Source organism: Amblyomma americanum, chromosome 3 (genome assembly GCF_052857255.1).
Source record: "Amblyomma americanum isolate KBUSLIRL-KWMA chromosome 3, ASM5285725v1, whole genome shotgun sequence".
Taxonomy (NCBI): domain Eukaryota; kingdom Metazoa; phylum Arthropoda; class Arachnida; order Ixodida; family Ixodidae; genus Amblyomma; species Amblyomma americanum.
Genome location: NC_135499.1, coordinates 110,280,852 through 110,425,030, shown reverse-complemented (window position 1 = coordinate 110,425,030; position 144,179 = coordinate 110,280,852). Strand labels below are relative to the sequence as shown.

Below are 144,179 nucleotides of genomic sequence, written 5' to 3'. Positions count from 1 at the left end.
CTCGTTTTTATTTACGACTTTCCTTGACGAGCTTACTCCTTTTCACGAGATGCTTGTCGCAAGGTCGCAACGCGTTTGGCGCCGTTCTGACGAGGGGACCGAACAATGCGAGGGTCAAAGCGCTTGACCGTCGTTGTCAGGGGCTCTTGACCCCAAAGGCGCTCCTTTTCAGTGCGGCGCCCCGCCGCCGCCCGCCACCGAAATGGAGGGGGAGAGTTTCAAAGAGGAGGCCGCCTCAGGGAGACGACGAGCGGGAGACCGGTTCTAATGACACCGAGAGTCGTACGATCCCTTTACAACGAGTATATCCACAAGTACGAAATAAAGCTTAGACACCATATAAAAGGGTAGTTTATAAATGCGGAGTTAGAAGTCATATCAGATCTTTAACATTGATAATAACAAAATTTAGGACGCTGCCGTAGCACGCTGTACTCAATATTTGTCAATATATCAACCCTACAGGTGCCACAGTTGTAGAACACTACGCGCACATGCAGGAAGTGCAGAATTTGCCCCATAGCCGTCGATGACAATTTTGCGGTTTAACTCATCTAGTAGTCTAAAACTTGGCGTTAAAAACTACCAAGTGGTTTTGCAAGATAGTTAACAGCCCAAACGCTGGCTTAAGGCTCTCTCACGCCTTAAGAGTGAATGATTCACACTGCGTATGTCTGAGCTCTTAATTCTTTCAATAAAATAAATTTTATTTCAGTTAACAGCAAAAGTGTAAAGCGCCTTGTGGGTAGCTGGTAACTGTAAGCACAAAAATAGCAAATTGTTATCCACTCGTTATTTCCCTTTCATGACACTGTAATTCGTCATTAAAGTACACGCCATCAAAAAAAATGCATTCTGAAGAAAGAAATTTGAAATTGCACCAAAAAATCCAAACTTGGTGTTTATTTTTTTTATCGCACACTCAAAGCTAACTTGGACGTTCCCCTTCACATGAACATCAGGTGAGTTGTGACAGCACGCGAGTGAAGTCTCTCAAGAATATTGTGGGACTTGCTGTAAAGCAGAATACCTTTTATTTTTCCTTAATTTCAGTACCTGTAGCAGCCTAGTCTAGGACGCACTAGGACAAAACGCTTAGTTTTGTTCGAATAGCAGATAGAATAATCATTAGCACATTCCACAATATATAGCACAGAAAGGGACAAAGCGGATCGAAGTTCGAAAAAAAGGCGCAAATTAAAACAAGTTCACCGGCATATGTGTTACAGACACATTGATTTCAATTGCTGCTGACATTATAGCCGCGGCGTCGGTTACTTGCTGCTCTGTGTCTGAATGTGGCAGTTCCTGCCTACTGGTCACAGTGGAAAACGCCACTCGGGAATGCTACACGACTCTGCTGCCCTTGTTCGTTGCTACCGCTGGATGTTCCTTCCAAAAGAGAGGTCGAGCACTGAGCTCACGGGTGGTTTTGGCTGGAGTGTTCTCTTCGGCAAACCAGCTCTTCGCTGTGATGACGGGCGTCGCTGCCTGGTCTCCAAACTTCTTGTCCCCGAATGCATGAATTGCAGGAGCCGAAGCACGTCGCGACTGGAGCCCCTCAGCAGCGTAAAGGAACCGGATGACGACGACGATGATCAAGATAGATCCCATCACGCCCACATATAGTAGCAGAGTTTCTAGCATGCCTTCATCCGGCGCCAGCATCTCACGCGGTTCATCGGGGCTTTCGGAACCCTTGAACAGATCCGCTCCCTTTGCAAAAGGCGGAGCTAATACGATTTGTTCCCTACAGACACGAGCGACCAAAGGGTGCAGGCGTGGCTGGAAGGTGCCAGTTGTGCTCCTCTGTGCCGGAGCAGCCATCCTAGCCTCGGCCTGGGTGGCCTCTTGCGGTGGTGACTGAATCATCACGGGCAATGGGCGAGCACCAAAGGGCTGCGGCGCCCTTTGTATTCGCTGCTGATTCCTCAGGGCATCGCGAAGTAGCGGCGATAGATGCTGATGCTGCTGTTGTCGCCATAGACGCTGGGCTGGAAGCGCGTCATATTCGACGATGGCTCCTCTTCGTGGTTGAGTCGGTGGCGGTCGTAGTGGCATCTGAGAGCTCTGCGCAGGTAATGGCCCCTGTGTACCAGTAGACGGCAGCGGGCCAGCCCACACGAAGAGTGTGTCCTTTCTGTCTGCGGTCGTCGTTGATGTAAAAGCAGGCGGTAGCAGCAGTCCCGCCTTGGCGATGTCAAGTGGCTGTACCAGATATTCTTCTCTGCAAGCACTTGTCCAAATTTCTGAGCGCCGACTGTCGGTGGCGCTGCTGTCACCTTTCTTTTCTTCCTTCTTGTGCAGCACTTTGTGCTGTTCGTCTTCCTCTTCCTAAAGACACAAGCTTATTCCGGCGCTTTATTCTAGGGCCACTTTCATGGGCAACATCCAGACGGAAACGCAGAAAGGACCTTGAGACCTCTTTTCCTTTTCCGTAAGCAACAAGTAAACTGTGCAGCCGTAAACATATGCGGCAAGCCAGGTAGTCGTACATGGCACATAGCTCTTACGAACGCGGCATAATGAAAAAAATGGAGGCGACTGTTCACCTCCGCCTTAGGAGCATGACGTGATAGTGTAATAAGTTCATTCCCTAATATGCAGAACGTCATTCTATACTTCACGTTCATACACCTCTGGGAGTCCTCATGCCCCTTCTGGTGCAGTCACGCAGCGGTTAAGCGATGCGCCATCGCCTTGCGATGGCAGGCGCTCCCAGCGGTTGGCCTTGCGTGACCCAGGTTGCTCCTCCCGAGCAGCAATCATTAATTTAATTGCCCCTTGCTACGATGGGCAGCGTGATGACGCCGCGAGGTCACGTGACCTAGGTGGTCCACCTGCCTTTTAGGTTGTTCTCTGGGGACAACCTGCCAGTGCCATGCCCGTGATTTGTCGCTCGCAGCGGCGACGCTCACAACGCCGAAACCGGATTTTCTGGAGAACGGGGCATGTAACACTATCGCGTTAAAAGCAATGCCTGGTTCTTTCCTTACAGGTTTTCTGACGTGTTATCTTGGCCTGATACAACATGTCTATAGATGAATCTACATTTCATGAATGTGAGCGAATTTATCGCTTCAGCCTCACTTGTCCCGAAAAAACGGTTTTACGTTTCTTCATCGATGGCACAACGGTCCATAGATACTCTCTGAGATCATAAGACTACGCTTTGCGGAGCAGGGTTTAAAGTGTGCGTGTAGTACAGGAGGCAGCTTTCAAAAGTAACAAACTTATCGATTTGTCAGCAGAAGAAATCGATGCGGTCGGGCAGGCACAGACTGCTCATTTCGAGACTAGCTTGCATAAATGCCGGTGAAAGGCGGCCGCGCAGTCATCACCACCCTCTAGAAAGTCGCGGCTTTGGTAGGCCAAAGGCCGTAAGAGATAAAACAATAAGATTATTTCTTAAAGGCGATGGCCAGGGCGCCAAAAATCATGACAATGCTAACTACCGCTAAATGCGTTCTAAGAAGGGCACTTCAGCGTTAAGGCTCCCGTTTTGCAGAAACTCCGGCGTCGTCGTCGTCATCTTCGGCGCTGTGAGCGCAAAATGGGTCAAGCTAGGGTAGCCCAGCTGGCCACCGTATCCTGGATACTCAGGGAGGTCACCCCACAGCTTTCTTGGGCACATGATTCTGCAAGGCCTCGTGCAACCCCGTAAAATGGGCCTTTCACGGGACGTTGTCGCCCGCCGTGGCAGGTGTCAGTTAAAAAAAAATGTTTCGTTTTGACAGGCTGCTCGGAAACAGCAGCCTGGGTCACACAAGCTCCTCTATTGGCAGCACATGCCTTCGCAGGGCAGTGGCGCGTCGCTTAACTGCTGCACCAATGCGCCAGGAGTGGTGCAGGCGGAGGTTAACCCTTAAGGCGGAGCTTAACTGCCTGCTGCAATTTCTAAGTTAAATCTCCGCGCACTTGAAAAACGCGCGGTTCGGTACTCGCGCCCATGTAGGATAGCCCACAGGATGCTAGACGTAGTCGAACGACTAGCAAAAGCAGGTTTCCCGGAGGGCCTGATCGACTCTGCGGCTGCAGCCTTCGTAAAAAAGATGTGAATGCGACCAATAAACAGGAACAGAAAGTCGTATGGACAAGAAGCTTGTAACGGTCCTACATACATCACCTAAAAAAAAGTTGCCGAAAAATACAACGCGTCCGTTCTCTTTACAACACTGGGCTAGCTTGCTAAAATCTGCCCCAAATCGACAACGAGACGGAAGAGCTCATCTGCTTTCCCGGCCAAGAGGAGGCGCATTGAACAATGTGGAATGTGCAAAAGGCGTGGTTTACTAAGTCCCACTATACTGTTGAAAATCGTCTATCAGTGAGTCGAGCCGATGCCTCAAAGATAGAATGCACGTACAGCAGTGGACAAAATATGTGATATTTTGATTTTTTGAAATAATTCAATATATCACAGATTTAAAAGGCCAATTTCATGTGTCTGAATATATCATAATGCAATAATACCCATTTCCGTCAGGAGTTTTTAGGGGCATAACTGTGTGTCTTCAGTTCAATTTCCATTTTTGTCCTCTCATGGGCACTTCTCACTGCTTTCATATTGAGTCTGTTCTAAATTATTACTAACTTGCTGTCACTTTGAGGCTACATATTCTGTGATTACATCTAATACTTCATATATTAATAAGCAATGGGCGGGGTGTGGTGCTACCATTACGCCATCAGGACTCCTCAAATAGAGCTTATATATGCAGGCAACCATATGATGAAACACCAACAGATATCAGTCAATTGCAGAGTTGCGCATTCCATGCCTTCACAAGTTTTGAAGACATGTAGGTTCAGTGGAGGTTGGTTAGTCGATCTGCGCAGGAGCATGCGAAACGACCAATCAAATTGTTGACAAAGTTAAGGACATTGTTCGCGGGAGTCTAAAAACTCTAGGCTGAGGGTTGTCGACATTTCAGAAGATTTGACTCTGTTTTCGGGCTCTACAGTAACTCCATGGCCTGAGAGATGTCGCATGCAACGTTCTTAACTAAACGACAGGAGCCCAGCTAAAACCCCGCATACCTGTGAAAAGAATTTCGTTCCCAATATTAGGTAGGTAAATGACCAACCGGTGGGGATATGTCCCAAATGAAAAATAGTGATTTAATTAGATGTATCGAAGTCCTTGGCGAGCGGTTGCGCCTGCATAACCATAGGCTCGTTCTTTAACCTCTGATATAGCGTCTCAGCGTGAGTAGCGTTTCGGGTCAGTGATCTCAATAATTTGAATATATTTCACTCGAGACGGGCAGTTTCAGGAGTTTGCAGCGTAGGCCCCACCGCTAACGCAGCATTTCTTGTTCTGCTCAGTGCAGGTGTCCGTTGCACGGGTGTCCCCACACTTGCAACACCGTAAGCTGGACTTGCATTTGCCGACGCTATTGCCATAGCGCCAGCAGTTTTTGCACTGCACAGGCCTGGTCTATAATGAGTCTACATGAAAGATGAGACGCCACGACTTGATTCCCGGAAGTGCTGACAAAAGTGGCATTCGCAGACACAGTAGGCACCTGCACGTTGTTGATTTCCTGGCTACTGTGGTGCACAGCAACGACACCTCCGGCTGACAGGAGTTCAAGAGTCTCAGCTGAAGTCTGGAAAGAATCCACGCCTAGAACAATTCATTTCGTGCAGGCATGATGGGAAGGTATAAAAGAGCTTACCCGAAATGAGACAAAGGAAAAGGAGTTCAGTATATATCTCTTACAGAGGCAAGGTCAGGCGATCGGCACAGAATCTCGCCGCATCCAAATTGGCGTACCTCATACATTGTTTCGTATCGAGAACCGGCTGACTGGAGCGCAGCCTGAATAGCCACAGGGTTGGCCATCTTGACACCACCACCATCCAGGCACAAGCGCAACAGAGATACAGGTGACGCCGGTGCGCAAAAAAGCTTCCAAAGGCAGAAGCTAAGGGTATAGGGAAGCCGACCAGGAGGAGCTCTCCTCCCCGGGAGACTGAGTAGGCAGAACCTGAGCTTACGGCTCTGTCACGTGTATTATGCCCACAAAACGAGAAGCTCTAAGGCGCAGGGAGAAGAAAGGCGACAACCAGCCACCCGAAACTTAGCTGATCCTTACCAGAACGGGTTCGGAAGCTAGATGTGTACGACATCGCTATTTTCTTGCTTCTGGTTCTGGGCATCTCGTATCGTCTTCTATTCGAAAGTGAAAAGCCGTCGTATAAGGGACGGGAAATGAAGGTGCCCTAAATAAACGAGGACGGTACTGTTGTAGCTGGAAAAGATGATCACGAATATTTTTTGCGTGTTCTGCTTCTCATGCCCACGAAAGTGTGCACACTGATCAGTTTAATGGTCAAAATGTTTTATTTTCCATCTTGCATATTAGATGGTAGAGCGGCGGGAAGCAAGCTGCCTGGAGGGAACTTGGCAAGCCCACTTCTCTTAGTTTGTTATTGGCAGAAGCAGCGCATCAAAATTATACTCAGAATTGGCTCAGTAAGTGAAATGTAAAATAAACGGGGCGGTGATAGTGCTTTAAACAAAAGCAAATACCTGTCAAGATAAAACACATAAAAATAGTTTAAAACCACAAAGAAAAGAAATATTAAAAATTAACCTCTATTCATAAGACAGAAATTTCGATAAGAACAACAAATAAATCACTAGTTTGTAGGCATTCAAAAGAGAGGATAACATGTATGATAAACGCTCTTGTTCGGTAGTAAGACGAGGAGTAGGAACTATCCAGCTATCCGCATACCACCAGGCATGGAGCGCTGAGGTGAAGTCAGCTTTACATTTTTTAAAGATATAAGCTTGCACCTAGACGGATAATTAGGCCATATACACCTGGCCCCGCATCACTATAAATCTTGGGGTGTAGAGCGGGAGCATGTGTAAGAGCTCTTTTTCGGTCAGGACCGTAACCCAGTCAGTAAGTTATCTTTAAACGGGTGAATGCATTTGCAGTGTAGTTTATTGATGGCCAATCTCATAATAATCAAATGCACTTTTTTCACTGATTTTCGCCAGCAACCTTCCTGCGTTCCCATAGCGTTCATTATTTGCAATGCTCAGGCCTAAGAAAAGCAGACCAGTTTCGGATGACCTCTCCTGAAATCAGGCAAAGGATATTTCGTTATGCTTCAATCGGCTCATCTCCTGTAAGGCATATCTCTTCCTTGTAAACAGAAAAAAAATTGTCTGAACGGACAGTCGGTCATTGCTTTCTTCCTGAAACGCTCTTAAACCTTGCCACATCTTCCGCTTGGTAATCCCTCTCACTTTATGCATGTTTTTGTTAAGTGTGAACGTTATTCTGTGGTTGCTATAACCTGATCACGTAGTGAGGCAAGGTGTACATTTCGACGAATGGGAACTGCTGGACACATACTATGACTGCGCAAAGGGCGAAAAATACTTCATCCACTAGAACCGTCCCTACCTGTTCTGCTAAGGCGAAGTAGGCCTGCCGAACTTCAGTTGTACTTAAAAATAGCAAGCAAATTTAACAAGACATTGTGAAGGCCTACTGTATCTCCAATGCATATAAAAATGAGCGACAAAACCAAACTTGACTCTGGAGGAAAAAAAACAACCATCTTTTCAATAAATCCTCGCTAGCTGTTTCTTATCACCTGCTCGGGCTACATGGGTATGCATCTTCCATATTTATATAAGTTGTGCTTGTTCGGTAAAGGTTGAGTTGCTAACAGCAGCTGTATGCCATTTTACGCCTATCCTCTTGCGTCATCTGCTGTATTGCTGTGTTCTTTGCAGGCCTATGTCGACAAGACTTATCTTCTATATCCACGACTTTGTGCTCGACTGCGGCAGCTGTGCAGCCACGCACTGAAATTCTGAACACCCATCCCGTTTATAATAAGACCTCCAACAAGAAGTAAGGCCAGGGATGAGTTATGCGGATAGAGTATATAAACCAGAAAGAGAGCGAAATTTTTCGCCACTGCCTATGACTATTACCTTCCCTGCAAGCCAAACTACCAGGCAGCTTCTAAAGACGAAGACGCTGAAGCAACAACGTTCTGGCCATAATTCGCGGCTCTGCCTTCACCGCAACGGTAAGTTGGCACATTGCGATTCCTTTTCTGCGGCCTCACGATATGCCAATTCATTATTTAAATGCATCAAAACTCATAGTTCCTATAATCTAACCTTTCTCATTTATATGCCCAGAATGTCATTGCGTTAAAAAAAATGGACTAATACAAGTGTGCAAACCTTGGCGCAGTGACACCATGCTGCCTCTATATAGATCTAAATGTACCAGAAATTTTGTTTTTGCTGTTTCGTGTTCACAACACTTTCACTTTTTACGGTTAGGCTCCTTTTCTGGGACCTGCACTCCCTTTCTGCAAAACCTTTAAATTTATTGATTGCAGTTGTTGGACATTGTCAGCATTGCAGGTAGAAGAAAAGAGAGGAAAAAGACTACACAAGAACGTGCCCGCTTAAGCCTTCTGTTAGGTACACCCCACAGACGTGCCATCAACGCCGCTTGCGTTGGAGTTTCAAGTCAAAAAGCATTCTCCGGCTAACATGAAGCCCTTCACCAACGAAAGTTCGCTCTCTACAACGGCTGGCGCCTCCTACCCGTCATCATCGTCCTCAACACACGGCTCTCGGTCTACCAGCCACTACTTAACTACAAGCAGCAGCAGCAGCAGCAGCAGCAGCAGGGCGAGGTTTTCAGTAATTCTGCATACAGGAATTCGCTTGTAATGCCGATAAATATGCGTGCGGAATTAATTTGAAGAATCCCGAATAGGCACCCGCATATGGCAGACCTGGTTTTATATTTTAAATTTTTTCCGGAGGGATGGTGTGCTAAAAGCACCGAAGGCCTGGTTGTAATCCAGATTCATAATACCCATTTAAGGGCACTTGATAGCTCGTAGTGACCCCTTTCATGCTGCAATCTAGTTCATCTCAGCAATTGTAGGTAGTCACATTTGGCAGCGTGACAAGGCGTAAATGGCGATCCAACCTGTTTACTTCATTATTGAATGCAAGGTGTGTTTCCTGTGCAGACCGAGAAACGAAGCGCCGACAAGTCGCTGCAGTTGGAGTCGCCCGGCGAGATAAAGAAGGACAAAGAGCTCAACCTGGCGGCCAAGTTGGCAGCGGTGGGCGTCCTCTCGGTGCTGGCCTTGAGTATGCTTATGCTTCTGCTACACGTAGGCCGCTGGTACCTGGATACCCCTGTGGCCACAGAGAAATTTTCCGACAATTTCTCCGGAATGGTGATGCCGGAGGTCGCTAGCAGAACGCCTCTCCCTGTGCCGACGCTCAAGCCACCGCCCGTCATCACGCCGGCAACGGTAGTAGACACCTCGACTATGGGGAACCTACAATGACCGAGACCGTTAGTTTACTAACGACGGAAGTGGAGATCACGGAAGCGTCTCAGTCAGAAATAACCATCGAGCCTACAGCGAGGGAAACTGTTAGTTTGCCATCGACGGAAGCAGCGGTCACAGCCGCATTTGATGCGGAAGGACTAACCACCGATTCATCAGAAACATCTATCATGGAATCAATCACGACGGAATTGCCAGAACAAGAATCCACCATCAACTCGACGATGAGCGCGGAAGTGCCCACGCGCGTGCCTCATTCGGATGAACCAACCGCCAATTAATCAGCGACATCGAACATAGAGTCAACCACGAAGGCATCAGCAGAAGCATCTATTCCGGACTCGTCGATGATGGAATCAGAAACAGCACAGTCGTCAGTGGACGCGGCCACGGACGCGACGGTGACAGAACCGGAAACAGCAGAATCCACAACGGGCGCACCCACGGACTCATCAGCGAGACAACCAGAGACGTCAGAGTCGACCGCGGAAGGTCCTATAGGCATCTCGGACATGCGTACGGCCAAGCAATCCTTGCCGACTGAACCAGAAGCAGACTCAACTGCTGAAACGGCCGCAGATCCGACTGCAGAATCGACCAATGAGTGGTCGCCGTCAGAAGCAGACACATCAGAGTCGGGCACGGAAGACACGAAGGACACGTTGGCGATGGAAGCAACCGTGTCGACAGCGACCCAGAGCTTTTAAAGTGCGCGCAGATCGCAACTGCCGTGAAGACCGATATGACTGATCCATCCTCCACTATTGCACGCGTTGGGCCATAAGCAAACTTACCTCTCGAATGAGTGTGAATAAACGGCCCCGTAGAAAATAGATGTTCATAATTATTCTGACCAGCGCTACCCCAACCTACTTCCAATGTTTTAAGAACGTTGCGCCCCTGTTTAAATCCGCCTGTAATGCGGCTCCTGGATATCGCTAACACACCAGAAGCTTCGAGGACACGACATGCGCTGTGAATAACAGCGCTGATTCGGTAGAGCGATCACTCGCCCAATGTATGCTACTCGCCGCGGCTTTGGCTCTCACATGCCGGCATGGATGATGACAAAATAAACAAACGGCCGTGTGCTGAGTGATGTCAGCGCATGATGAACTCCAGGAGGCTAAATAATCCTGTGACCTGTTATACGATGTTCCTCGCAGCCAATGCGTCACTGCGGAATCTTGAACTCAGAGATGTACAGGGCCGATGGAAAGAAGCGCGGAGAGAGCGGAGCCTAGGCGCTATGCTGTTGGCAATTCTTTTCATCACGCATTTACTTCGGTGGTAGCAGAAAGACCCTAGAGTCGTCAGTAATGCATTCTAGAATGACTCCACTGTCGTTTTAAACCACCAAGCTAAAAGCGCAATAAAAAGAAATTCGAACACCGGAGCACATAAGCGCCGCGTTTGTCGCGTTTCTTTCCATCGCAATGGTACAATGTAGAATCCAATGGGTGCTCATACTAACCCCCGAATGCAGAAATGTAACTTGACTCGTACTTGACTTGCGCTGTTCTCAAGACGGCTTCATCGTGTGCCATAAATCTTACTCGACTTGGAAGGCGACCTCCGCTCTTACTTGGCTTGACCGAAGGCGGTCATATTTCAAGTCTGCGTCCGGGGTGGCTTGGAACCGACTTCGCCGAGTTTCTGCCTCATTTCCAACATGGCAGCCCGTAGGAACGACGTCGCGCGCAGGATTTCTTCCTTCGAATTCGCGTGCTACGCAATGGATGTATCTTTTTCGGAGGCACACCCGTTGCCGAAACTTCCGCGACCAGCCTTGCGCGATCGGGGCAACCCCATGGAACTGTACAGTGAAGACCAGTTCCTCGCCCGGTACAGATTTTCAAAGATCGCCGTGCGCAAGTTGCTCTCCATGCTGCCTGTGCAAGAGTGCGCCGACAACAGGGGACAGCCTGTGCCTCCCATGCTGCAGCTACTTATGGCACTGCGGTTTTATGCAGCTGGAACTTTCCAGACAGTGACAGGAGACCTGGTGCGCCTTCCGCAGTAAACAGTGTGCCGCGCAGTTGGCAAAATGACTGTGCTAACTGCCAAACACCTGCGCCCGATGCTCGTCCACTTCCCCCAAGCGTCCGAGTTTGCCCGTGTGATGCGCGACTTTTACGAGCTGGCAGGGTTTCCGGGAGTCACCGCGTGCATAGACTGTACGCACGTTCGGATTAAAAGCCCCGGTGGTGAAGACGCAGAAGTGTTCCGTAACCGGTATAGGGCTATTTCTCTATCAACGTGCAGGTAAGCAATGAACATTTTCAGCTTTTTCTTGCAACGTGCTTGCTGTCCCCCTTTTTTTTTTCGGGTCGCCTCGAACGTGCAACCATGATCTTGCTTGTCTAGTGCGCTGGTGGATGAAATGTTGCGAAATATGTCACTGTGTACTATCGCGCTCAATGAGCTACGCCTACACCGCGCGAGCGACCGGTCAATTGCTAGCGCACTGCAGCTCATACTGAGCGCGATAGTACAGTGCAGCGCTCGAGGTCCAGCTTTTTCTTTTAAACGCAGTGACTGCTTGAAAATCTAGCTTTGTTAACCAATCAGACCACCGGTCAAGCGCTGTAACGCGTTCGTTTTTTTGCTTGGGGCCCTGGAAAGTGGTTTTTGCAAGTGGTCTGGATTTTCTGAATAAAGCAGTACCGTGTCAACAGCGTCCGTACTGCAGGGGTAGTTCAGCCAGAGCCCAGGAAATAATAGGCGCCGTACGCGGCCCTGGTTGTGCTGACGGGTATATTGCTGGTTTAATGCAGGCTGTCACTGGACCACAGCTCCAGTTTTTCGATGTCGTTGCCAGCTGGCCAGGTTCAGTGCACGACAGTCGAATTTTTGATAATTCCCGCGTGCGGGTGATGTATGAGGAAAGCCGGGTGCCTGGTGTGCTGCTGGGAGACGCTGGATATGGGTGCCAGCCATTCTTGATGACGCCGCTCTCGGATCCTGGCCCGGCAAACACACCAGAAGGAAGGTAAGTTGGCAGTGACATTGCGTGGCACAAGCTTTGACCGCACGTTTGATGTGTGGTATCGATTCGTAACAAATGCAGTTTTGCCCTGTTAATATGGACGACTCGAATTATGTATATTTTTCCGGATTTTTCTTGTTTAGTGTTTGTGTGTATGTGTGCTGTGTAATGGTATATACTGGCAGTCAACTAGCTTTACTATCCCCCACATTGCATGAATGGCTGTGATTAAAAAAAATTACCTCCATGTGCACACTGAAAAACCACAATCAGCAGCTGTCAGTATAAGGAGTTGCGAGTTTTTGTTTGGAATGCGAACCTGTAGTACAAGATACATCTCATTGACCACTAGGCGCGTCTAACATGCTTATACCTGCATCGCATAATTTTAAGGATAATGGTGTTCAGCTTCCAAGATTGCCATATTTTTACTTCAGTGCCCGCCACTATGCATAGAAGCAGTCCATAATCTTCTATATTTTTTGGTTATTTTATTCATGACTGATTTTTTTAGACAATTCGCTTTATCAACAATTTTCCTTGCTAACCAAAGTGTCCATTTTAACAAGGTACAACCGTACAGGGCAGTGTGCAATATTCATTTATTCACACAGGTACCAGAAAGCCCACATCAAGACGAGGAACAGTGTCGAAAGGGCATTTGGAGTGTGGAAGCGCCGCTTCCCTTGCCTGGACATGGGGCTGCAGCATAAGCCAGAGAAGGCGGCTTGCATAATAACAGCCTGTGCTGCATTTCATAACTTTGGCTGCTTGATGAAGGAGCCACAGCCCCCTGTCGCCACAGCTGCACTGAACACTACCACCACGGCAGCTGCAAGGAGGCCACTGTACCTGCCACCTGTTGACGACCTCATCGACAGCACATCGGGCATGCAGGCAGGGCGGCTGCTGATCCAAAAGAGCTTCACATAGGTAAAAAATACAGAATTCTCCACATTGTTTCGTGCATCTGGAGTCAAACATCCTTGCAAAGTGCACCTACGTGTACTACCTACATCATAAATTTCGTTCTGCAATGATTAAGAAAGCGTTGAGATTTTCTCTCAGCTTGTGAGGATCTTGAGTTTTGAGCTTGTCCCACTTTACAAAGCTATTTCCCTTGCTTGTGTTCCTGCATTTGTTGACAGAAGGTCCAATTTTCTGGTGTGCCATCATTCAAGAGTGTTGCATTGACCTTACAGAAGGCAAGTACAAGCATACTGCTTGCACAGAAGGCCAAATTCTCCAGAAAAGCCGTCTGCACTATGGGAGCTCCATAACTAATGGCCACTGCTAGAGCGACAACCGGACCATTTTTTCATCTTTGTGAACCAGTACTTCGGGCAGTGTCAGAGTGCACATTGCAGAAATATGTGTTCCTGTCATTCTGTTTTGTTTTTGTAGTTGCCATTTTAAAGGCCTATAGACAACAAAGTTTTGCTGGCATGTTTTCTTCTTTCAAGTGATACGTTATTATACATGATCACCTCTTGATGTTCGCCTGTGACTGCTAAATAATTTATAATTTCTTCTTAAGTCTGATTTGGTTTTATCTACTGAACGATGGCTGTGACGTGTAGTTCACCTTTAGGTCACGTGGCACAGAAAAGAGATCAGGGGGACTTTTGTTGACCTAAAGTGCGGTGAGGCGAAAGCCTTTAGTGCGGTGTTGCTGCTTGTGTCACTGATGTGCGGCTAAGATGTCAATTAAGTACACAATTGTTTGTGAATCCTAAATGCTGGAGACACTAGAAGGCCTTTGGGAAGCATCTATCTGATTCGCCGAATTTCTGCAAACACTCTCCAGCATCCTAGACAAGGAAAAGTACATATGCATTGGCAGGAAATAGCGTAGTCGTTACCACGCTTGGCTGTAGACCGGAAGGATGGTGGTTTGGATCCCATTGTGCACGAAGATTTTTTTCTTATCGAGTTGGAGTGCAACGGACGAAAGGATAGACGCAAGCATGAGCCATTAAAGGCTTTCGCCTTAAATATTGGTCATATAAGAATGTAACTGCTGATACATAATTTATTGTCGTTCCAGGTATTGAAGGAGGGTGGTGTGAGTGTTGTAGTGATTTATATCGCAGGTTTTTTCGTGCCTCACGTGACCTAAAGGTCAACTACACGTCACAGCCATCGTTCGGTTGATGAACCAAAACAGGATGAGAGAAGTTGAATTATATATTATTTAGCGGTCATAGGCAAATACCACGTGATGAGCCACGTACGTATTTTAATGTCTAATGCATCATTTGAAAGAAGAAAGCATGAAACTAAAATTGGGTTTGTTTTTCTTGCGAGATTTGTAACATCCCAAAGCGACTCAGGTTACGGGGATGTCGTAGTGGAGGGCTCCACATAATTTCGGCCACCTGGGATTCTTCAGTGTGCGTTGACATCGCACTATACATGAATCAAACATTTAGCTTCCATTGGAATTCGACCATCCTAGAAAGCATCGAACCCACGTCTTTCAGCTCAGCAGCCGAGCACTGTAACCACTGAGCCACCATGGCAACTCTAATTGGGTGTCTGCAGTCCTTAAATGCTATCACTATTGTTATGTTTGGGCACTGTGTTGGAGAAACTCAAGGTGCAGACCCGCTCATTCGAGAGCAGTAAAGGAACTGTTTATTCGGGGTTGAGAAGTACATTTTGTTACATAGCCGTAGCTAGTTGCGGCGCTCTTAGGTGAGACGGTGGAGTTGTTCACTCTTTTTAAGAGTTATATCTCTTGACATCTTTTTGCCATATGAAGCCCATTTTGAGTTGCTTGTTGCAAGCTTGAAATGTGAGCGGCAGGATTATGGTAATGTGGAGGGACAGCGCTGCTTGGTCTAGATGCCATTGCGGCCTTACAAATGAGGATAAAAGGTACATCACTAGAGTGTCTTTCCGTGACACCTGATAGGCCCCTGATACCTCCTGAGCTACGTTCGAGCTTCAAGCATCTCTTCACCAAGGAACTTGGAGTAGCCCGCGGACATGTGCGGAAAGTCAGTCAGGACTCCATTCTTCATGTGGCTTGCAAGCTCCGACCACATCATGCAGTGGGTCAAATCCGTTTGACGCAGGTGTTGACGATTTCGTCTGCCTGCTATCCCCATGCTGTGACTTCACAAGAGCTACAAGAGGCAACCATCGATAAGATTGTTGCACAGGCCATGCAATTTATTTTTTTCTCGTTTACCCTCAGGGCCAGAGGCATTACAGAGGGAGTGGTTACAAAAAATAAAAAAAACAACATGAAAAGGTGCAAAGAAATTAGTAATACAGAAATGATGGCTCCTAGACATACAATATTATCTAATGGGTTATTGATGTGCTGATTATTAGAATACATTATAGTACATACAGTGCATCAATACAGTGAAAAAAACACATTTTGTTAGTGCAACAAAGAGAATTCATCTGCAACATGGCCTGACAAGAAATCCCTGCCACATAATTTCAAGCCATACTATCTCCCACCCACGGGGTTGTCCATCCTGCGGGATGTATTGTATCGAGGTGACAGAGTCGTCGTTCCCAAAAGTTTGCGACAACGCCTCACGATTATAGCGCACGAGTCCCATCCACATCACCAAAATACGTTTTTTTAGAACTTTTCTTCTCCCTCTTAGGAGCATTCTGTGCAGTGCAGGATTGTGACTGTATATTTCGATTTTGTTGAGCTCTCTTGGTGTCATGAGAGGCAGTGCGACTGCCGGTTTTCCTCGAACATAGATCAGTCCTGATGTACCACCACACTCTGGAGTAGGGATGCAATTTCCTTCTGTAGGCCATTCAGTGGTTTACAATCCAACTAGATAGTTACTTCTTTCATATTTTCCATGTACAAGCACAACACTTCGACTAGCTGTTCTTGCGAGTTGTGCCTGCAGGTATTGATATTGGTTGGCTCTCAGGTACTAAAGCACAGGTTTTGCCTTTCAGTCTGCCTTCGTGCATTCCACTCTACAGGAACTACCAGCTGTTTAAATTGTGCAGGCTTTGGCGGATAAGAGTAACGGAGCATGGGTGCCGTCAACAAGCACGTTGTATACTTATTTAGAGTCTGCCAATGTCTGGTGCGGGTTGTTGTAGAAATGCACTGGCTGTGTTCGCAGGGATTCAATCACTTCGACATCGGATAACATTTGGGCCTAATGTTGGACATACTGCAGAGATGGGCCCACAGAGTAACAAGCACAGAATGAACTTTCCTAGTTATATATGAAGTGCTAGCTGCAGGCCCTGGGTTTGATGGAAAGGTGATGCAACATTTACGTTGATTTGGAACTGCCTTACTTGTGCGCATTCTTCGCATGCAAGAAATGTTTTCGTGCATTTGCGCAGCGTTCCCTGCCACGTGCCTTCACTTATTAAGGCAAAAGCCTTTAATGGCTCATGCTCGCGTCTATCCTTCCGTCCATTACACTCCAACTCGATAAGAAAAAACTTTGTGCACTATGGGAATCGAACCACCATCCTTGCGTTCCACAGCCAAGCGTGGTAACGACTACGCTACTTCCTGCCAACGCAGATGTAGTTCTCTTTGTCTAGGATGCTGGAGAGTGGTTGCAGAAAGGCGTAGAATGAGATGGATGCTTCTCAGACGCCCACCAGTGTCTCCAGCATTTAAGATTCACAAACAACTGTGTACTTGATTATCATGTTAACCATACATTAGTGACACAGGCAGCAACACCGCGCTAAAGGCTTTCGCCTCACCGCACTTTAGGTCAACAAAGTGGACCCCTGAATTTTTTAGCTGTGATGCCCACTTTTGGCTATGTGACATGTGGTGTTACCTACAGCCTGGTTTTGGAAGCTAATTTTTATGAGAACAGTGCTATTTGAACACAGTGAGCTGTATGCTCCACATAGTCGCATCACCCGTGTGATTACTCTATATTAATAAAGTTAATTTTCTCTCTATTTTTTTCTGGAGTGCTTGTTAGGATATATTCCTCAAACAGGCTGTATTAAGAGTTCACTTGTACCATGCATCTTTTCAACGCAATCATTGGAGCACCTTTTGCAAGTCGCTGCACTCTACCATGTAATGCTAGGTGCCAAGAAGCAAATCGCGGAGGTACTATTGTGTCCCCACTGCTACGGCTTCGTAATCTGCAGGTAGTTGTGCTCACTAGTAGTCGCAGTGCTTGAGCCAAATGCCACTACTGAATAGTTAAATAGTCAGCACTTTGGAGCCAATACGCCTGTCAAGCTGAGGATGCAGGAGTTTCTCTTACGGCAGCAAAGCATTCTTTCATTGACCCAGCCATGCACTTTGAACAACTCATGCATGCATACATGCAATTGAGTGGTGTCATAGCATCACATTCACACTCGTCACATTTAACAATAATAAGTAATGTTTATTTGAATCAAGCAGGATATACAGGACGCCTGCTATACACTCAGAATTTCCATTTATTCAGCCCTGCTGTGTCTTGCTGCATAGCGCCTTGCAAAGCTGCTGCTCTTTAATTTTTTTTTCGATTTGGAGGATTGCTAGCTCTGCTTCTTGTTTTAAAAGTTCATTTTTTAGCTTCTGGAGCTCAAGCGCTTGAACTTGCTCAAGAAACTTGTGTTTTGTGGCTCGTTCATGCAATATGCTGTCATGGTCTTCCTGGAGGAGTTTAAGACGGAGTGTGTGCTCCTCCCTCAGAAGCCCCGCGCGTACCTTGTTCTCATCATCTAGCGTCTTTTCCAAAAGGGCCATCCGCCCCTTTGGAGCCTTGGAGCTGTCACCACTGGCTAATGCAGCAGCAGGGATGCACCTCGTTGCAACTCCAGAAGCAAGTGGAGCTATGTTGCAGGTGGAGGAAAAGGGCTGCACAATTGGCGAGGTGATTTCTTCATTTCCTTCTGGAGCTGCTGCAGGTGCTCCACTTTCATTGGCAGTAGCAGCTGGTGGCTGTGATTGGTCTGCGTGGCTGGCATCTTCCCGCAAGTCATCTGTAGTAAACGAAGGGAGATGTGAAATAAGATGAATCCATGTTGCTAGTATGCAATGAACTCATTAGTTCCACATACTTTGCAGTCTTGTCATTTCGTTTGACTTCACATTGCTATCCTGCACTACAAAACAATGAAAAACTGCCCAAGTGTTCTCGTGCTCTACCACCACAGACATGGCATTTCCTGTAATGAGCACTGCAACTGCCCGCACAGGAACCTTTCTTTTCACGACAAGCTTTGCATTGAAAAGAAATAAAGTATGTAAAACTGGCAAGAGAGTATTGTGACGTGCTTACATCACAACACAATTGACTTGAGAAAGGCACTGGCAATGCCCCCTTCGCTGTCAGCACTTCTGTTCCATTGTTCGTGCTCATGCTGCCTTCATGCAAGTTGTTGCAGTCTGCCTGTTTGCTAAAATGCTGTCATGAAAGGTGCTACTTTCTAAACCCCCAGATATTTTTAAAAGCTCATTCTAGATAAGGAAAGTACACAGCAGTGTACTACAGTAAAACGCAAAAGAGAAAAGCCAGAAATGAGCATCAAGGTGAAGTACAAGTACAAATCCCAACTGTTTACGTCGTTTGCAAATAAAGTTAACAAATGTGCTAGAAATTAGTGGGTGCATGATGAAAAAAAACTTTCAGCACTGCAGACGTGCCAGCATGAAAATGTCCTGAGTGGGTGCAGTTGAAGAAGAGACACGAAATTAAGGTTGCATGTTTACTTCTTTGCTAAGGTGTACAAGACACGTACGAGTAGTCGTCAAATTGGGTTGTGCAAAATCCTGGGCACCTCCAGCACCACTATCCATACATGCCACGTTAGGCACTTCTAACTTTTTTGTACACTTTGTTTTCAAGCTCATCTCACTGTGCTTGCTTTTAGCATCCTCTTTCACTACATAACAAGTCGTAATCATTGAATTTTGGCATTCGTTATTGCATCAGTTCAGGATCCCTGCACACACACACATGCCCTTTTGTGCATCCAAGCGAGGCAGGAAGAGATGGAAGCCAAGACGCTTGGGGTTTTTCAGAGCGTTTCGAGCAGAGGGTGTTCACAGGAAACAGAAATGCAGTTATATTGTGAAATTGCATGCTGCATGCGACACCACAAGATGTGAACAAGGAAGGAAATGTCCTCCCTATTATTCCAGCACATTCCACAGACATAACACCTTACCAGCATAGTCAAACTTCATGTCATCTGGCCCGTCAATCATCGGCTGCAGGAGCCTCACGACAGGCAAACTTTCGACGGGGGGCTGATATGCCCCATCGCTGTCGAACTCGTTGATAATTCTGGTGGCCATGTGGCTAGCAATGGCCCCAACCTGCTCGCTCACGGGGTCTATGGAGGCAGGCTGTGATCCTCCTCCTAAACAGCAATGAAGTGTTTTTATCAGACGATGAAACCATTTTCAATTTTTCACAAACTGTTCCAACTAGAAATCGCGCTCCGCCACTATATCTTCTTAGTTGTATTAAACTAGTCCCGTACAAACAAAAAAAGTACGGCAAATACGCCAGCCCGTGCTGGTGTCGCTTTCGTTGAACTACTACTCGTACCTGCTCGAAATCATGTCAATAGCCATTAAAGGCCGGCTGCTCTTTGTGCATGCCACTGCTTGAATACTGTTTGCGCTGATAACACAGTTGGCACGTAGTACACTCGTACTACGTGCCAACAGCTGGAAATGAAACGCAAACAGACACAAATATGTAGTACCTGCTATTTGGCTGCCTTTGGAACATATGATGAATGTGCAGTTCGGTAAACTGTTTAGCCAGAAGTATGTATTATGCGAGCTGCATTCAGTAGTAAGGACACAGGGAAAATATTTTGTTCGCATGCTATCGCGTTTTATTACGGCCGCGCTGTTCGTGTAATCATAAAGGAACTAATAATATAGGTCGCGAAAACCATCACTTCGAGCTCATTTTCGTGTCCTAGTCCCACAGATCCCCTCACAATGTTCTCCGTAGCGCTTACGACCGCAGTTACGCTCAGTACACCGAACTGACACACACTCATCCATAGAATACAAAACATGCGGGCGAGCGAAATGTAAACATGCCGCAAATGCACCAGTTACGCAAAACTTTCAACGCACGCTTACCGGTCTTGTGGCGCTCCAGCTTTTCTTTAGCGACGGCTTCTTTCCATTTTTGTTTCAAGTTCAGCCAACATTTCTTCAGTTGTTGATGATCGCGGCGCGTAATCCCATGGGTGGAATTGTATATTTTGGCAATTTCCAACCACGTTGCATTTTTTTTCGCCAACGACGAGACGTCGGTCTGCTTGTTCTCGATGATGTGCTTGAACTTGTCCACAAGCGATGACAGGAGCTGCTTCTCTTCGACGGTGAAGCGGGGTGCCGCCTTACGCTGGGGCGTGCTTTCTTGGGAAGACAAAGGTGTCTGCGACATTTTTACAAACGCTAAACCCAACGCATGCACAGGGAAAAAAAGACTCCTGCTCTCGTCAACCGTGACAGCGGCTGTGATGCATGTTGCCAGCCGAAAATATGATTCCTGACAAGAGACGGAGAACACTGATTTTTAGCGCCCGCTATTAGCACCTTTCTCCAAAAAGCTTGCATAAAATGTATGCGTTTACGAACGCTTAGCAAAATATATACTTTTTTCTCCATGCGATGTGCGATAAAGTAATAAATTGTTCGTTACTCTCGTTCGCAGACGAGCAATGGGCCCTCGCTTTCAAGCACGCGCTTAACTTGACGAAGCAAGTCAGGTTGAGCATCTATGAAACACGAAACCCAACTTGGCCGTTCTGAAGCCGCCTTGGTGCTTCGACTCGACTTGCCGAAGTTGAGTCGAAGCGCGAGCCAAATTACATTTCTGCATTCGGGGGTAAGTTTCCCATCTGCAAACGCCAGTTTGTGTCGCAAGGCTACGCAGACCTCTGCTGTCAACGTGATTATTAAATTTCCACCCGGAATTAGACTATTGTGCCAGGCACAGTAGTCTTACTTTCTGCACCTGAGATGACATGCCAGCAGCGCGAACAAATGAGGACAAATATAAAAATTTTAATGTGCGGGCGATTGGTTGCTCTCTGTTTGTTTTACAATGTCGTTTGACAATGACGGTGTGATTTAAGCCTGTCTACCATTGTTTCCGCACAGGCCCTATCTGGTTTGTATACAAGCGCATCGGTATTCTCATAAGTGCATCAGCACCCGTGTCAGCCCCACGAATTAACATTGGCATGGTCTATATATTGCCAAATTGGCCTGCACAAATTTTTCAAATGAACATCCCTTCAAGGTGAAAAACGTAGCGCAAAGAAACGAGGACACAGAAAGACGGACAACACCGTCTTTCTGTGTCCTCGTTTCTTTGCGCTACGTTTTTCACCTTGAAGTTATAAACCAACAAGCCCAAGCATATACCCTTCTGAACATCCCTTGCTTACCTCCTGCTACAAAACAGAAGCATATACAAGTAACAGTTCAAGATAAAATGTTACAGCTTTCATTTTAAACGGATGGGATTAAGAAAAAAGATGGAACGGGAGTTGCTACCGACTGATTCATTTAAAGCCGCATTTACCATACGCCAAACTACCAAGGCCATATTTTTTCATACGCTAGAGCAGCGCTGTCGGATAACAAAGAAAGCCACCATCGCATGTGTCTATGTAGAAGCGCCTACTGGCACCGGTTAGTGTGCTCGTTTTGCCGCCTCACAGGATGTCTTTGAAAAGCTGTACCAGGCTACTCTGCTTCAATGCCGGAATAATTGTGCCGCAGCCTCCATCTTCGTCTTAAGGAGACATGCTTAAGACAAAAACCATAGCAGAGCGTGGTTTCGATCCACGGACCTCTGGGTTACGGGCCCAGCACGCTTCCACTTCGCCACTCTGCTGACTGCGCTCCTCGGTAACGTAGCCTATATTAGAAGGCAAATTGTTGTACAGATTGAATCTTACTGTTGAAAAAAAAAAGGATGGAAGAAAAAAACCATTGGAGACCGTGGTTTTGACAGGCCGGGCTTCGACAGAATACAACAAAAAGCATACACGGCTAGACACCCAAACTACAAAAAGGTAGCCTACAGCCCCCTAAGGGCCAGGCCTTGTCAGTTTAAAATTCCCTGAGTTCCGTCAAAGGTTCGAGCTTTGAAAGCCACTCAGGGGGAGATGCTTGTGTTTTCAGCACCTCGATGAACTTGTGCATTGTCTCACGGAAATACAATCGCGCAGGCCGCGCATCCGGGTCCCAATGAAAGCCTGCCATTCGGGAGCGCCATATGCTATGGAGGTCCGCGAGCATTACTAAATCCAACGGCATGCCATCTTCTTTTCCTGTAGGCAGGAATCGAATTCCATACGGATCCAATGGTAATTCTTTTTTTATGGTCCTTTGAAGGACGTCCCAAAAATATACGCCTTCCCAACAGTGCAAGAAAACGTGGTCGATTGTTTCTGGTTGTTTACATATAAGGCAGTGGGATCCCCAAGGTAGGTAAAACCCCTTTTTTTCTTGCGAAAAGATTTTACAGAGAGTCCCGGTGTGAAACTTGAAGAAGAAATTTTTTGTTCCCGGTGGCACCTGCATTTTTTTCACCCGTTTCAGGACATCTCTGCCTGGGCCTCCGGAGCATATTGCCCTGTACATTGGTTCCGGCAATAACACGTCACATACATCCTTGTACAATGTTTTCCGCTGAACACCACTTAAATAATTTTTTGAAAATCTCTCCGTCAAAAATCTGACGCTAAACACAACCTCTTTAAGACATCCAAAAATACCTCCAGTCATAGTCTCCGTTCCAACAATGAAATCTGGCACAGCACGCCCGAGCCTGACTTGGCATACGGTACGTAGAAAGGGATCTTTAACGTCTCGGAGAAACAAAAATCTGTTTACTATCTGCCGTACGAACAAGTGCCCCAGACCAAGTCCCCCTACCTTGACGCTCCTGAACAAATTTGTCCGGCTGCACCTCTCCCATTTTGAGGCCCATATAAAGATGGAGAAAATACGGTGCAGCTTTTGCACATTTAACCGTGAGCAGTGGAGTACTTGCTTCCCGTAACAGAGCTTGCTTATCAAAAACAAATTGCACACAGTTGCTCTTGTAAATACAGACAAATTAACACTTTTCCATTTTTCGGCTTTCTCACGCGTTTCTTTAACCTGTGTTTTCCAAAACGGCTCAGTGTCTCCGTAAAATTCGAGTGGAACACCTATGTATTTCACGGGTGTTGTCACCCAAGAAACGCTGGCGAAAACAGCTGGAGTTGACGGCCATTCTCCGTGCCAGAATCCCAGGCACTTGCCCCAATTCACCAAACTTCCGGTGACCTCACTGAAACTGTTTACTGCTTCGATTGTCCTGCTTATGCTATCTTGGTTAACGCAGAAAACAGCAACGTCATCTGCGTATGCTAAGAGCTTCACTTCTGATTCCTGTGCACGAAAACCATGAATAGCCTCGTTTCCTATAATGTTTAGGCAGAGGTTTTCTATATAAATACAAAACAGCAGGGGGCTGAGGGGACAGCCCTGGCGTACCGATCTCTGCACACTAATGGGGACCCCCAAGGTCTTGTTTACTATTAACCTCGTAGTGCAGTTACGGTAAGCCATGGCCACACCCTCTCTTATAACAGAACCAACGTTAATGTAATGTAGAATGGAAAGCAGCAATCCGTGTGCCACATAGTCAAACGCCTTCTCAAGGTCAATCTGAAGAACTGCGACCCGAGCATATATTGCGTCACAACACTCAAGCACGCACCTAGCCTTTTGAATATTCTCAACAATGGAACGCCCCTTGATCACACACGTTTGGGGAGGTCCGACTGTTTTATGCATTATGGTCTGTAGCCTGCCTGCAAGAACCTTCATATAAATTTTGTAGTCGACATTTGTGAGGGCTATGGGCCTGTACGATGTTACCTGTCTGAGTTATTCTGTTTGATCGGTTTTTGGTACGAGCACAGTATGCGAGGATGCATATGATGTAGGCAGAGCATGCAACACATACGCTTCATTAAATACCACTGAGAGGAGCGGTGCAAGTTCCTTCTTGAAAGCTTTATAAAGAGCCGCGCTCAGGCCGTCGGGCCTCGGCGACTTTCCTGAGTTTAATTTATCAATAGCCTGTTCCACTTTTTGGTCGCTAATTGGCAGCTCTAATCTTATTCTGTCTCCGTCATCAATACGTGGCATGGCCCTTAAAATATCTCCTTAAATCTTCCCATGTCAACATGCCTCGAAGCGAAAACCGCTTGATAGTTATAAAAAAAAAGCCTTTGCAATGCTGTCATCGTCAGATGCAGTTGCACCGCCCCATTCAATTTCCGCGACATGGTTTCGCCGAGCGTGCGCCCTTTCCATTCCTAACGCCCGTTTTGTGGATGTTTCGCTCGCGGCGAATCGCTCAGCTCTCGCGCGCAAAAGTGCGCCGCGATATCGCTCTTCCTCTATCGTTTCTAGCTTTTGTTTGGTTTTTCGGACGTCTTCATTGAAAACACCCGGTGCCTTGCATTCCTGAGCTAATAACTTGTGCAGTAAGGACTTCAAATGTGCCTCGCTTAACCTTTCTTGAAAACGTATGCAGCTGACCCTTTCTATTGCATACTTTTATCTGCTGTTTGCAACTTTCCCATTCTTCGCCAGCTGGCCGATTGCCATTTACGGTTTTTTTAGTAATTTCCTTGAAAATGTCATCTTTCAGAAGCTTATTGTTTAATTTCCAGAGGTCCCACTGGAAAGAGCTTTTACGTTTTACCGCGCCTATACTGCATTTCACCAAGCAGTGGTCCGAGAAAGTTGCAGGAACAAAATCGTAGCTGTGAAACATTGGCGACAGGTCGACCGATACATATATTCTTTCAAGGTGGGCATGGCTACTTCGTTGGAAGTGCGTGAACATCATGCCGCGCTTGTACACCACACATTCAGTCACGTCCTCCAATGCAAACTTATCGATCAAGTGACGGAGAAGTTCGGTGCTTTCATCGCGGTGGGACCGCGTGCTGGTTTTGTCAGCCGCGCTCAAGACACAATTAAAATATCCTAACAATACCGTGTGTTTTTCTGTGCTTAAGAAACGCTGAATGCTCTTAAAAAAAGCTGCCCTATCCTCGCCCACGTTAGGTGCGTAAACGCAAATTAGTCGCCATTCAGAGCAGGCGAAAGCAAAATCCACTACCACGCAACGACCCGAAGGGCACGATGTGTACGCCTGCACCTCGAGGCTAGGCAGCTTTTTTATAAACACAATGCATCCGGCAGATGTGCCGTCGGCATGGCTCACGACCGCATAGAATCTTGACGTGAACCGTTGCACGATGCTCTCGGTGTCTTGTTCCCCGTCCACTTTCGTTTCCTGAATAGCAAGCAGATCGACATTATGATCTGTTAAAATGCGGTGCACTTGGCTCTGCTTCCTCTTAGCGGCAAAATTTCTGACATTGAGCGTTGCAAAAGTCAAGGAGTTTGCAGAAGCCATATTTAAAAACGTGTGAAGACGCCGAGAGCACCGTGCTCACCTTTCACGTCTAGTACGAAGCTAGACGCCGTTGCCACCACCGGAGCCGTCAGGAGCTGATGCCTGGTTTTGCTGCAGAGGCAGTGGAGGCGCCTTCTCGGAGACCCGCTTGCCTGCCGCAAGGTTGGGCGTTGGCCTGAGTGTTGGTCGCCTGGACTGGCCTCTTTTCGCTGGCGGCTTCTCAACGCCGCCATCTGCGGGCTTGTCCCCTTCATTGTCGGTCGGGTCGTGAGGTCGCTTGGCTGGGGCGGCGACGGTCGTCACACGGGCGCCGCTCTGGTCCATCTGTTCCTCGCTGGTCGGTAGTTGGTCGACATTTTTAGCCGGATGACTGGTCCCGTCGCTGGATGACCCTTCATTTGTCCCAGCAGGAATTACCGTCCCCGGTTCCTTCCCACCGCCACTGGCCATGTTTCCGTCGCCGCTCGGGTGCCCAGAAGACTCCGTCGTCACCGCCGGTTTCGTCGTCACATCGGTTCCCTTTGCCGCCTCTTCTGTCTCGGCGACGTCCATAATGTGCTCAGTCGTGTCGACCCCATTGCCAGCCCGGTTGCCACTGCGTATGTGCGGACGCAGTCGTTGTCGGCGTGGCCGTAACGCCTGCATTTCGAACACCGGGTCACTTTACACTCTCGCCGAACGTGGCCCGTGTCATGACAGCGCAAGCACTGCATCGGTCGCCCCGGCGCCACAACAAGGGCCAACTCTCCGGCGACACGTATCTGGTGAGGCAGATCGTCGACCCTCAAACCACGTTTCAGTTTTAAGAGCACAGTTCGTGTTCTAGATCCCTTGTCGTGGACGCCTTGGACGCGCCACCGTTCCCGTGTAACTTCGGTTACCTTCCCGAACGCAGCAAAAGCCGTCCGGATGTCTTCGTCGGCCACGCCTTCCAGCATCCAGTGGAGCCGTAGCTTGACTTGTTGGTCTTCGGGATCGATGATAAGACATCGCCGTCCTTTCACTTTTAGTTCCTTGAAGGCGAGAAGCCTCTTGGCTCCTTCAGCGGTCTTGAAAGTCACAGCCCAAACGTGGTTGATTTGGTACGCCCCCAAAGCCACCATGTCAGGGAGCGTACCAGCCTGGGCTAGCGCATCACGAAAATCCTTGACCCGGAAGGGCCTAACACGAACATCGCCGTGCAGAAAAAGTGTGTTTGAAACCACGCGTCCGGTAGGCAGCTGCGTCAAGATCACCTGATAATCCGTATCGTCGTTTCCCTCGATCCTGTTTCCAGGGCCAGCAAGGGCCGCTGTCGCCGCTCCGCCGGAGCTCATGATCCTGCGTCCGTCACGCTCGGTAACCGCAAGTAGAAATCACACAGCGCCACTCTGCTGACTGCGCTGCTCGGTAACGTAGCCTATATTAGAAGGCAAATTGTTGTCCGTGGTTTCGATCCACGGACCTCTGGGTTATGGGCCCAGCACGCTTCCACTGCGCCACTCTGCTTTTTTTTACTTTATTACCGATGGTAAATACAAAAATCACACAAAAGGCAACACTGCTATATACAAAGAGATAAAACCACTAGCTTAGTTTTGTCTAGTGCAATGCAGTTAAAAATGTCTCATGTAGGACTGCTCGTTCAGGACTGGTAACCAATCGGGAGGTTCATTCTGTGCCTCGAAAACATCCCTGATGCACATCACACTCTCAGCGAAATACTCTCGAGCGGGACGTATAACAACATGTTCGTGTCTTACATCCATTCTTGTTTTCCACACGCTGTGCATGCACAGCATCAGCATCATGTCACACGGCACTTCTTCAGGTGAAGCACATGGCAGAAAACGTATCCCAAAAGGTGTCATCGGCAAATCTTTTTTTAAAGCTCGCTGAAGGATATCCCACAGGAAAACTGCGTCGTGGCAATCGAGAAAGATATTTTCAATAGTTTCTGGCTTTTCACAGATAATACAGTTAACGCTCCAAGGCACAAAGAGATTTTTGCTTTGCAGCCATGGCTTCACTATTGGAGTGCCAGTATGCAACTGAAAGAAGAAAGACTTGACCGAAGCTCTGATTGGCATTTTTTTAACCCTTTTAAGACATAACGTTCAGAAGCCAATTTATAAACAGCACGAAACACTGGTACAGGCAAGAACACATCACGTAGGTCCTTATATAGCACCTTCCGCGAGACATCGGCCAAATACTCTCGCGAAAACCTCGCCTGGAGAATACGAAAGGATGCGACAACTTCGCGCAAAACTGAACTTAACGCCGTGGTGCTTGATACAGTGGACACTGTGTACTCAGGCAGTGAATGACATAATCGCACTTGTGTCACTTTTCTTAGAAAATGACCACTTTGATCGCGCAAGAACAAAAACCTGGTAACTATTTGTTTGAGAAATAAATGCGATAGCCCGAGACCCCCGTTTCGTACGGTATGGAATAGGTTGCACCGGCCTGTACGTTCCCATGTAGAGGCCCATACAAACGTCGAAAAAACTCGGTGCAGCTTCTGCACCGCCGCTCTTCCCATGCACAACGCTTGCAAAACATAAAATATTTTAGCAACCAGAAATATATTACACAGAGTGGTTCTCGAAAACATGGAAAAATTGTGCCCTCCCCATTCAGCTGTCTGAGATTTAACTGGTTGAGTTTCCTCGTCCCAATATCCTTTACTTTTCCGGTAATGCTTGAGAGAGATTCCAATGTACTTGCCAGGGGTTATCGTCCATTGCATCTGGCAGAAAAATTCTGGAGTGTGTTCCCAGCCTCCTTGCCAGAATCCTAAGAATTTTGTCCAACTTACTGCGCTACCAGTTACCCTACAGAACTCCACGGTTTCCTTAACAACTTCACGCACACTGTCCTGGTCGGCACAAAACACTGCGATGTCGTCAGCTTAGGCCAAAACCCTAACTTCCGCATCAAAGAATTTATACCCTCGAATGTTTGGTCCCGTAAGGAGTCTCGAAAAGTATGGATCCAAGTAAAGGGCGAAGAGGAGGGGCGAGAGTGGACATCCTTGTCAGACAGAAGACAGCACTGGTATGCTTTCACTTAAATCCCTGTTTATGACTAATTTGGCGACACACTCTTTAAACACCATTTTCACGCCGGCAGTGATGACAGAGCCGACGTACACATGCTCCAAGAGAGCGAACAGGTAATCGTGTTCGACCCTGTCGAATGCCTTCTACAGATCTAATTGCAGCATAGCTACGCGATCATGCATTGCGTCGCAACATTCCAGGACACTTCTTGCTGTGTGTATATTTGTGAAAATTGACCTCCCTTTAATGACGCATGTCTGGTGCGGACCTACGACTGAAGTGATAATATTCTGTAACCGACTGGCAAGCACCTTCATGTATCTTATAGTCGACATTTGTTAGACTTATAGGACGGTAGTTTTTGACGCAGAGTAACCTACCAGGCTCCTCAGTTTTTGGTATTAATACTATATGAGAAATCCTGAAATACGGAGGGGTCATATTGTGTTCATAGCATTCAGCTATCACGCGCTGTAGGCAAGAAGCCATTTCAGCTTTAAAAAACTTGTATATGGCTGCACCAAACCCGTCCGGCCCCGGCGACTGACTGGCACCTAAATCGTCAACGGCTGCTTCTATTTCTAACACACTTATAGAGCTCTCGAGAATCTGCTTGACGTCATCATCCAGAACAGGCATGAGCGGAAGAAAGTCGGCTCTGAAGTTGCCAATAGCATTTAGTTTCTGGCTAAGCAACTCTATATTATTCCAAAAAAGCCCGCTCAACCAGCGCCTTTTCACTGGTAACTTGATTGTGATAACAAATTTTGTTTATCTCTTTTTTCACCGCATGCCCTTTTTCATTGCTCAGCGCTCGTTTTGTGGGCGTTTCACCCTGACAGAGCCTCTCGGCACGTGCCCTTATCACCGCGCCGCGGTACCTCTCTTCATCAATAACTTCAAGTTTATTTTTTTATTTCTTTTATTTCTTGCGCGAGCGATTCCGGCTTGAAGCTTTCTGCGCTTAACACATAGTTTAGTTGGTTACGGAGCTCTTTTTCTTGTTGACTGATTGTGTCTCATTAAACACGCTCTTTCTATCGCGGCGAGTTTAAGGTTACATTTAAACTGTTCCCATTCATATATGAAATTTCCCGATGTTCTCAGCAACAAGTCGCTGATATATTCCTTTGTTTTAGCAACAAATATTTCATCTTCCAATAACTTCTCATTGAATTTCCATAGCTCCGAGTTGAATTTTGCCACTCTTTCCTTTCTGCCAAAGGTGACCATAACCAAAGAGTGATCAGACAAGCTTACATGTCGGATCTGATAACTGCAACAAACTGGCACCAATTCAACAGGGACATACATGCAGTCAAGTCTTGCATGAGAAACACCTTGAAAGTGAGTGAAATTTGCTTGGTATTCTGGTGTCAGCACAATGCCAATGTCCTCTAGCCCATTTTCATTAACGATTTGCCGTAGCAGTTCTGCACTAACGTCCCGTGAAGATTGTCTAGTAGTTTTGTCTTCTGGTCTGCAGACACAATTAAAGTCAACAAGCAATATAACACGTCTTTCGCACGCCACGTACGATTCAATACTTTTAAAGACAGCTTCACGTTCACGACATCTATTCGGTGCATAGACACATACAGCTCTCCATGGCATTCCACAAAAAAGGCTACCGAAAGGTAGCCGGATAAAGAATGACACTGCGCCACTGTGCTCATTGCACTGCACAGCAACGTAGCGCATATTAGAAGGCAAATTGTTGTACAGTTTGAATCTTACTGTTGAAAAAAAAAAGGATAGAAGAAAAAAAAAGACAAAAACCATAGCAGAGCGTAATTTCAATCCACGGACCTCTGGGTTATGGGCCCAGCAGCTCGATTTGTCCAGCCCGCTCCGACTGGCCGCAGTTTGTTTTTTCTTTATTGCACTGCGCCACTCTGCTGGGTGTATTTCGCAGAAACGTAGTTATATTCGTATTAAAAGCGTGAACCGGCTTCTTCAGAGGCTTATACTCTTGTCACGCGGGCGCGCTTAACCATGGATAAGTTAACCGCGGTTTTGGCTATGGTTGCCGCTGTTCTGTTCACACGGCGGACCAAACCGCGCTTACGCAGCTAACATAGGTTATCGCGAACCGAGCTGGCCGACCTCGGTTTGCGCCTTTAACCAAGAAGATGGCGGCTTCTGTGAACGGAAGGTGCCCGTAGACGGCCGAATGGGAAAAGCACAGGAGCTGACCAGCTTCAACAAAATACTTTTTCGCACAGAATGATTTCTCAAAAGCAACACAGTAGAATAGGCAGTGTACGTGCCGACTGCCGTCCGACAGAGCTTTTACGCAGCCTTCGAGTATCGTCCCAGGGCGCAGCAACAGCGTAATAAATACTGTGTACCATTCTGCGGTACTCAAGCTATGCGTTCAAGCGCCGTAGCGTCCCGCAAAGGTCCGGTCCCTGCCGCGTCGTTAAAGTAGGTGAGAAGTTAGCAACGCTCGGCGCACCGGATTCCGCGAGCATACCGCAATTGTGCCGCCCGCAAGCGCGGCAGACGACGGCGCTCTGGCAGTGTTGTACTCCCTAGCCGTCGCTAGGCCTGACTTGTTTCGCACCGGAGGCACACCGGACTGCGCTTTTTAATAGAATAGTGCTATAGTAAATGGTCTACTCATGGCACCGCCTTAGCAACTACCCTCATAGTCATTTAATAAACGATAGATATGTGATCTATTCCAGCGGAACTAGCGTGAAAGCAGTTCGGGTCAGCTGCGATGCACCGGCATCAGCTGCTACTCCACTGTGAACATTAACTATATTGCATTGCAGTTATTACTCCTACCATCAACTCAGTACAAGTCAACGATCATCATTAGAATTTCCCTTGCCCACGGTTTATTATTTAGGAGGACAAGAAAGTTGAGCACGGTTTTCTGACACTGACACCAAGGACTCGTGCCGGAGAGGTGTTGATTTGGCGCCGATGATTTGCGGGAAGCGCGGCTATCTACTGTGGTGGAGGCAGTCGGACGGCACTCTAGACATTGTGTTGCAAAATATTTGCAAATGTCGCTTTGCTCTACCAATCACCGCGTCACTTCATTCGTTGCACCCAATTCGTGGCGGAAACAGCAGAGTCGACAGCGGACGCACTCACGGACTCATCAGTGAGAGAACCAGAAATAGCATTCTCGACAAAGGGAGGCCCACTAGGCACGTCTGGCACGGGTTCAACCAAGGACACCTCTCCGACTGAACCAGAAACAGAGTCGACTGCTAAAGCGACCACAGAGTCTATTGCAGGGCCGACAAAGGACATGTCGCCGACAGAACCAGACGCACCAGAGTCAATCACGGAAGCGACAACGGACACGTTGGCGACAGAAACAACCGAGTCGACAGCGACCCAGAGATTTTAAAAAATGCGCGCTTGACAGCAGCCGTGAAGTCTGATATGTCTGATCCTTCCGTCAATATTGCACGCGTTGGTTCGCAAGCGAACTCGTGTCTCAAATGAGCGTAAATAAACAGCCTCCTAAAAGATAGATGCTCATAATTATTTTGACCTGCGCTACCCCTATCTATCTCCAGCGTTCTAAGAACGTTCCACCCCCGTTTAAATTCGCTGTGTTGAGGCTCCTGGACATACTTTCTTGTATTTCTCCTCTCTACATATCGCTAACACGCCAGAATATTCGAGGACATGACATGTGCTGCGCATTATAGCATAGATTCACTAAGGCAATCACTCGTCCAACGTAGGGTACTCGCGGCGGTGGCTCTGGCTTTGGAGCTCACATGCTGACATCGATGTATTCAAAATACACCGACGGTCGCATGCTGTGCGATGTCAGCGAATGATGAGGAACGTCAGGGGTTTAAATTAATCCTGAGCCCTGCTGTACGGCGTCTTTCACAGCCCATGTGCGGCTTGGGGACCTTCAGAATGTACAATCAAGAATTCAACGGGTGCTGGTACCAAATGTTAGATCAGTCAACCCTGTTGTGTCACAAGACTACGTAGACCTCTTCTATGAACATAATTATTAATTTTCTGCATCTAAGATGGCTACTTTTCCAGGCACAGAAGTCTTTTCTGCAGCTCACATCCTATACCTGCCGCGCGAACAGACGAGGACAAATGTAGAAACAATTTCTATGTGCGTCCGTTGGTTGCAGCTGTGTTTATTTCGCAGTGTTGTTTTTATATGGTTCGATTCACACGTATTTATTTATATATTTATTTATTTATTTATTTATTCACCCACCTACAACGTCATTACGGGCAGTACTGTAGCAGTGGGGGAAAGAAACAATATGAGAGCAAAAATGACAATATCAATTCAGTTCCGTAGGACGAAGAATAAAAACAAATAAAACGACGTATGCAAGTGTTTAACATGATGTTGATATCTTTAAATCACACTGTAGCACGGAAACTTGTCAAACTAATACAAATGGCATATTTTTAAGATCTTAGATAGAAGATGAAGGGGTCCTCAAGACAGTCTCTTCTGGAGGATCACAACGCTCCTCTATTTTCTTCGGGAAGAAGCTGCAGTACTTGAATATTTTAATCGTGCAAGCAATTTCGCGCCCTTCTCAGGTGTGTGCTGAGCGCCCAGATATATATGTTGTTTTTTTAGATATCTATCTTTATCGATGCATGATCTGGAGTTAAAATAATAAAATAGCGATAAGCGCAGGTATTTTGTTCTTGTTTCGAGCAGTGGCCACTGCAAGTTCTTAGAAATATCCTTAGGTCTTTGTTAAAGTCTGAGTCCGCTGACAAAAAGTGAGCAGCACGCGCCTCTATGCGTTCAAGGTTTTCTGTCTTTGGTTCAGATGACGAATACCAAGCACTGCACGCGTATGCGAGGATGGTGCGTACATTCTACAAATATATTGTTTCCTTTATATTAACCGATGCCTGCTTGACATTTAGCCTGAGGAAGTTTAAAACTCGGCTAGCGTTCAACGTCATGCAATGCACCCGAGCATGAGCATTACAAGACATTAAAGACATTACAAAACATGTTTCCAGAAAAAAGCAACCACTATATATTTGTATTCTGTTGCGACTGATAGGCAAGTTGCAACCATGACATAAACGATAAGCATTGGCCCTTTTTTGCTGTGAAACTCATCAAAATTCAACTCGAAAATTCAAGAGACATCTTCTAGGAGCGAAACCAAAATAAAACAAATTTCATGTCACTCTGTAAATGTTGGCGGTCAGCCGCACTAGTGACCTCGCGATAAATCAGCAATCATCAGCATACATTACTGCAAGGCTGGTGGTATGATCAGCAAGTTTATTTATATAAATAAAGAAAAGAGGAGAGCCCACAACGGAGTCCCGTGGGTCACCAGAAAGCACAGACACACTTGATCAGCTCTCATGGTTCCTAACCACGCACTGTTTTGTTTTTGGACATGTATTATTCAATCCATGCTATTTGTTCAGCCGGCATTAGGAGGGACATTTTGCGCAAAAGAAGTGCATGTGGAACGCAATCAAATGTCTTCCGGAAGTCTAAAAATGTACAGTCGATCTGCTTACTTAAGGTAATTCCGGCTGCACTGTTGCGAGTAAACTCGCGAGTAAGCATGTTTAGCCTTATTTTCGCACAAACACTATCTTGTTTGTACATATGCGTTTCGGTATTGTGACAAGTTCATCTCCACCAGTGTCAGCACAATGGAGTAGCATTGCCACGGTATATATAGCGGCGAATTGACTGCACACTATTCTGCACATGAAGATCCCTTGGTTGCCTCCTGCTACGAATGGAAACAGAGGGAGTGAACAGTAACAGTTCAAAGAAAAATGTTTGGGCGGTCATTTTAACCACAGACGATCTAAAAATGAAGATGGAACTGGTGCTGCTAACCAGTAATTCATTTACCATCGCACTTACCGGACGCAAGAGAAGTACGGCAATATGTTTTCCACGCCAGAGCAGCAGCGTTGTTCGGCTTATAAGGAAAGCTGCCGTAGCGTGTACCTATATAGAAGCGCCAACTTGCACTAATATTGTGCACGTTTTGACATCTTGCAGCTTGGGATTGAAAAGCGGTACCAGGCTACTTTGCTCAGGCGCCACAAAATTGCAGTACAGATTTAATCTTACTGTTTAAAAAAAGGATAGAAGAAAAAGAAAACAACAATATCAGAGCGTGGTTTCGATCCACAGACCTCTGGGTTATGGGCCCAGCACGCTTCCACTGCGCCACTCTGCTTTTCTTTTTTTTCTTTATTGCCGGTATTTTGACCCACATGAAAAGAAAACATATTCATACATAAGCACTAAAACACAATCAGCATTTTTGTTAAAACACCGGCCACCCAGCTTGTGCGGTCACGCTCATGCTAAAATTCCTTCATCGCCAATAATAACTCAACACGTGATAGCCACTCTGGACTACATACCAGCATCTTTTCCTCATGAACAAAATTCCTTATGCTTTCTTTAAAATATTGACGTGCCGGTCTTGCATCGAGATCGGCGTGCCTTACTGCCATTATGCATTTCCAAATGCTGTGTAGGGCAAATAGCATGATTAAATCAAATGGGGTACCGTCATCACTTTCAATTGGCAAGTAGCGAATTCCATAAACATCAAGCGGAAATTCTTTTTTGATTGTGCGCTGATGCACATCCCAAAGGAACACAGCATCCCAGCATTCAAGGGACACATGCTCAATTGTCTTCTCCTTTCTGCATATTATACAGTGAGTGCCCCAGAGAACAAAAAACCCTTTTCAGCCATCCACGGTTTGACAGTCAGAGTTCCAGTGTGTATTTTAAAAAAGAGTCTTAACACCAGACGGGACTAACATTGCCTTATCACGTTTTAGTACCTTGTTACCTATACCTTCCCTGTAAAGGGACCGATATAGACGAACGGGGAGAACCACAGTACAAAGGTCTTTGTACAGTTTTTTCCTGTTGACTTCACTCAGGTATTCGAGTGAAAACCACGCCGTCAAAAACCTACATTAAACCACAACTTCACGTAGAAAACCATGAACACCACCGGGCATACTGCCAGCAGAGACAACCATATTAGGCAAGTGCTTCCCCAGGCGAAGTTGGCAGACAGTGTGTAGAAACGGGTGCTTAATGTCCCGAAGAAGTAAAAACCGATTGACAACCTGTCTCAAAAACAAATGTGACGAACTGAGTCCTCCATTTCGAACTAGTAGAAATAAATTGGTGCGGCTTGATCTTTCCCAAGAAGATGCCCACACGAACACTGCCAACACCCGATGAAATTTTTGGATATGAACCGTGGAGCAATGCAAGACTTGAAGGACATACCAAAGTTTGCTCACTAAAAATATGTTGCAAATTGTGGCTCTCGAGAACATTGACCAATTCCATCCATTCCATTTATTCACTCTTTCCCTCATTTTATCCACTTCACTCCTCCAGTAGGGTTCGCTGTCTATGTAACACTAAAGAGAAACTCCCAAGAATTTAACAGGAGTCGTAGTAAAACTCATGTTGGCAAAAGTGTCTGGGGCCGCCAGCCAATCCCCGTGCCAGAATCCCAGGCACTTACTCCAGTTTACCGCGCTGCCACTTTCCGCACAAAAACATTTAACACATTTAACAGCCTGTGTTACACTGTCGTCATCATTAAAAAACACGGCTATATAATCCGCATAAGCCAACAGTCGCACTTCTAACTGATGTAGTTTAAAACCGCGCATACAATCGCTCTGTATCACGCTCAAACAAAATGACTCTCTATACAAACAAAACAACAGTGGCGAAACAGGGCAACCCTGGCGCACCGAGCGCTTGACTGGAATGCGTGAACCCACCACCTTGTTGACAATTAGACTTGTCGAGCAATCCTCGTACGCCATGGCGACCCCGCCTCGAATAATTCTACCCACATTCACATGATCTAGAATTCAAAGAAGAATTTCATGAGGCACCCTATCGAACGCTTTCTCCAGATCAATTTGGATCATTGCCACTTGTGTGCCCATTGCGTCGCAGCATTCAAGGATACTACGGGCTACATGTATATTTGAGAAAATAGAACGGCCTTTAATACCGCACGTTTGATGCGGCCCCACCATGTCAGTAATGACTGTCTGCAAACGCTTAGCCAAAATTTTCATCTTTATCTTATAGCCTCCATTTGTGAGGCAAATTGGACGGTAAGAAGTTACTCTGCGTAATACAGAGGGGTCTTCTGATTTCGCTATAAGAACAGTGTGGGAGGATGTGAAGTACGGCGGCAGTACATTAAGATCGAATGCCTCATTATAGACAGCAGCTAAAACTGATGAAATTATTCCTTTTAGACGTTTATAAAAGGCTCAGGTCAGACCATCTGGGCCCGGAGACTTCCTCGCCTGCAAGCTTTCAATAGCGTTTTTCACCTCCTCTACTAATATAGCTGCACCCAATATTTCCTTCGTACTGTCGTCTAGGCTGGACATCAACAAAAGGAAGTCCTTCTTGGAACGATCAATGTCAACTGAGCAGTTCGCAAATAACCCACTGTAGTGCTCGAAGAAAGCGCGCTCAATATCTTCTGCTGCGTCACTAACTTTTCCACCAACTTCAATTTCCACTATCTGATTGCGCCGCGCGTGCCACTTTTCTGAGCCCAAGGCTCTTTTTGAGGGAACTTCCCCCGCTATCAGCTTTTCCGCTCTCGCTCGCACCAGAGCACCGTGGTATCTTTCGATGTCGAACTGTTCTATTTTATGCTTTAGTGGGTGAATATCGTCCCTTAACATGCCGGGTCTACTACACTCTTCACTGATCAATTTTTCCAGTTTCTGGGCATCGTTTTTTCATCTGCCCCCTTTTGTCTGCGTATAGCACTCGCCCGCTTCAATGCTTTGATTTTAACTGTCTGCTTGAAGTTCTCCCATTTTTCTCTGCACGTCGTATTACCCATATAATTTATTGCATCAACTTGTGTCGTCACGTCTGCCATAAAAATTTCATCACCCAGTAATTTTGAATTCAACTTCCATAACTGCCACTCGAAGCTTCTTTTCCTTTCTTTCGTTCTTGCTACTAAAAAACTGACTAAGCAGTGATCAGTAAGTGAAATAGCGCTCACTCGGTACTCCCTGAAAAAGGGTACCAAATCAAGGCTTACGTATGCTCTATCCAAACGAGCGTGGCTCGAAGCCTGAAAATGGGTGTACTTTGTATTTCTTCCACCACCAAGGCATTCAGCCACATCCGCCGAACTACTGTTCCCTATTATTTCATTTAGGGTAGTGGTGCTTACATCCTTGTACCGTCGGGCGCTAGTTTTGTCCCGGGCTGAAAGAACGCTGTTGAAATCACCAATAAGAATGACCAACCTATTACACTGGGTATACTGTTTGAGCTGTTCAAAATACCTGCACCTTTCCCCAGCAACAGTCGGCGCATACAAACAGATTACACGCCACTCCAAGGACGATAACAAGAAATCAAATACAATAAACTGTCCTGACGTGCATGACGTAACGGCTTCTATTTTAGCTCCTAGACTATGTCGGACCAACAATGCGCAGCCTGAAGATTATCCCACGGAATGGCTCACAAAAGCACAGTATCGCGCTACGAATTGCTGCACCATGCCCCCGGTTTCCACGTCGCCCTCGACTTTCGTCTCCTGCACTGCTAGAATGTCAAGGTCAAAGTCGCTTAACAGGCGGTACAGTTGACTCTGCTTTCTCCTTGAGGCAAGCCCTCGCACATTTAAAGTTGCCACGCGAATGGACTTAACCATAGTCGTCATAGCAAGGTGGGAAAAGAACCGGGGGCATGGCGCTTACCTCACAACTGTGGTTCGATCCGGAGTGTGTTAGCACAGGGTGGTCCTCACGGCGGCATAGGCGGCGTTTCCGCCGTCTTGCGCTCCGCCGAAGTGTTCGGCAGCGGTCGAAAGGAAGGACGCCGTCCGGCAGTCGTCTTGGCTGGCGGCTCGTCTGCAGCAACGACACTAAGCTCCTTCCCATTTTCGCCTGCGTCGTGAGGTCGCTTTGCAGCGGCACTAATACTGTAGCTGTCCATCACGGTGACTGGTGCCGGCTCGGTGGATGGTATCTCGCCTCCTCCGGGAGAGGGGTGGCCCGTAGTGCTTGCCTCATCCTTCTCGTTCCCGCCTTCTGCGTCGTCATGTCGCCGCTTGTCTGCGGGTTTATCTCACCCTCAATTAGTTGTTCCCCTTGAATGTTCAACGATGCACCTTGCGTAACCAGGTTACGGCTCGTCCTTGCTGTTTCCTCTGAGTCTTCCTCGTCCATCAGGTGGTCCGATATGTCGTTTGCCTGCACTGGTCCGGCTACGCTGGCGTACGTCTTTGCGCAATCAGCATCGACGTGGCCGAAACGACGACAACGACTACAGCGCGTCACTTTGCAGTCGCGACGTATGTGCCCGGTGCTCTTGCAGCGCAGACACAGAGGAGCGCGGCCCGGCACAACAACAAGAGTTAGCTCTCCGGCTATCTTGAGCTGATGCGGAATATCGTCTATTTTGACGTCGGCATGCAATTTTAGTCAAACTGTACGAGTCGTCGACCCTTTTTTAGTGACACCTAACGCCCGCCAATTCTCCCAGGTCACTTCCAACACATTCCCATAGGGCGACAGTGCCACGCGAACGTATTCGTCGGTAACGCCATGCAGCAACCAGTGCAGCTTTACGCGAACCTCTCGGTTATTCGCATCAATGAGCAAACACGGGCGATTCTTTACCTTCACGTCGACGGACAAAAGCAACTTCTGAGCAGCATCAGCACTTGTCATTGTCACAGCCCACACGTGGTTCATTTGATACGCCCCCAACGCCACAACGTAAGGAAGCGCACCAAGGTTGGCCAAAGTGTCCCGGCAGTCTTCAACACGATACGGCCGGGCTCTTGGATCGCCGTGCATGAAAACGGTGTTGGCGACGATGCGTCCGGATGGCAGATTGGGCAGAATAACCGGATAATCTTCGGCAGTAGCCGCAAAAAACCTGTTACCGCGGCCCGACTGGGCCGCTGAAACCGCTCCGACAGAGCTCATGATAACGCGTCCGTCACGCTCGGTGGCCGGAAGTCGAATCCCACTGCGCCACTCTGCTTTTTTTTCTTTATTGCCTGACTTCAGCAAAGTTCTTTGAAATGATCGACAATGACACGTTTGATAACTTTGCTGTCAGCCGAAATGTCGTTCCCGTTTCTTATTTCCCGTATTTCCTTGTGACGCACGTACCATTTCTCGTCCGATAACGCTCGCTTTGTTGGTGTTTCTTAGGCCCACAGCTTATCGGACCGATAACGAATAACTGCCGCACTGTACCTGTCTGCATCCAGTCTTTCTAAGTGCGTTTTGATGCCTCTCAATTTTTCACGGCACGTAGAAGTTCGGACGTGTTCTATACCTGTAAGCAACTCAAGCTGCTCTCGAAGCTGCCTTTCGCTTCGTTTCTCTTCATGCCGCAGTGCACTGGTTCTTTCGACGGCTTTCATTTTAACTGCCTGTTTAAATTCCTCCCATTCAACCCCAACGTTTATCGGCTGCGTTAGGAGTACCTGATTTAGCTGCTCTTCTACATATTTAACAAAGCCCTCATCCTTCAACAATTTTGCATTCAATTTCCAAAGGCCCCAGTCAAAGTGTTTTTTGTTTTCTTTTTTACCAAAGGCTTAAATCACGAGGAAGTGATCACTGGAAGACACTGGCTTAACCTCGTACGTTGCACATAGTGGCACAAGTTCAAGTGACACATACAACCTATCTAAACGTGCATGACTACTGCGTTGGAAATGGGTGTTTTGAGGACGAGCACCACTTGTGAAAACACTACCAATATCTTCCATGTTGTAAGCATGAACTACTGCGTTCAAGATTTCCGCACTTTTGTCTCGCACTGGCAAACATTTTACACGACCTAGCCCATGACACACACAGTTGAGATCACCTACCAACACTAGCACTTTTTCACAACCTAAGTACATCTGGAAACGTTCAAACAACTCTTTTCTCTCCGGCTCTACATTTGGAGCATATGCACAGATAACTCGGAAGTTTAGGCCAAGATGCCGAAAGGCAACAACCAGGAGGCGGTCGCTTCGACAAGAAAAAAGTGACTGCACCATTATTCCGACATTATTTCGTATGAAAAGGGCACAGCCGCCTGAGGCGCCTACAGAGTGGCACACGCAAACATCAAAATACAGGCGGAAAGCGGACATCATACGATCTGTCGCTTCTTGGCTCTCAATTTTCGTTTCTTGAATGGCTATTACGTGTAGTTCATTTTCTAAGAAAAGGCGACTAAGCTGACACTGTCGCCTTCTTGCTCCGAGGCCTCGCACGTTTAAAGTCGCTACACGAAGTGCTTCTGGAAAATGAATCGCCATTTGGAAAGAAAAGGGACAATGTCCTATAGTGTCTGCCCTCACGCCAAGCACCGCGACACCACAAACCCTAAACCGGGCTTAACAGGACAAAGCTACGGAGGCGGTTTCCCCGCCTGCCGTGAGTCGACCGAAATGTTCGGCCGCGGTTTAAAGCTCGCTCGCCTCATACCTGGCGTTTTAGGAGGGGGCTCGTCTCCATCTTTGAGGTCCTGCTGCGCCTCAATGCCTGCGCCGTCCTCATGTGAACGCTTTCCGGCCATAAGGCTGGTTGCTGTCGGTGGAACTTCCATGGTTTCAGCACCAGGATGGGTGACACTCACTGTAGTTTCCTTTCGCGCTGCAGCCTCATATTTTGGCGCAACATCCGCTTGTGCTGTAGGTCTCGCCGGCTGTCCAAGCATTGCTCCATTACTGGGAAGTGCCAATAACTGTTCGGCTTGAGTAACAGTAGACGTAGACGCCTGCGCTACTGGAACACTCGCTTCTTTCGATGCATACTCTGCATCTGCCTCATCAATGAGAAGTGAAGACGTGCCCTCACTGTTCACGGGCCCTGAAGCGCTGGCGTATGTCCGAGCGCACTGGCCCTCCTCATGGCCGAAGCGACGGCAAGCTCCGCATCGTGGAATCCGACAATCTCGCCGAATATGTCCCGTGCCGCGGCAGCGCAGGCAAAGGAGAGGCCTGCCTGACATACCACAAGCGCCAGCTCTCCGGCTACGCTCACCTGGTGGGGCAGGTCGTCCAGCTTCACGCCGGCGTTTAACTTAAGGGTCACCAGCCTCGTAGTTGAACCCTTGTCAGACACGCCTTGTGGCGCCATCGCTCTCTTGAGACGTCGGTCACTTTCCCAAACGGCGCGAAAGCAAGCCGCACGTCTTCATCCGGTACGCTGTGTAGCAGCCAGTGCAGCTTCATTCGGACATCACGGTTGGCGGGGTCGATCACCACGCATCGGGCACCCTTCGCTTTGAGGTCGCCGACGTTTACAATCTTCTTCACAGCCTCGGCGTCCTTAAAGGTTACCGCCCACACATGGCTCATGCGATAAGCGCCTAGGGCGATAACTTCCGGCAGGAGCGACAGCATAGCGAGCGCATCTTGAAAATCTCCCACTCTGTAAGGGCGCACACTTTCTTTTTTTTTCTTTCTTTCTTTTTATTTGTTGCTTAGACGTTTGCCTAAGAAGGGGCTGAGGCTAAAGGCACAATGTTGCCTGACAGGGCCTCATCCCCCTACTACATGACAAACAAACATACAAATTACAAATTATAACAGTCCGGCGGGCCGGTAAAAAAAAGTAGGCCAGATGTAAGCGTTATACAGAGGAAAATACATACGGAAGAAAATACATACAGAGGAAAAAAAAAGACAGAAGCGCGTGACAAAAAAATTTGCATAATAAATGTACGATGAGTATATAAATAAGAAACAAGGACCAAGACATACATGAAACACTACATCAAATAACAAAGTTCTACTTAAGGCTTGTTCTAGCCTACTGAAAAACAAGACATTATGTACATATAAACACAAAAAAAGAGTACAGAGAGGCGAACACAGAATCAGTAAAAAAAAGAAAAAAATAGACCACAACTTGATGTCCCCGTGCAGAAAAACAGTATTCAAAACAAAACGCCCTGTTGGTCGAATGGTGTTCCATCCTCACTCTCTACAGGCAAGCACCGTATTCCATGAGAGTCTAGCAGAAATTCTTTTTTTAAAGTGCTCTGCAAGATGTCCCAGAAGTATACCCCTTCTCAACAATGCAAAAAAACGTGGTCCATTGTCTCTGGTTTTTTACAGATTAAACAATGTGATCCCCAAGGTAGAAATAAATGCTTCGCCTCCAAAAATTTCTTTACTGTTAGTGTTCCGGTATGTAACTTAAAGAAGAATGTTTTTGCACTCGGCAAAACCTGCATCGCCTTCACACGCTTAAGTACGTCGCGTCCTAGGCCTCCACTGTATACGGCCCTGTACATAGGTTGTGGAAGAACTACGTCGCACAAATCCCTATACAACTTCTTCCTGCTAACAGAAGACAAATACTCATACGAAAACCGAACAGATAGGAATCGAACACTAGCGACAACCTCTCTAAAATAACCAAAAATACGTCCCGATTAACTTTTGGTTGAGACAAAAAATCCGGCAGTGCATTTCAAAGCCTTAATTGGCACACAGTGCGCATAAACGGATCACTTACATCACGCACAAAAAAAAAAATCTGCTTACGATCGGGCGTAGAAATAAGTGCTCCAGACTCAGGCCACCGTCCTTGACCCGCCTAAACAAATTCGTCCAGCTGCATCTTTCCCAGCCCGCAGTCCACACAAAAACGGCAAAGATACGGTGCAGCCTCTGTACGTTCATCCTTGCACAATGCAACACTTGCATCACGTACCACGACCTCGACATAAAAAACAGATTACACACTGCGGCCCTTGCAAAAATTGACAGATGTTGCCCTTTCCGCATCTCCACCTTTTCACGCGTGGCTTGCGTCTGTTCTCTCCAGTACGATTTGCTATCGCGATAACCGTCTAGTGGGACGCCAGAGTACTTTACTGGGGTCGTTACCCAGGACATGTTCGCAAAATTGTCGGGCTTCGTTGGCCATTCTCCGTGCCAAAGCCCCAGGGACTTTGAGCAATTCACTTTGCTGCCTGTGACTTTGGTGAATTCTTTTACACATGCCACGGCCTCGGTTATAAATTCCCGATTCACTGTGAACACTGCCACATCATCCGCATAGGCCAGCACCTTAACTTGTGTGGGCTTTACCGTAAGACGGAGGCAATTCATTTACTTTGTGGGCTTCAATATAGACTGCTGTAAGTACTGGCACAAATTCATGTTTATATGTTTTGTAAAAACCGCACTTAATCCATCAAGGCCATGAGATTTTCCAAGGTTCAAATTTTCTATCGCATGATCGACCTCTGACGTAGTTATCGAGAACTCCAACCTTTCTTTCTGTTCGTCATCTAATCGCGGTAAAGAGCCAAGAAACTTTTCCCTGAATGCGCTCACATTTACTTCTTGCTTTGCAAACAGCACCTGATATTATTAAAGAAATGCCTGCTGGATATGTCCGCTTTCTCGAGATAACGCCCCACCCCAATCAATCTTTTCAATGTGGTTTCTCTGAGCATGAGTTTGTAGCGCACTCTCTTGGGCGGCGCTGAGAACCCGGCTTGCGCGCGCCACCCTGCGAAGAGAATAAAGACGGCACCTTGTCGTGGCTCCCACGGCTAGGCCGTTCTGTTCTGGTGTCGGCTCGTAGCAGTGGTCTCGTTTCCTTCGCTCCTGAGGCGTTAAGCCTACATTGTGGTGACCCGTTGAGCCGCACCTTCTCCATCAGCTGAGTTCCTGGATGGCTTACTGGCAGAACCTAGCCTTCGACACGCCGCTTCCGGCGTTCCGGCCTCAAGGCGTCGGCGGGTGGTTCACTCAATTCGAGGCGGCGCTGTACCTGAACGGCATCACCGCCCAGCCGTTCAAACACGCCGTCCTCTGCGATATCCTCCCACCTGACCTGCTGCGCCTACTTGTCTGCCTTGCCTTGGGCAGCCGGCCGTACGACGAGCTGCGCGCTGCCATTCTGGAGGACTTCGGCGTCTCCTACTGCCCGCTGCCGCTCTACGACGCTGCAGACCCCCTGTCGCCGCCGCCAGCAGCTGGCGCAGGACCAGCCTCGGTCTCATCCACGCCGCCTTCGCCCCAGTCCTGCCCGCCTCGGCAGCCCCTGGCCGCTAGCTCCCAGCCACTCCAACTCTGCGTCTCCGGCGCCGCCGTCCATCGTCACGACTCACGAGCCCTCCCGGCAGGCTCGGAGCTCCCGGCACCCCCGGCCCCACCTTAGGCCTCGGCTCTCACTTCGTCCTCGACTCTCCCGGCGTCTTCTGCCCACCAGGTGTCATCGGCCCTCCCGACGGCCTCGGCACTCGGCATAGTGCCACGGCCGCCGAGAGGGCGGCCGTGGCACTCCCGGCAGCTTCGCCACTCCCTCCTACCTCGCCACTACCTCCCACTACCTCGCCAGCATCCTCCTACGTGCACGGCTCGGCGGCAAAGGCGCCACTCGTGCGGACGCCCGTCACGTTAAGTCAATCGCTCCAAGGCTATCTGTGAGCGTGTCCCAGCACCCCATGCAGTCCACCACAGCTACTCCCTACCTGGAATCTCGATGCGCCTCCCGTAGCCGCCCCTCTGGGTACCAGGCAGCTCAGCCCGGCGTCAGCTGCGCTACACACCTAGCTCCCTCTGCTGCACCACCTCTCATGCGTCGGCCAACAGCTGCTGCACCTGAACCACCGGCACTTGGTGCATTTCGCAGGCCGACCAGGATGACCCATCTTCTTCACATTCCCCGCCGCGCCCCTCAGTCAGTCAGTCAGAAAAACTTTATTTCCCACCGATATAGGAGACACGCCTACCTTCCCCGCTCAGGTACGCAGACCCGGGAGGGAGTAGGGGGCTCCGCGACTAGAGGCCTGTGTGGTGAACCTCTTGGTTCTTCGAGGCCTCGGTCTCCAGGCGGATGGCTTCGAGTTGGTCGTCGAGTTTTGAGCTTCGAAGGAGAGACTCCCAAGCTTCCTCATTAGGAATGTTTACGGCAGCCCCAGGTGAGTAGGGGCATTGCCAGATTATGTGGTTTAGTGTCCCTCTCTGGTTGCATTGTTTACATATGTCGTGTTCTCTTGCGTCTATGTTAAGGAGGTAGAGCCAGTGTGGGTTCGGATAGTTGCCCGCCTGGAGTCTTCTCAGACACCTGGCTTGTTCGTTGTCCAGTTGTGTGTGCGGTGTGGCGTAGGATCTTCTACCTAGTTTATAGTAGTCGCAAATGTCTCTGAAGGTGGTCAGCCGCTCCTCATGTACTGGGTCGTCGAGCCGCTCTGCGCCCCTCGACGCCGTCCGAAAGCTCGGCCTCAACGCCACAGCCAGAGTCGCCCTCCTGAGCCTCACTTTCAGACCCTGGCTGGCCTGCACGACTCTTGACTGATACCGGCTTACATGGAGACCGCCCTGGAACGACTCCCAGCGCCGCCTGACCTAGTGCTCGAGTGCCATCGCAGGCCATTCGTCCATTTCGACTTCCAGTCTAGGCGGGGGGCCCTGTAGTGCCCTCTCTTGGGCGGCGCCGACAACCCGGCTTGCGCGCGCCACCCTGCGAAGAGAATAAAGACGGCACCTGTTCGTGCAGCCACGGCTAGGCAGTTCTGTTCTGGTGTCGGCTCGTAGCAGTGGTCTCGTTTCATTCGCTCCTGAGGCGTTAAGCCTACAAGTTTTTTCGATTTGTAGCGCTCGTTATGAAGGTGTCTCCCCAGCTGCTACATCTTGCGCCCTAGCCCTGTTAGGTGTGGGGCTCCAAGTTCAAAGCAGGCCACCGGTGTTGGGGGATTGCGCTTCGATCCCACCGCTGCCACCAGTTGTTAGATGCGGGCCCCTGGTTCGCCTGTGCCGTCTCTCGCCAAGGTCGGTGTCGCTGGGTTCCGGATCGGGAGACTGCTCTAGTGGGGGTGACGAAGAGATGAGAGGGTCTTCTAGGTGAAGAAGAGACTGAAGGGTTTATTTACATTTATACAAAGATTGAAAGAGTGAATCGGGAGCTGGCGAACACACGCCAGATCGCTGCTTAAATAGGGTCCGCTGTCCTCAGGTCCCTAGTTGGGGAATCTAGTTCATTAAAAATGCGTCGAATCACTGTGATGTAGATCACGTGTCCAGTCTTCCGGGTCCGCCCCCAGCCACACACTCTTGCCACTTCTGGCAGATTGGGGTCCGCGCTGTCCAGGCTTCAGTGATGAATAGCCCGAAGGGGGTCCCACTGAGAGCGTCGAAGGTCAGTCACCTGCACTTCACAGCGGTAGCGTGGGGGCGAATGGATCCCACCGCAGTTCGCAGAAGCTTTCACGTAGAGCGTGGGAAAGCACAGTCCAAGTCGAAGTTGTTTTCGAAGCACGAAGATTCCAGAGACGTTGGCTTAGTTAAACCCGGCCGCATTTGTCACGGCTGATTTGCAGTTCCGCCGCTCGCCGGCTCCCCCGCCGTCCCCTCCGGGAGAAAAATGTCCCGGGTGGGTCCGGTGTTGAGAACAAAAGACGAGTTCACCAAAGCCTTTCTCAAACAGCAGGGGGGGGGGGGGGGGAAGGACCCTTGTAGACGCCACCACCTGCACTCGTAGCGCTGCAACCACATCGACGGCCCTTTGAAGCCTCGGTAGATTGATGATTCCCAGTGGCTTTAATATTCTTGGCATGTTGGCGTCTCCAAACGTAACAGCTCCTCCGCGGCCAGGACAATCTCGATCGGCCAGTGGTCACAATCACTGGTCGAGGAGAGATGACGAGTTGTAGCGTGGGAGGCCCTTCTTCATCTTGTCTGCAAGCACAGAGTAGAGTCCTAAACCTCGGACAACGGAGGCATTAGTCGAAATCAGCCACTCAACATGGCGCCACTCCCCAGGCAGTGCACGAAATTCACCCGAGAGCCGCCAGGCTGTTTTGCAATACTACTGCATTGTCAATGTAAACGTAAGCACAAAATTTTGTAGCTGACAGCAGTAATCTCGGCTACTAAGAACAGCTTCCATGTCTGCCAAATTCGCTGCCAAAGCCCGATTCGCCGAACACGGCTTGAAGAGAGGTGGCAAATTTGGAAGCAAAAGAAAAAGGATAATAGGACACCACGCCAAAACAAAGCTAACTAGCACCTAAAAAAAATACGAAAAGGCACCGAATTGCCACCGAACGGATACCTCAATTATGGGAATAACCTGCTCAATCCGTCGGCATTGCCATGACATTTGCCCCTTTTGTATCGCACAGAAAAGTTATATTGCTGGAGGGCTAGACTCCATCGAAGCAAGCGGCCATTCTTGGGCGACATTTGACGCAGCCATGTAAGCGGACAATGATCTGTCTCGAAAGTAAATTTCGCCCCGTAAACATAACAGGCTAGCTTCTGTGCGGCCCAAACCAGACAAGCGCATTCCTTTTCCGAAGCGCTGTAGGCTTCTTCCCTTACGGTTAACTTCCTGCTGGCATAAAGGATAGGGTGCTCCTCATTGTCGTCTCCGACTTGGCTTAATACGACCCCCATACCCCGGTCGCTGGCGTCACACTGGACCACGAATTCCTTGCTGTAGTCCGGCGCGCGTAACACGGGCCGCGAAACCTGCACGCTCTTCAAGCTCTGAAACGAAATTTCTTTTGCTGCGTCCCAGATAACGCTATTCGGCTTTTCTTTGCGAAGCGCATCGGTCAAAGGACTTGCTAGCTGTGAATAGTTGGGTATGTACCTTTGGTAGTACCCCACAAGACCGAGAAATGACCGTACATCAGTGTTAGTTCGGGGCTGCGGGAATTCAGCGATAGGGCTATCTTGAGGTCTGACGGTCTCCTCGTCCCCATCACTTGTACAGGAAGCTGCTACAGCTCTTCTCCGCAGAATTCTGCAGTCTCACTTCATTCGCGTAATCTTTGAATAGCAAAATCGGCTATCTAACCTAGCGCCGCTAAACACAGGTACTCAAATGGGCACAAATTCACGTACTTTCATTGCCTCTGCAATGCGTTAGCTACACTATCGCGAATGAGACAAACGTTTGGTATCTAACTATGGCCCCCAAAAAAACTTGTCGTCCGGTATTTGCTAAAGATACAAAGCGAAACGTGCGCTCAAAATTCAAACACAAAGAAATTTGCTTACTCGGAACGGTTCTACATAAGCAAACAGCTTATCATCAACTCGGGATATGTCTTCGCTGAACTCCTGTGAGTGCCTTTATCACTTAGTAGCATCTCAAAGATAAACACGTCCTTTCTAACCCAATCGCCCAATTACTTTTATTTAAGTGTTAAGAAAACAGTGACACTTGATCAAATCTAAATTTTTCTAACCTAAAACAAAGTAGCATTTCCTTTCTCGTTTTTACACGCACACCAAAAAAGAGGAATAAAAAAACAGCTACTTCGAATTGCTACGCGGGGTCAAACATGGCTCACCACCCCCGCGTCGAAAGGATTAGTCCTTCAGCCGCGCCCGCCGGGGTCGCGCTCCGACTGATTGTACGACTGTCAACTCGTGACAAAGGGCAACTGAAAGAAGACATTCCTGATCGCTACTGTCCTCTCCACAGCCCCTCGATGCGCTCAAAAGGCCCTGGTAGCCCATGCAGTGCCGATAACCGATTCCGCGCGACGGACAGCGACCGGAGCGAGAAGCTGCTCTCTGTTCTCGCCCCAAGCAAGCCCGCCTACCCTTTCGCCCGGCGCGCTTCCTCGAATACAGTGCGGAAAGTGCAGGACCCATCCTTGTCAATTGTGGACGCCGAACACGCCTGCATGCGTGGTTTCTATTGCTCGACCCCCGAGCTCGCATGCGCCGGGTGTACCGCAACCTAGCGCCCTCTGATCTTTCCTGCCACTTTGCCTTTTTCTTTACCGCCTTTCTGTCAGGTCGGGGTTGTCTGGGTCTTAACGCTGGCCGATGCCCTTTCAAGAACCTCGCTCCTGTTCTGCTTGGTAGAAGCGTTTTTCTCTTTCTGTTACTGCGGTCACCTTCAGAAGCATCTGCGTGTGCCGCCTGACCAGTAACTTTAGCTGCAAAATTACAAGGTCCCATGCGGGAAGTCTTTTCTTCCGCTTCTGCCGCACTTTTATCTGTGCTAACGTTAGCACCTGTCTGCGCTCCTGGATTTAGGGCTTGGCATTTCAACCGTTTTTTCTTTGTCGGTGCCCTCTTCCTGTTTTTACGCTTAGACACTTCCGTTTGTGTCTCCTGATCACAACTAGCTTGATCTAGTTTTTCACAGGCACCTCGGAGACATTCCTCCAATTGCAAACTGGCCGCTTTGCCTTCGCAGGTCAGTGTCAGCTCCACACCGCTGACAGACGGACCTTCTGCTGCCCCCGAGTTGGGCAGTTCGCTTTCCTGAAGGCAGTCCTCCACCGCCCGCTTATCGGCCTGAGCGCTTACCCCTGAAACGCCCTGATCGCCTGCAATGGAGCTATCCTCCTCTGTCTCCCCGTGGCTTTCGATACAGCGTTTCAACATTACAGGTCCGCAATCTTCATGCAGGTTATGCGCTGTTTCACAATACTGTTTTACGTCGTCACGTCTGTCCAACTGGAACGATCCGGCCTGACTCACTCTCTCTGGAGTCTTGCGTCTCGAGATCTCATCATCCAGTTTCTTTATTTCATGCACAAGCTGCAACCTTCTGAGCTCCCGTTCCTCTCGCTCGGCCGCTAGCCGTTGGCGCTCATTTTCCTCTTTCTTTCGCTCAGTTTCCTATTTCTTTCGCTCATCTTCCTCTTTCTTTCGCTCATCTTCCTTTTTCTTTCGCTCAGCTTTGAGGAGTTCCCATGTATCAATAATTATTCCTTCCTCGGCGGTTTCCAAGAGCAATTTGCAAATGTCCGAGTTTTTGATCTTAACCCCTACGTCTACACCCAACTCTTCGCACAATGACAGCAAATCTGTCCTTGGCAACTGCATTAGATCCATGTTTACTGCTCCGAGCCTTGAACTTTGCTGCACAACTGTTGACGTGAGCTACACACACTTGTCTCACTGAACAACTTCCCTCGATTCCCAGCAGTTCAATGAATTAACCCAAACAATTGAAGCCTGGCGAATCTCAAGCAAAGTTCAAGCACTCACCCACGGAAGCAACACCACGCCGCATGGTCGATCCAACCGCTGCCAACCAGTTGTTAGGTGTGGGGCTCCAAGTTCAAAGCAGGCCACCGGTGTTGGGGGATTGCGCTTTGATCCCACCGCTGCCACCAGTTGTTAGATGCGGGCCCCTGGTTCGCCTGTGCCGTCTCTCGCCAAGGTCGGTGTCGCTGGGTTCCGGATCGGGAGACTGCTCTAGTGGGGGTGACGAAGAGATGAGAGGGTCTTCGAGGTGAAGAAGAGACTGAAGGGTTTATTTACATTTATACAAAGATTGAAAGAGTGAATCGGGAGCTGGCGAACACACGCCAGATCGCTGCTTAAATAGGGTCCGCTGTCCCCAGGTCCCTAGTTGGGGAATCTAGTTCATTAAAAATGCGTCGAATCACTGTGATGTAGATCACGTGTCCAGTCTTCCGGGTCCGCCCCCAGCCACACACTCTTGCCACTTCTGGCAGATTGGGGTCCGCGCTGTCCAGGCTTCAGTGATGAATAGCCCGAAGGGGGTCCCACTGAGAGCGTCGAAGGTCAGTCACCTGCACTTCACAGCGGTAGCGTGAGGGCGAATGGATCCCACCGCAGTTCGCAGAAGCTTTCACGTAGAGCGTGGGAAAGCACAGTCCAAGTCGAAGTTGTTTTCGAAGCACGAAGATTCCAGAGACGTTGGCTTAGTTAAACCCGGCCGCATTTGTCACGGCTGATTTGCAGTTCCGCCGCTCGCCGGCTCCCCCGCCGTCCCCTCCGGGAGAAAAATGTCCCGGGTGGGTCCGGTGTTGAGAACAAAAGACGAGTTCACCAAAGCCTTTCTCAAACAGCAGGGGGGGGGGGGGGGGGGGGGGAAGGACCCTTGTAGACGCCACCACCTGCACTCGTAGCGCTGCAACCACATCGACGGCCCTTTGAAGCCTCGGTAGATTGATGATTCCCAGTGGCTTTAATATTCTTGGCATGTTGGCGTCTCCAAACGTAACAGCCCGCACAAGCGCGCCACGATATCGTTCTACTTCGAAGAGTTCAATCTTGTGTTTTATTTTTCTAATGTTGTCCATCCACTTTCCAGGCTCTTCGCTTTCTTTTTCGAGAAGTCTAGCCAGTAAAGATCTTGAATTTTCTTCCTCACGCTTCTCCTCTTGTCGTATACAGCTTAAGCTTTCGATCGCTGCTATCTTTATTTGCTGTTTGCAAAGTTCCCATTGCTGCCATACTTTCAGTTCCCCGCTCGTCTCTAATATGCCGATTTGTTCGTTTACTTTCCTGCTAAAGATGTCGTCTGCAATGATCATATTTAATTTCCACACCTCCCAAGAAAACTGATTTCCTCTTTTCTTTGTCCCTATTCCACACTCCACTAAACAGTGATCAGAAAATTATACCGGTACTACAGTGTAGCTACTGCATTTTGAAATAACGTCCGGCTACACATAAATGCGATCTAGCCGTGCATGCCTTGAGCGCTGAATATGTGTGAACCTCGCACAACACGCGCCTTCTAAACATTCCGCTACATCATCGAGCTTGCACGTCTCCAAAACTTCTGAAAGTGGCTCAGTGCATCGGTCCCTAAACGCCCGTGCACTGGTTTTATCACAACTTCTCCGGACGCAATTGAAGCCACCCATAACGATCAGGGATTTGTCACAAATTAAGTACTTTTGTAGGTTTTGAAAAAAAACTGTCCTTTCATCTACCGTTTTTGGAGCGTACAAACAAATGATGCGCTAATATGTTTTGTTGTACAGGAAGTCAACCAAAACACACCTACCCGATGGACACGCCATATATGCCTGAACCTCAAGTCCCGGTAAATTCTTAACAAAATTGACAAAGCCCGCAGACGTGCCTATAGCGTGGGACACTACTGCAAAAAACCTAGATGTGAAGCGTCGCACCATGCTCCCGTTCTCTTCTTCCCCGTCAATTTTCGTTTCCTGCACTGCCAGGACGTCATGCTCAGTTAAAATGCGGTATGCCTGGCTCTGCTTCTTCTTGCTTGCCTGTCCCCTGACGTTAAGTGTACCGACTTTTGTGGGGGACGCAGGAGCCATTTTCATACAGAAGAAAGAGGCCGGGAACATGGTGCTTACCCTTCCCGTCTAGCGCGTGGCTAGACGACGTCTTTGACACCGGAGCCATCCGGTGCTGGTTCCAGGCCTGGCTGCCGGGGCGGTTTGTCGAGGGCTCTCCTCTCCGTCGACACATTAGGTCGTGGACGGATGGATGGCCGCCTTCCTTGGGTCGTTTTTGCAGGCGGCTCCTCGACACTGGGGTTGCCGCCTTGTCTCCTTCGATTCCGGTCTGGGCGTGGGGTCGCTTCGTTAGGGCAAGAAAACTGGTATTACGGGCGCCGCTCTGGTCATGGTTCTCCTCGTTCGGAGTCGCTGGTTCGGTTTCTTGGAGCGGCGGCACACTTACATCACTCGACTCCTCCATCCCATTCCTGGAGGATTCTGCCCCTTCAGGTTTCCGTCCGGCATCGCTGCTGGAGGGTCCCTTAGAGTCCGTCGCGCTTGCTTCCTTTTCTGGTCCCCTATGCCCTTTGCAGATTCCTCGGCCTCTGCTACGTCCATCAGGAGTTCCCCAGAGTAGTCTTTCGACACAGCGTCCGTAACCACCGCATAAGTACGGACACAGTCGGTATCCGCGTGACCGTACCGCCGACATTTCGTATTGCGGGGAACTTTACATTCACGCCACACGTGGCCCGTACCGTGGCAGCGCAGGCACTGCAGTGGACGTCCACGCACCACGAAAAGAGCCAACTCTCCGGCGACGCGTACCCGGTGTGGTAGGTCACCCACTTTCAGATGGCTTCAACTTCAGTAGGACAGTTCTTGTCGTTGAGCTCTTGTCAACGTCGCCTTGGATCCGCCACCGCTCTCGCGTAACGTGGGTCACTTTGCCAAATGCCGCTAATGCCGTCCGGATGTTGTCGTCGGCCACACCATGAAGCATCCAGTGTAGCCGCAGCTGTACCTGCTGGTCTTCCGGGTCGACGATAGGGCAGCGGCGTCTCTTAACTTGCAGCTCATTGAAGGCGAGCAACCTCTTTGCTGCCTCCGTGCTCAGCAGTGTAACCGCCCACACATGGTTGATTTGGTACGCCCCCAACGGACCACGTCGGGGAGCGTACCGGTATCGGCCAGGGCGTCACGGAAATACCCGACCCGAAACGACCTCGCTCGCGCGCCTCTGTGCAAAAAAAACTGTGTCCAAAACAACACGTGCGATGGGCGGGTTCGGCAAAATGATCTGGTATTCCTTATCGTCGTTTCCTTCAAGCCTGTTACCGCGGCCGGACTGGGCCGCTATCGCCGCTCCGCCGGAGCTCATGATCCTGCGTCCGCATCGAACGGTAGCCGGAAGTTGAATGACTGCGCCACTCTGCTGATTGGGCTGCACAGCAACGTAGCCTATATTAGAATGCAAATTGTAGTACAGATAGAATCTTAGTTGAAAAAAAAGGATAGAAGAAAACGAGCAGCAGAGCGTGGTTTCGATCCATGGACCTCTGGGTTACGGGCCCAACACGCTTCCACTGCGCAGCTCTGCTTTTTTTTCTTTATTAGCGACATGGAAAATACAAACAGTCGCACAAAAGGCAACACTGCTATATACAAAGAGATAAAAGGACTAGTTTAGTTTTGTCTTGTGCAATGCAGTTAAAAATGCCTCATTGAGGACAGCTCGTCCAGGACCGGTTACCAGTCGGGAGGTTCATTCTGTGCCTTGAAAACATCCCTGATGTACATCACACTCTCAGCAAAATACTGTCGAGCGGGACGCATAACCACATAATCGTGTCTTACATCCATTCTTGTTTTCCACACGCAGTGCATGCACAGCAGCATCACCATGTCACACGGCACTACTTCAGGTCAAGCACATGGCAGAAAACGTATCCCAAAAGGCGTTATCGGCAAATCATTTCTTAAAGCTCGCTGAAGAATATCCCACAGGAAAACTGCGTTGTAGCAGTCGAGAAAGATATGTTCAATAGTTTCTGGCTTTTTACAGATAATACAGTTGACGCTCCAATGCACAAAGCTACCTTTGCTTTGCAGCCGTGGCTTCACTATTAGAGTGCCAGTATGCAACTGAAAGAAGAAAGACTTGGCCGAAGCTCTGATTGGCATTTTTTTAACACTTTTAAGGACATCACGTTCAGAAGCCAATTTATACACAGCACGATACACTGGTACAGGCAAGAACACATCACGTAGGTCCTTATATGACACCTTCCGCGAGACATTGTCCAAATACTCTCCGAAAACCTTGCCTGTAGAATACGAAAGGATGCGACAACTTCGTGCAAAAATGTACCTAACACTGTTCTGTTTGATACAGTGGACACTATATACTCAGGCAGTGAATGACATAACCGCACTTGTATTATTTTTCTTAGAAAATGATCACTTTGATCGCGCAAGAAAAAAACTGGGAAATTACCTGTTTGATAAATAAATGCAATAGCCCGAGACCCCCGTTCCGTACGGTTTGGAATAGGTTGCACCGGCCTGTGCGTTCCCATGTAGAGGCCCATACAAACGTCGAAAAAACTCGGTGCAGCTTCTGCACCGCCGCTCTTCCCATGCACAACGCTTGCAAAACAAAATATTTTGGCAACCAGAAATATATTACACACAGTGGTTCTCGAAAGCATGGAAAAATTGTGCCCTTCCATTCAGCTGTCTGAGATTTAACTCGTCGAGTTTCCTCGTCCCAATATTATTTACTTTTCCGGTAATGCTTGAGAGAGATTCCAATGTACTTGCCAGGGGTTATCCTCCATTGCATCTGGCAGAAAAATTCTGAAGTGTGTTCCCAGTCTCCTTGCCAGAATCCTAAGCATTTTGTCCAACTTACTGCGCTACCAGTTACCCTACAGAACTCCGCGGTTTCTTTAACAACTTCACGCACACTGTCCTGGTCGGCACAAAACACTGCGATGTCGTCAGCATAGGCCAAAACCCTAACTTCCGCATCAAAGAAGGTATACCCTCGATATGTTTGGTCCCGTAAGGAGTCTCAAACAGAATGGCTCCAAGTAAAGGGCGAAGAGGAGAGGCGAGAGTGACAGCCTTGTCGGACAGAAGACAGCACTGGTATGCTTTCACTTAAATCCCTGTTTATGAGCACTTTGGCGAGACACTCCTTATACACCATTTTCTCTCCGTCAGTGATGACAGAGCCGACGTTCACATGCTCCAAGAGAGCGAACAGGTAATCGTGTTCGACCCTGTCGAATGCCTTCTACAGATCTAATTGCAGCATAGCTACGCGATCATGCATTGCATCGCAACATTCCAGGACACTTCTTGCTGTGTGTATATTTGTGAAAATTGACCTCCCTTTAATGACGCATGTCTGGTGCGGACCTACGACTGAAGTGATAATATTCTGTAACCGACTGGCAAGCACCTTCATGTATCTTATAGTCGACATTTGTTAGACTTATAGGACGGTAGTTTTTGACGCAGAGTAACCTACCAGGCTCCTCAGTTTTTGGTATTAATACTATATGAGAAATCCCGAAAGTCGGAGGGGTCATAGTGTGTTCTTAGCATTCAGCTATCACGCGCTGTAGGCAAGAAGCCATTTAAGCTTTAAAAAACTTGTATATGACGGCACCAAACCCGAACGGCCCCGGCGACTTACTGCACCTAATTCGTCAATGGCTGCTTCTATTTTTGACACACTTATAGGTCTCTCGAGAGTCTGCTTGACGTCATCATCCAGAACAGGCATGAGCGCAAGAAAGTCGGCTCTGAAGTTGCCAATAGCATTTAGTTTCTGGCTAAATAACTCTATATAATATTCGAAAAAGGCTTGCTCAACCAACGCCTTTTCACTGGTAACTTGGTTGTGATAACAAATTTTGTTTATCTCTTTTTTCACCGCATGCCCTTTTTCTTCGCTCAGCGCCCGTTTGGTGGGCATTTCACCCTGCCAGAGCCTCTCGGCACGTGCCCTTATCACCGCGCCGCGGTACATCTCCTCATCAATAACTTCAAGTGTACATTTTTTTCTTTTATTTCTTGCGCGAACGATCCCGGCTTGAAGTTTTCTGCGCTTAACATATAGTTTAGTTGGTTATGGAGCTCTTTTTCTTGTCTGATTGTGTCTCAGTACACACGCTCTTTCTATCGCGGCGAGTTTAAGATTACATTTAAACTGTTCCCATTCATATATGAATTTTACCGATGTTCTCAGCAACAAGTCGCTGATATATTCCTTTGTTTTAGCAACAAATATTTCATCTTGCAATAACTTCTCATTGAATTTCCATAGCTCCCAGTTGAATTTTGCCACTCTTTCCTTTCTACCAAAGGTGACCATAACCAAAGAGTGATCAGAAAAGCTTACATGTCGGATCTGATAACTTCAACAAACTGGCACCAACTCAACAGGGACATACATGCGGTCAAGTCTTGCATGAGAAACACCTTGAAAGTGCGTGAAATTTGCTTGGTCTTCTGGTTTCAGCACAATGCCAATGTCCTCTAGCCCATTTTCATTAACGATTTGCAGTAACAGTTCGGCACCAACGTCCTGTGAAGCTTGTCTAGTAGTTTTGTCTTCCAGTCTGCAGACACAATTAGTCTCCAAGCAATATAACACGCCACGTACGATTCAATACTTTTAAAGAAAGCTTCACTTTCACGACATCTATTCGGTGCATAGACACATACAGCTCTCCATGGCATTCCAGAAAAAAGAAAATCACAGACAACAAGCAGCCCCGAGTCGCACGTTATCACCGATTCAACTACTGCGCTAGAATTACGGATCAAGATAACACAACCCCCCCCCCCCCCCCCGACTTTTCCACCGCATGACAAACGCACACGTTTTATGTACCTATTACGGAAAACTTCAACCGTACGTTAAGGTTGTTCCACACTTTCAATTTTCGTTTCTTGGACAGCCAGCAGATCGATATCGTTATCTAATAAAAGGCGATTTAGCTGTTGCTGTCATCGTCTCGTTGAAAGGCCTCTCACATTCATTGTCGCGGCCCGTAGGCTACTTTCTAGATTGGCCGCCATTGAAAGCAGGTGGAAGTCGCCGAAGCAGTTACGTCTAAATTACAGGAAGTGGTGTTGCAAGTCCGTAATTCTCTCGCGCTGTTCAGGTGCACGTCGCAGTAGCCGGAAGGTGACTCCAGGCAGACACTGTTCTCGGTCACCGACCGAGACACCGCTGCTGTGTTTGAAGCGTCATCCCCGCCACAGCGGAGGCGTTGCAGCCATAGTCCTCCGGTCAGGTGGCACATTAGGCTTCGGTTTGAAAGACGGCCGCCGCACCTGAAGGGTCTTTAATGGGGGTTCCTCGTTACCGTCCCCGTCTTTGATGGTTTCTCCTTTGCGGTCGTCGTGCGCCCGTTTTGCTGGCACGCTCGAATTCGGGGGCATGTCGACGTCCTCCGTTTCGCATGCGGTACTCTGCTGCGAATGGGAGGTTGGTTCTCCATTCCAGACGTCGCGTAGCTTTCCTACGTCTGTCGTCGCAGCATCGTCGGGCGTTACGTCCACCACGCCACAGTCCACATTCGGCGTTCAATCCGGCTTGGGGAGTGTCCTTCGAGGACCCTTCAATGCTACCTTCACGCGTGGCTTCCGCGGCGTCCACCTCGTCCATCAGGTGGTCTGCCATCTCATCCTATCGGGCCGGGCCTGCCACACTCGCGTATGTACGCACACACTGGGTCTCGTCGTGGCCGAAGCTACGGCAGATTCTGCAGCGCGGCACACGGCACTCTCGACGTATATGCCCAGTGCCTCGGCACCGAAGGCAGAGCGGAGCTCTACCAAGGATGTAAACAAGGGCGACATCCTCGGCGACACGTAGCTGGTGCGGAAGGTCCTCAATAGTAAGGCCTGCGTTTAACTTGAGCGTTACGGAACGCGTCGTCGACGCTTTATCGACGCAGCCGCTCACCTTACACCTGTCTTTAGCTATATCGGTCACTTTTCCGATGGGCGCCAACGCCGTCAGCACGTCGTCGTCGCGCACAACATGTAGCAGCCAATACAGCTTCAGCCGAACGCCCTGGTTGCTTGGATCTATGACCACACAGCGGTGCTCCTTGACTTCGAACGCCTCGGCCTGCAAAATCTTTTTTCCCTATTTCGTCCTTGAATGTTACCGCCCACACGTGATTTATTTGATAAGCACCGAGGGTAACTATTTCCGGCAGCAGTGACAAACGCGATAGAGCGTCTCGGAAATGTTCAACACGGAAAGGCCGCACTTGAGTGTGGCCATGCAAAAAAACTATTTTAAACTGACGAACCTGTAGGCAGATGTGGCAGAACCAACTGATAATCCTCGTTCGGCTTGTCGCCTGACACCAACAGTCTTCCGCGGTGGCTTGTCGCCTTCGCTCACTTTGGGCTCTCCATTCACACTGTGCTCGTGCGGTCGCTTCCCTGCTTGGTGGCTGGTTGATGCATGTGACACTTCCATGTTGTTCCCATGGTGGGGAACGACGGGAGCTGACGCCCCACTGCTCAAGACTTCGTCCGTTGGCACCTTGACTTCTGCAGGCTGCGCTAACAGTTGCTGCCGCTTACTGCTGGGCTCCTCTACGCTTGTGGATATTTCTGGACGGGGCACAGCTGGGGCTTTCTCCTTTTTCACCCTGTCCCCTGCCTCTGCTGCAGCATCTTCCGCGTCAGCCTCATCTATGACAAGTTCGGACGAAATGTCAGTGCTGACTGGGACGGCAGCACTCGCGTACGTGCGTACGCAGCTGCTTTCTTCGTGCCCGTAGCGACGACAGGCGCCGCATCGTGGAACCTTGCACTCACGGCGAATGTGCCCAGTACCGTGGCAGCGCAGAAACAGCGGAGCTCTGCCCGGTACAACCACGAGAGCCAGCTCACCGCCAACCCCGACTTCGTGAGGGAGGTCTTCCAGCTTCACGCCAAGATTCATTTTCAATGAAACCAAGCGTGTCGCCGACCCCTTGCTGGCGACACCCAGGACGCGCCACCGCTCCTTGGTGACTTCGCTCACCTTGCCGTACGGAGTAAAGGCTACCCTCACGTCTTCGTCGGAAACGTTGTGCAGCAGCCAGTGCAGCTTGACGCGGACGTCCCGGTTTGCCGGGTCGATGACGAGACAGCGGCGGTCCTTGACTTTCAGTTCGCCGGCAGAAAGAATTTTCGTCAGCGCCTCAGCACTCGCGAAAGTAACAGCCCATACATGACTCATGCGATACGCCCTCAAGGCGATAACCTCGGGGAGCAGGATCAGCTGAGCCAGCGCATCCCTGAAATCTTCGACCCGATAAGGACGGGCCCGCACGTCAGCGTGCAAAAAAACTGTGTTTAACACAACACGTCCTGTAGGTAGAGTAGGCAGAATCACCTGATACTCTTCATCCGAGGCAAAAGCCCTGTTTCCGCGGCCAGACATGGTCGCTGCAGCTGCTCCAACGGAGCCCGGCATCGCACGTCCGTCACGCTCGGTGGCCGGATGTCGAATCCCCTGCGCCACTCTGCTGACTGCGCTGCTCGGTAACGTAGCCTATATTAGAATGCAAATTGTAGTCCAGATAGAATCTTTCTGTTGAAAAAAAAACAAAAAAAAACAAAAAACGATAGCAGAGCGTGGTTTCGATCCACGGACCTCTGGGTTATGGGCCCAGCGCGCTTTCACTGTGCCACTGTTTTTTTTTTCCTTTATTGCCTGTTCTGCGGCCAACAACAATACATGTTTCCACATACACAAATGAAACAGTTGAAAAGGCGCTTGCCGCTCTTTGGCGTGCGCCGGTGTCTAAAAGCGCTTCAAATTGACGAGAGCGTCTAATACCGGCGGCCAGCTTGGCTGCTCGCTGCTTGCCTTACACACTTCGCATATGAAAGCAACACTTTCAAAGAAGTACTCTCGAGCAGGCGTCGGGTTCAGATCGGCATGATGCACAGCCATTCTAGTGCGCCATATGCTATGGAGGCATAAGGCCATAATCATATCATATGGCACCCCTCCTTCATTATTGGTAGGGAGCAAGCGGAGGCCGTACGGCGTGATTGGCAAGTCCTTTTTTATGGTACGTTGCAGTATGTCCCATAGAAAAAACGCGTCCGAACAGTCAAGAAATATGTGGTCAATGGCCTCCGGTCTTCTACGGTGCAAATAGTTTACAGTCCACGGGGGGAAGATGCCTTTTTGCTCAAGCCACGGCTTGACCGGGAGCTTCGTAGTGTGTACTTAAAAAAAGAAGCTTTTCACAGACGGCCTAACCGGCATCCGCTTTACCCTCTTCAAAACATCCTTACCCCCTCCATATGGATACAATGAACGATACATTGGCACTCGTATGCACCCATCAACGATATATTTGTACAGTTTCTTCCTCTTGACATTGCTCAGGTACTCTACCGAAAAACGTGCCTGAAGGAAGCGGAAGGACAAAACAACCTCCCGTAAAAATCCGCGCACACTTGGCCCGTTGGCCGGAGTAGATGAGACAACAAAAACGGCAAATGATCACGCAGTCTGGTTTGAATTACTGTCCGCAGAAATCCATCAGTTTGGTCTCGCACAAGCAGAAACCTGGAAACCACTTGCTTCAAAACAGGTGGGCTAAACCCAGCCCTCCACTCTTCACTGCGCGAAACAGATTGGTGTGACTCGTGCGCTCCCTGAACGCCATATATACACAGCAAACACTCGGTGCAGTTTTCGTGATTCGGCGTGCGAGTAGTCTGAGAGGTAGGCCCCCTGAGTACCCCGACACACACCACTCGGGAGTGGGAGCACGAAATGTAGGCCGGGATGGCGCGAATATAAATGATCCCAAGCCTGCCGTGATTTGGAGTGCTTCCCACCCTGGTGAGTCGTGTGTTGTTTTGCCTGCATCGTCGTCTCGCAGCCGGGCGGGCTGTGCCCCTCAGGCTGCTGTGAAAGACCTGCAGGGCGTTGCGGGGGGTTTCCCCATGTGTTTTGCCGGGGCAGCGCCCCGGTAGACGCGGTTTCCGCGCCTGCCGCTCAGGCAGACGCGGTTTTTGTTTTTTCTCCCGCCCTGGCAGACGTGGTGTCGGGTCTGGACACTGCATCGGACGCCAAGAGTGCGGATCGTCGATCGGCCAAACCCCCTCCTGATAGGAAAGGACTGGATACTTCCGCCGAGCGTTCGGATTTCTCTGTTTCGCATAGGAGCTCCTTGAGGGCTGATCTTCAAGCCATCCCATCCCGTCCTCGTGTTTAATCGGATCGTGTTTCTCCGGCGGCGTCCGGATTTGTTGTGTCTCCGGCTTCTGGGTCGGATTCCGAGTTTCACTCATGCGACAGTGATGTAGTGGTTACGCGGCCCAGAGTGGGGCGCAGGGTGATTATTAGTTCTAGTGAGGATACGGACATTGTACAAAAATCTGTATGTAGTGTTGGCGATGTAGTGACTGCGAAACTTGACCGAAACGTCGTTTCACTAGATGCTTCTGGCGCTAGGCGCGGGAAGCGTAGGCTTAGTGATGAACATGATGCATCTTGCGCTAGGCGCAGTGCGTGTAGGAGCGATGTTGAACGGGATGAGAGTGAACCCACTAGTGTGGCTAGGAACTGTCCAGGCCCGTTTACTGCTAGGCAGGACCCCCTTGGGAGATTAAGGAATGAGTTGCTCACCTCAGACTCGGATGGTTCATCCTCCGAGATCTCACACAACACCTGCATTGACTGTAATAGGACATTCACCACTCGAGTGGGCCTGAGCCTTCACCGGAAGAGGCACCACCTTGTGGCATACAACGCGGAGATTGTGGTTTCCAAAACTAAGCCACGATGGTTACCAGAAGAGAACTACCGCCTTGCGCTCCGGGAAGCCCAAATCCTGAGGCAGGCCAAACAAGATGGTGTTCACGTTTACAACATAAATGAACGATTACATGCCATGTTCCGGAGTCGTACATTTGACAGCCTGAAATCACACAGGCTCCAGGACGCTTACAATGTTTAGTGAAAGAGCTTCTGGCCAGAGATCTCAATCCGATACCCGAGCCGGCCGGAGCTAACGATACAATGGACACGATACAAAATTCTTCGGGTGACTTTTTACCTTCTCAGTCCGACCGGGATCTGAACTTAGAGGCATTACGAGCATTAGTAAATAAGCCGTGTCGAGGACTTTTGGGGCAGACACCCTCTGGACAATCGCAAAATTGAATCTGGATAATGAAAATGTCCTTGTACCATTGAACAACTATGTTCGGGAGTACTTCTTCCGGGATGGACCACCAGCTAGAACGGGAAGCCAGCCCCGACGACAAAGGAAGAGCATGAGTAGAAGAAAGAGACGCCAGGGTGAATACGCGAAGACTCAGGAACATTTTAAGAAATGTCAATCCAGAAGTGCCAGGGAAATTCTTGATGGCCCGGAGCAGTCTGTTGTGAAAGATGTACCGGACTTTCTGCGTACGTGGAAGAGAGTCGTGGAGTCCGAGCCACCGGCCTCCCAACTCGGATCTGTAGGGAAGGATGGGGTTGAAGTTTCCATTTTTCAACCCGTTACAACCGGTGAACTGAAGGCGGCATTGCCTCGCCTGGACTCGGCCCCGGGACCGGATGGTTTCACTGCTCGAGAACTTCGGGGCGTGCCGGTTCCCGTGCTTAAGGTTGTTCAGACATTGTTGATGTTGGTGGGGAGATTGCCGGTATGCCTGAAAGGGGCTAGAACCATCTTTATTCCCAAAAAAGCCGATGTGAGTGAGCCAGGGGATTTCCGCCCAATAAGTGTAGCCCCCATATTGCTTCGTCTGTTTCATAAGGTGTTGGCGACGAGATTGATGAATGCAATTCCTCTTGATCTCAAGCAACGTGCCTTCATGCCAGTTGATGGATGCGCTGAGAATGTGGACCTTTTGGCTGGTTTAATACACGAGGCGAGCCGCAGCTATAAACCACTGTATATGGCAACACTGGACATAGCGAAAGCATTTGACCGAGTAACGACGGCAGCCATTCTGGAGGGGCTTCAGAGAAAATCACTGGACGAGCCGTTCCTACGATATGTCCGTGACTTCTACGAAGGCGCCGAAACAGCCCTGACCTTTCAGGGGTCTTCGCAGTATGTCAAGCCAACCAGAGGGGTTCGGCAGGGTGACCCGTTATCCCCCATGTTCTTCAACTTGGTGTTAGATGGTTGGCTGGCGGTTTGCCCTCCGGAGCTCGGATTCAAGAGTGGCCCATTGAAAGTAAATTCCATGGCATTCGCGGACGATATGATAATAATGACATCGACCCCGGAGGGCCTGCAGGAACAACTTGATTCCTTGTACGCCTACCTGGCTCCCAGAGGATTGACCATCAATCCCGCAAAGAGCCTAACAGTATCGTACCTTCCTGATGCTAAGAGTAAAATCACCAAAGTGGATACCTCAAGACAATTAATTCACCATTGGAGGAGACGACATACCTGTGGCGGAGGTTGACACAACCTGGTGCTACCTGGGCGTGACATTTTCGCCCATCGGGATGTCACCAGCAGACATCTCTGAATTGAAAGGTTTGCTGGAGAGGGTGAGCGCAGCGCCCCTTAAACCACAACATGACTTGCATAGCATACCAAATCTTTGCTGAAAAAAATAGATTGCAGACAGTTGATTTCGCAGATATAGAGAGGTCCCGCCCTCCGAACTTCGCTGTTTTTTCCTTGATCTGTTCCGCTTAGTGCTTCCAGTATTCTGCGCTGTCTTTATAGTGCTGCAGAGGCACTCCGATATACTTCGTTAGCGAGAACGACCATTGCATATTTACAAACACAGCTGGCATGAGGCCCCATTCACCGTGCCAGATACCGACTGATTTTATCCAATTGACACTACTTCCCGTCATCTTGCAGAACTTGGTTGTCCCTTTCACTGCGTTGGTGACACTGGGCTTGTCCGCGAAGAAAATCACAATGCCATCCGCGTATGACAAAAGCTTAACTTCGCTTGAACAAAAACTAAAACTGGTAATAGCCTTGTTCTTTATAATGTTTAAACAAAATGGCTCGAGCAACAAAGCAAATAATAAAGGTGACAAGGGACACCCTTGCCTAACAGACGATTTCACTTGCATTGAAGTGGTTGTCTTATTTATTATAATTCTGGTAAAATTATTAGCGTAACAAAGCTCTATCCCCTCGAAAAGTATCTTGCCTATGTTGATGTGTTTCAAGACACTAATAGGGACTTTGTGGGCGACTTTATCTAAAGCTTTTTCTAAATTCAACCGAGCCATTGCTACCTTTTCACAGTACGAATCACAGCACTCTAGAACAATTCTTGTGACGTGTATGTTCATTCGGATAGAACGTCCTCTAATGCCACATGTGTGGTGCGGTCCCACTAGCTGTTGTACTACCCGTTGCAGTCTTTTACCTAATACTTTCGCAAAAAACTTATAATCTGTGTTAGCCAGCGTTATCGGTCGGTACGCACGCACCGACAACAGTGCAAAAGGGTCATCAGATTTGGTAATCAGCACTACATGCCTATGTCCAAAAGACGGAGGCAATTATTTTGTGTTCTATGCTTCCTCTATCACACAATGCAGGACCATTGCCACCTTATCTTTAAAAGCTTTATAAAATTCCGAACCGAACCCGTCCGGTTCTGGTGCTTTTCCGGTGCTTAAGTCATCAATAACACTTTCTATTTCTGTTATGGTAATTGGTGCCTCTAAGCTTTCTTTCACTTCTTCTAGCTTTGGCATTAGGTTTAAGAACTCTGTTTCATATCCTTCTACGAGTTCTGGTTCTCGGCCAAACCGTTCGCAGTAATATTCTACGAAAGCGCACTTAATCGATTCTCTGTCTCGCACAAACGATATCACTCTTATTTCGTTGCGTGCAGCATAGCTCCTTTCGTCTGACATGGATCGTCGAGTAGGGGCTTCCCTCATGTACAATCTTTCAGCACGCGCCCGTATTGCTGATCCTCGGTATCTTTCTACATCGATTACCTCAAGTTCGCTCTTCACTTCTATTTCTTTATCGAACCGACCCGGTGACGAAGCTTCTTCGTTCGAATAGCAGTCCAACTTTTTTCAGTTCATTTTCTTTTTTCCTCTTATCTTGCACCGTACGCTGGCTCTTTCTATGGCAGTTATTTTCACTTCTTTAAGGGGAAGAAACAGCGCAATGAAACACGGACACACGAAGAACGGACACACACGAGCGCTGACTCACAACTGAAATTTATTTTGAAGAAAAGATGCTTAAATAGGAGACAAGCGAGGGTGCTTAACAGGGCTGCTGCAGCTTTCTATCATGTTGGGCTAGAAAAAGTTCACTTAGAATGGGCGCTACACAAGACCCAATACACACACCCTGCTTTTGAATATACTTGTGATCATTCCAAGTAACGAATGTTGATTTTAGGTAGAAGTCCAAAAGTCGCAAAAAATGACGGGCGGAAAGACCGACATCATTTTGGAAACTTATTGCTCCGAAAGTATCAATAGCAGCTTCAATGCAGCGACAACGTCGCCTCTGTCCTTAGAAGCTTCAGTACCCGGATCCCATGGCCAGACGAGGGAGCAAACCCGCCGAATAGAGCCAGGACGTCCGGGGGCAGGATCTTGTGACGGATGCAAAAGGAGAGGGTGCGGGACCGGCAAATCGCATTAGCGGCCTGAGAGCAGATGAAACTTGGGTCAGAGGTGAAGCAATTAATAGAGCCCGAAGAACAAGAGATGAAGTTCAGAAGAGCAAGGTTCCGGGCTAGTTCATCTCTTGTTCTTCGGGCTCTATTAATTGTTTCACCTCTGACCCAAGTTTCATCTGCTCTCAGGCCGCTAATGCGATTTGCCGGTCCCGCACCCTCTCCTTTTGCATCCATCACAAGATCCTGCCCCCGGACGTCCTGGCTCTATTCGGCGGGTTTGCTCCCTCGTCTGGCCATGGGATCCGGGTACTGAAGCTTCTAAGGACAGAATGGCAGCGACAACGTCGCCTCTACATGGACGCCCTATTCTTACGGGTGTGCTCAAGCCATGCGTCGAACCATGCTTGGAAAGAATGCCTTCGAGTCATCAGCACCACGGCGGAATTCCTCTGGCAAAGATGCCTCTTCATCCTGCGGATGGGGCTGCCAAAAAATGCAGCGAGACCTTCGAATCCCGTGCACACGGTGGGGGATGTTCAACTACCCGACAATGTGCGGGGGCTCCTCAGCCTAGGACCCAAGTTTGCCGTCGAGCCCAAAAAGTCCGCCGTAGAACTTCTCGGACTAGTGAGACAGATAGGGCAACGAGCTGCCGACTCTGACAAAGCCAGATGCATTTCCGAAGGTGTCGATGTCCTGCAAAGACACCGAACGTCCACCAAGAAGTTTCCGCTGAGCCAAACCGTCACTTTTCTTGGAGCCAAGGGCCTGTTTCTGGTTCAATCCGACAAGGAAGGCGGTTTCACGGTGCTCCCGGCGGGTGACTTCAACTCAAGAGCCACTAGCGCCCTACAGACTGTCTTCCATAGAAGAGACGATGTCAACCTTCCCAAGGTGAAGAAGCAAGCTGCGCGCCTTTGTAAGTCACTCAAATTGGACAATCTGGCCAGTAGAATTCAGTCTGCGAGTCGTCTCAGCGGGAACGTGTTCTTCTCCGCAAAGACCCATAAGTCTGGGACCCCGTTTCGCGTTATAGTTTCTGAAAACGAATCTTGGCAAAAGTCGGTCGCAGTTTTCCTTAGGGACAAGCTGAAGTTAATAACCATCGACGACCCTTTCGTGGTCAACGGATCAGATAAGATCATCGAATATTTAAACACTATCCATGAAAGCAACTTAAAAGCAATTTCCGTAGACAAAGGATTTGTATTACTCGTTACCGCATAACGAATTAATGCTCTGCATTGAAGCTGCTATTGATACTTTCGGAGCAATAAGTTTCCAAAATGATGTCGGTCTTTCCGCCCTTGATTTTTTGCGACTTTTGGACTTCTACCTAAAATCAACATTCGTTACTTGGAATGATCACAAGTATATTCAAAAGCAGGGTGTGTGTATTAAGTCTTGTGTTGCGCCCATTCTAAGTGAACTTTTTCTAGCCCAACATGATGGAAAGCTGCATGACTTAATTGCTGAGACGGCCGTGGTAAAAATTTTCCGATACGTTGACGACTATCTCGTCCTTCTAAACTGCAGCCAGGAATCTTTCACTTCAGCGGTGTCGCATGCCCTTTCCTTATTTGACCGATGCTTGCCTCTCCCTTTGACACATGAAACACCCAACGATCAGTCGATCAGATTTCTTGACCTTAACCTCCAATTTTCCGATAACCACACCTGCTGGTCTTACCAACCTAGAGGCAAAAAGCCACTCCTGCCCTTCACGTCAGCTCACACAAAACTTGTCAAGCGGGGCATAGTAAAGCTGGGTTTCCAAAACGCGCTGCAAAAATCATGTGAGCATTTATTCCTGGACAGCTTCAACAACCAGACCAATCGTCTTTTAACAGCAGGCTACCCTTTGCATCTGCTTGTATCAGTAGCCGGCTCCATGATCAAGAAGCCCCGGCCACACCTCAGACCTGCTGCTTCAAACGATAACCGCAGAAATTTTGTGGCAATGCCCTACCTCCACACCATCGGCCATCGTCTAAAGTCGCACAGCGCGCCGGCGTGGATGTCGTCATCACGGCTCCCAACAAGCTTTCCGCCCTCTGTTCCAAAGTGAATAACCCGCCGGAAACCCGAGGGTGTAGGGTGGCACACTCTGATCAATATGTCCCCTGTGATTTAGAAATAATTTACTCCATCCCAGTGTCAGGCGGGAAGAGGTACATCGGTCAAACGGGAAGGTGCATCAATATCCGCCTACAAGAACATCAAAACAACGCAAATAGTATAGCAATTTCTGGGCACCTGGCTAAGCACTGTAAGAAGTGCAAAATCACAGAAGACGACACTGAAAGAATCTGCACCCGACTTTAATCGCTGCACCACTATCGGCCGAGGACGAGATAGGTTGACGAGGGAAATCCTAGAAGCCCTCCAAATTCATCAAGCTGGTGAACATTGCGTGAGCACTGCATCCCTCTCCTTGTCGGAAAAAGAGCTAAATTTTCTGGGTGGCCTGATGAACACTTAAGTTTTCTTGTGCAACCTATAGCCTAATGATTCTGTGTTCCCTTGTTGGTAGTGCCTTTATCTTGTTTTATCCTTCGCTGTGTCTTAAGATTTTAACGCTTTTATCTCCCCCTCCCCTTTTTGGGCACGCTTTTAAAGCTTGTACGTCTTTCTTTTTTATGTTTCACCTGTATTTTCACATCTGTGTCCCTCAGGTTTTAATGCTCCCCCCCCCCCCCCCATTAGTCTTGTTAATGTTACTGTCACCTGACCACCTTTTTGCGGCCCTTTACACCGTTTTTTATCACTTACTTCATTCGTTGCTGTTTTTGAAATTTTGTGACGCGACCACACTGATTGGCGGTTATCGCTGCAGCCGCCCTGTTAAGCACCCTCGCATGTCTCCTATTTAAGCATCTTTTCTTCAAAATAAATTTCAGTTGTGAGTCAGCGCTCGTGTGTGTCCGTTCTTCGTGTGTCAGTGTTTCATTGCGCTGTTTCTTCCCCTTAAATGCATTACCAACTAGCCCGGAACCTTGCTCTTCTGAATTTCACTTCTTGTTTGAATAGTTCCCACGCATCAGTTTAGCTTTGCTTCTTGCATGCAAGCACGTCGTTCATTTTGTCTTGCATTTTCTGTATAAAATAATCATCATCAAGAATCTGAACATTGGACTTCCACAGATACCAATTGAATTTAGGGTGTTTTTTCGGACCCAACATCAGAGTGACCAAACTGTGATCACTAAAGGAAACATTTTAAACATCATAATTGGTACACGCCGGCACCAGCGTTGCCGAAACGTAAATTCAGTCTAATCTGGCGAGGCTGCCTCGCTGCTGATGGGTAAAGGAATGCGACGTTGGATTAGACAAAGTAACCCACATCTGCTAGTGCTCAGTCTTCTACACACTCGCTCAGAAACACTGAGCTCGCGTCTCGAACCGGTGCCTGTCTCGCTCGATCATCTGATCTGCACATACAATTAAAATCCCCAAACATGACAATGATCCTTTCATCACTGTTTAGATGTCGATCAACACTTTCAAAAAACATTCTTCGTTCACTTGCACTATTGGGAGCATATAAACAAATAGCTCGGAACTTATTTGCATGTAGAACAAAGTCACACACAATGAGGCGGCCACTGTCACTAGCGTAAACACTCTCTATGAACACTTCAAGGGAATTTTTAACAAATAAAGCACACCCACCCGCTGTGCCAATAGCGTGAAAATTGCACACATTATACCGCACTCTGAAAGGCTCCACCATGCGGTTCGTTGCATCTTCACTTTCAGCTTTCGTTTCTTGAACGGCAATTAAATCTAAGTCATGTTCTATAAAAAGCCGGCAAAGTTGGTACTGTTTCTTACGATTAGACAAGCCGCGCACGGTGAGCGTGCCCACGTGTAAACTTGTTTGTAGGTTGACTGCCATTTTTTCTTAAAGAAGCACCCGAACCGCACAGTATCACGTTCACTATAGCAATCTATTATCAATGCAGCATTTCCAACAACCTGGACAGTCGCTTGCGCCCTTCGGCTGATTGAGGCGGCGCTTCTTATGTCACTGCAATAAAGTGTCTTTACCTTAGCCATTGTCGCTCGCCGGCGGGTTCGACACACTCACTTGGCGTCGGGTCACGTCGGCGGCAGCGCCGACGGCTTCCGCTCGGGCGGAATTTTGGGGGCCGGCTTCAATGTTGATCTTCGGGTGGGCATAGTTTTCACAGGCGGCTCCCCGCCTACTTCTTTTCTTGTGTCGTGCGTCTCGTTGTCGCTATCGTCGTGAAGTCGATTCGCCGCCGTGGCTCCGACGCTCGACATCACAACGTCTTCAGTTGCCTGTTGCGTTGCGGTCGCAGTGTGAGAGGCGTTAGTCATCTTTTCGGGCTAGTCTTCGGCGGATGTTGTAGCGCTACCCGGCTTACCCTCCTCTGTTGGTGCGCTGTGTGCCTCTTCATCCGCAGGAAGAAGCGGGCTAATGGCGTCTTGAGCTTGCGTTTCAGTCGCACCACCACCTGCATCTTCTGCGTCGGCCTGATCCATGAGGTGCTCAGCCTGGACTTCATTGCTTGTGCCGAGTCCTGTTATATTGGCGTAGGTTCGAGTACACTTGCTCTCATCATGGCCATAGCGCTTGCACATGGTGCAGCGCGGCACATTGCACTCTCGCCTGATGCGGCCTCGACAGTTACACCTTAGGCATAACGGCGGGCGACCTGGTACGACCAGTAGGGCAGTACTTCCGGCAATATGTACTTGATGTGCCACATCCTCGATAGTCAGTCCGGGCTTCAGTTTAAGGCCGACTGTGCGGATAGAAGAGCCCTTGACAGCAGTGCCTTGAACGCGCCAGCATTCCCGAGACAGGTCCGTCACTTTCCCGTACGGGGCCAGCGCAGAACGAATATCTTCGTCTGGAGCGTTATGCAGCACCCAATACAGCTTCAACCGCATATCCTGGTTGGTCGGGTCTATTACAAGGCATCGTTTGTCCTTAACTTTCACTTCGCCAACTTCCAGAATTTTCTTCGTCGCTTCTGGGCTACTGAAGGTGACGGCCCACACGTGGTTCATTTGAAACGCCCCCAGAGCTAGCACTTCGGGGAGCATCCCCAGGCGAACCAACCTGTCGCGAAAGTCTTCAATACGAAAGGCCTGGCTTTCAAATCACCGTGAAGAAAGACGGTATTCAGAAGGGACACACCTCTTGGAAATTGCAGCAGCACAACTTGATAACCCTGGGAATCTTGAGCAAAAAACCTGTTTCCGCGGCCCTGCTATGCCGCTGACACCACTCCAACGGAGCTCATGATAACGCGTCCGTTCGCTAGCGCGGCCCAAAGCAGAATCCGACTGCGCCACTCTGCTGATTGCGCTGCACAGCAACGTAGCCTATATTAGAATGCAATTTGTAGTACAGATTGAATCTTACTGTTGAAAAAAAAAGAATAGAAGAAAAAACAGCAGCAGGGCTTGGTTTCGATCCATGGGCCTCTGGGTTACGGGCCCAGCACGCTTCCATTCCGCAACTCTGCTTTTTTTTCTTATTGCCGACTAGGCAGGAAAAACAAATACAACACATTAAAAGGTGCTATCTGAACAAAGACCGCACTCGTAGGTTAATACCGTTTCAGGGCAACAAGTTCATTCAGCAGAGTGTACCATTCTGGTTTGTCAACTTTTTCCTTATACACATCTCTCAGGTAAGCAATACTCTCAACAAAGTACTCTCTAGCGGGTCGCACATTTTCATGTGCATGATGGACACCCATTCGTGTCTTCTATACACCATGGCGTACCAACGGCATGAACAAATCATACGGTGCACCGTCTTCGTTATAAACTGGCAAAAAACGGATGTCATATGGCGTTATTGGAAGGTCTTTCCTTAGCGTCCTTTGCAGGATGTCCCAAAGAAGGACTGCATCCCAGCAGTCCAAGAATATATAATCTACAGTTTCTGGCTTGCGACATATTAAACAGTTTGTGCCCAATGGGACATATATACCCTGCTCTTCCAACCATGGCTTCACGGGCAGTTTTCCACTATGTAAGTGGAAAAAGAAAGTTTTCATCGATGACCGCACGGCCATTTTCTTCACACTTTTAAGAACATCACCACCCTGACTGTTACCATTCAGTATGCGATAAATTGGCACTGGTAACATCAAATCTGACAGGTCAGTATAGAGCCTCCTACGTTTTACGCCACTAAGGTACTGCATCGAGAAACGCACTTTCAATATTTGAAACACTCCAACCACTTCACGCAAATGCCCCTGCACACCTCGACGATGAAACCATTGCGTACAAACCAGAAATTCGGGCAAAAAGTTTTGCGGCCGCACTTGCATCACTGCCCTCAAAAAGGGATCGTTTTGGCCTTGCAGGAAAATGAATCTCGAGACAACTTGCCTTAAAAACAAGTGTACAAGACCCAAACCACCCTTTATGCACTGAGCGAAACAAGTTTGTCCGGCTTGTGCGCTCCCATGTTGATCCCCACACATACACAGCTAACACTCTGTGCAGCTTCTTAACATACATTCTTGTCATGAACATCGCCTGCAGCACGTACCATACTTTCGCGACAAGGAAAAGGTTACACACTGTGGCGCGAGCAAAAATGGAAAAATCCCTGCCCCCCATTTAGTTGTTTTCGAACGGACATGCTAAATTTCTTCTCGCCAATACTGTGTAGTGTCCTTGTAGTGCTGAATTGGTACGCCCAGATACTTTGTAGGTAAGTTTGACCACTGAACATTTTGAAATAAGGAAGGAGTGTCTTCCCACTCCCGCTGCCAGAAATCTAGGCATTTGTTCCAGTTTGTAACACTGCCGGTACATCTTCAGTATGCTGTGGCATCATTCAGGGCCTCCTTGACACTTTCTTTGTCCTTGCAAATAATAGCAATATCATCAGCATACAAAAGCACCTTCACTTCTGTTGACAATAACTGGAAGCCTCTAACCCTTTCATTGTACAGTACTTTCAAGCAAAACGGCTCCAGATAGATGGCAAATAGCAAGGGAGATAAGGCGCACACTTGCCTGACAGAGGAATGGATTTCGATACTATCGGTGAGTTCTTTGGTGACTACAATATTGGCGAAACACCCCTTGTATGCCATTCTCACACCATCCGAAATCACTGAGCCCAAGTTTACATATTCCAATATGTTGTAAAGTGTGTCGTGATGGACGCGATCGAAAGCCTTTTCAAGATAAACCTGTAACACAGCTGCGCGCATTGAGAAAACGTCACAACACTGAAATTCTCCTCATAATGTGAATGTTAGTGGTTATTGACCTTCCTTTTATTCCACAAGTCTGGTGTGGTCCCACAACATCTTTGATGACAGTTTGCAATCTCCTTGCTAGCACCTTCATATAGATTTTATAATCCACTTTCGTTAACGTTATAGGTCTGAAAGACGAAACTAAGTGCTGCTTCTCGCGATAATTACTCTTAGGAATTAGAACTATATGCGCTCGCCGGAAAGACGGTGGCAGCTCTTTCTTTTCGTACGCCTCCATTAAAACAGCGTGTAATGCCTCTGTCACTTCTCGAAACCGCTCATAGAAAGCCGCGCTCAAACCGGCGGCTGGACCAGGCGTCTTGCCTGGACTAAGATTATCTATGGCTTTTTAAATTTATCGGATAGTAATTGGAGCTTCTATAAATGATTTCCTTTCTTCGTTGAGTTTTGGCATGAGCGCCAAAACCGTGCTTTCGAAACCCTCTGCCAGTTTTTTTGCTGCACCCAAATTTTTCGCTGTAGTGTTCGACAAAGGCTCTTTTAATCATTTCCTTGTCTCGCGTGGCTGCATTTTCGAGCCTTATCTCTTGGATATAATTTTTCGCTGCGTAGCTCTTTTCATCCGCAAGAGCCCGCTTCGTTGACATTTCACTAACCCAAAGCTTCTGCCCGTGCCCGTATAACTGCTCCCTTGTACTTATCATCGTCTAGCACTTCCAGCTGCGTACTAACTTCTCTGGTTTCTTTACTGCGTAGTCGAGGCTGCGCACATTCTTGACTGAGTAACAAATTCAGCTGGCGTTGTAATTGCTTCTCAGCCTGTTTTCTTTTGTGTTGTTTCGCAGTACTGTGTTCGATTGCGCTCATCTTAACGTTTTCTTTGAAACACTCTCACACGCAAACAAAACTATTAGCCCCACTTGTCAGTACTTCTCGTATGCTATCTTGTGTCTTACTAACGAAGGTCTCGTCTTCGAGAAGTTTGTTATTCATCTTCCTAAGTTAAAGCGCGAATTCCTTTGTTTTGTACCTAATGTAAATATAATCAGGCTATGGTCACTGAATGATACGTGTTTCACCATGTAATGTGTACACAGTCTCACGAGGGCGACGGATCTGTGTTCGATTGCGCTCATCTTAACGTTTTCTTTGAAACACTCCCACGCGCAAACAAAACTATTAGCCCCACTTGTCAGTACTTCTCGTATGCTATCTTGTGTCTTAATAACGAAGGTCTCGTCTTCGAGAAGTTTGTTATTCATCTTCTTAAGTTAAAGCGCGAATTCCTTTGTTTTGTACCTAATGTAAATATAATCAGGCTATGGTCACTGAATGATACGTGTTTCACCATGTAATGTGTACACAGTGGCACGAGGGCGACGGATCTGTAAGCTCTATCAAGTCTAGCGTGAGAATCGCGCTGGAAATGAGTGTACTGTGGCAGACTAGAATTCGATAGCAGCAAACCTACATCTTAGAACTTTTGCTCTGTGATCAACGTGTTCAAGTAAAGAGCGCTGCGGTCGCGCCCAGGTTGCCTCCTTGCCCTATCTTCAGGCATACAAACACAATTAAAGTAGCCGAGTAAAACAAAATTTCGCTCTGCACTGACATGGGGCACAATTTCCTCAAAGAAAACTCTGCGCTCTTGTTTCTTGTTAGGAACATATATACAGATAACTCGCCATTTCATCTGAGCAAAGAAAAAAATGCAAACCATAAGACGGCCACTTGCGTCTACTTTTACACACTCTACAACAATGCCAATTGAGTTTCGCATCAAAAGCAAAACACTCCCAGAAGTGCCAACGGCAAGACTCACACAGATGTCATAGCGGGATCGAAAAGGTAACAACATGGTGTCAGCTCGCCCTTCACATTCTACTTTTGTCTCTTGTATAGCCGCAATGTCGATGTAATTTTGTAGTAGAAGGCGATTTAATTGATACTGCCGCCGCTTTGCAGGTAGCCCTCTTACGTTAAGCGTTGCTATACGTAATGCTGCATCTTTTTTCCCCTCCATCTTTTCTTTTTAAAGCAAATTGTACTGCCTATTATTGACTTTGTGAACAAGGAAGCTACGTGCAGGAACGTCGCTGAACTCACAATAGTCCATGGTTGCGCTGACTAGGAAACTTGAAAGGCGACGCTGCCTGTTGTCCGTCGATGCTGCCGCTGCACGTGGTCGACCGAACTACGGAGGCGGCTTGGCCGCCTGCCGCGGTCGGGCGGAACGGTAGGCCGCGGCTTGAAAGACGGACGCCTCACTCCAGCAGCTTTCGCCGGAGGTTCTTCAGCGCCTTCTTCTGGAGTATGCGGTGCATCGGAATTCTTTTCTCTAGGTCGCTTTCCAGCCTGACTGCCACTTGCAGCCACGGAGACCACCATTTCCTCCTGCTGACTTTCAGCGTTCTTCGAAGCCTCGTTAGGACGGGCGGCGGCGTCTTCCAACACTGCAGCCTTCTCATCAGGCAATCCGTCTTGCGGGACACTGGAAGCAGGCTCAAGCCTCCCGCTCCCCTATTCGAACTGTTTGAATGGTGCACCAGTGTCTCCAAAACGTTGCCTCCCTTTCCCGTCGCTGCTTCTTCGGCGTCAAGCTCATTCATCATCAGCTCGGACGCTGCTTCGTTAGAAGAGCGCCCGGTCACGCTGGCTTACGTTCGCGCACACTCACTCTCCTCATGCCCGAACCGACGGCACGCACCACACCGCGGAATTTTGCAATCAGGCCGAACATGACCCTTGCCACGGCAGCGCAAGCAGAGGGGGGCCCTGCCCGTTACCACAACCAGGGCCGATTCACCAGCGATGTTCACCTGATGCGGCAAATGGTCCAGCTTGACTCCCGATTTCAGCGAAAGAGACACCTGGCGCGTTGTCGACCCTTTATCGGTGACGCCTTGTACCCGCCAACGGTCAGCCTTGGCCTCAGTTACTTTTCCGTACGGCACAGAGGCCGCTCGCACGTCTTCATCTGGCACGCCGGGAAGCAACCAGTGAATCTTCATTCGAACATCTTGGTTTGCTGGGTCAATTATCAAACACCGACGTTCCTTCACTTGCATTTCACCAGCGGCGAGCATCTTCTTGACAGCGTGAGCACTTTCGAAAGTCACCGCCCAGACGTGACTCATCCGATACGCCCCCAAGGCGGTTACGTCAGGGAGCAACTTGAGGTGAGCCAACGCGTCACGGAAATCTTCGACGCGGTACGGTCGGGCACGGACGTCAGCGTGAAGAAAAACTGTATTAAAAACTATGCTACCTGTAGGCAAACTTGGTAGGATGATCTCGTACTCGTTGTCAGTTTCAAAAAACCTGTTTCCGCGGCCAGACATGGCCGCTGTACACTGCGCAACTCTGCTGATTGCGCTGCGCAGCAAGTTAGCCTATTGTCACGTAGTGGTGACGGCAGTCGAAGCAGCGATGAAGATGGACGAAACGGTCTTCTAAAAGAACTGTTTATTGGGCTGACTTGCACCCAAAATGGACTGAATCACTCGGCGGCGGCGAAGCGACAAGCGTGCTCGGCGGTCGTCGAACAGAATGCCCGCCGCTGTCGGCCGTGCTCAATTTAAAGCTGATAGCGAACATTCGAGATAAAGGGCGCAAAGTTACTAGAACATTCCGGAACAGCGTAGAATCAGCTTTGCCTGGCTGCGATCAATCGAGATAAATCTAGTCGCGTCTTGCGTCGCAAACAAAGCGATAAGGTGGTGTCGCGGCAGATTTGAAAAACGAACAAACACTGCAAATATTGACGGCATTACTCCCCTCTCAAAGAAGCATCGACCCGATGCATTAAAACAAATAATGCGACTAGTAAGGGAAAAAACGTATCTTGCAAAAATAGAGCATGGAAATGCAGCGGCCTTTAGCGCGCATAATACGGCTTCAGACGGACTACATGGACAACTTCTGGTCGTACGCGGCGTCGCTGGAATGCAGTCATTGCGTCAGGGATGACTTCATAATCCAGTTCACCCAGCCGACGAAGAACCTTGTACGGGCCGAAATAGCGGCGCAAAAACTTTTCACTCAATCCACGACGGCGAATGGGCGTCCACACCCAGACTTGGTCTCCTGGCTTGTATTCCGCGTTGCGTCTTCGTAGCTTGTAGGGTCTGGCGTCGGACCGCTGCTGATCTTTGATCCGTAATCGGGCAAGCCTTCGAAGGAAGGAAGGAAGGCCTCAGACGTTGCAGGCACATACCCACTACGGGGGAGTGGCCAAGACACAGGCGGTTAATTACTGGATACAGGAAATTTTTGACGGGAAAAGCAGTGGAAATAGTATGTAGTCTGATAGATTGGAAGAGGGAAGGAAAGGGGTCCAGTTAACTTGGAGATCGAAGACGGGACAATTGCTTAATGTGCATAATAGTACACAATGCCTGTAATGTTGCAATGTCTTACTGACAGAGATCAGGAAAAAGAAATTAGAATGGGAGTCGCTGCGTTTCTTGAAGAAAATTTGCACAAGCCTTCGAGCTTCTTCTGCGCGTTGAAGGTAGGCAGCAACGTCGACGTTCTCTTCTTCTGTAACGTTGGGCAGCATGGCGTCTAGCGTGGTCGTGGCATCCCTGCCATGGACGAGCCTAAAAGGCGTCATCTGGGTGGTCTCCTGCACTGCGGTGTTGTAGGCGAAGACGACGTAAGGCAGGATGACATCCCAGGTTTTATGTTCGGCATCGACATACATAGCGAGCATATCGGCGATGGTTTTGTTCAGGCGCTCGGTCAGTCCGTTGGTCTGCGGATGGTATGCAGTTGTCCTCCGGTGGCTGGTTTGGCTGTAGCGCAGGATGGCTTGCGTGAGTTCCGCCGTAAATGCTGTTCCTCTGTCCGTGATGAGCACATCGGGGGCGCCGTGTCGAAGAAGAATGCACTCCACGAAAAATTTGGCCACTTCTGCTGCTGTTCCGTTCGGTAGGGCTTTCGCCTCGGCGTAGCGGGTCAGGTAGTCGGTCGCTATGATGATCCACTTATTTCCAGATGTTGACGTTGGAAAAGGGCCAAGCAAGTCCATGCCAATCTGCTGAAAGGGTCTTGAGGGAGGTTCAATGGGGTTCAGAAATCCTGCTGGTCGTGTGGGAGGAGTCTTTCGTCGCTGACAATCTCGGCATGTTTTCACATAGTGTGCGACATCGGCAGACAGTCGGGGCCAGTAATACTTGTCTTGAATGCGGCGGAGGGTGCGAGTAAACCCGAGATGTCCAGCTGTCGGCTCGTCGTGTGAAGCCTGTAGAACTTCTTCGCGGAGACAAGTAGGTACAACAAGGAGGTAGGCTGTTTTGTTCGCTGTAAAGTTCTTCTTCACAAGGACCTCATTCTGCACACAGAAAGAAGACAGTCCTCGCTTGAATGAAGCGGGGGGTGAAGAAACCTTGCCTTCCAGGTACTTGATGAGGCCTTTTAGGTTGGGGTCCGAGCGTTGCTGCTGAGCAAAAGAGCTTGCGCTGATGGGTCCCAGGAAGGCGTCCTCATCGTCGTCCAGCGGCGGTGCATCTACAGGGGCTCGTGAGAGGCAATCGGCGTCAGTGTGCTTGCGTCCGGATTTGCAAACGACGGTGACGTCAAACTCCTGGAGACGCAGACTCCATCGAGCGAGTCGGCCAGAGGGATCCTTCAAATTGGCAAGCCAGCAGAGCGCGTGGTGGTCACTGACCACCTTGAACGGCCGTCCGTAGAGGTAGGGGCGGAATTTCGACGTAGCCCAGATGATGGCAAGGCACTCCTTCTCAGTGGTCGAATAGTTAGCCTCGGCCTTGGAAAGGGAACGGCTAGCGTATGCGATGACCTTCTCCAGCCCGTCACTTTTTTGAACGAAAACGGCGCCTAGCCCCACGCTGCTTGCGTCGGTATGAACTTCAGTACCGGCGTTTTCATCAAAATGCGCAAGGATCGTTGGGGACTGTAAACGACGCTGAAGTTCCTTGACGGCTGCTGCTTGCGGCGCTTCTCATTTAAACGGCACGTCTGCCTTCGTCAGTTGGGCCAGGGGCTCGGCGATGCGCGAAAAGTTTTTCACAAATCGTCGGTAATATGCGCATAGTCCGAGAAATCTGCGCACTGCTTTCTTATCGGCCGGCGGTTGAAACTGTTCAATAGCAGCTGTTTTCTGCGGGTCTGGGCGTACTCCTTACTTGCTAACGATGTGGCCTAGCAACAGCAGCTCTTCGTAGGCAAAGTGGCATTTCTCTGCTTTCAAGGTTAGGCCAGACGACTTGATTGCGTCTAGTACTGTTCGAAGACTTGAGGTGCTCTTCAAAGTTCGAGGCGAAGACAACGACGTCATCTAAATATACCAGACAAATCTGCCACTTCAGACCTGCCAGCACTGTATCCATTACTCGCTGAAACGTCGCTGGTGCGGAACAGAGACCAAAAGCATCACCTTGAACTCAAATAGCCCATCCGGAGTTATGAATGCTGTCATCTCGCGATCTCTTTCGTCGACCTCAATTTGCCAGTAGCCGCTCTTGAGGTCCATCGATGAGAAATATTTGGCGTTGCAGAGGCGGTCCAGTGTGCCGTCGATGCGGGGGAGGGGGTAGATGTCCTTCTTTGTTATGTTGTTCAAGCGGCGGTAATCCACGCAGAATCGAAGTGCGCCGTCTTTCTTTCTCACTAGAACAACCGGTGCCGCCCATGGGCTGTTTGAAGGCTGGATGACGTCGTCGCGAAGCATTTCTTCGACTTGGTCCCGGATGGCTTGTCGTTCTCGCGGAGACACACGGTAGGGGCTTTGACGGAGAGGTCGGACGTGTTGATCCGTTATAATGCGATGCTTGGCAATTGGCGTCTGTCGCACCTTCGGCGATGTCGAAAAGCACTCACTGTAGTTTTGAAGCAGATTGCGGATCTGGTCTTGTCTGTTCCGGTGCAGGGCTGGGTTGATGTCGAAAGTGGGCGAGTTCTCTTGGTCAGGCGGATCTTCTGCGGAGGGGTCGGAGAGGGCGAAGGAATCTCGTACGTCAGATATTTCGTCGTAGAAAGCAATCGTCGTTCCTCTGTTAATATGCCGGTATTCTTCGCTGAAGTTGGTCAGCAGTACTTCGGCCTGGCCATTGCGGAAATGTGCGATGCCTCTTGCGATGATGATTCCTCGGTCTAGTAGCAACTGCATGTTCCCCTCGATGATGGCTTCAGTGTTTATGGCTTTTCGTGGCGCCTACGGTCACGATAACGCTTGAACGGGGTGGGACGCTCACTTCTTCCTCCAGGACACTTAGGGCAACGTGATTTTCTCGAGTTTTCATCGAAGCGATGGCTTCGTCCGTCGAAAGCGTGATCAGCTTGGATCGCAGGTCGATGATCGCCTGATGCTCATTAAGGAAATCCATACCCAAGATCACTTCGCGGGAGAATTGCGGTAGCACAACAAAGGTCGCAGGATACGTATGTCCTTTGACAGTCACTCGCGCTGTGCATCGTCCTGATGGCGTAATGAGGTGGCCCCCAGCGGTGCGAATTTGTGGGCCGTCCCAAGCCGTTGTGACTTTTCTGAGCTGCGCAGCGAATGTTCCATTCATCACCGAGTAATCGGCTCCTGTGTCGACTAGAGCGGTAACTTTCCGGCCGTCGATAGTCACTTCTAGGTCGGAGGTCCTGGCTCTTGCATTGCATGTCGCTCTCGGCGTCGGGTCACGGCTTCGTCGCGTATGCGAGTCAGGGGTTGGGCGTGTGGTCGAAGCTCCTCTGGGTGGCAGCGTCGATTTCAAGGTAGCTTGCGTCGTGGTCGAGGTTCTCATTGTGTGCGGCGTCGGTTCAGCGAGTGTCGGTTCTTCATGCGGCGTCGCGGGTGCAGCGTCTTCATGGGGCGTGGTCGGTGGAGGATCTTCGGCGTTTAGCTCGTGAGCAACCTCACCTCCAGAGGTTGCTGCCTTTAGTTTCCCCTACGGGGGCTGGGCGACCTTCCTCGTACCGCGGCTGCGTAGCTGCGGCGTGGCGACGCAAAGCGCGAGGTTGACGGCGATGGTGAGGGCGAAAAGCGGTTCGGCGTGTACTCTTCTCGACGCAGGTACTCGTCGATTTCGTGCGGACGTTGTCCGAAGCGTGGTCGTGGGGCGTTAACGGCAAATCCTCGAAGACCGATACGTCGGTACGGGCAGTGACGAAGAATATGGCCGGCCTCACCGCAATGGAAGCACAACGGCCGGTTGTCGGAAGTCCTCCAGGCGTCGCATTTCCTGGGGCTTGAGCGTCGGTCATAGGCTGGGCGGGCGGGGGCTGGGAGGCGTCGTTGTGGAACAAGTGGCTCATCTCGGGGAGGACGTGGGGGTTGTCGTTGGGGCTGGGCAGTCCTTACTGCAGCGGCGTAGGTCATGGCCTGGGGTTCTGCGGCCGTCGGGGTGCCAAGTGCCTGTTGCACTTCTTCCCGTACCACGTCCATCAGAGTCGCTGCTTGTGGCGGCGGGGAGGGTGGCAGTAATCGGCGTAGCTCTTCTCGGACGATTTCGCGGATAACTTCCCGCAAGCTGTCGCTGGTGGTGGCCGGCGTGTCCGAACGGATTGCACAGGCAGAGGAAGGACGATTGTACTGCCGAGCCCGGACGTCGAGGGTCTTCTCAATCGTGCAGGCTTCTTGCATGAATTCCTCGACTGTTTTTGGCGGCTGGCGGACGAGGCTTGCAAAGAGTTGTTCTTTTACGCCGCGCATTAAAAACTGAACTTTCTTTTCCTCGGTCATCCCGGGGTCGGCGCGGCGAAACAGGCGCTTCATCTCCTCGACGTAACCGCGGACGGGCTCATTCGGAAGCTGGATCCTGGACTCGAGGAGTCGTTCGGCTCTTTCTTTCCTCACGACACTGGTGAATACCTTCAATAGTTCTCTCTTGAATAGCTCCCATGTCGTAAGGGACGACTCGTAGTTTTCGTACCACGTGCGTGCGGAGCCATCCAATGAGAAGAACACCTGTCCAATTTTTGCCGCATCATCCCACTTGTTGAATGATGCCACGCGCTCAAATTGATCCAACCATTCTTCAGGGTCTTCGCCTAGGGATCCATTGAAAGTTGGCGGCACCCGCGGCTGCTGCAGTATGATCGGTGTCGACATCTTCGGCGAGGTTGTGGTGCTCGTAGCCGCGTCTTTTCGCTGTCTTGTGCGGTCCGGCAATTTCCCGAACTCAGGCTCCTCTCCCTGGAGACGTCTGCTGGCTCGCTGAGCTGCTGGCTCGTACTCGGGTGCGAAGCGCTCAGGGCTGGCTTCACGACTTTAAGGGGGCGTCCGGAACATGGAAGGCTACCCCGCACCTCCACCAGATGTCACGTAGTGGTGACGGCAGTCGAAGCAGCGATGAAGATGGACGAAACGGTCTTCTAAAAGAACTGTTTATTGGGCTGACTTGCACCCAAAATGGACTGAATCACTCGGCGGCGGCGAAGCGACAAGCGTGCTCGGCGGTCGTCGAACAGAATGCCCGCCGCTGTCGGCCGTACTCAATTTAAAGCTGATAGCGAACATTCGAGATAAAGGGCGCAAAGTTACTAGAACATTCCGGAACAGCGTAGAATCAGCTTTGCCTGGCTGCGATCAATCGAGATAAATCTAGTCGCGTCTTGCGTCGCAAACAAAGCGATAAGGTGATGTCGCGGCAGATTTGAAAAACGAACAAACACTGCAAATATTGGCGGCACTATATTGGAATACAAATTGTAGTACAGATAGAATCTTCCTGTTGGAAAAAAAAACCGATAGAACAAAAACAAGAACAAAACGATAGCAGAGCATGGTTTCGATCCACGGACCTCTAGGTCATAGGCCCAACACGCTTCCACTGCGCCACTCTGCTTTTTTTTTCTTTATTGCACTGCGCCACTCTGCTGATTGCACTCCGCAGAAACGTAGTGTCTATTCTAAGGCAGAGCGTAAACCAGTTTCTTCAGAGGCATATTTGGGCCTCCTGATCTTAGGCTCGGCACCGAATGTCCTTCGCAAAGATTCAAAGGGAGCCGCTCGCTGTATACCTGGGGAAGTGAATGGCCTTGATAGCAGCGGCCGAGCTGGATAGACTGCCCGCGCCATATCCGGCAACGCCAAGTCGAGAGCGTGTGGCACTGTTGCCGCTACTGTGTCCGCTTAATAACAACCGAACACTTCGTAATTGCTCTCTTTTCTCCATCAAGGTGTTCGATAGCTGAATATAATTGCCAGAAGATACGCCCCTTGTGCACCGATTTTGAAGGCTACCGATAAATCTGTTCACTGCTTAGAACGAATGCTCTTGACCAGTCTTGATTTATAAATAATATTAATAAATTGTATATTTTAACTTCCTGCCCAATTGTCGCCTCGTAGTGAAGGTTTCTGGAATTATTTTTCAAAAATATATGCGACACCTGTGCAAAGGTAACATGGTGAGTGACATTGATTCCGCCACTGCCATTCGCTGCAAGCCTGACGTCCCGGCGACACCTCTGGTAAGCGGTTAGTCATTCTGGTTTCCAGTCGTCTACGCGGGCGCCGGTAGCGCTATAAATGAAGCGGAGGGGGAACGACGCGCGTTCCACACAGTCGATCCCATACAGGGCATGTATGTAGTATGCGAAGACCAACACAGCGGTCACTTGCAGAAGTCTTGCTTTGAGATCGCAGTTCATGATGCACTCGCAATGATAGCGGTGAAACATGCATAGGGGATTGCACGGGCGGGAGAGGTAGATAGATAAAGAGGAGGAGGGAAAGGCAGGGATGTTAACCAGAAAGGGGTTCCGGTTGGCTACCCTGCACTGGGGAAGAGGGATTAGGGGACTAAAAGGAGGAAGAGAGAAGGAACAAAAGGCGTAACACACACACACACGCACAACGCTCTCACAATTTGTCACTCAATCCAGTCGTTCTCAAGGAGGCAAAGAGTGCCTTGTATGCCTTGCGGGCAGTCGACTGCTGTTGCCACGGACCGAGGATCTTTTGCTCTGTTAATGGGCGGGGATCGATGCGGGCCAGGGAACAACACAGTGTATGTCTTGCACTCGCAAATGCAGGGCACTCACAGAGAAGATGTGCGATGGTCTCCTCACAACCACAGCTCTCACAGGCAGGGCTGTCGGTCATCCCCATCCGGAAAGCATAGTAATTGGTAAATGCAACACCGATCCATAAACGGCATAACAGTGTTGCATCGCGACGTTCTAAGTTACGTGGAAGACGAAGGCACAGTTCAGGGTACAGTGCCTTGAGGCGGAGGTTGCAAAACTCTCCCGTGTTCCGCGCTGAAAGTGTGAGCTCCAGCGCCAAAGGGCGAAGCCCACACGCAGCGTCATTTCTCGATATTGGGATCCTCACTGGAAGTCCGTCGTTGTGAGCAGAACGCGCAGCCGCATCGGCCTGGTGATTGCCGTTAATACCGCAGTGTCCTGGCAGCCATTGAAAAACGATGTCATGACCTTTGGAAACGGTGCCGTGGTACAGTAGACGGATCTCAGCAACAAGTTGATCCTGCGACCCACGGCGTAGCGCAGCTTGCAGGGCTTGAAGGGCTGGTTTAGATTCGGTGAAAACCGTCCAGTCATGTGGAGGTTATTTACTGATGAACTACCGCAGCCCGTAAGGCTGTGAGTTCCGCACCAGTTGAAGATGTTGGATAGGTCGTCTTCACTTTCATGAAGATGGATCTGGCCGGTATCACTACCGACCCCGCAGAACTGGTCGAGTGAACTGATCCATCTGTGTAAATATGTATGCGGTGACTGTGGTAAAAATGCAAGTGATTCAATGTCAGTTTGAGAGCGGGCAGTGATACACCAGCTTTTTTTGTAATGCCAGGAATATAGAGGTGAACCGGAGGTTCATGACGACTCCATAAGGGTGAGCTCGGTCTTGACGCAAAGGTGAACTGCGATGGAAAATATGCGCGATGGGCTTCAATTACTTTGGCGAATGCAGTACGAGGCCGAATTATTTGGAGTGTTGCGAGGTGATGACAGGGAACCCGTGTGAGGTGCCGAATATGTGTTCTCATGGTGTCAGCAGCAATGTATGTAGTAACAGGATGTTCCCGGGCAACAAGAACTGTTGCTGCTGTTGATGCACATTTAGGCAGTCCAGGACAGATACGGAGAGCTTGCGCTTGCACGCTTTGAAGAGTCTTGATATTTGTTTTTCTAATGGAACTGAATATCGGAAGACTGTACCGCATGTAGCCCACAAATGGGGAACGGTACAGTTGTAGCATCGAGCGCACTGATGCGCCCCAGGACTTTCCCCCGAGGAAGGAGAGGACGTGGACAATCGAAATTAGTCTCTTTCTCATGTCGTAGATATGTGGACTCCACGAGAGGTTCCTGTCGATGACAACACCAAGGAATCTGTGGCTTCTCTCATAGGGAATGGCTTCGCCATTAGTGCGAATGGTGTAACGTGACATTATTTTGCGTGTGAACGCCACAAGTGAACACTTTTCGGTCGAAATGTTCAGGTCCTGCAAGCGAAGATAAGATGTCAATATCGGTGCCGATTTTTGAAGTCTTGCACGAACTTGAGGACGGGTCACCCCTGATGCCCAAATACAGATGTTATCTGCACATACCGAGATCTGAGCAGATTGTGGCATTACGTCGACCAGGCCAATAAGAGCAAGGTTGAAGACAACTGGGCTCAGCACTCCACCCTGAGGGACTCCGCGCGAATTTCGGTGTAAGGACGTTGGTCCGTCCGCATTCAGGACAAAAAATGACCACTCTGATAAATAGCTGCGTATCCAGCTGAACGTGCGGCCTCCGATCTCAGCAGCTTCCATTGCGTCCAAAATGGCCTGTTGCGTTACGTTGTCGTACGCGCCCTTGATATCCAAAAACAATGCCACGGTCAGTCTTTTCAAACTTTTGCTGTGGTGCACCGACGTTACAAGGTCAACCACGTTGTCGATAGAAGAGCGGCCCCGTCTGAACCCAGACATGAAGGTTGGATAAATCTGATATCGCTCCAAGTACCATTCCACGCGTGTGGGCAGCATTCTTTCCATGACTTTAGCGACGCAGCTGGCGAGTGCAATTGGACGGTATGATGAAAGGTCGAGCGGTGCTTTCCCCGGCTTAAGAAGTGGAACCAGACGACTGGTCTTCCAATGATGAGGAACTATGCTTGCAGTCCATGACATGTTATAAGTGTCCAAAAGAGCCCGTCGAGCTTCTTTGCCAAGGTTGGCAAGTGCGGAGTACGTCACACCATCGGGCCCTGGTGATGATGACCTTCTAAACAAGCCAGCGCAGCATCAAGTTATTCCATGGAGAATAGTGCATCCATCCGAGAATCCCGTGAGGGTGGCACATTGTTGCAGTGCAGCGTTGCGCCTGGATTCGGAGGGCCTGTTATTTTTGCGCAGAAATCTCCGGTTACCTAAACCACACTGCGCCTTTGGTGGAGCGCTACGGATTTGAACGGGTAGCGCTATGGAGGGTACGTGCGAAGACACCGAATTACCCTCCAAACGCGTGACAAAGGCTTCCGTGGATCAAGTGTTTGGCAAAATGTCCTCCACCGTTGTGTTTTCAGTGCCTGAATTCTGCGCTGAATCTTCTTCTGTATGCGCCTAGCATCTCTTAGGTCTAGGCGCGACTTTGTGCGTCGGTATCTGCGCTCTGCCCTGCGCCGTTGTGATCGCAGTCGCTGCAATTCGAAGTCAAAATCGGTGCAGTTAGCGACAGAGTTAAAGGGGCAGGTGGCGTGTTCCATGGCCTCCTTAATTTTTTGTTCAAGACCGGTAGAGAAGCCCTCTGCGCAAGCAGCCTCTATAAGTAATTTAAAAACTGTCCAGTCAACGCGCTGCCTACACGTGGCTGGGGAAAATGTGGAATGGCCGGTAATAATCAGATAGGTTGGGATATGGTCGCTGCCATGGGTTTCTAAATCCGAAAACCACCGAACGCTGTTCCTAACGCCTCCCCACATGGTGTGATGAGCATTGAAGTCACCCATAATAACCCACGGAGCAGGTGTAGCTGCCATCAAACCACTCAACCTTCTGGCGTCGAAACGACTTGATGGCGCCAAGTACACCGCCAGTAGCGTAAACATCAGGTCTCGGCTCTTCACAGTCAGGCAAACATACTGATTGTCTTCGTTCGGAGGAACTGAATGTTGCCCATATGTAAGTTCACGTCGAATGTAGACGATGATTTTGCTGGATCTGTTGCACGTGGGTGATGAAAATGCCTCGTAACCGTATATTCGCAAAATTGCCGGGGTCTTCAGTTCACAAATCACAAGAATGGGGAAGTGATTCTCGTAGACGTAGTGCCGTAAATCGAAAATCCGGGACTGGAGCCCACGAGCATTCCATTGGAAAAAGAAAGCTTGCATGACTTTCTTTTGAAAAGACAGGTCCGAAGGAGCCATGATGCCGTCTACTGTAGAGTCGCAAGAACTGGATGTAGCGTGTCCAGCACTTCAAGTGCGCTATTTGCTGCTGGCGTGCGTAGGCTGGAAAGCAGAGCACGCATGGCAATCATTAGTGACGTTAGCATTGCAATCACTTGCATATCTGGGCCATGGCCTTGATCGTGCCTGTTGGCTGGATCAGTCGTAGGCGCTGCACACTGCCCTGAGTGCGCCAACATCCCTGGCGCAGTAGGCGTAGAAGGCTTTGGCAGTGGTGGCCAAGTTGAATCTGAGGCAGCAGGTCCAGCCTCACCAAGCGCCGGGCTCCCTTGATTTGGTACGGTTTTAGGTGGAGGCGGACAAGCTGCAGTTGCGTTTGGGGCATTATTGTCAAATGTGACTGCTTTCTTTGACGACCTTCGGCGGCGTGAACGACGTCGTCGCACCTTTGCGGCGGCTTGTTTGTGCATAGAATGGTCTCGTACCATTTGCTTCAGTACCGCCCGCTCGGTCTTTAGACGGGGGCAGTCTTTCGAGGAAGAGTCATGAGGGCCGTGGCAGTTGGCGCACTTCAAGGTAGTCGCGCGGCAAACATCACCGCTGTGTGACTCGGAGCATCGCGGGCACACGATGGAGTTGATGCAGACGCCGCTCACGCGGCCGATCCTCATGCACTTCCTGCATTAAAGTGGCTTAGGCACAAAAGGTCGAACTGGATGACGAAAGTGCCCAACCTTCATGTACGATGGTATGCAGTCACGCTTGAAGGTCAGCTTGATGCATGTAGATCTTCCTAACCGCTGAACTTGAAAATGGAAATGCCGTTGGTTGCCGGCTTGATCAACATGGGTAATCTGCATCACAGATGGCGATGTCGACGTTGTAGATTACGCCAGCCGTAGTGCCGCTGTCCTGGAGAATAAGGGGGCGTATACACTGATGCTGCGGAGTTTGGTGATTGCGGTTAAATTCTCTAGTGAACTTCGCTCCAACATATCAACGGCAATGACGTTTTTGAACAGGTTGATTCTGACATCTTTAATGTCTCCCGGTACGAGGCTCTCCAGATTAATAGAGATGGCTTGCCTGTTCAGTAGGTTCAAGTTGTCCGTTGAGTTCAACGGCACAAAGAAGGCTGTATGCGCTGAGGAACTTCGCGCCGTGATGATCGTTGGCGTTCTTGATGAGGACACCGTTGACGTGCTCGATGAGGACGATTCGGCTTGTCTACGCAGTCTGCGCTTTGCCTTCTTGCCAACAACCGGTATGAAACCGTCGTCGGCCGAGCACGAGGAGTGAAGTCTTCACTTGGCACCGAGTACACAACAGTGCCCTGGCTGCTCGAGTCACTCTGGCGGTGCAGGCGCTTCCTCTCGGCGGCTGCTGTCGACCCACCGGGTTCCAATAGAGGCACAGCAGCCTCCACTTCCATCGCCGTGGCAAAAAGTGAGCGGCGCCTCCCTGATTATAGCACAAATTAACAAAAAACTGCAGAGACGGGAAGGCAGCGTTTTGGCGGGAGAGAAATGGGTGCAGCCACCGGAAGTAAACAAACCGGTTGTCAATGGGTGAAGTGTTCTCGGACGGGACGCAGTACCAACCTGTTTTACTAGGGCACGTCGGAGTGTATTACTTGAGGCAGGAGAGGACGAGTGCCGTTTTTAATCGCCGTTATTTTCAGTGTTAATGAAGCTATCTGGAAAATTCTTGTGATGGGTTGACGAGTGTTGGAACACGTATCATTCGTATGTTTTACATAACCTCGTTAAATATCAATCACAAATAACCTTTATTTCCAACTCCAGGTTGACGAGGAGTGCTGCTAGAAACCAGTCGCTTACAGCTTGAGAGAGTCGGGGACCACGCATCCATCAGTAGACGACAGTTTACATAAAAAAATGCAAAGACATTGTTCAAGGCATTCATTTGGTAGGAAAAGCAGCAATATAACAATTTAACTGGAAAGCACCGTTCACCAACATCGAAAAATGGCGAAACCTTTTCAGCGAATAGTTATGTATGATTCTAGGGCGAAACAACAAATATGTAAAAATTGCGGCATCATTGCGTTACAAATAACTGGCAGTCTGGCATCAAAAAGTAGAGAAATCAACGCATAGAGTTTTTCCTATTTATTCAGCACGAAGGGTACCTTGTAGACAAATCACGGCAGTATATTTTCCGCACGGTGATGTCGTATGAGTCATCGGTTAGAAGCACGGGTTCGAGGATCACTTCTCAGTGCAGTTGTAACGAAGCAAGCTGTTTAAAATTCTTTAAAAATCTATTCAGAGAGAAACAATGAGTATGTCGAACGGATTCCAAATACATAATGTTTCACCTAAGAATTTACACAATTTTTTTAAAAGGGTCTTTTGAGTTAGAGGGCCGCTTTGTTCGGCATTGCTTTGTCAGAGGTGCAGCATATCAGAATACAGCTTAGATATGCTACCTGGCAGACTGTTTAACAAATATTGAAAAGATAACTTGTTACCTGTTACAGTTAGGCTCCTTTATTACTGAGAGGTGTGCAGCGACAGTAAGTAACACCCAGCATTTCGTAAACGCGGTTTACATCGACGCTGCGGCCCAACAAATAATGGAGATTTCGACGAGTTACCTGCACTGGAGAGGCTGCTTTGCGCGCAAGCTTCTCGAAAACTCATGTATTTTGGCGCTATGAAGACAGAATTTGATGGATCACAGCGCCGAGGTAAGCCGCGTTTTCGAAATCTTAAAAATTAATATGAATATTCCCGCGAATCTTTGTATCGTTTATATGTTCATTCTTTAAAACTGCCGACACGCCGCTTTATCGCTTTGTTTATGATGAAAGACGCGATCACATTTATATCAATTGATCGCATCCAGAAGGAGGCAATTCTACGTTGTTCCTGAATTTTGCAGTTACTTTGCACGCTTCATCTCGAAAGTTCCCTATCAGCTTTAAATTCAGCACTGCCGAACGCGGCGGAGATTCCGTTTGACGACCGCCGAGTGAGTCAGTCCATTGCAGGCGCAAGTCAGCCCAAATAAAGAGTTTTGTTCAGACGCCATTGCTGCTTTATTTTTACGGATGGCAGTCACTACTACATGACACCTGGTGGAGGTTCTGGGTAACCGTCTATGTTCCGGACACCCCTTTCAAGTCGTGACGCGAGCCCTCTGCGCTTCGCACCAGAGGACGAGCCACCAGTTAACCGAGCCAGCCGGCGTCTACAGGGAGAGCAGCCTGAGTTCGGGACCCTGCCGGGCCGCACCCGATAACCAAAAGACGCCGCAATGTCAACCATGGCCTCGTCACATACGTCAACCCCCATCGTCCTGCAGCAGCCGCGGATTCCGGCAACAATCAATGGCTCCCTAGGCGAAGACCCCGAAGATAGTTGCATCATTTTGAACGCGTGGCATCGTTCAACAGCTTGGATGATGCGAATAAAATAGGACACGCCTTTTTCTCACTGGAGGGCTCAGTACGCACGTGGTATCAAAACCACGAGTCTTCCCTAGAGACATGTGGGCAATTGAGGGAAGAAAGAGTCGAACGAATCCTCGACTTCAGGATTCAGCTTCCGAACGAGCACGTACGCGGTTCGGTCGAAGAAATGAAGCGCCTCTATCGTCGATCTGATTACAATATAACTGAAGAAAAAAGAATTCAGATTTTAATGCGCGGCGTCAAATAACTCCTTGCCAGCCTTGTCCGCCAGCCGCCAAAAACCGTAGAGGGATTCATGCAAGAAGCCTGAACCATTGAGAAGGCCCTCGACGTCCGGACTCCTCAGTACAACCGCCTTGCTTATTTCCCTGTAATTCGTTCGGACACGATGACTACCAACAGCGACAGCTTGCGGGAAGCTATCCGCGAAATCTTTCTCGAGAAGCTACGACGACTGCTGCCATCCTCCCACAGGCGCAAGCAGCGACTCTCATAGATGTCGTACGGGAACAAGTGAAACAGGAACTTGGCACCCCGGCAGCCTTAGAACCCTAGGCCATGACGTACGCCGCCGAAGTACGCACACCTCAGCTCCAAAGACACCCCTACGTCCTCTTCCACATGAACCACTAGTTCCAGAACGCCGCCTCCCTGTCCCCGCGCGCACAGCCTACGAGCGACGCTGAAGCCCCAGGAAATGCGACGCCTGGAGGACTTCCGACAACCGGCCGTAGTGCTTCCATTGCGGTGAGGACGGGCATATTTTTTGTCACTGCACGTATCTGTCTCCGAGGATCTGCCATAGATGCACTACAACCACGCTTCGGCCAACGTCGGCAAGAAATCGACGAGTACCTGCACCGGGCAGAGTATGCGCCAAACCGCCTTTCGCGCTCACCATCGCCGTCAACCTCGCGCTTTGTGTCACCACGCCGCAGTTACGCAGCCGCAAGGAAGGTCGCCCAGCCCCGTTGGAGAAACTAAAGACAGCAACCTGTGGAGGTGAGGTTGCTCCCGAGCGAAACGCCGAAGATCCTCTACAGACCATGCCGCATGAAGACTCCGCCCCCCACAAGCCGAAACCGCATACAATAACAACCTTGACCACGACACAACGCGCCTTCAAAACGACGTCGCCACTCCGAAAAGCTCTCACTGCATGATGTACCAACCACTCATAAACCCGAAAGCAAGAGCCAGGACATTCGTCTTATAAGTGGTTATCGACGGCCGTAAAGTTACCGGTCTGGTGTACACAGGAGCAGATCACTCGGTGGACAATGGAACATTCGTTACACAACTGTGGAAAGTCACGACCGCTTGGGACGGCCCACAAATGCGCACCGCAGGAGGACACCTCATTACGCCTTCACGAAGATGCACAGCGCGAGTGGCTGTCAAGGGACATACCTATCCTGCGACCTTCGTAATGTTATAGGAATGTTCCCGCGGCGTAACATTGGGCATGGGTTTTCGAAATGAACATTAGGCGCTCATAGACCTTCAATCCGAACTCGTCACGTTTTCGACGGACGAAACCATCCCTTCGATGAAAATCACAGAGCAGCATGTTGGCCTCAGTGTCGTCGATGAACAAGTGAACGCCCCACCCTGATCAAGCGGCGTGGTTACCGTAGGTGCCACGGAGGCCAAGAACATGGAAGCTCTCATCGAGGAGAAGAAGAAATTACTTCTAGAGCGAGGTATCGGCATCGTAAGAGTCATTGCACATTTCCGCAATGGTCAAGCTGAAGTGCTGCTGGCGAAAATCATCGAAGGATACCGGCACGTTAACAAAGGAACGAGTATTCCTTTCTTCGACGAACTGTCCTAAGTTCGCGACGCCTGCGCCCTCTCCCATCGAGCCCCAAAAGATGCACCTAAGGAAAATAACACGAACAGATTCGACCTAAACCCATCCACGCCACGGAACAAACGAGACCAGATCCGCATTCTGCTTCGAAGCTACAGCAAGTGTTTTTCGTAATCGCCGAAGGTCCGGCAAACGCCAATTGCCAAGAATCGCATTATAACCGACCAGCACTCCCGACCTCACCGTCAAAGCCCCTATCGTGTGTCGTGGCGAGAACAAGCCATGCGGGACCAAATGGAAAAAATGCTTCGCGACGACGTCATTCAGCCTTCAAACAGCCCATGGGCGGCACCGGTTGTTCTAGTGAGAAACAAAGACGGCGCACTTCGATTCTGCGTTGATTACCGCCGATGAACAACATAACAAAGAAGGACGTCTAACCCCTCCCCCGCATAGACGACACACTGGACGTGCTCTGCAACGCCAAGTATTTCTCATCGATGAACCACAAAAGCGCCTATTGGCAAATTGAGGTCGATGAAAGAGATAGCGAGAAGACCGCATTAATCACTCTAGATGGTCTTTTCGAGTTCAAGGTGATGCCATTTGGTCTCTGTTCCGCACCAGCGACGTTTCAGCGAGCAATTAATACAGTGCTGGCAGGCCTGAAGTGGCAAATTTGTCTGGTATATTTCGATGACATCGTTGTTTTCGCCTTGAACTTTGATGAGCACCTAAAAAGGCTTCGAACAGTACTAGACGCCATTAAGTCTTCCGGCCTAACCATGAAAGGAGAGAAGTGCCACTTAGCTTATTAAGAGCCACTGTTTCTATGCGACATCGTCAGCAAGGAAGTAGTACACCCACACTCGAAAAAAACAGCTCCTATCCCATTGTTTACACCGCCGGCCGATAAGAAAGCTGTGCGCAGATTCCTCGGACAGTGCGGAGCATAGCTATCCTCCTCGAACTGAACTCCCTTGGATGTGGACAGAAGATCTTTAACTTCATTAGAGCTTTCCTCACGGACCGCACTGCAACAATTGGAATTGGAAATACCAGATCAGATACCATACCAATGCCAAACAAGGGCATTCCGCGGGGATCAATCATCTCTCCCCTCTTATTCAATATTGCCTTGACAGGTTTGGCTCGTCGGCTGCAGGAATTACCCGATATAGTATTTACACTGTATGCAGACGATATAACTATCTGGACGACTAAGGGATCCCTTGCACAGAAGGAACAAGCCCTACAGGGAGAGGCATCGATTGTCGAAACATTTGTCGCTAGTAGTGGCCTTCGCTGTGCACCGGAGAAGTCAGAAGTAATCAGGGTGCACGGTCAAAACTACAAAAACTCTGGACCAATAGATCTCTATGTAGAAGGCCAACAGATTCGAGAGGTCTCGGTCATTTGAATTCTCGGGCTTTGGATTCAAAGTAACCTACACGCAGGACATACCATAAAAAATCTCAAAACAACCACCCACCAAATTACACGTATGATTCGTCGTATAACACGCCACAAGAAAGGCATGTGCGAGGAAGACGCTCTTCTTCTTGTACAGTTCTTGGTTATCTGCAGAATAGCATACGGCCTTCCGTATCATCATCTCACAAAGGGAGAACTTAAGCAGGCCGACACTCTCATTCGTAGCGCGTACAAAACAGCTCTCGGCCTTTCTCCAAGCACCTCGACCCAACGTCTAATCAAGCTTGGAGTCCACAACACCTTTGAGGAGATCAGAGATGCGGTCTTAGCATCGCAGAGAGCCCGACTCCATTAGACCACCACCGGAAGAGCCATTCTTCAGCGTATTGGTACACCACAAGATCTACAAGAGCTCTGGCGACACTCTTCCCTACCTGCAAACATAAGACAGATCTCGGTGGCTCCGCTCCCAAAACATATGCATCCAGAAATCCACAAAGGCAGACGGGAGGCTAGGGTCACTCATCTACGCCGGCGTCTAGAGTCAGATCGCAAAGCAGTCTATGTGTACGTGGCGGCGTAGACTGAACCGAGTATCTTTGTTGCAATCGCCCTTGACCACAATTTTCAACTACTGACGAGTGCTTCACTCCGGGCTGAGGATCCTGCCGCGGCGGAAGCCTCCGCCATCGCCCTTGCCATAAGGCATTGTGATCTGGCGGACAAATCAGCTCACATAATAACTGACTCGAAGCGAGCCTGTCAATATTACGTTACAGGGAGAGTCCGAAAATAACAGCGGCTCTACTCATACCGTCGGGCCTCTCACCTACACTTCCACGCCCTCATAACATTACTTGGACCCCGGGCCATTAAGGTCTTGAAGGCAACGAGGCGGCAAACGATCTAGCTCGTGAGCTAACAAACCGAGCGGATCCTTGCCCGTACCTCACCCCTCTACCATCAAACTATGGGGAACGGCTGGAGATGCTTAGATTAGATCGTAGAATATATCCCCCTCCCCATATTAAACTCACCACAGAAGAAACCACATTTTGGAGGCGAATACAAACGAATACCTTCCCTAACCTGTACTTGTACAGCTTCATTCACCCTTCCAAATACCGCCCCTTCTGTCCATGGTGCGGCGAAAAGCCTACGCTGTTTCACATTTCCTGGAATTGTCCCCAAAAACCACCTCACCTAAAAACATTACAGACATCATACGAGCAGTGGGAGGCAGCCCTGACCAGCAATGGCCTGGAGGACCGGTGTCGCATCATCAGACTGGTCCAAGCATCCGCCCAAGCCACCGGAGTCCTGAGCTGAGGTGTCCGCCTACTTGACTCGTAGAACACTTCAATGAAATAATAAATGTTTTATCTCGCTCTCTCTCTCGGACAGTGCGCACATTACCGACGATTTGTGAAAAATTTCTCGTGCATCGCCGAGCACCTGACCTAACTGACGAAAGCAGACGTGCCGTTTAAATGGGAGGCACCGCAAGCAGAAGCCTTCAAGGAACTTCAGCGTCGTTTACAGTCTCGTCGATTTTCGCCCAGCGAAGACGATAACGTCGACGTGGCCCTCTAGCTTCCGCGCGCATAAGAATTCCGAAGACTTACCCGATTGCGGATCAAAGACCAGCAGCGGACAGACGCCAGTCATACAACCTACGAAGACGCAACGCGGAATACACGCCAGGAGACCGTGTCTGGGTTTGGGCGCCCATCGCGGATCTAGTGAAAACCTCTTGCGCCCCTATTTCATCCCTTACAAGGTTATTCGTCAGCTAGGAGAACTGCACTTAGAAGTCGTCCCTGACGAAATGACAGCATCGCAGCGACGCCGCGTACGACCAGCAGTTATCCATGTCGTCCGTATAAAGCCTAATTTTGCGTACTAAAGGACGCTGTGTTTCCCCACTAGGTGTTCATTTTTGCACAATCCGTTTTATTTGTTTCTATTCGCCTTATGTTTTAAATCTTCACTTTGATGCTTCTTTGAGAGAGGAGTAATGCTACGAATCTTTCCAGAGTTTGTTCATTCTTCGAAGCTGCCGGCACGCCACTTTTTCGCCTTGCTTGTGATGCAAGACCCGACCAAATTTATCTCCATTGATCGCATCCAGGCGGAGCCGATTCTACGTTGTTGCAGAATGTTGTAACTTGGCACGCTTTATCTCGGAAGTTCGCTGTTAGCTTTATATTCAGCACGACCGAGAGCGGCGGGGATTATGTTCGGCGACCACCCAGCACGCTTGTTTAGTTGTCGCTCTGCTCTCCGGATTGCAGTCACCACTAGGCGACAATATTACTTACGCGGGGCTACACACCTCTCGATAATTAAGTCACCTAATAGTATAAGCTACAAGTTAACTATTAAGTGTTGGTTTTCATTGTTGGGACCAACATTCTGATGTGCTGAACCTCTGCCAATGCAATGACCAAAAAAGAGGTCTTCTAACACAAAAAGCGTATTTTTAAAAATTGTGTAAAATCTTACGTATATCTGCCATGCATCTTCGTACTGTTGATTTCGTTCTCGATCAAAGCCACCGGCAGGCTGCTTCATCGTTTAGTTTGTGACGCCAGGTGCAGCCAGACTTATCCCGATTGATCGCGGCCACACGCAACTGCTTCCACGTTTTTCCTGATTGTTGTAGTTGCTTTTAGTTCCTTACCTCGATGGACCCTTGCCAACTTTAAATTGAGCGCGGCAAACAAGTGCAGGGATTCTGCTCGACGACCGTCGAGCACGCTTATTGGTTTCGCTAGCACCGAGTCATTCAGCTTATTGGGGGAACAGGTCGGCTCAATAAACAGTTTCTTTTAATAGCTTTCACTAACTGTCTTGCTCACTGCCTGGACTGCTGTCACCACTATACGTGAAATCTGGTGCAGATGCTAACGGATGTCGTTGTCGCCCTCACACCGTGGGAGCCACCAAAGCATCCCAAGCCGTCCCGATGTAGCAGTTTTATTTATTTCTTTATTTATCTATTTATTTATTTATGTATTTATTTATTTATTTATTTATTTATTCTGTTCAGTTTTTTATGTATTTTTTATTACATTTTGTTGGCCTCTCTTAGAGGCCGTGACAGGATTGGGCAGACACAAAAAATTCAAACAGCACAGGGAAAAGAAGCAGCATGGTTAATCGCACATAGCGACAAGGTGACAGATCACAAGAAAGCCACAGAAGCCGTCCCAACCGAAGACGAACAGCGAAGCGGCCGTCGCCTCCTGAGGCGTTCACCTGAATATGGGCTGCTACCGGACCGTACTTCCGTAAGAATTCCTGAGTGCTGAAGTCAACCATGGCAATGACAGCAGCCTTCATTATCTTAAACGAGCCCTGACTGCCATCCACCCTGAGAGGTTCACAGGCTCACTACGTTAATCAGACAGCAGGAACTTGCGAACTCAAATCAAATAAAAGCGAGGTGCATAAAAATAAACTCTCAACTTCTCCTGCATTTTCTTTTGTGTGTGTGTATGTGGCCCATTGCATCTTTTACTGGCGAGGAAAATCCTACAGCGATGAATGTTTTAATTTCATTTCTTGTTTCTCTCAGTCGTTTCATCCGGGAAGAACGGTTCGTGCATGCAGAATCGATAGCATGACCAACGCTATTTATTGGCTACGATGCGGTTACTGAACACGCTGCCCATAGACTCGTGGCTCGTTACACAGAACGTAAACTGCTTAAAAATGACCATGTTCTAGTGTTCATCTCTTAACAAGTTGGTTGTTGTTACGGGTACCATGCGTATTGTCCCTTTGTTTTCTCACCTGTAGCTTTTGATTCTACGGTGTGCGGGGCCGCATACCTTCTTCGCGGGCCTCTGAGCCTTCAATAGGCCTGGATGGCTTTAAACGGCTGAGCAATTTTAATTCGCCATGCCATTCTCTTCGCGATGGGTAAGAGTGAATTTCAGTTTGGTGCATTGCCTCTCCGGGATATCGGGCAAGACTATATCTCCTCAGGGTGTTCGTTATTCAATTTATCAAAGTGCGCCCGACCGATTCCAGGACGTCTTCGGTTCCTTATTCTCATTTGCATCATGTACACCACAGATCTTACCGCCCACCGTCCCATTCGCTTCGTGCCATTCGACTCGTTAAAAAGCACATGATATTGCACGTTTATTTCTGTAGTGACCTCAAGAAACATAGAATTTTCAAGCGAGGCTCTAATTTGCTCCATATATTCTATTTATTCTACTATGCGAGTAAAAACACAACATAAACAACGACTCGTTTCTTGTCCACCGCACAAGACGCATTCTCAACAGAGCGCGGTGGCGATGAGGTTTCGCTACAAGCTGTGTAGGTCAGGTTGAGGCATATTTTTCAAAAATGCAACTACCGTTAGTGAACATGTCGTCCCCGTTTTTTGCTGCCCAGAATTCTCATTTTCACGATACGAAGCCCTTTCTTTTCGCGCTGCCTTCGGCCTCGGCGGACAGCTTTGATGGTGACCTCTAGTCAGTCTAGTCGCAGGGCTCGCTTTCTAGTGCTTCTCCGCCGAAGCCACGACAGTGGAGGACTGCGTATGGCTTGGAGACGGCACCCCAGGTTCTTCCCATGCGGCATTCCTGTCGTCCACGAAGCTGTACCGGCACTTAGTGCCGTCGTTTTTTGGGCTCCAGAAGCCGTAGGAGACGAAGGCTCGAGGAGTGCGGGCACCTGTCTGTACCCTGTGAAGCGACCACGCGACACGTAATATTAATATACGGCCACGATGAGCGCCAGGCCGGAAATCATCCCAATGTGCAACACCCACGAGCAACCGGGATGGCAGCGGTCTTTGCCAAGCTGGGAAGGGTTGAGGCCGCCGCGGGCAACGGCGCGTTCGGCTTCGGGCGCTCCCTTGAAGGCGGTGGTGCTGGTTTCGGCTACCGCGATGGCGGCGCCTCTGAGCGGGGCCCACGGCCGATGTTCGACGCCGATGGGCACCACGCTGGCCGATGCCGCTGGACGAGCATCTCCAACTTCGTGCTGGTCTCGTTAGGGTGTTATGGTCCCGGGTGCCTGGTTGCCGACCGGTGTACGCAAACTTGTCATGGGTGGCTGGCCTTGAGGCCCTGCCCCAGTTGAGAAAGCCTCTTGACAGAGGGTCATGCCGCACGCTCTCGATCAACTTCCTCATCGTCTTCGATGTCAGCAACCATTTCCATAGTGTACTTTGCCCCATGATCTCTGGCTACAGCCATAGATTTCAGAATGTTCAAGATATATCTTGAACATCCTGAAATCTTGACTTCAAATAAATCTAAATCACTGGATAATCTATGTCTAGACCGGCTAGAATCGCAGCCGGTATACCGTGTACTCCGCAGCAAGAACATTGCTGTAACTAGGCACGGACAGTGCAATCCAGGTACATACTGAAGCCCACACAATCATTGAGCTTTAAAGGCTCATGCACCGCCCGTACATAAGGCGCATACTGCAGCATCTCGAATACCCAATCTCCAATGATGGATGCTGTGAATCTAAAAGGAATATCCCCGGAACTGAAAGCGGAGATCACGGGCGGCCCAGTACCAAGAAACACGCCACCGGAATTCCACGAGGGTAGGCGCTATGCGGGGCAGACGCCCTTAGCTCCATCTGGGGCAACAAACAAGAAACCCTCGATACGAACCACGTGACAATTCCTATGGCAATGTTAGCGACGACTGCGGAGGCTGACCGAAAAGATTACACAGCCACCACAGCAACAGTACGCACTGAAAACACAGTTCAATTACTATCATCGCCGACAAGCAAACGTCCTGTCCCCAATCCTCACAGGGACGCATCTCCCCTATCACGCATCGTATCCTGCATCGCACACATCATACCCCGCAAACGCGCCTCATCTGGGCACCACGACATATGCCTCTCCCTTGCAATAAGTGTTTCCATGCGACAGGAAACTATGCTGTCCTCTAAGTCGACGAAAACCGCTCTTGATCTGTGAGTACCTGATTAAAATATTATCGCCAGCCACTCGAAATACTTTTCTGGTAGTGTTCATACAATTTCTGAGTGAAATACTGGACATGTCTACCCTGTCGTATTGCACTTATGACAAGGGGGGACTTCTATGCTGCTTCCGTGCTTTCTCAGGTGAACAGTCGCGAGTGTTTTGCATGTATGCGGCTGCTAAGCAGCGAGATAAGGATTCTCTTTTCATTGGCTAACCTTCTGTGTACAGATCGCAAACTCTTCTTGCTGAGAATCTTTACTTGTGTTCGCTAAAATCGGGACCAATCAGTGCATCGCAGCCGTTATAACTCTAGTTTTGCTGTTCTTGGTGAATTGGTTTCTGAATAAAACATTGCCGACCGCGCCCGACAAAAAACAGGCTGTACAAAATTCAAGGATGTGCAGTCTTTTGGACTCGCTGGACTTCACACGATATTCGATCATTGCAGCTGCTATAGGTGGCGCGGCGGCAGAACGACATGGCGGACGAGGCGGTTATGGCTCTGCTGCCATGGTGGGCGCATAGTAGAATCAAAGCGGCTTCTTGACGTTGTGACATCTTCCGTGTGCAATTTAGCGCCTATATAAGCAGCAGTTAGTCATTCTCAGTTATTAATGACAGCCTATGCTTGAGTTTGGCTGCATTACAGGCTCGAAATAATTTTTTATCGACATGAGCTTGGCTAGCTCGCACCTGATATATATAATTAATGAAACGAAGGCAAAGAGGTTGCCCAGAAGGATTGATATCCTGGCTAGTACTACTCTGCATTGGGGAAGGAGAGGAGGAGAAAAGGGGGTTCTGATGGGTGAAATGTGTGCCAAAGTCATCAGAGTAAAGTGCAACAAACATTTTGAGCAGTAATTTTTCTGTGCTTTCGCTTTCTTTTTCTTTCGGCGCTCTTCTTTTCGGTGATCAACCCCTCCGTCCGGGTAAAGGAGTCATGTTTTTCCGTGATTTTGGTCGCTTTCGACGCTTACCCAAAAAGGAAATTCTACAGGGCAGTTTTTAAGCCACCCAGACAGTCTGACGCTATATTTTGGTGCCACAAGTGCGGCCCCTTACCAGCATAAATAAGGTATGTGTTTTATATGCGGACAGAATTTAAAAAAAAAGCAGTTGGTTGTTTAGTTAAAAAGAAAATGTTTTCGAGAAGTCTATATTTTCTCACAATGATGTGGGCGAAGCTTCACGGCAGATTGAGCTGTATTCGACTATATATAGTTTATCTGCAGCGTACGTTGGTCACATATGCGGTAGTAGAAGAGGCAGTGTATACTGATGTTTGGAACGACAGCCAGAGGGTCATTCAAGCTTAATAATACAGTCGGAATATCGCTAAAAATGTGTTTTCGTCTAGCGGTAGATAAGAGCTGTGAGCGAGTTAGCAGGCGACACTCGATAAGAAATGTTTGCGGTTATTCAGCCACTTTGCACGTTATGTCACAGAAATGAAGATAAAATTGACATTTCCTTGAAATTCATACCCCCATTTCGAAATCAAGATGTGGCCATAAAGCCATGTTTGATCTTGACCTGAATGGACTGAAGCTTGATGAAAGTTTTTCGTTTGCTGCAAACGTCCGCATCAAAATATAACTGATATACTTCACATTAACTGAGTCTTCAAGCACTGCACTGCTTTCATGTAACTGCAATACGCATACGAAGGTTGTATGAACAAAACTCCGAAATGGATACCATTGAAGACGCGCTGTCTTAGCGTCAACAAAGTACGTTGCCGAGGAGGACACGGGACAGGGGGCTGAAGCGCCTTAGCAACCTGTCTTATGCACTTAACATCTGCGTTTTGCACATTTTACGTGTTGGCAGAAAGATGCTTGCTTTTTCGAATGTGCGAGCAATGTATAACAACAGAATATTTTCATTTTTGACACGTATCTTCGCCTTCCAAACCACTGAGATCGCACGCGCCGCGCAGAGCGATCACCGGCACGGCCGGTCTCGAGGGGAGCGCGAGCTTTTCTTCTTACGGCCTTCGCAATGGGGTCTGTTTCCGCCTACCGCCGCACCTCGGTGGTGTCGCCACTGCTCCACCGCTCCGCCGTTGCGATCGCTGTTCACTCCGAAGGAGAACGCGCGCTCGCTCCCAATTCGGCCCGCGCCAGTGATAACTGTCAAGCCTTTATATTTTGCCTCTTATTCATTACGCAAAGACCGCGTAGTCAGCCCCTTTCCCATGGGCGAAATCTGAATCAACGGATTAACATTTGCGCGCTCACTACTTGAGCCCGACTGTGTATGGTCGAACGTATGCTTCGAGCACAGACGTCAACACGTTCTACCGTTATACTTGGCTAAAAAGCAAGGCTTTCAGCTTCTATTGTTCGTCTACCGGCAGGTTCTTTGAGTGGTAGAATGATATGCGGCATATAATACTTGGATGGCGAGTTTCAAGGAGTAAAGGATTCTGCAGAGCAAATATAGGTGCTGAAATTTCAAGCGCCGCTGCTTCAAGTTTGCACAAGAGCGGCATTAGCAACAATTCACGGTGCTACCCAGGAAAACGCGTCATGTCATTTGCGAAAGAAACGGTTGTAGACGAAACCCAACCCTGGCTGCTGGAGCAGAGCACGTTGCAAGCACGCGACGTCCAATATATCCTGTTGGAAAGGCATTTTGAAGTTTGGCGCCGTCTCACGACAGCCCGTCCCACCCCATGACAACGCGAAAATTTAGTCACTTGTTTACAGTAACTACAAGCATGAACCAACTGCCAGGAAAGCAAAATTAGGAACTGCGCTCTGCCTGAATAAACTCGGCCTTTACGAGCGAGCAAACTTATCTGAGAGGCGATGACTACCAGCTTTGCATTATTCTCCTGCATATCTGTAGCCTCGTCACCGCTTTCGATAAACCTCCCGTGAGCATGAACTTTCCTCACGTCATTCAGGAAACAAAGTAGCACCACAAAAAGAAGTTTTCCGCAACTTAACGGAGCTCCACTAAACCTCACAGCAATGCGCGTTATACCAGCTGGCTTAGCTTACAATGTAAAGAGCTAAAAATGAACATTTGCAATGCTTATATGTTAGTTAAATCCCCTGAATTTAAGAGAACAGACGGCATTGGGCATTCAAGTCTATAATCTGATGTCCTTCAAAATGATATCTAAACCAAATATTTTAGGAAGTTTTAGGACACGCCACAGGTTGAATATAAGTGGAGAACAAAAAATGGCGCTCTATATGGTAGCTGAAGTCGCTCAGTGGAGATACATACTTTCTGAAATTGCAATACTCAGTACATGTCAATATCTGTGGCAGCATACGCAGCTTGTACTGGTTGCTTCTGTTACGTTCTGTTAACGTTAGTCAGGCCAGAATGGCGACAAGGAAGCTTGCGTTCAACTAGAAAACTGTTTATTGGAGCTACCTTGCGTCCTTAAACAGAAAGCATGGAGTTCGCCGGCGCAGCGACAAAACAAGTGCTCAGTCAACGAAGGTAAGAATGACGGTCGCTCTCGGCCTTGCAAAATTGAAAGGTTACCAGGAACTTGAACCATTAGACGCCTAGTGCGCTTACGACAATTTTGAACATGAAGAGAGACTTGCACGTGGCTAGTGTCATTCCAGAGAAATGGTGGCCTCTTGTTTGACAACAAAAGTGGAAAGGCCGCCCGCGGGCCATTGGATTCGAGCAGAAAATTCTTTACAATGCTTCATGACCCTTGCTCGCGCACTTGTAATTAGTATTCTTTTGAGATAGTGATACATGCCTCTCGTTTAAGGAAGTTGTGATGTATATGAAGGTGAAAATAAGTTCATTGAGGACGTACGAAAAATGATATCTACGTAATTAAGTACTATATACACCTCCCAGCAATCTTGCAATTTATTTGACGGCTCAGCGACTCAAGTACGGTCTCAAACCACCCGCTACGGTGCTATCAGATTTACGGTTCAAGCGTCGTACAGAATTTTTTCCGCGATATAGTACATTTTTATGGGACGAGCACAAAACTTTCGTTCTCTGAGCTTTCATTATGGATCTTCCCCTTAGAATATATTAACTTGTCATTTAATCACGGACCATGACATATACGAGAGGAAATGATCAGAGTGCTTCCTTCTCGACTTAAAACCACAAATGCTTTCAATGTTTTCATCGAACAAAGTTTGCGACGAAGAATCTGTGCGCCATGTGGACTGTGCTGCAGATAGGCAGTTTAAGCATCTGCATTTTGTGTTTCTTTTATTTCGGTGCTGCGCTCACCATGAACCAGCGGGCTACAGCGCGAAACCAGGCAAAAGCCACCCGCCGCCGCAGATGCAGGCGGGGAGCTAGCGGTGGGGTCGTCGCGCCTCTAGCGGCGGCGGGCGGAGTAACTCCCGGAGAAAAACTCGCATTGCGTCTGCGGCGAATGGGAAGGCCGTATGAAAGAGCGTGCGCGCCCTGCTCGAGACCGGCCGTGTCACCGGCTCGCTGCTTCCGCAAAAGGCCGCGTGGCGCCGCCGCCGTCGCTGGAACGACCAAATAAGTTTTTACTGACCTGTTATGTAGTGAGTGCGTCTATTAGGAACTGCGCATATTTTTCACAGATCATTGCTTGGTGTGTACTTCAATAAAAATGTATTGTCGGCGTATCCTGCAGCCTCGGTGAGCTGTAACAGCTTTATTTAGAAAGGGAGTTGCAGAACACAAGAAGAAACGGTATTTAGAAAGGGAGCTACAGAACACAAGAAGAAACAAGAAGAAACACAGGGAGGTGGCTCAGTGGTTAGGGCGCTCGGCTACTTCGGCTACTGATCCGGAGTTCCCGGGTTCGAACCCGACCGCGGCGGCTGCGTTTTTATGGAGGAAAAACGCTAAGGCACCCGTGTGCTGTGCGATGTCAGTGCGCGTGGAAGATCACCAGGTGGCCGAAATTATTCCGGAGCCGTCCAATACAGCACATCTTTCTTCGTTTCTTTTTTCGCTCCTTACTTTATCCCTTCCCTTACGGCGCGGTTCACGTGGCCAACGATATATGACAAAGATACTGCGCGATTTCCTTTCCTTATAAACCAATCTTAATTTTCAATGAAAGAAAAAGCAGAAACTGCGCAATGTGGACGTTTATTTTTTTCTTTATCTCTCACAGCAAAAGCACTTTCTTCCTTACCCGCCGCGGCAGCTCAGTGGTTAGAGCGCTCGGCTACTCATCCGGAGTTTCCGGGTTCGAACCCGAACGTGGCGGCAGCATTTCAATGGAGGCGAAGTGCTAAGGCGCCTGTGTGGTGTGCGATGTCAGCGAAGGTAAAAGATCCCCAGGTGGTCGAAATTATTCAGAAGGCCTCCACTACGGCACCTCATCCTTCCTTTCTTCTTTTAGTCCCAAATTTATCCCTTCCCTTACGGCGCGGTTCAGGTGTCGGCCGATTTGTGATACTGGGCCATTTCCTTTCCCCCCCAAAAAAACATTTTTTCTCTAGCGGAATATCGTGAAGAACAAAGAGGCGTTCTAGTATAAGTGAGTGACAAATACAAGGTGAAGTCTAACAAATTTACTTTTATTGAGCCACTTGGCCGCAAGCTGCAAATGACGTTGTAATCGCAGCACCGCTTGTGAAATTGATATTATTCTCCTACGTTTAACGTGTGCATGACCATAAGCGCGCAAGCCTTTAGGAATAAATATTTTTTTGAAAACACTTATGTACATGCCGTAACAAAAAAATTATATTATTGCTATCCAAAAATCATTCTGGCGCTTTTTTCCTATAGCGGCATGAAAACTGTCACAGTTCAGAAAAAGTTAGAAATTTTCGGTTTGAAAACTCCCTGCAACTCCGCAAAAAGTACTCTCGTTAAATTTTACTCCCTAAAATCACTGCACAAGATATAATTCCCCTAATTGAACATCACTGTTTAAAAGGAGAATTATTTTTCACAGACACTCACCCTTGACATCCAAGAAAATAAAGCAACCGGGAAAGTGTCCCAGAAGTTGCGGTAAGTTTTCCTATAGGTCACTTCCTATATACAGTCTCGAATCAAGCATGAAAACCTGTTTACGCAAAATTAAACAGGAAGAAAACGCGCGGTAGCAGAGTAGTGTGGCAGATGATATGATCCCTTTTTCGGTCGACGTATAATGAGCACGTACGCCATGTTAGCTGCGGGCACCCACGAAAAGAAGACCACTCCTTACGAGCTAGTGAAATAGCGTTGGGGACCCCATACTTGACTACACGGAAACACGGAGTTGAGTTTCCCCTTCCGGTGGCGATGAGAGGAAACTACTTGATGATGAAATCGGGGTTTCTTGATGACCCGGTGGTTCTACTCGCAAACATTCACATTACTCAAGGAAAGGAGAAGGTTAACTATTTATTTACAACATAGGTAAAAAAACGAGAAGAAACAAAGCAAGGAGAAAACTATTTACATGACTAAATCGTGGATCAGACGAATTCAGCCCCCGCTCAACCGAGAGCGCTTGGTTTTAAACCCTCTGTCTCCGCCCTTTGCGGGGACAGCAACCAATAAGATAACAAACGACCCATCTCGCCAATCAGTGGTTAGGGAAAGGAAAATAAGGTCCGCCCACTGATCAGAGATTGGGGAAAAAGTTCTGATTAAAACATTTGGGAAGGAGGTTTCAAATAACCACACAAACAACACAAATGCGACTTCCGTTCCCCACGGCACCACAGATGCTAGAAACATGTGCCGACGAGGCGATGACTCAGGTTGTTGACAGCAACAAAGAGAACACAGTCGTTAAGGGAATAATCCGTTTCCTGGTCGCCCAGCACTCGGTCCCCACCCAGCTGTATCTCTCCCGCATCGCCGAAGTCTCGTCACCCCTTGACGACGCACACATGTCGACAGCTGTATCTGGTTAGGCTTTTTCAAGGCCGATTATGCCCGAGGCGGCGCGGGTAAACAAGGACGTCCGCTGCAAGACGGAGGAAGTAGGGACCAGACGGCTTCCTTTGATGCGGCACGCGGCGCCGACACTGGCGCGGCCTTTCTCAGTCTTCGTTCGAAGAACGGTCAGCGAACTTCACACACGGGCTCTGGCAAAAAAACGTTTTCTTGACACAAAAACGTTGTTTATTCCTCGATCATTCCAGGAATTCTGAACCAGCGCATGGCGCCGTCCTGGCGGGAGAGGTAGGGAGAAAGCGCACAAACGCGTTTAAGAAACGGGTTATGTAGCGGGTGAAATTGAAGACGCAATTTTCTGCCCTGACAGTGTTTCAGCAAGGGCGTAGGGGGGGGGGGGGGGGGACAACTGACTGAGCGGAGGACGCCTATCGCCCGGCCGACGCTGAAGCAGACGAAACTGAGCTCACCGGCGCGCTTACCTTGGAAGGACTTACCGACGATTCGTCGTAACCAACGTCGAACATGAACTCATCGGCCCCAGAACCAACAACAAAGTCAATAACAGAATCGACCGAGGACTCAATCGGCATTGACACAGCAGAGTCGAGTCCGGCCCAGAGGATCTTAATAGCGCGCGCATGACCGACATGAAATTAATATTATTGCTTATGAACATGGGCAATGGGGGGGGGGGGGAGGGGGGGGCGGAAGTAGTAGTGTGGAGTACTGAAGGTCGTGCCCGTGCAGCCGGGAAAAAAGTTGGGGAGCCAGTTTGAGTAGCTCTCTCCTCCCCTAATGTAAACATATACAGTAAGTCAGAAGGGTAGAAACTAGGGCTTGTTGGTACATCTTTCACGAAATAAATCTTATGTTGAAAGTTAGCGCTTTGTGGTGTTGTCTTTCTGTGTCCCTGTGTTTTGTGCGCTACCAATTCTACCCTTGATATACAGTAAGGCACAACGGGCGGGCTCTTAGCAAGGGAAAGCAGTACAAAAGAGGAGGAGAAACAAACAAAAGGTTGGTTTGGTTTGGTCTATGATTGTTTAATGTCCCAAAGCGATTCAGGCTATGGGGACGCCTTAGTCTAGGGCTGAAACGCTCATTGAGGTAAAAACATGTTCGCATTGCTAAAAACAAGCACTCGTACAAACGACCGTGCAAGTCTACTGAAATCAGGATTAAATCAGGTGCTGAAAGTGAAATCGTCGAAAAGCACATAACAGCAGGGACCTATTCATCTTTAATATAGGCTACCTGTCATCGCAACACTGCGCTCCACGCCTGAGGTCCACTTAAGACGGAGGGGTTGAAGCCGTCGCTAAGCACAAAAGGAAACAAAGCATACATCTTTAACGAACGCGTTTATTCACACTGTCGCGATAGTACTCGCTCGTCTACGATACACCACCTGCAGACATGGCGGTCGGGCCACGATGACGTCGGTCGCCATGTCCGCCGTCACGCGCACGCTATTAAATCCTCTGGGGCAAACTCTACTGTGCTGTTGGTTCCGTCGCCGCCGAATCGTCGGTTGATTCCGTTATTGACTCCGTTGCTGGTTCTGTGGCCGATGAGTTCACGTTCGACGTCGGTGATGACGAATCGTCGGTAAGTTCTTCCAAGGTAGGCACCCCCGTGAACTCCGTTACGTTCGATGGTAAATCTTCAGGCGCGCTATCCGTAGCCTCCTCCGTGGTGGAGTTTTCCACTTCTGTGGCCGGCGGCCTGAAGGGCGTCTCCTTCAGCGTCGGCCAGGTGACAGCCGTCCTCAGCTCAGTCTCCGGCACTACTATGGAGTAGTTCTCGAAGCCTACCTCAGTGGTCGTGGCTTCGAGGTATCTGCGCCCCACGTGCAGCAGCAGCATCAGCATGCTCAGGAAGAGCACCGCGATGACGCCCACCGTGGCCGCCCTCGCGGACTGGTGGAGCTCTTCGTCCGCTCTGAGGTCGGAGGGCGACCCCAGCACGAGGGCCGAATGGGCGTTCTTTTTCTTGCTTGAACTCGATGTGTCCTGCTCGACCTGTGGGCACACGAAACATGCTGAATAACTGTCTTTATTTAAACAGTAAGCTTCTCTTATGGACATGTATGACTTGTTACAAATAAAGAAGAATTGAGTTATTAAATAGATATTAAAAAAACGAGATCCGGGCGTAGATTGCAGTACTATATGACAATATGTACTCCCCGAAATGACTCTTTGAATTTTTAGCTTATACATACCAATGGGATTCATTACCAGCGTTGCGTTGGCGTTGCGTTGCGTTGCGTTCGCGCGTGTAATCGGACCTTCTAGTGACTTCTTAGTCGCGCGTAGGTTTGATGACAACCTCACCTTGCTGCCGCTGCTGGTCGTCCAGTCGTGGCTCACGGACTTCGTGCCATCTCCCGAGGACGAGGATGAGGCAACGGAGGCGGCAGCGTTTCCAGAAGGCGCTCTTTCGTTGGTAGCTGACTCCATCTCAGTCTCGGAACGGTGTCTGACTTGAGACTCCAATACAAGCGGCCTTTGATATCACGTCTGTGAGGTGCACTGAGCAGAAGGCTTCAGCTGGCACGTCCTTCTTTGTCACCTTTTTCCTCTGGCTATCGAGATCCGAGCAGCGCAAAATTGTCACGAGGTCAGTAAACTGAAGTTATTGAATAAAGTATGAGCAGGAGTGGAGACCCAGCAATAGAAAAAAAGAAATCAGCGAGAAAAAGGAAGGTGTTAGAGCATTAGACGGGTATTGAATCCTGGAGAATTTTGTGTCAACTTCTCGATGGCTTTACTTTCCTCTCAAAATTATTTTATTTCTGATTAGTCCTTTAAAATTTAGTTACTCAACCCGCACCTATTTGTTTCGTCCATTGTAATTTCGATTTCCCAACATCTCTCCAAATTCGTTATCTTTCTTTTTCTCTCAGATTCCTCTGTATTTATGAGCGGCTTGAGATAAACCTTGATGAGTTTTGGCTCTCCACAAAACCCTGGCCAATCCCTCACCGTGTGTATGTGCAGCGTCTCCTCTATAGTATAGACGAGGCGCTGGTATGTGCTATCGTTTTTGAGGCAACAACAACATTTGACGGGTGCCCAAGAGAAAAGTGGCTGATGGGTTTTGATCAAAATCAAGGCGCTGTGCAGTCAAAGAAGAACCTTTCGCGCGCTATCTAGCGCACGGTGATGCTTGATTTAATCTCTCTGCTCTTCAGAAGCAATAGTGGCTGCTTGAATTGGAAATAGTATCTGATAAGAATTATTTTGGCATGTTTAAATTGCGAAATAGTAAGTGGTCGCGTTCTGAACCGCCCCCCCCCCCTCCTTTCTCTATGCAGGGTAACAATTCAGCGCATTTACGTGCCGGCTAAAATCTATTTCTCAGTTAAAGAGCTTCTCTCTCTCCACAGTGACGGAACAGAGCCACTCATAATGGCTAAACCCAGACTTCTTGTAAATAATTACCCATATAAGATTGTGATCTCAAATTCTTAATGATAATCAGTTTGTGGTAAAGATGCTAAAAATACGATTTAAGAAGAAATGCTGCAGTTTTTATGGGATTCGTCCGCCACCTACCTCTTTCTCCACAATTACCGCCTGTCCGCGCTCCCAAATTTCGATATCATACCGCTCGCATTACATGCTGTGCGACACGAAATGCGCCGCGGTTGTCCATAAATGTGCCTCCTTTTGCTACCATTGGTAGCTGTTGTTAAGCAACAGGCCGTTTCACACCCACCCTGATTAACAGATACGAATGCATTCCATGAAAATTTCGGACTTTCGCCTCCGTCCGCAAGTGAGCATTCTTAACAACGTTTCTCATAAACATAAGCAATGACTTTGTCTGGGTGAACTTCTTGGACGTCACACGAATTGAACCGCATTTAAAGGGAAAGTGTGCTAACTTCTCTCCACAATATTTTCTTCTGGAATCTAAATCTTCTTTCTCAAATAAAAGAATGCCTGGCTGCGACGCTGGGAAACTTCCGCAGAATATCACCAAATTTTTCAATGTGGAAATTTCAATTTCTCGTTGTAGTTGGTAAGGGGCGTACGCAAGCGTTAACATCAGGAACGCGATAATGGCTGCGCAGTCCAGCGGGCGTGAACTTTCACTAATGAACTGGAAATAAATTCAGGTGCATAGGTTTACTAAACCTGTCTACCAAAGCACTGAGATGTCTTAATGTCTATAACTATAATGTCTTATAATGTCTTAATGTCTATAAAAATGCTATAACAAAATGGGACTGGTTATATACATTCACATATCTGACCAGCTCTATATTTGCAGTAGCTGCGCTGCCGATGGCAGTGCCACTGCAAGTAAAGTAGCACTCTTACTTTTCGAACCATATTAGGTGGTGACGCTAAAGAGAGAATAGATCATAAAATAACCAGAGACAAGTGGAAAGAATAAAATTTCATATTTATAGGGAATAGGGGAACGTAGCCAAGAAAACAAGGATCTAGTTAAGTGTCTCAATGTCGATACAAAATATTTTAGAGACGGTGCCGATATTACTCTATCGGTGGAAATCGATAGCCGCATCGAGGATCTGGATGGATGCAGAGATTCTAACAGGAAATTAATACTAGATATCTGTGAGAGGCGCAACCTAGTTATTGCAAAGAAGCTAAATGTGAAGTACAAATCACCTGGCAATTCTGGAACAGGCAGATGATAACTGATGACTTCCTAATGTCGCAAGGATTATCTAGCATGCTCGCAAAAATGGAATCTGACGAAGAGGTGGAGCACAGTTTGGGAAGCGGTATTGAATTTATTATTCTGTAGATCTGATCGCTGATCAATAGATAAATGAAGAGAACACAAAATGGAGTTTTTTTATAAAACGACGAAGAAATAGCGCTGATAGCTGCAAGCGTCGAGGAAGAAAAAGTAAAGCGGCCCATGGAAAAGTGGAACAATAATCGGGACTATTGATCGGTACGAAAATGAAACAAGTGGCTTTTCACTAGAAAGAAAAGAAAAAGCCACAAAATTGGTGGAATGCGACAATTAAAAAGGTCATCAAACCACGATGGGTGGCTTCAAGAGAACACGAAGAAGCAAACAAGGCGCAGGTTTCTCCAAAGCAAATAGACCAAAATAAGAATTTTATCCCCAACATATAATCGAAGTAGTAATCCTTAACCAGTGTAAAACAAAGCAGTTCAATGATCGCTGCATGCTTGGAGTTCGTGGTGCAACTAAATGTTGTCCAAAGAAATTAAGTTACCATATATAACCTGGCTCGGTAAAACGAATCAAAGAAAGCACAAACAGATTCAAGATGCCGAAGGAAGATGTTTACAGGGAGCCGACGCTATTAACTACATTACATCCGTTATAGCAGACTCATATAGGAGCGACAATAGGTTAATCTCCCCAAATGAAGAAGCAGCACAGGACAGCAAATTTTAAATGAGCTTAGAGCTCCGCAATCTCAACTGGAAAAAGGCGGAGTGAATATTTCAAAATTAACATACGTCGGGACCGACAAAGTTCCAGTAAATCATTTTAACTAGCTTGGTCCAGGAAGAAAGGAAACGTCGTTAAAAACGTTGCGATCAGTTATAACAATTCAGGAGTTTCCGGAAAGTTGGCGTGAAAGTATAATCAAATAGATTTTTAAAGGAAAAGAAGAGAGGACAATCATAAAATCCTTGATACCGACTATGATAACGTCAGTTGTATACAGGCTGGTAGTGGAGGTAATGAAATTAAAATTCAGACATGTATATAAAGTAATAAGATACGCGGAGAAAGTCAGAACGGGTTGAGAAGCAGTAGGCGCTAGGATGATAGCCTGTTCGTGCCTACCTAATTGTAAAAAATAGCTTGGGGGGGGGGGACACATTTTCTCATTTTTCCTTCGTGGCCGTAAGCGGTCTATAAGACAACATCAATAGAAAATTCCTGGGAAAATGCTGAAAGATGAAGATATAGGTAATTAGATGATTCATTTCCTAAAAGAAATATAGCGAGATAACAAAGTCGAAATTTCACATGAAGCGATAGGAAGTACTAAACAGTCGGAGTGCACAAAGGATTGAGGCATGGTTGTCCTCTTTCACCGTTGCTGTTCATGGCTTGTATGATATATATAGAAAGAAGGCTGCAAGAAAGTAATCGAGGTTACTGTCTCTCATACAGGCAGATGGAAACATCGTAGAGCAGCGGCTCCTCGGCTTAATCTATGCGAACGAAATTGTATTAACAGCTGACAGCTGGGAAGAGTTTCACGCACAGTGGTCAATTCTTGTGAAAAAGAAGGAGACGCTTTAGGCCTCACTGTTAGCGCATCTAAGTCAGGTCTGATGTTAACAACAATTCTAGTGATCAGATGCTTACAAGGCCATCAAATACCCAGTCAGCGCAGAGTGCAAATATCTCGTTGTATGGGCAAATGATGGACACACATGCATAGAGAAGCATGAACAGGTTCCTTGGGCAATAGGATCAAGAAATGCCGCGATAATGAAGCACAAGGCATTATGGGAGTACAAGTATGGGGTACTGAGAGGTAAAAGGGAAGAATGGTACCAGCACTTACATTTGGAACTGCCCTTTTGTGTCTAAGGGCAGAACTTCAGTCGGGACTAGAAATAAATCAGAGAGCTGATGGAAGATTTCTACTGGGTGCACATGGCAAAACCATCGTCAAGGCAGTATAGGGAAAATTAGTGGCGCATCGTTCGAAGCCCGGGAAGCTCAGAGTAAAATGTTATATGAAGAACGCCTTAGGACACTGGACGATGATAACAGGTGGACATCTAGATTGTTAAAATACTTATATAGAAAGAGTGTCCACTCACAGTGGCGGGAAAGGAGTTTAAAACTACTCAGTAAGCATGCACGGAACAAGGGCACAGAAACTAATCTTTAGGCGACAGGTAAAAAACTGAATTAATTCAATGGAAAAGAAGGAGACATTAAACTCTATAGAAGTTGGAAAAGGCACACCAAGTAGGAATCCTTCTATGATAACTCTAGAGGTACTGTCCTACTCTTCGAACGTAGTCTTAGAACACGAAGCTACAGGATATTTACATAGAAGATGACTAATGTGTAGTGTGCGCTAAATCTGTATAAAAAAATTGAACTTCCTATATTTACAACAAAATACAACAGCTGTATATTACCGGTACTCACCCACGGGGCAGTGGCTAACGAAAAGGGTTCAGCTCAAGTTAAGGACAACGCAGCATGCTATGGAAATAAAAATGATGTGTGTAACGTTAAAACATCGGAAGCGTGCAGAGTAGGTGAGGGAACAAACGCGGACTAATGACATCCTTGTCGGAATCAAGAGGAAGAAATGGGCTTGGGCAGGGCATGTAATGTGAAGGCAACATAACCGCTGGTCGATAAGAGTAACAGAGTTGACTCCAAGAGAGGGCGAGCGTAGCAGGGTGCTGCAGAAAGTTAGTTGGGCTCATAAGATGAAGTTTGCGGGGTACAGTGGTCGCAGTTCGCAAAGGACAGGGTTAATTGGAGAGACATGGAAGAGGCCTTTGCCATGCAGTGGCCGTAATCAGACTGATGATTATGATGATGATGATGATGATGATAGTAATGATGATAAAGTTGACGATCATGATAATACTTTAATGCAGCGGTGTCCATCCGGATGCGTGATGCAGGCATAGTGACTCTCCCAGAGGCGCTAATGTTTAGGAGATAACAATCGTCATGTGAATGAATCTGCTGCAGAAGTCCGCAAAAAGCGATTGGGAGACTCGTGGCTCAAAAGCAGGGTGGTTACGTAGTTATAAGTGCACTATTAAAAACTGTATTTAAAGAAACTCGCAAACTTAGCGCCAAAATTTGACCGACTGCTTCAATTATTATGAAGAAAAAAATCCGAGCACGGTGGCAACTCTCTCCACCCCGCTTCGAATGAAACGCACCCATCCATCCACCGATCCTTCCTTCCTTCCTTCCTTCCATCCATCCATCCATCCATCCATCCATCCATCCATCCATCCATCCATCCATCCATCCATCCATCCATCCATCCATCCATCCATCCATCCATCCATCCATCCATCCATCCATACATACATACTGTGACATTCCTTGTGTGCTGCGAGGTTCCGCGTTCCACGGCGCGGCGTAGACGGAGACCCAGATGACAGCGGCATCATCAATTACCCAGCCATGCACTTTGAGTGACGACCAGAACGAAGGGACCCGCCGCCGTGACAGCGGCATCATCAATTACCCAGCCATGCTCTTTGAGTGACGACCAGAACAACCGGACCCGCCGCCGCCGCCGCGGGGAAACAGGCTTTATCCTCCCCAATTTCCGGGCACATTCCAGGACAAGGGAGCTGTCAGCGGGCCAGAGCGCGCCGTACCACAGCCGACGCTATGCGCTACCGCGAAGACAACATTCTTTCCCTCCTTCCCCTTTCGACGTGGGCTATCGCCGGGAAGGCACCCACAGCTTCCCGCCGTGCCTCGTGAACAAAAGCGCATTCCCAGAAGGGCCGTGACGGACAACTGTCATGGCGGACAGGCAGTACTCGCCAAGAATGTGGAAAGACAGGCGCTAGTGAATTAGCTCCGAAGAGAGAGCCTGTGTATACTCTCACTTGAGAGAGAGTGGTGGCGTTTTTGTTGTTTATTTAGTTTGTATTGTTAACAGACTCTGGGTTCGAGGCTAAGCCCAACCCAAGGGGTGGTCCCCATCTCGCATGTTATTTTGGATTGGAGAATTGATGCTTTGGGCGGGCCACTGGAAATGACCGCCCTTAGTCCTTTGTTAATCAAGTGCTTAAAAGCACATGTAAACGGATGCAGTCCAGTCTGAGCTGGGGCTCCATGCTTAGCATGTAATGTGATGCTACTTAGGCACTAACCTGCCCGGTCGATGAGTAAAGTAGTGCAAAGTTTGTTCTTTTGTAAATTCAGTTCTGCTTTTTCCAGTTTAACTCTCTGTATATGTATGTTGTAAAATTATGCTCTGCTGTCATCATCTACAAGCTCGCCTCCTGTTCATCTTCCAAGCCGAACGACACTAGAGGAAGGGTTTGTGAACCATCCTCGAAGAAACGGACGACTACTGAAATTCTCCTGCATACACGCTCAGGACGACATCGTTCGCCAAGAGGGCCTTCAGCGCCGAAGCCCGACGGCGTGCAGCTTCTGCCAGCAGCCGCTCGAGCCCAACTCCGGAGCCACTCCATCGCCCCCACGAAGTCGTCGGCACGTAAGCTCGGAAGCCCCAGCCTCTGATGTATAACCTTAATCATGTGTAATTATTGAATATACCTGTTTGTTTAAACTGAGCCATACGGTGTCTCTTTGCCTCTCCGTCCCGTGTGGACCTGCGCATTATGGGGGTCATCACACTGGTGTCAGAAGTGGGGTCTCAAAAGCAAATGTCCTCTGAATGCTGTGACATTCATGACTTCAAAATTGTAATCAAAAGGGAATCACGGGACTGATTGTGGGACTTTTACCCCCATTTGAGAGGCTTGAGGCACCGGAGGGCTTGAAAAAAAAAATGTCTTTATCTGAGGGAGCTCCCACTCCACAGCCGTCGCTCGGAGCAAGCATGCTGGCATTAGGAAGCGTCATTCCGACGTTTACGAGAGATAAGACAGGGGTTCCAATCTGCGATTTCTTTTCCATGCTAGAAGAGATTGGGAAAATGGGGGGATGGTCCGATGCTCAAATGCTGGGAATGGCGAGGTGTAAGATGGCAGGAGCTGCTCATGATTTTGCATGGCGAGACGAAAAAGTAAAATCCACAAAATCATTTGCGGAATTTAAGAAGCTCGCGTTTGAGCATTTCGACACTGAACCACGTCACGTGCGGGTACAGAGGTTCCGTGACGCCGTACAGATGGTAGGGGAGGACGTGCGAGCGTTTGCGTCGCGGCTTCAGCGCTTAGCGCGCGATACGTTAAGCAGGGAGGAGGAAGGAGACCAGCTAAAGAAGAAATACGCGGAGGATATACTTAAAGAGGAAATGACCGCTTTGTTCGTGGCTGGTCTGCAAGACCCCGTGCGCCGGTTCGTGCTCTCGCGCAAGCCGAGCAATTTCGACCAAGCCGTGGAGGCCGCATTGGATGAGGAACGAAATGAGGCGTTAACGACAGCCGCAGCGAGAGTGCGCGTCATAGAGAGAGCGGTGCTCAACCCTGAGGTTGCTCTCTTGTCAGAGCGATTAGATCGCTTAGAACAGCTGCTATCTCAGCAGGTAGAACGCCAGGTTGAAGCGCGTGCTCAACAGCGCCCATTCGCTGGAAACCGGAGACCGCCACAAAGCTACAGGCGCGGTATGCGAGATTTTGAAGAAATCGTATGCTTCGCTTGCCAGGGTCGCGGACACATCGCCAGGTTCTGCCAAAACGTGCGCCGTGGGGAGCCACAAAGAGAAGCAGGCGAGACACGCCCTAAGCAAGCCTACAGCGGGGCTCCAGATACCGAGACAAAAAACTAGTTAGTCCTCCCCAGCCTGAGGAGCGTGGGGAGGGAGCAGTGGATGATGAGGTGGTGGTAGTTTGTGTGGCCGACGAGGCATGCCCTGTTGTGCGTTGCAAGTTAAATGGTTGTTGCATGGAATTGTTGATAGATACGGGGTCAAAGGTGACATTGCTTAAGGAGAGCAGTTTTAACACGCTTCGAAGGAAGGGGGACCGCGAGGTGTTGGAAGCGTCTGGTGGTATGGCAACCAAATTTGTAGGCATAACGGGGGATCCTCTTGGCATAAGTGGACTCTACCGGTTACACTTCTCTCTCGGCGGAATTGCATTGGAGCACCCCTGCTACGTATGCCCGGACACGGTGTCTCTGCCAAACGGAGTGTCAGGTATATTAGGGCAGGATTTTTTGAGAAAAGGGAAGGTAGTAGTCTCATTCTCTGAGGAAGAGGTTAATGCGGGCGGCTCAAAAGTTCCGTTTTTGCACAGGAGAGGGGCTGAGATTCGCATTACCGATATTGACACCCGTCAAACAGTGGGATCATTGGAGAAGGTATATTCGCGGGTTGCCGTCCGGCTGGTCGAGGAGGCGGTCGTCCTTCCTTGGTCGGAGCACATTTTGTACGCGTTTGTGCCTTCAGATGTAGAGAGCGGCGCCGTGGGAGTGCTTGAGCCGGTCGACTCTCTCAGCAATGGCCTGAAGGCAGCCGCGTGCCTCGTGACAGTTAATGACGCCCACAGAGTGCCCCTACGGGTGGTTAACTGTAGCCAGCAGCCACTGAACCTTCCCAAGAACAAAACATTGGCTTTCTTCACCTCTGCGATAGAGCAACGTGAGCCCACCGATACGGTACTCGCAACTGTAGAGCATGCTAGTCCTTCGGCTGCTCCAAAGGTGTCGTTCGATCTTTCTCACGTAAAATCCAGGGAGAGGGAGGCTCTGGCTGGTTTGCTGAACGACTACTCGGAGGTATTCGCCGCGTCCAACCTGGATTTGGGCTGCTGTGGCGTTATAAAGCACAGGTTAGAAACCGGCACTTCATCGCCCGTTTACCAGCGTGCGTACAGGATTCCTTACTCCCAACGTGAGGAGATGGAGCGGCAGGTGCAGGACCTGATTGATCGCGGCATTGTCGAACACTCAAAGTCACCCTGGGGAGCACCAGCACTATTGGTGGAAAAGCCAGATGGCTCGTATCGATTGGTAGTGGACTACCGCAAACTAAATGCCGTAACTCGCATCGATCCATACCCCATCCCCAATATACAGGAGACACTTTCTCAGCTGGGCTCTGCCAGGTACTTCACGGTAGTGGACATGGCGGCGGGATTCTGGCAGATAGCAATGGATCCGGCAGATGCCGAGAAAACGGCATTCAACACGCCCTCAGGGCACTATGAATGGAAAAGAATGCCGATGGGTCTGGCCAACAGCCCTGCTGTCTGGCAGAGAACAGCTGATGTTATCCTGGCAGGTCTTCTGGGGAGGCTGTGCTTCGTGTATATGGATGACATTATCATATACAGTGACAGTTTTGAGAACCATTTGCGCGATATTGAGCAGGTTTTGGTGCGACTAAGAGGAGCGGGTCTCAAGCTGAAGCCCTCTAAGTGCCAATTCCTCAAAAACGAGGTGAAATACCTCGGGCACGTTGTTTCAGCTGACGGCGTGCGACCGGACCCTGAGAAACTAAGGTGTGTCTCGGATTTTCCATCCCCGACTAGCGTCCGCCAGGTCCGGCCGTTTCTCGGCCTGATCGGTTACTACCGAAGGCACATAGAGGAGTTCGCCAAGCTCGCTAAGCCGCTCACCGCCTTAACAGCCAAAAATGTCGCCTTTCGCTGGGACGAAAACGCGGAGAATGCTTTTGGGGCCCTGAAAAGGAAGCTAATGAGTGCCCCGCTGTTGCGCCACCCGGATTTTAATTTGCCCTTCGTTATGGCCACAGATGCGTCAAAGTTCGCAGTGGGTGCCGTGCTATCTCAGGTTATCGAGGGCAAAGAACATCCCGTTGCTTTTGCTAGCCGACAGCTGAGCCCCACAGAGCAAAAGTACGGAGCTACGGAAAGGGAGTGCCTCGCCGTTGTCTGGGCAGTAAAGCACTTCAGATGCTACCTTTACGGCCGCAAATTCAAGCTAGTCACAGACTGCCATCCTCTGAAATGGGTGATGAGTGTCAGGGACCCTAGCTCGCGACTCGCTAGATGGAATCTACACCTGCAGGAATACTGCTTTGAAGTTGAGCACAAGTCAGGAAAGACGCATCTGAATGCTGATGCACTCAGCCGCACAGCTGCCGTGGCAGCTATAGATGAGTTTGTCCCCGTAGTCGACCCCGCCGAATTACGCACAGACAAAGCAGTGCAAAGATCCGGACCTGAAGCGAATAATCGAAAGCTTAGAGGACGCACCGTCTCACCCCGAACAGCTAGGTTATTTCATTGGCAAAGACGGCACCCTGTGTCGGCACACAAGGCCAACCAGGAAAGGGAGACCAGAGAAAACCGCTTGGGAGAGAGTCGTCATACCTCGGTCGTGGACAGAAAGGGTTCTTCGCGCGTTTCACGATGCGCCATGCGCCGGTCATTTTGGCGTAGCGAAGACACGCAGGCGTGTGGAGCGTTTGTACTTTTGGAGTGGCATGCGACAGGATGTTAGAGACTACTGTGCGAAGTGTCATTCCTGTCTCGAAAGAAAAACACCCAAGGGACGAAGACCAGCTCCAATTCAGCCGTTCCCTGAGGTTTCAGCTCCCTTCGAGCGGACAGGTATGGACATAATGGGCCCATTGCCCACGACCACTTCCGGAAACAAGTACATTTTAGTATTTGTCGATCACCTTTCAAAATACGCGGAAGCGGTAGCACTCCCAGATCAGAAGGCAGACACGGTTGCAAGAGCATTTGTCGAACAGATCGTGCTCCGACATGGACCCCCGAGGCAACTCTTGACAGATCGGGGAACGAACTTCGTGTCGCAGCTAATGAGGAGAGTTTGCGAGCTGCTTAAGATCGCTAAGAAGCAGACAACACCGTACCATCCGGCTTGCAACGGCGCGGTGGAGCGACTGAACCAAACCGTGGCCGGGTTCCTGTCGCATTTTGTTTCGCGCGACCAGCGGGACAGGAACTTGTGGCTCCCGTATGCAATGTTTGCCTACAATTCCGCAGCACACGAGAGCACGGGCGAATCGCCATTCTTTCTTCTCTACGGCCGAGACCCGGACCAGCCTAGTGAAGTGCCAGAGGGCCCCCGTCGTGTCCCATACGCTTCACTGGACGACTATAAGGTTGAGCTAGAATCGCGCTTGCAAGTGGCGAGGGACATCGCAAAGGAGTCCTTAAAGAAAGCGGCGAAGCGCAGGAAGGAGGTGCACGATCGCAGTGCTAGAGACGCGCCGTTTGATGTGGGGGACAGCGTGTACATTGAAAACTGCCAAAGGCAGATTGGGCTAGCTCGTAAGTTCCAGACGAAGTGGAGAGGACCGTGCGAGGTTGTCGAGAAGCTTTCTCCGGTAAACTTCAGAGTCCGAGACGTGAACCGGCGTTTGATAAGGATACACGCAAATCGCCTCAAGTCGGCACCGGTTCAGTATTCACGAAATGAGGAAAGGGAAAGCGCGGATTTTGATGGGGACAGAAGTGAAGCGGAGCGCGCAGATAGTTCGCAAGAAACGCCCTCTCCTGCATTTGTTCGGCAGGCGCCCGAGGTGACGGCCGGAATGCCACCGGATTTACTTCATGCATTGCTAGAAGAAGAAGCGCGCGAGGTTGCCGCGCAGATAACGCCAGTAGAGGCTCCTGCCACGAGCCCTCGCGAGTCCCAAAGCAGACAAAGGGGCACAGACTTACTTAGTATGACTCATGAAGGCCGATATCCGCTGCGAAATCGGAAAGCTAAGTCGGACTAATGGCGTAAACAGAGCGGAGTTGTGAACTGGTTAGAATTGTGTAATGCCGCAGCTCATAACATTGCTATATGCGTATGTGTTAAGTTATCGGAGTTAATAGTTAAACCTTTCTGTCATTAAGTAACACCTTCACAGGAGAGCATGCGGAGCGCATGCAGAACCTGCCCTACTTCCTTTCGTTATCTATATTTTTGTCTGTGCCGTGATCGTGCTAGAAGTGGGAGCTCCTTTGTAACTGTGGTAAATTTATTTCGTCCAGTTTGGACTAGAAAGGAGAGGCTTGGGTGCTGAGTTTCATGTTTATCTGTAAAAGAAGATCAGTGCTGCCCCTGGAGACGCCAGTTATGACAGCGGAGGCATTGGTGTTGTGCAGTGGTGTTGAGTGCAGCGAAAAGTGTTTTGTCGGACGCACTGTGCGAGGCGATTCAGAAAGACAAGGGGAGCTGCAGGGACTCAAATGTTCGGAGAACATTCTTCTGGAGGGTGAGCGAGTGTGACATTCCTTGTGTGCTGCGAGGTTCCGCGTTCCACGGCGCGGCGTAGACGGAGACCCAGATGACAGCGGCATCATCAATTACCCAGCCATGCACTTTGAGTGACGACCAGAACGAAGGGACCCGCCGCCGTGACAGCGGCATCATCAATTACCCAGCCATGCTCTTTGAGTGACGACCAGAACAACCGGACCCGCCGCCGCCGCCGTGGGGAAACAGGCTTTATCCTCCCCAATTTCCGGGCACATTCCAGGACAAGGGAGCTGTCAGCGGGCCAGAGCGCGCCGTACCACAGCCGACGCTATGCGCTACCGCGAAGACAACATTCTTTCCCTCCTTCCCCTTTCGACGTGGGCTATCGCCGGGAAGGCACCCACAGCTTCCCGCCGTGCCTCGTGAACAAAAGCGCATTCCCAGAAGGGCCGTGACGGACACCTGTCATGGCGGACAGGCAGTACTCGCCAAGAATGTGGAAAGACAGGCGCTAGTGAATTAGCTCCGAAGAGAGAGCCTGTGTATACTCTCACTTGAGAGAGAGTGGTGGCGTTTTTGTTGTTTATTTAGTTTGTATTGTTAACAGACTCTGGGTTCGAGGCTAAGCCCAACCCAAGGGGTGGTCCCTATCTCGCATGTTATTTTGGATTGGAGAACTGATGCTTTGGGCGGGCCACTGGAAATGACCGCCCTTAGTCCTTTGTTAATCAAGTGCTTAAAAGCACATGTAAACGGATGCAGTCCAGTCTGAGCTGGGGCTCCATGCTTAGCATGTAATGTGATGCTACTTAGGCACTAACCTGCCCGGTCGATGAGTAAAGTAGTGCAAAGTTTGTTCTTTTGTAAATTCAGTTCTGCTTTTTCCAGTTTAACTCTCTGTATATGTATGTTGTAAAATTATGCTCTGCTGTCATCATCTACAAGCTCGCCTCCTGTTCATCTTCCAAGCCGAACGACACTAGAGGAAGGGTTTGTGAACCATCCTCGAAGAAACGGACGACTACTGAAATTCTACTGAATACACGCTCAGGACGACATCGTTCGCCAAGAGGGCCTTCAGCGCCGAAGCCCGACGGCGTGCAGCTTCTGCCAGCAACCGCTCGAGCCCAACTCCGGAGCCACTCCATCGCCCCCATGAAGTCGTCGGCACGTAAGCTCGGACGCCCCAGCCTCTGATGTATAACCTTAATCATGTGTAATTATTGAATATACCTGTTTGTTTAAACTGAGCCATACGGTGTCTCTTTGCCTCTCCGTCCCGTGTGGACCTGCGCATTATGGGGGTCATCACAATACATACATACATACATACATACATACATACATACATACATACATACATACATACATACATACATACATACATACATACATACATACATACATACATACATACATACATACATACATACATACATACATACATACATACATACATACATACATACATACATGCATGCATGCATGCATGCATGCATGCATACATACATACATACATACATACATACATACATACATACATACATACATACATACATACATACATACATACATACATACATACATACATACATACATACATACATACATACATACATACATACATACATACATACATACATACATACATACATACATACATACATACATACATACATACATACATACATACATACATACATACATACATGCTCCTGGTCCGGCGCGCTGCGTTTACTTTTCTCCGCACCTGTACTTTGTGCAAATTCCGGACATAAGAAGTGGGTGATGCATGGTGTTTACAGAATACTAATATTCTACTCTAATCGAAGCGGACCGCTCCTCGTTTTTTACCACCGTGTTATTTGAGTTATAGTGTTCTATTTGAGTGTCATTTCCCATGTAAACCAATCTTCCCGCTCTATCTGCCCAATTTCATGCATGGGAAAAAAGCGTCTATTATAAAATGAAGTTAGAGAGACCCCCCGTAGTGGAGTACTTAGCCCAGGGCCCTGTCTGCCGCGACAATCCGGATGGCCCGGGTGATCAGGTAACGCTGGTCGTCAAGAGCCGTGCTAGACTGGACGGCTTCTCACTGGCAGGGGTGGAGTATGATGGATACTGCGGGAAGATGGGTGCAGTCTCTGTGGATTGGTAGCCCCGCAGTTGGTGGCGCCACAAAAAGGTGCACACTATGGCTATGGTGGCTGTGTAGTTCTTTCGGTCATCCACCATCACCGTGGCTACCATTAGCATAGCTTTGTCACATCGTGCAAGCAGAAGCTTCTTTGTTTTTTTTCATACATGGAGCGCAGGGCTTCGCGCCTGCATCGCCTCTACCTTCCTTGAGTTTGGGTGGCGCGTCTGTTGTACTAGGGCCCTCGTGAAGTTCATTTTGATTTCCGGTGAAATGCTTTCAGATTCACAGGATCCATCAAAGGAGTTCGGGTACTCGAGATGCTGCAGACCACGTCTGAACTATAATATGGCAGAGCATCCGCCTCGCATTCAGGAAATGCTGAATTCGACCCCCAGTGCCCAGTGGTGCTGAGTACCCACCGGTTTTCTAATGGGTACAAGATTTCCCCCGGCCTGATGCCCAGTTTTCTTGGGGTGAAATGCTTGGGAAAAGGGCCTCAGACTAAACAACTGCGTTGACGGGCTAGTGATTCGTTCCGCCATTAAACTCCAAATCCTCCTTGCACGGCAAAAGTTGTTGTTGTAGCTGCGACTGAAGGAAGGATGAAAAGCAGCGTGCACGGGCCTGCCCACTAGCTCGTGCTGAGCCACAATCACGGCCACGTGAAGAAAGAGGAGAGTTGAAAGATGTGAGAGGAAAGATTGAAAGAAGAGGCGCACGTCGCAACAACCGCGCCCACCGAAGCGGACGCCGGTTATACCATGGAGAGATACCAGACCCCGATAAAAGCCCACTCTTAATCGTTTTTTATAGGACTGGTACTGATGCTGCTGCGTGCCAGCGGACAAAGGCTTGGCGAGAGTTGTGCGTTCGGTCAGAACTGCAGGCGACGCTGTATGCATCCCGTGAGAGGAGAGGTGTCTTCACGGAGACACCGTGGCGCTAAGGGAGTAGCTGGACCGCTGACGCCGCGGATCGCCACCTTCTCTGCTGGTGCGGTAACTGCTGCCGTGTCCTCCCGGTTGAGGAGTGGCTGTTGCGCTAGGGCGTGCGGGCCCCAGTGACAGCACATCGATGGTCTGCTCGCGTTCGAACCCCGTTGGCCGAAGGGTACCACATTTATCAGAATGCGAAGTCGTTCGAAACTGGGCATTACCCGCGATGGTCACAGTGGGGTTTACGGACATTCTCCCAAGCGAACACCCTTAAAGAAAGCCGGGCGCTATGCGGGGGATGATTGTTCCCATTTTTACCACTGGGTGCCCAGCGGTGGCTTTAAAACCAACCACCTCTCACACCCGACACTGGCGCCCAAACCAGTGGGCCACAGCTTGAAAAATTGCAGACCAATCAGCTCACTCTCTGTTGCCTACAAGGTATTTACCATGGTAATCTCTAACGGAGTCAGAAAAATTTTAGACTTTGATGAATTAAATGATCAGGCAGGCTTTCGTAAGTGACACTCGATAATAGACAATGTTCACGCCATCAATTAAGTGAGAGGGAAATGCGCAGAATATAACCAAACCCTATATATAGGCTTCATTGATTACGAGAAAGCATTTGACTTACTGGAAACCTCAGCAGTCATGCAGGCATTCCGGAATCAGGGTGTAGAAGAACCTTATGTTGAAATGCTGGAAGATATCTATAAATGGATGCACAGCTACATTAGTCCACCATAAACTCAGCACTATAATTCCAATAAGAAAGTGCGTCAGGCAGGGAGACACAATCTCGCCAATTCTGTGCACCGCATGTTTGCAGGAAGTATTCTGAGGCCTGGATTGGGAAATATTGTGATAAGAGTTTATGAAGAATACCTTGGTAATCTCCGATTAACTGATGAAAATACTTTGGTCAGTCTCTAAGGATATTAACTGCAAAACATATTCAATGAGTTAGACACACAGAGCTGAACGATGGGTCTAAATATTAACATGCAGAAAACCAGAGTAATGTTCAACAGTCTAGTAAGGTTACCGCAATTCACAATTGGTAGCGAGGTGCTGGAAGTGGTAAGGAATACGTCTACTTAGGGCAGGTAGTCACCGCTGATCCAGATCATTAAAGCGAAATAACTAGAAGAATAAAAATAGGGTGGGGCGCATTTGCAGGTTCTCTCAGTTCGTTAATAGCGGTTTACTAGCATTCCTCAAGTGAAAAGCACACAACAGCTCTATCTTACCGGTACTCAGATACGTGGCAGAAACGTGGAGACTAACGAAAAGGGTTCAGCTTACGTTAAGGACACCGCTACGAGCTATGGAACGAAAAATGATAGCTGACTGGTTAAGAGACCGGAACTGGGCAGAGTGGGAGAGGGAACAAACGCGTGTGAATGACATTCCTATTCGAAATCAAAAGAAAGAAATTGGCTTGGGCAGGGCATGCAATGCGAAGCCAAGGTAATCGCTGACCCTTAAAAGTAACGGAGTGGATTCCAAGAGAAGGCAAGCGTAGCAGGGGGCGGAAGAAAGTTGGAGGGGTGGATGAGATTAAGAAGTTTGCGGCCATAAGGTAGCCGCAGCTGGAAAATGACAGGGTTAATTGGAGAGGCATGTCAGAGGCCTTTGGCTTGCGGTGGGCGTAGTATGGCTTATGATGACAAGGTGGGCAGGCAGCAGCTCAGTAATAGGCCAGCGGCTACTCGCGAAGAGCAACCGGCATCGCAACCCAAGTCCCAGCAATCTTGAGGTGAGCAGACTGCAACACAACCGGCTTCAAACAGTCAGACAAAGAAAGAGAAAAACAGAGAAACACAGAACGGCTAACTGCAGGGAATGGTCACTATACGTCCTACCGCCTCGCGCACAACACAATGTACATATGTATAAAGTAAGTACACCGGACAACGTTCTGATTAGACAGCCACAGGTGGGTTTCGTCGAATTAAAATTCACACAGAGGTAACAAGAACTCTAATCTTAAGAGGGATTCGGAAATTTCCGCAGCCTCTTTTCGGATTGATACTGCGCTGCGGAGATGGTTGCCGACAGCGAAGAAGATGAAGAAGTAGGTCGAGAGCAGATGTGATGGCCTTCCGTCAAAGGGCTCTGTCCACGGCTGCAGGGGCTCAAGGCCAGCCGCCCATGACAAACATGCGTACACTGGTCGACAACCAGCCACCCGGGGCCCTGACACCCGCAAGAGATCTGCACGAACTCCGGGGTGCGTGCCCGGCAGCAGCTACCAACGTGGTGCCCATCGGCGTCGAACATCGGCCGCGGGCTCCGCGCAGAGGCGCCGCCATCGAGGTGGCCGAAACCACGACCACCGTCAGGGGAGTGCCCCAAGCCGAACGCGCCGTTGCCCGTGACCGCCTCAGCCCGTCCCAGCCTCGCCAAGTCCGCCGCCATCCCGGCTGCTTGTGCATGCTGTACATCGGGGTGATTTCCGGCCTGGCGCTCGTCGTGGCCGCATATTACGTGTCGCGTGGTCGCTTCACGAGGTACGACCAGGTGCCCTCACTCCTCGAGCCTTCGTATTCGACGGCTTCCAGAGCCCAAACGTCATCGGCACTAAGCGCCAGTACAGCATCGTGGACAGACGGAAACGCCACATGGGAAGAACCCGGGACATCGTCTCCACGCCATAGGCAGTCTCCCACTGCCGTCGCTTCGACAAAAAAGCACAAGAAAGCTAGCCTAGCGACTAGACTGCCTGCGGCTGCGCAGCGCAGAACCTCCAGACATGACAAGTGTTGTGAGACGGAAGAGGAGCCAGTGAAGGACGTCGAACAACCACACAAAGAGGTCGCCGCCAAAGCTGTCCGCCGAGGCCGTAGGCAGCGACCAGAGAAAGGGCCTCGTACTGTGAAAGTGAGAGTACTGGGCAGGAAGGAACGGGGGCGACATGTTCACTTACGGTAGTCGTTTTTTTTTTGGAAAATAGACTTCGCCCTGACCATTCGTATTTACGCAGCTTTAAACGCAATTCTTAACTAATTAAACGACTAGCGCATAAAACTGGGACGCAGACAGAGAAGACAGGACGACCGCTCATCCTGTCTTCTTTTTACTGCGTCCTAGTTTTATGCGCTAGTCTTTTAATTAATGATGACATACCAACTAGCCCAGCTTTCCGCATTAATAGCATTGAAACACAACTTGATCTGGCGACGCGCTCTGTTCATAATGCCTCTTGCACGGTGCATTGGCAACGCGTCGTTGTTTTTCTATAGTTAAAGATCGCATAGGGCACCAAATATAATATATATGGAATATATAGCGTTCGTGTCTTGCTGTCGTCATCATCTCTTCGTTTTCATCTTTCTTGCGCTCGTTAACCATGAATGCGTGCCATCTATCCCAAATTCTCACGTTAACAAATATATGAAGAAAAATAGAGCCTCGCTTGAACATGCTATGTTTCATGCGGTCGCGACTAAAATAACCGTATGTTATCATACATGACAGAAACAACAGTCACGGAAACTATGGCGTCTATTGGGGAAATTAAGGAGCATGGGGGTGTTCTCTTTTAAAAATTTGTGGTGTTCTTCAGTGGAATATAATATGGTAATAATTTTAGGCATAATTTATGAGCAAGCTGTAGAGAAAACAACCACATGCCACCAGGGGCATTCGAACTCACGAACTACGAATATCGCACCTGGTGCTCTATTAGCTTAGCTAGAGAGACGGATGTCCAATCTTCTGCTGTCATGGGCATTCATGTGCACAACAGCACAACAGCTGTACACAACAGCTGTATCCTAACGGTGCTCATCAATGGGGCAGAAAAGTGGAGGCTAACCAAAAGGGTTCAGTTAAGTTTTTTAAGCGAAATGTTTTGCCCCAGGGCCTCAATGATGGGTGAAGGTGTGATGAAACATGTAGTAGTAATTAAATTAATGAAAAAAGGCGAGATGATTTGATGAAGTCCCGTAGAGGACGATGGTACGATCCCTGAGTCCAGGCAATGTATGAAGCAGGGTTGCTTGGTGAAAGACCCGCTACCTTCAGGTGCCAGATCCCTGTAGGCTTGAGAGCTGGGCAGTCCCACAGTAAGTGATGAATGTCGACTGCAATGTCCTCGTGTTTACATATAGAACACCCTGGCCGAGGAAACAAATCTTGGTACTGAGGCGGCTTCCGAGTGACGGCAGGTGTGAGGGCAACCGCGACCCGGATCCTCCTTAGCGCAACCTCCTCTGAACGGGTAAGACCGCGGGGGAGGGTTACCGCACACGGAGGGATGAGAGCACGTGTGCGGCGCCGGAGGAGTTCCTTTCTTGATGAAAGGAGGGTAAAGTTGTCATTAAATCTGCCCTGCTGAGAGGTCAGCAGATCCCGTGGGACCCAGTCAATACGTACTGGCTGCGGGACTCGTGCCGCGAGCCGGTGGATGTCCTGACATATCGTTGCACAGCGGCTAACACGTCGTAGGAACCGGACAACTTGAAGGGCGTCAGTGCGGATGACAACGTGGGCCGCAGGGAGCGTAGTTATGGCGACCACGGAGCAGTGTGCTTCTTGAACTGCAACGAGCTCAGCCCAAATGGACGAAGGGGTTCCGTAAGCTGAAACCTGGAGGTTTGATTCAAGGCAGGTCCGCATGGGCAGTATAATGCTGTTGTTTCTTCGCAGGCTTGTATGCTTGGATGTGTCGAGTGTCCGGCAAGGTTCTGTACCTAGCCATCGCACTTCTAGCTTAAGGACAAAGCAGCGAGCTATGGAGGAAAAAGATAGATGTAACGTTAAGAGAGCGGAAGCGGCCAGAGTGGGTGAGGTAGCAAACATGGGTTAATGACATCCTAATCGAAATCAAGAAGAAATCAGCTTGGGCAGGGCATGTAATGCGAAGGCAAGATATCCACTGGTTCTTAAAGGTAACGGAGTGGATTGCAAGAGAAGGCAAACGTAGCAGTGGGCAGCAGAAAGTTAGGGTATTGTCGATGGCGCAACCGAACCTTGAGAGCCTTAAGCAGCGTCAGCCTCGCGCATAGCGGCCGACGTAGTACGTCCTGTATTAGCGCGAGTGTGACGTACGAGCATGGTCGAATGGTGAGGGCGGAAACTGTGCGAGAACCCTCTTATGCTACCTTATGCTACCTATGCTACCATGCTACCATATGATGTTATTTTTAACAAGGCACGAAGTGTATTGCGGATGGTGATAAGGTACATGGCATACATGAAGAATGGCAGGAGGTAACCGAAGCCTCCTTCCTATCGGTCGGGCGCATTTTGTTTGAATTAATAACGCACACTGTGAGAAGATATAGAAACTGAAATTCCATCGTTACGCATTTTCAAGAGAAATGCTTGCGGATGAAAATCGTTCAGCCATTTACAGACATCCTGGTCCATTGAAGGCGCTTAGCCACGCGAATCCTGCATCCGCCTCCACACCCTCCGTATACTGAAAAGCTGCAGGTAAAAAAACCAAAGGATAATACTCATGCCACCTATAGCAGCGACCAAGGTATTTAGAAATTTGCTCTAACCATGGTCTAGATTGGTGAGTTTACGTTGTGTGCGACCAGCCACAAGTGTCATGGAAGCGTTTTCTGTTGCCGCATTGCGTTCAAAGGCGTTAAAAATATTCAGTGTTCATAGTGTTCAAATGCACGAACCGTTAATTCTGTACGAACGACTAAGAGAAACAGTGAACGAAATAAAAAAATATAATTGCTTTCGGATTTTCTTCGCCAATTAAAGACGCTACGATCCAAGTATGCGGGAAAAAAAAAAAGATGCAGGAGAAGTTGAGAGTTAGGTGCTCGGCACCTTGGTTTCATTTCATTTGGTATCGCTGGTTTCTGCTGTCTGATTAACGTAGAGAGCACGCTGGAAGAGAGAGTGGAGATCCGACGGCGCGGTCGCTGTGCGGCAAGAGAGCGGCCAATTGTTGCCACGGGAAGTGAGCGCCGCCGCTAGGGGCAGCACGTGTTTCGAGGGGCAATCCTCTACACCGTTGCTAGGTAGCAGAAGAACACGAATGAAAAATTTGCGAGCTTAGCTTGCATTCAAAACGCCCCCACCTTGATATGCGCCTCATTTATTTTTATAGCCGCCTAATTCTGATCAGGTCGAAGCTTTCTTACCACTCACTGTTCAAATGCTTCCATTTCCGGCCGCCGAGAGACCCGCAGTCTGCTGAGCAGGCGACGCGCAAGCGAGTGTGAGCCGGTGGCTGCGCAAACCTTTCTTATTAATATCCCAACCCGAAAATATCTCTTGCAAACAAGAATCGCATGACAAACGTATGCGGTGCTAGTTCTGGTTTTGTGTTTCTCTTCTATGTTTCCTGCAGTATTGGAAGTTTTGTTTTAAGCATTCAAGAAGACGGATGCCGGCTTCTTCAAACGAGATCAGCGACCTGTCTATAATGTTCGATATTAGTTTTCTTAAGAGCAAAAAAATGAAAATAGCGACTACAATTTTTTTCTGGTTGATAAATCGCGTGTACAATTCACAATTTGATTATCAAACACTTAAAATTGTGCCAAGACACGATACACGCGACAGCTGGCTAGTTCCAAACATGGCATGCTTGTTGGCAGCTGTGTAGGGTTTTCCTTACCTAGTGCTCTTGCACCAGTCAGTCCCATTACATTAATAACGTTTCACTTAAACTTCGAACTTACAGTAGAATGCAGCTATGTGCGGAGAAGTCAGCTGATACGTTCATCATTTAAGTGGTCACTCATGCGCCCCGAGTCGAATTATGGCACGAAATGTGGAATGAAGTATACGGATACTTCCCTCCAACTGGTCAGCATCGTTTAAAGCAGGTGAGCACGATATATGCATCGAAACAAAGCGCCTGTGTAACGGGCGCCCCTAGAGGCACCAGCAAAAAGAGCGACAAAAAAAGGCCCACGCTGCGGGTGATGGAAAATTACGGCCACGCCATGCATATAAGAAACACTAACTGGCAGCGCCTCGCTCCGTCGTCAGATCACCTCTCTCTCTATTCTACCGTGGTAGTGAGCCTTATCAGCAAACTTCCGCGTCCACGGTACCTGTGAGCACATGCGTTGTAATTACCAGTCAATGAAAATTACATTCAATCAAAGTGAGAATGTGTTTTGTGAACTGGTGAAGCATATCCTCGAAGTCACTGCTCCGAAACTGTCGCCTGGAAAATGACGGTACCCAATGACCAAGGTGAGACAGTGCAAACAGGTGCTACGCGAAACACAGCCCCTTCGTCGGTGTGCTACGATGGAACCCATTTGGGAAGAATAGAAATGCTCTCTCTCTCGCTCACATACGCACAAGGTATACAAAAGCAGAGGATGTCGGTGCGCCGTCAGGCGCTAAATCACAGTACAAGTGCTGGCTCAGCTTTCGTTCAGCGTATCTGCTTCTCTTAGTCATGTCCAGTTCTCATTTTCTCTTGATGATATACAACATTGGCGCACACTTACCCTACACACCAACTTTTTCTCATTTTTCCTTAAAGGTAATATGAAACAACTTGAAAAACCAACACCAGATTATTTATTTATTTATTTATTTATTTATTTATTTATTTATTTATTTATTTATTTATTTATTTATGACTACTTCAAGGCCCCATACAACGGGTATTACATGAGGGGGTGGGTTACAGAGCATAACTATCCTTCAGCTGATGATTTGAATAGTGATATGGACTAGTGTAAGCAGCCGACTAACTCCTTCCCAAAGGTTTAGCGTGACGTCAGTCTTGCAGCAAAAGCAGCGCTGTGATCTGTGTCGCTCACCGTAACCTTCCCGGACTCGTGCCTTATATATTGTTGAAAAATAGTTATAAAAATGTCAATACACGGTCAGGAATTCGATTGAAATAAAAAAAAATCTGTTTTTGAAATATCATTTATAAATCGCTGGTTTTGTTTGAAGGACACATATCTTCTGTGAACGCTCAAAAGCATTCGTTCTACGCACTGTACACATTTGCCGATAACCTTGAAAACCGTTTCAGAGTTCTTTAAGTCCCCAGCCTACGTGGCCGGTGCAGATGTGGCTCATTTTCTGGGAAATACACTCGGCTATTGACAGGCTGACATAAAAGGAGGTACAACGGTGGCACAACCCCTGACACCATGTTGCTTAGATACGAAGAGAGGTCCGCTGGGGCAAGGCACTTTGCAGCCTTGCCTGAAGTGACATTCCGCGGCCTCGGTTTCTGGGACAGAATGTATGTCGTCACTGGCCACTGCTGTTCTCGGCTGCGAACATTGCTCTCAGCGTGAAGAAAACTGTAGTGTTTGAAGGAACAGAGAGTAGAAGTTGACTATAACGGAAAAGAAACACACCTCTGTAACCACAAAAACGCTAGTCTTGTCATAGGTCAAGGATCAACGCACCCAGAAGAAGCTATTACCGACCAAAAGATATCTTTTGCCAGTCTATAAACTTTCATAAATTCTAACAGTCTTTGTATTAAAATCTTGTAGAGTAGTCTTTAGATAATAAAAATCCTCTAGGCAGTGTAGAGGCAATCTGGAGATTTATGACCATACAACATTAGCAGACTTTTGTATATACACAGTTTATCAACAATTAAAATGCAAAAAATTATGTAGGAAGGCAACAGTGCCAGTTAAAGATCTATAGAAAGTCTAAACACCATTGTTATTAGGGATATAAACAATTTTCCCTAAGAACAAATTTGATACGGTATCTGAACGACAATGAAGAAGAGATCAAAACAAGAAACACTTTAGATTCCTGGGGCCAGAACATCCCATCATGAGATTTCAACTTGCCCAGATTGACGCAGAAGCCTCGGCACTGTTGCTGCAGCACATGCTCTGGAACGGCTCACCAGAAGGCATTCAGGCACATGGTGAAGTCACAGCCTCGAATAGCATTAGTCGCAGCATGCTGTAAAACAACACTTTATTGAAATTTAGAATAGAAACGTGTTCAGCAGTATCGAAAATGAGCACTGTTGGACTACATACCGCAGCCAGAACTTTCAATGCTATCCAAGCTATGCGAGAAACAAATAAAATTAGACTGCCAGAAAATAACTCATAAAGAGCACCACGAGTGCAATCAAACCACGCTTAAAAAGCGGCGGGCATGCGAGCAACAATTTCTATAACACTACAATGTAAAAAACGTTGTTTATAATGATTTTATTTAAATATGTTGCAGGCAGGCTTTTTTCTTACCAGCAAACCTTTTCTAGATAATACGGCACCGCGAACGGATTTTGTAAGGATACATTGGCCCTTCTCTTCGAGCTGCACCGTCTTCGTGCAATACGAGCAGCTCGATGGAGAAAAGTAAGCCGTTGAGACGACGTTTTTTTATTATTAAGCACAGGAAGTAGTAGCAACAGGCTTACATGCCCTCGAGTTGGCCCTGCCGGTTAGACCGTGCGCGGGAGTCTTTACAGCTCGGCCGCTGCTGTCAATGTCATTCGCTTCCTCAGGTATACAGCGACCGGCACCCGTTGCATCTGTGCGAAGGACATTCGTTGCCGTGCCTAGGATCAGGAGGCCCAGCTAATCCTCTTAAGATACCGGTTTACGGTTGCCATTCGAATAGAGACTGTTTCTGCAGAGTGCAATCCGCAGAGTGGTGCAGTGGAAGCGTGCTGGGCCCATAACCCAGAGGTCCGTGGATCGAAACCACGCTCTGCTATGGTTTTTGTCTTCTTTTTCTTCTATCCTTTCTTTTTCAACACTAAGATTCAATCTGTACAACAATTTGCCTTCTAATATAGGCTACGTTGCTGTGCAGCGAAATCAGCAGAGTGGCGCAGTGCGAACGCGCTCTTGGAGGCGTTGGAACAAAGCCGCTTCCCTGTCTCCGGCAAAGACTCTTGAGCTTCGGTCGGCTGCATGTGTTGTTGCTGTGCACCGCTGTAGCGGTATGTAAACAACTTGCGGATGCCCACTGAATCTGTGATTGCTACCTTTCCCCGGCACTTCCTGCCCCTCTGAAATCAAGGCATGGCCTCTAATTTTCCGGCTAGACCGTTCATTTCGCCTAGATCGCCGGTCTAGAGGAGGGGGTTTACTAACTTTAGTTTCTTCAAAATTTTGCCATAGGAATATGGTATCTTTTCAACAAATGTCTCCTGACTGTGAGATTTTGGCACTAGACTTTGTACTTCCTGGGTGCTCTCCATTATCAATAGCAAATTGTTATTTATCCAATGGTGTCCAGGATGTTAGACCTCTGGACTTGTTACTCGCTAACTGTAAAAACCCAGTTCTCGTGGCTGGGGACTTCAATTCTCACCATGTGTCGTGGGGTTTTAGGACTAATACATGCGGCAAGCGCCTTTGGGACTGGGTTTCTGATCACAACCTGATGTGCTTAAATTCAGGATCGGCCACTTATCTTCGCTCACACACTCAATCTGTTTTAGATCTCACGTTCATTAGTACTGGAATTGGCGTAACGAATTGGTTGACTGTTGATAGCGGCACCTCAAGTGACCATATACCTATTCATTTTGATATCATATGTCGTGTAACTCCGGCGTCTTCTCAGTTGCGGTCACATGTAAATTATGACAAATTTCAGACGGCGTTGCTCTCTGCCCTTGCTTCAGTGTCTAACATCGCCGAGGCCCACCAGTCAGCAAGCATTTGTCTGGCTATAGAGGAAAGCCGTAAAAAGTCGGAGTTCCTGGTGAGGCCAACAAAAGGGAATTCTTCTAACTGCTGGAATGCGGACTGTACAAGAGATTTACAGGCGGGGGAAGGTAGCATAGAAAAAGCTTCTTCATAACCAGTGCCCGAATAACTGGAGGGATTATAAATTTATTGCAGCCACTTTTAAACGCACAATTTCTCGTGAAAAGTGAAAATATAACTCATAACACTTCGATTATCTCTCAAAGGCGGGCAACCGACGTGCACTATTCGGTTTTCTACGGTCTAGGAAACAGCTCATGTCCTCTCAAAATTTTCAGTCATTAGTTATGTCACCTACCTGAAGAAGCTATCCAGGCGGTTGAATTAATTGCCACAGGCCTGCAAAAGCGGTTCTCGTCTTTACTACCTTTGCGCCCAATGTTTCACCAGTCGTGCCAAATGATAATGCTTCACAAGTAAATCTATCAGAGCTTTCACAAGTTGTCCAGAGATTGCCAGCTGCTGCTCCTGGTCCGGATGGTGTTACTGCAAAGATGCTCAAGATTCTATTTGAAGAGTCTCCCAACTCCTTTTTGCACCTAATAAACTACTCTCTCAAATACGCTTGGATACCTTCTGTGTGGAAGCTGTCCAAGGTGATCCCTTAACTTAAAATTCAGGGTGGAGGCTATGAATTGGATAACATTAGGCCACTTTCTTTAACATAAAACGTGGTAAAGTTGATAGAACAGGTGTTACTAATTCGGGTGTGAGCCATTGTGGACTGCAAAACTATACTCAGCCCGTGCCAACTCGGTTTCCGGCCACGGTGTTCGATATGGAATGTACATGCTGATCTTGAGAGCAGAATTCTCCTTGCTCGTGGTCAACGCCTGGTCGCAGCTTTGGTTACGTTAGACGTCGCCAAAGCTTACGACCGTGTAGAACACTCCATCCTGATACATAGGCTACAGTCTCTTCAATTTCCAGTTTATATAGTTGCATGGATATCTGCATTTCTTTATAACTGAGAATTCTTTTTATTTATTTTTTTATTTATTTATTTCCTCAAAGGTCTCGGTTGAGACATTACATGAGGGAGTGGACGGTATCTGGCAAACAATGGTAAAAAATGTTAAGATGAAAGGTTGGCGACGCTCCGCTTGAATTCTAGTGGGTTGATGATAATGGCAACTTCGGTGGGCAGGTCATTTCAGTCTCGTGCAGTACGCTGAAAAAATGACTGCTAAAATGTCACAGTATGGGCTTGTAGGGGATACACTGCGTTACTGTGGCTGAACCGGGCCATGCGGTGGGCTCTTTTTATGTAGGGGTTATCAAGAGGCAAAGAATGGAAAAATTTATGAAAAAGGTTAAGACGTGCTATCTTACGGCGCGAGGCTAGGGGGGGCAAGTTGATTCGAGCTTTTAGTGCTGAGATGCTTGAGTGGTAGGAATAATTTGATAGAATGAATCGTGTTGCGCGGTTCTGAACAAATTCGAGGGCGTTAGTAAGATTAACGTGGTGCGGATCAAAAATAGCGTTAGCATACTCATCTTGGGACGCACAAAGGTTTGAAAAGCAAGCTGTTTAATAGGGGGAGGAGCGAGTGAAAGGTTACGGCGTAAATAACCTAGAGCACAATTAGCAAAATTTATTATGTGATTAATATGACAGGTCCAAGTTAGGTCACGCGAGATATGCACACCAAGATATTTGAATGATTCGGATGTTCCAATCTGCAGGTTATTAATATTATAATTAGGCGCTACGTAATTACGACGACGGTGAATGGACATTAACACGGTTTTAGAAATATTTAATGACATGAGCCATGTTTTACACCAGTCCTGTATGCGAATAAGGTCAGTTTGTAATGCGAGATGGGCGGTGGAGTTAGTAAGGCTTCGGTAAACGACACAGTCATCGGCAAAGAGTCGGATATGAGAAGAAATATTACACGGTAGGTCATTAATATATATCAAGAAAAGGAGGGGCCCGAGTACCGTTCCTTGAGGTACCCCTGAGAGCACAGGTGTTAAGGATGAAGAGTGTGAATTGGCATATACGAACTGCTGACGGTTAGATAAAAACCCTCGAATCCAGTTCAGAACACATGGATGAATATTAAGGCGCGATAACTTTAGTAAGAGACGACCATGGGGAACCTTATCGAACGCTTTTTCGAAGTCTAAAAACACTGCATCAGTCGGGATATTACGATCAAGGTTTAAATGTAAGTCGTGCAGGAAGAGTGCCAGTTGGGTGTCACAGGAATGATTCTTGCGAAAACCATGCTGGCTTGAGTGAAAAAAATGAACGGACGATAGGAAGGTAGCAATATGCGAGTATAAAACATGCTCCATTATTTTACAAGAAACGCTTGTTATGGAAATCGGGCGGTAGTTACTCGGCGATGATCGGCTTCCTTTCTTGAAGACTGGGATGGCCTTGCCCACCTGCCAGTGACGTGGAATCGAACCGGTGTTCAGGGATTCCTGGAATATGAGCGATAAGAACAGGCTACACGTATGTTTAGTATTTTTTAGCACTTTGGCGTTGATACCGTCCACTCCAGTAGATGACGAGTTCTTCAGTGACTCAATTACCTTGACTATGCCGACGGGATGAAATGTGATATTTTGCATGAGCGGGTGCGTAAAATATGGTGGATCTGGAAGATTGTCAAGGGGTTCATTAGTAAAGACCGAACTGAATACTGTGTTAAGAACATCTGCAACCTCAGTGTCGGGAATAGGAGATCCAGAGCTACTGTTAAGTGAAATCTCATTACATTGATTAGGGCTAATGGTTATCCAAAATTGTTTTGGGTTAGTCTGCAGCATAGATGGTAAAGTAGTAGAAAAAAAACTTCCGTTTAGTCTGAGCGGTTAACTTGTCGTATTCTTTTGCGACAGCATGATACTTCTGCCATGTGGAAGAAGAGTTAGACAGCTTGGCCGACCAGAACAGGCGTTTTTTCTTATTATTGAGTCGTTTGAGTGATACATTAAACCATGGTGATGTTATTCTTTCTGATATAGTAATGGTTGGAATGTAAAGACTTATAAGCCGATGCATCTCTGTTTTGAAAAGTAACCAGTTTGACTCGAGAGCATGTAGTGGAAAGTTAGCAGCGAAGGTGTCGAAGTAATCTGATAATTCACGGTTCATGCTGGCATAGTCTCCTTTATCATAAAGCGTAAGTGTTTTTTTATTTTTTGTTTCTTTAGTACGTTGCAATAAAAAGAAGTATGTATCGTCAAATGATCGCCGAGACCGCGCAACATGGTGATAGGAGTAAAATTATCAGGATGCGTTGTTAATACGAGATCTAGAACGTTGGACGAGTGGTCAGTAACGCGTGTGGGATCAGTGACGAGTTGAGTTAAGCCAAAAGTCATACACGTGTTTAAGAAATCGCTAGCCGGGCTGCTCGTCCATAATGGTGTTCGTTCAGAGAGGTACAGACAAACGCGAGGTGTACCGCAAGGAGCTGTTCGTTCTGCTGTGCTCTTTAATATTCTGTTGAGCTCAATTCCTCTCCACCGCCATGTACGCACTTACGTCTATGCGGACGACATTGCGTTTTTTGCTGCTGCGCCGGATATACATTCCCTGTATGGTCTGTTGCAGTCATATTTGAATACACTTGAGCACTGGTTGAGCGCACTACACCTGAAGGTAAATGTTGGCAAGCGCGTCACCCTTGTTTTCCCTCTATACACTCCTGTAGTGGTCTCTCTCACTTGCCAGTTAAAAATAATACCGCAGGTAACAAGGTACTAAAGCGTGTTAAGGCAATGTTAGTCCCGTCTGGTGTTAACTTTCTTTTTTAAATTACACACTGGAACTCTGACTGTCAAACCGTGGATGGCTGAAAAAGGTTTTTTCGTTCCCTGGGGCACTCACTGCATAATATGCAGAAAGGAGGAGACAATTGAGCATGTGTTCCTTGAATGCTGGGATGCTGTGTTCCTTTGGGATGTGCTTCAGCGCACAATCAAAAAAGAATTTCCGCTTGATGGGTACGGAATTCGCTACTTGCCAATTGAAACTGATGACGGTACCCCATTTGATTTGATCATGCTAATTGCCCTACACAGTATTTGGAAATGCAGAATGGCAGTAAGGCACGCCGATCTCTATGCAAGACCGGCACGTCAATATTTCAAACAAAGCATAGGAAACTTTTGTTCAGGAGAAAAAGATGCTGGAATGTAGTCCAGAGTGGCTATCACGTGTTGAGTTATTATTGCCGATGAAGGAATTTTAGCATGAGCGTGACCGCACAAGCTGGGCGGCCGTTGTTTTAACAAAGATGTTCATTGTGTTTTAGTGCTTATGTATGAATGTGTGTTTTCTTTTCATGTGGGTCAAAACACCGGCAATAAAGAAAAAAAAAGACGTCGTGGCGGAGTGGTAGCTTCACCGCCTTAAACAACAGAGGCCCTGGTTCGATTCCGAAACTGGGCAATGCACTTTTTTTTTATTCAGTGAGTGGGCGGGGGTTTCAGTGGCTCCCATAGATGCCGCCACCGAATACGTTTGTTAACGGTTAAAAGCACGCTCTGTGAAGGCGCGTTTATGCTCCGGCGTAACGCGCGCGCGCGCGCAGCACGGCGACGTCACCTCGGACAAAGCGAGACCCTCTATACTGCGCTTGACCGCCGACGCGCTCGGCGGCTTCGGCGCACTCGGACCGCACTGGCGGAGACTTGGAGCATGCCTCTATATCGCGCCGAGTGCGCCAGCCGCCGCCGGCCCGGCCAGACTGATTCGGCTCCGCGGCGAGGTGCGCGTTGTGACGTAAATCAATAGATTCGGCAATTGGGCGGAGCTGTTCTTTTCGAGCACTCGGCTAATTTAGTCCATTCACAGTACACATCTGAAGGCACATGCAAGTGGGCGAGAGAGCTCGATCCAGTGGACCCGTTGGATGTACTCCGGTAGAGTCAGCTCTTGGGCTAGTTGGCAATCTTGATTCACGTTCATAGTATTCCAGCGCAACGGCACATAGCCAAAGAAAAGAAGACGGTAAAGAAGAAGGACGAACACAGCGCTGTGTTCGTCCTTCTTTTTTACCGTCTTCTTTTCTTTGGCTATGTGCCGTTGCGCTGGGATACTATGAACGTGAACCCGTTGGATCTAGCGCAAGCAGTTGAAGTGTCGTGCGCTGGCTTGAGTTTCAAGCCGCCAAATTTAAACGCGACCGCCCTTGAGCACCCACCCGTTTTTTCTCCGAAAAAAATTAATAAATAACTTGGCCCTTCCGCTCTGTTCAATGAATCACAATTCATTGGCCCCAAAGCCCCGGTAAGCCTCCCATGGGTGCAACGCGCCGACCTTGTCCTGACCCCTCGCGACTCTCCGCACTGGGGTTATGATATTTACTTTGCAACGGCTCCTCACTGAGGAAGGGGGAAACGACCCGCCGGCGCCTAACCTAACCGTGCTCCCTCAAAAGCATCGCACGCTCTGTGGGGCTGAGGTCACTGAAATGCAGGCCGGAGTTTTTGCGACAACTACGTCGTCGGGTTCGGGAACGGGATCCATCGCAACGCTGGCAAGACGCCGGTGCAAACGTAAACGAAGCGACGGCAGCGACCCCCGATTGATGCATTCAACGTGCGGCGGGGGTAGCTTTCATTTCGGCAGCTGCTAGACCGCACCGCTAGCCGCCACAAATCACGGAGTCTGCGTTTACGTCACGTTTCACGTCACTCCGTCCTACGACGTCATAAGGGTTCTCCGTGATATCATAAGAGTTCTCAAGTTTGAATCGGAGAGGCGGGAAAAATTTTTAAAATTCGCATCCAAATTTCTTTGACATAAGTGCATATTTCGCTCCCGTACAAGCGGCAACAAAGCCATGAATTGCAGAAATATCAGATTTTGCTAACGAAAAAAATCTGATAGAGTTCTCCTCAGTGTCCCTTAAAGTGCCCTCTGCAATTTGTGTTCGCTTTGTGGTGGTGTGGTTATCCAGCTATGCACGCATTTCTTTTCAGATCCGTAGCATTCGAAGGCGCTTGACACGAATTCAGGTGAGCGCAACGTTAGTTAGTTAGTTATATTGATTTTAATGGCGCAAAAGCAACTTAGGCTATGATGCGCCAAACACACGGTTAGAGCTTTTGTTAAAGGTTACGCTTTTTATATCTAAAGTTTGTATAAAACATCGGCTTCTCTGAGAAATTTAAAAATGCTAGAAAAATCAACTAGTGCTTGATCTCCTAAAAGTAACATGGGGTGTAGTGGGATGTATTCATTGTACAATGTTGTGAAATATTTTTTCCTCAGTTGTTCCAGTTTTTTGCATACAATTAAAATGTGGTTTACCGTGAGTTCATCGCCACACATTTCGCAGAGAGGTTTGCCTTTTTTTGCCAGTAAGAAGTTGTGAGTAAGGTGTGTGTGTCCAATGCGTAGTCGACACAAAATAACTTCTATGAAACGCTCCTGATGTGTACATGATCTCCATTCTCCCAAAACAGGTTTTATAGAATGTAGTTTGTTGTTTGTTTGTTCGTCCCATGCAATCTGCCACTTATTCCTGAGTTTACTGTGCAGTAATTTAGAAAAATCCCTCTGTGGTATGTTAACTTGTTTTATATGGCCAATTCTAGCTTGTGCTGCGCAAGCATCTGCTCTCTCATTACCTAAAATTCCAACATGGCTAGGGACCCAGCAGAATATAATGTTATGTTTTTGCTTTGTAATTTTAACTATGTTATGTATGATTTTTCCTATTATGGGTTCAGCAGCGTTTGAAGAATGCAGCGCTTTTAGCATACTGAGTGAATCGGTGTAAATGACGCTATTTTTTATGTTTTGTTTTACTATTTGTTCTACAGCTACAAAGATGGCATAACACTCCGCAGTAAATACCGATGCATACTGTGGCAATCGTATCATTTCTTCATTTGTTCCTAGAATTACTGCACTTCCGACATGACTTTCTGTTTTTGAGCCATCAGTGTAAAATTCGGTGTAAGTGTCATATTTTTCTTGTAGTGCAAAGAACTCTTGCAGTATGTGCTCGTGTGGTATTTTCTCTTTGTTTAAATGCGTCAATGTGAAGTCACATACTGAAGGAAGGCTGTACCATGGTGGTAGATATTCATGTCTTTGTGCAATATTAGGTAGGGCGTCCAGCACTGCTAAGTCTTCACATTTATCTTCAAAGCGCATTATTAGTGGCCTGATAAAATGTGGTTTATTATTGAATAATCTCCTAGATGGGCACTTGGTAACAATGGGATAGCAGAGATGTTTAGGGAGAGAACGGGTTTTTAGGATGTACGTGCATGTTAGTGTGACTCTTCTATCCTCTAGTGTGGGCTCATTAGCTTCAACGTAAAGACTCTTTACCGGGGATGTTCTATAAGCTCCAGTTGATAGGCGCAAACCAAGATTATGAACAGGGTCCAGCCGTTTCAAGTAGGATGTTCTTGCCGAACCATATACCACACACCCGTAGTCCAGCTTGGAGCGCACCAAAGAGCGATATATTTGCAATAGGCATGCTCTATCGGACCCCCACCGTTTTCGCGAGAGTACCTTTAATACATTGAGGGCTTGGGATGCTTTCTTTTTCAGGTTGTTAATGTGTGACAGAAATGTAAGTTTCTTGTCAAAAGTGACGCCTAAAAATTTATGTTCCTGTTTGACTGGCAGTGTGGTTTGATTCAAGCACAGATTGGGATCGACCTGTAGGCCTCGTCGTAATGAGAATAAAACAGCTACTGTTTTTTGAGGGGAGAACTTGAATCCATTTTTCTCTGCCCAAGCAGCCAGTTTATTTAGTGTAATTTGTATTTGTCTCTCGCAGGACAGTATGTTGGAAGAAGTGTATGCTATCTGTATGTCATCTACATAAACTGAATACATTACGGACTTCGGGATTACTTTGGCCAAGGAATTCATTTTTACTATAAAGAGTGTCGTACTTAAAATGCATCCCTGGGGTACGCCATTCTCTTGGGCGAATGTCGTTGATAGAGTTGCTCCCAGACGGACTCTGAATGTGCGGTTAGTCAGGAAGTCGTTCAAGCAGTTCAGCATCCTGCCGCGGATCCCTAGATCTGCTAGGTCATGGAGGATGCCGAACTTCCACGCGGTATCATATGCCTTCTCCAAATCGAAGAAGACACCGATACAGTGCTGTTTGT

The 144,179-nt window shown here is 48.5% G+C and overlaps 2 pseudogenes; both read right to left on the bottom strand.

Annotated features, from left to right (window-relative positions):
• Window positions 1-72,050: 72,050 nt before the first annotated feature.
• On the bottom strand, window positions 72,051-73,562 carry LOC144123994 (uncharacterized; annotated as a pseudogene).
• A 2,393-nt stretch (window positions 73,563-75,955) lies between these two features.
• On the bottom strand, window positions 75,956-108,113 carry LOC144123993 (uncharacterized; annotated as a pseudogene).
• Window positions 108,114-144,179: the final 36,066 nt, after the last annotated feature.